At 45.8% G+C, this 127,256-nt stretch overlaps 3 protein-coding genes across 11 annotated transcripts; all 3 read left to right on the top strand.

The window, feature by feature from the left end:
- Positions 1-3,588: 3,588 nt before the first annotated feature.
- Positions 3,589-26,548, top strand: LOC138645621 (nuclear factor 7, brain-like). Of its 2 annotated transcripts, XM_069735063.1 has the most exons (10): positions 3,685-4,016; positions 10,558-10,632; positions 11,505-11,662; positions 12,694-13,146; positions 14,686-14,781; positions 14,860-15,093; positions 15,184-15,206; positions 15,287-15,417; positions 20,893-21,024; positions 22,864-23,638. In XM_069735063.1, the coding sequence occupies exons 1-10, from the start codon at positions 3,809-3,811 to the stop codon at positions 23,457-23,459; spliced, it is 2,106 nt and encodes a 701-aa protein (XP_069591164.1). In that variant the 5' UTR covers positions 3,685-3,808; the 3' UTR covers positions 23,460-23,638. The 2 variants fall into 2 exon arrangements, with proteins under 2 accessions (XP_069591165.1, XP_069591164.1); XM_069735064.1 differs by lacking the exons at positions 20,893-21,024; positions 22,864-23,638 and adding an exon at positions 25,803-26,548 and having other exon boundaries at positions 3,589-4,016.
- Positions 26,549-39,438: 12,890 nt separating this feature from the next.
- Positions 39,439-69,641, top strand: LOC138646207 (zinc-binding protein A33-like). The gene is made up of 8 exons (XM_069735670.1): positions 39,439-39,964; positions 40,698-40,970; positions 50,983-51,078; positions 53,030-53,260; positions 53,347-53,369; positions 53,554-53,678; positions 62,448-62,559; positions 69,052-69,641. The coding sequence occupies exons 1-8, from the start codon at positions 39,515-39,517 to the stop codon at positions 69,470-69,472; spliced, it is 1,731 nt and encodes a 576-aa protein (XP_069591771.1). The 5' UTR covers positions 39,439-39,514; the 3' UTR covers positions 69,473-69,641.
- Positions 69,642-76,529: 6,888 nt separating this feature from the next.
- On the top strand, positions 76,530-92,417 carry BCKDK (branched chain keto acid dehydrogenase kinase). Of its 8 annotated transcripts, none has more exons than XM_069735057.1 (14): positions 76,530-76,717; positions 80,864-80,918; positions 81,093-81,137; positions 81,206-81,417; positions 81,828-81,896; positions 81,984-82,094; positions 82,169-82,216; positions 82,295-82,414; positions 83,517-83,615; positions 89,519-89,592; positions 89,684-89,812; positions 90,341-90,430; positions 90,507-90,668; positions 91,076-92,417. In XM_069735057.1, exons 4-14 carry the CDS (start codon positions 81,226-81,228, stop codon positions 91,218-91,220), a joined length of 1,239 nt encoding a protein of 412 aa, XP_069591158.1. In that variant the 5' UTR covers positions 76,530-76,717; positions 80,864-80,918; positions 81,093-81,137; positions 81,206-81,225; the 3' UTR covers positions 91,221-92,417. The 8 variants fall into 8 exon arrangements, with proteins under 8 accessions (XP_069591158.1, XP_069591155.1, XP_069591157.1 ...); XM_069735054.1 differs by having other exon boundaries at positions 76,537-76,739; XM_069735056.1 differs by having other exon boundaries at positions 76,636-76,739; positions 81,007-81,137.
- Positions 92,418-127,256: the final 34,839 nt, after the last annotated feature.

Below are 127,256 nucleotides of genomic sequence, written 5' to 3'. Positions count from 1 at the left end.
GCTATAGTATCGTGTAGCATAATCCACCACTATGAGGTTGTACTTTTTGTCAGAGCTGCTAAGGATTGCAAGTGGCCCCATGATATCTACAGCCACTCGCTGGAAAGGCTAATCGATCACAGGCAGTGGTATCTGTGGTGGAATATGTGTGTATATATCTATATGTGTGTAGGGACATATGTCTAGGGTTATATGTGTGACTAGTGATAATGTAACATCTCTCCTGTAGGCAAGTCGCACCTAGGTGTTAATAGGTATTTCCTTGGGACTAGTAGAAATTGTGTGTCCATATCTCACCAGGAGGTCTAGCTAGGGCCAAGAAGAAAGGGAACATTTGGCACATCCTAGGTCTTGGAGGGGAAATGTTAATTGCGGCCTGAGGTTATCTATTTCTGAGAACCTTTTCATAAATGTCTCAAGAGAAATATAATATATTCATTAGTAGCGCAGCCGTGGCCAATCAGAAAGCCAGCAATTATGATAGGCCCCCTTCTCTTCTCTTTGTATACTGCCCCTATTGGACAAACAATCAGTAGATTTGGTTTCCAGTACCATCTCTATGCTGATGACACCCAATTATACACTTCTGCTCCTGATATCTCGCCTGCCTTATTAGAAAACACCAGTGATTGTCTTACCGCTGTCTCTAACATCATGTCCTCCCTCTATCTGAAACTAAACCTGTCAAAAACTGAACTCCTCGTGTTCTCTCCTTCTACTAACCTACCTTTGCCTGACATTGCCATCTCCGTGTGCGGTTCCACCATTACTCCAAAGCAACATGCCCGCTGCCTTGGGGTCATCCTTGATTCTGACCTTTCATTCACCCCCCACATCCGATCACTGGCTCGCTCTTCTTATCTGCATCTCAAAAACATTTCTAGAATTCGCCCTTTTCTTACTTTCAACTCTGCAAAAACTCTGACTGTTTCACTTATTCATTCTCGTCTGGACTATTGTAACTCTCTACTAATCGGCCTCCCTCTTACCAAACTCTCCCCGCTCCAATCTGTCCTGAATGCTGCAGCCAGGATCATATTCCTCACCAACCGTTACACCGATGCCTCTACCTTGTGCCAGTCATTACACTGGCTACCCATCCACTCCAGAATCCAGTACAAAACTACTACCCTCATCCACAAAGCACTCCATGGCTCAGCACCACCCTACATCTCCTCTCTGGTATCAGTCTACCACCCTACCCGTGCCCTCCGCTCCGCTGATGACCTCAGGTTAGCATCCTCAATAATCAGAACCTCCCACTCCCGTCTCCAAGACTTTACACGTGCTGCGCCGATCCTTTGGAATGCACTACCTAGGTTAATGCGATTAATCCCCAATCCCCACAGTTTTAAGCGTGCCCTAAAAACTCATTTGTTCAGACTGGCCTACCGCCTCAATGCATTAATGTAAGGATCCCTGTGTGGCCTATTTAAAAAAAAAAAAAAAAATTGTTCTCATTCACTTTATGCAGTTAATAGCCCTCTGTGTCTGTACTGTTACATACTTAGGCAGATAACTGGTTCATGCAGCTTTACATGAACACCCGAGCCTTACACTATGGCTGGTCCGAATAACTATAGCATTTGTTACCATCCACCTCTCGTGTCTCCCCTTTTCCTCATAGTCTGTAGCTTGCGAGCAGCAGGGCCCTCATTCCTCCTGGTATCTGTTTTGAACTGTATTCCTGTTATGCTGTAATGTCTATTGTCTGTACAAGTCCCCTCTATAATTTGTAAAGCGCTGCGGAATATGTTGGCGCTATATAAATAAAAATTATTATATAAATAAAAATTATTATTATTATATTAACCTGAGGGGCCGGGCTAGAAACCTGACCTCCAGACCAAAGTTATAAATTTAGGCTGCAGACAGAGAATTGTGTTCACATGATGGGGGCAGCCTGAGAAACTGGTGCGATCCAATCTACATTCGTCCTACCCTCAGGGAGCAGAAGCAACTACCAGTTAGATGATTTCTGTAAGTTTTCTCCTGTTATTTTATACTGTTTTGCATAAGTTGGATGTCTTTTTATTATCATATTTTTATACCTTTTTCTTACTGTAAGCATTGAACCTTTTGTTACTAAAGCATGCAAATTGTTTCTTCAGAGAGGAAGAGGACTAGAACTCTAGTGCCACCTATTGGAAGTAGCGATCCTAACAGTCAATGTCGACTCTTTAACGAGCCTTGTCACATGACTTAGGATAATAGCCAAACCAGAATCTCAATTTGGATGACAGCACGTACCCCACATGGAGGCCACACGTGCAATACATATAGGAGCCTGGGATCACCGAATGCTGAACGCTGCCCTCATTATGGTTCCCAGCACCAGCAGGGGATAATGATGAGAGTAGTAGTCTGCTCCACCTGTAAAAATAAGGATAAAATACAAAAAATCCTTATACTCGCCTGTCCTAAATGACCCTACTGTAATCCATGGGACCAATCATGCAGGGGAGAATGACGCCTGCAGGGGAGCCGAGAAGAATAACACCCGCGAAGGAGCCAGAGAGAATGGCACCCGCGAAGGAGCCGGGGAGGATGACGCCCACGGAGGAGTCGGGGAGAATGACGCCCGCGGAGGAGTCGGGGAGAATGACGCCAGCGGAGGAGCCGGGGAGAATGACGCCAGCGGAGGAGCCGGGGAGAATGACGCCAGCGGAGGAGCCGGGGAGAATGACGCCCGCGGAGGAGCCGAGGAGGATGACGCCCGCGGAGGAGCCGAGGAGGATGACGCCCGCGGAGGAGCCGGGGAGAATGACGCCCGCAGCGGGCGGCCCTGGTCCTTGCTGCACTTAGCGAGCCGTGTCCTGTCACTGAGGTCCGGGCCGCTCACATTACAGGGGGACGATTAGGGGGGGGGGGGGGGGGCATGGACTGTAGAAAATAACACAAGTCACACTAGAGACGAGGAGCGAGGCCTGATCCCAAGTGCTTATCATGTGAGAACATGGCGGTGCGACTAGGCCTTCACTGGGCGCCTGGACAGCTGTATAACGAGGCCCAGGAGTTAGACTATATTCACACTTTGCGGATTTTGCTGCGGATCCGCAGCGGATTTGACTGCTGCGGATCTGCAGCAGTTTCCCATGAGTTTACAGTCCAATGTAAACCTATGGGAAACAAAAAACGCAGTGCACATGCTGCGGAAAAAAACGCGCGGAAACGCTGCGGATTACATTCCGCAGCATGTCACTTCTTTTCTGCGGATTTTCAGCTGCTCCAATAGAAAACTGCAGATGAAAATCCGCAGAAGAAAACGCAGTAAAAACCGCGATAAATCCGCAGTAAAAACCGCGACGGGTTTTCACTGCGGAGTTAGGAATTCTGCTGCGGAAAAATCCGCAGTGGAATCTGCAAAGTGTGCACATAGCCTTATAGTGAAAGGACTGGAGAGATAAACGTAGCGCAACGCCCGTCACTAGGAGCGGCTGCAGCTCCCACAGACTGACACTACAGAGGACCCCCCCCGTGCTTTACACTACAGCACGGCTTGTTTGTCTAGGCCGCAGCCACCTGTGTAGACCCCTCTGTGTGCGGAGTGCCCCGCTGCAGCCTGCTCCACCCCCGCCGAGGCACAGCGCCCTCTGCTGGCGGCACCTGCCTCTCCACGTGCGGGGCTGGTGGCCGCCATTGTATTGTCCTACAAGCCGGAAAACGCGGCAACTGCAGGAGAGCTGCGCATGCGCACTAAGCAGCGTAGAAGCCGGCGCGCAGTCCGCTCCAGCTTCGGTGTCCAGGCCCCCCGCTCCTGTGTGTGAGGTGACAGTGTCCAGGCCCCCCGCTCTCCGCTCCCGCAGCTATGGCCTCCACAGCGAACACCGATGTCTCCGACCTGGAGAAGAAAGACGTCCTGGCCGGGGACGAGGCGGACAACCCCGAGGAGGCCATGGAGGAGGAGGAGGACGACAATGACGAGGCCGGAGATGGAGACGACGGGGACGTGGAGGAAGATGTGATCGTGCAGATCGGAGCCACGTACTCGTGCAAGAGGCAGGACGGCTCCTACCGTGAGTGATAGGCCCGACCCCTATATACCGTGTATCCCCCCCCTATATACCGTGTATCCCCCCCTATATACTGTGTATCCCCCCTATATACCGTGTATCCCCCCCTATATACTGTGTATCCCCCCCTATATACCGTGTATCCCCCCCTATATACCGTGTATCCCCCCCTATATACTGTGTATCCCCCCCTATATACCGTGAGTGATAGGCCTGACCCCTATATACCGTGTATCCCCCTATATACCGTGTATCCCCCTATATACTATATATACAGGACGGCTCCTACCGTGAGTGATAGGCCTGACCCCTATATACCGTGTATCCCCCCCTATATACCGTGTATCCCCCCCTATATACCGTGTATCCCCCCCCTATATACCGTGAGTGATAGGCCTGACCCCTATATACCGTGTATCCCCCTATATACCGTGTATCCCCCTATATACTATATATACAGGACGGCTCCTACCGTGAGTGATAGGCCTGACCCCTATATACCGTGTATCCCCCTATATACCGTGTATCCCCCTATATACCGTGTATCCCCCTATATACCGTGTATCCCCCTATATACCGTGTATCCCCCTATATACCGTGTATCCCCCTATATACCGTGTATCCCCCTATATACCGTGTATCCCCCTATATACCGTGTATCCCCCTATATACCGTGTATCCCCCTATATACCGTGTATCCCCCTATATACTATATATACACAGGACAGCTCCTATAGTCAGTGATAGGCCCGATCCCTATATACTGTGTATCCCCCTATATACTATATATACAGGACGGCTCCTACAGTCAGTGATAGGCCCGATCCCTATATACTGTGTATCCCCCTATATACTATATATACAGGACGGCTCCTACAGTCAGTGATAGGCCCGATCCCTATATACTGTGTATCCCCCTATATACTATATATATACAGGACGGCTCCTACCGTGAGTGATAGGCCCGACCCCTATATACCGTGTATCCCCCTATATACTACATATACAGGACGGATCCTACCGTGAGTGATAGGCCTGACCCCTATATACCGTGTATCCCCCTATATACCGTGTATCCCCCTATATACCGTGTATCCCCCTATATACCGTGTACCCCCCTATATACCGTGTACCCCCCTATATACCGTGTATCCCCCCTATATACTACATATACAGGACGGCTCCTACCGTGAGTGATAGGCCCGACCCCTATATACTGTGTATCCCCCTATATACCTTGTATACCCCTATATACCGTGTATACCCCTATATACCGTGTATACCCCTATATACTATATACACAGGACGGCTCCTACCGTGAGTGATAGGCCCGACCCCTATATACCGTGTATCCCCCTATATACTACATATACAGGACGGATCCTACCGTGAGTGATAGGCCTGACCCCTATATACCGTGTATCCCCCTATATACCGTGTATCCCCCTATATACTATATATACACAGGACAGCTCCTATAGTCAGTGATAGGCCCGATCCCTATATACTGTGTATCCCCCTATATACTATATATATACAGGACGGCTCCTACCGTGAGTGATAGGCCCGATCCCTATATACCGTATATACCCCTATATACTATATATACAGGACGGCTCCTACAGTCAGTGATAGGCCCGATCCCTATATACTGTGTATACCCCTATATACTATATATACAGGACGGCTCCTACAGTCAGTGATAGGCCCGATCCCTATATACTGTGTATACCCCTATATACTATATATACAGGACGGCTCCTACAGTCAGTGATAGGCCCGATCCCTATATACTGTGTATACCCCTATATACTATATATACATGACGGCTCCTACAGTCAGTGATAGGCCCGATCCCTATATACTGTGTATACCCCTATATATACAGGACGGCTCCTACCGTCAGTGATAGGCCCGATCCCTATATACTGTGTATACCCCTATATACTATATATGCAGGACGGCTCCTACAGTCAGTGATAGGCCCGATCCCTATATACTGTGTATACCCCTATATACTATATATACAGGACGGCTCCTACAGTCAGTGATAGGCCCGATCCCTATATACTGTGTATACCCCTATATATACAGGACGGCTCCTACCGTCAGTGATAGGCCCGATCCCTATATACTGTGTATACCCCTATATACTATATATACAGGACGGCTCCTACAGTCAGTGATAGGCCCGATCCCTATATACTGTGTATACCCCTATATATACAGGACGGCTCCTACCGTCAGTGATAGGCCCGATCCCTATATACTGTGTATACCCCTATATATACAGGACGGCTCCTACCGTCAGTGATAGGCCCGATCCCTATATACTGTGTATACCCCTATATACTATATATACAGGACGGCTCCTACAGTCAGTGATAGGCCCGATCCCTATATACTGTGTATACCCCTATATATACAGGACGGCTCCTACCGTCAGTGATAGGCCCGATCCCTATATACTGTGTATACCCCTATATACTATATATACAGGACGGCTCCTACAGTCAGTGATAGGCCCGATCCCTATATACTGTGTATACCCCTATATACTATATATACAGGACGGCTCCTACAGTCAGTGATAGGCCCGATCCCTATATACTGTGTATACCCCTATATACTATATATACAGGACGGCTCCTACAGTCAGTGATAGGCCCGATCCCTATATACTGTGTATACCCCTATATATACAGGACGGCTCCTACCGTCAGTGATAGACCCGATCCCTCTATACTTGGATTTTTGTACATCCGTCTATACTCATGGTCGCCATTATCCAGGATGGTGCCGTCTCCGGCCCCTCTTCCCTCTGTACAGGGGGATGTTCGGCCTCCGATCTCACATCTGTCTGAGACTCCATCTCTACTTCTGGTATTTGTCCTGGAGGAAGCAGCGCGGCCGACACAACCTTGTTGCTCCCGTTATAATGACCGACCCCAGTATCGGCCGGTGGGCTCCGCTGTCGTGTGGCCGTCACGTGAGGGCCAAGTCCTGTATGAGTCCAATCTGTGTTCTCAGCAACCAATCAGAGCCTAGCTTTCATTTTACCTCAGCAACCAATCAGAGCCTAGCTTTCATTTTACCTCAGCAACCAATCAGAGCCCAGCTTTCACTTTACCTCAGCCGTGTAAGCGCTGACATCGGGCAGTGTCTCCATCCTGTCAGTCAGTACACAGCTGTCTGTGAGCGGGCACGTGCCGCGGTTTCGAGCTCTGACGCCCGGGTGTCGCACTGCTGGGCACACGTAATACATCAGTGGCACAGAGCTGGGCTGTGGAATCTGTAGGGTAAATCTCCGACTCCTCAATTTCCATGACACCGACTCCCTCATACATGGCTCATGTTAAAGTGATAAATGTACTGGGGTAAAATGGTGACATCAGGCTGTTAATCATCATTATGATACAATAATCAAGCCATTTAGATAGAACATAAATTATATTTATTTGCATACAACTTTAGAATAATCTTTTCGTATTTACAATTTATTATTTATTCTGCAGTAAGTGTAAAAAATAAAAAGATTTCAACAAAAATGTACTGAAACGTACTGAATAACATTTGTGCAGTTAATGAATTTGTTCTGAGAAATAGTATCGCCTCCATCAGATCCTCCTCCATAGATGACCTCACATCTGACCTAATTACTTTAAGGCTGGAGAGTGACCTCTACACTAACTTGGGTTGGTGGTAAAGCAGTGACCACATGGGCGACATCTCTAACAATTTCAGGGTGTAAAGGAATCGCCTCGTGCACAGTCAGTTTTGATGAATGATTCAACTCTTCTAGTTTTTTTGAGGAAGTGAAAAACGTTGCTGAAATATGGTCGATCTGTTTTCTATGGGAGTGGAATCTTTTTCCCTGCGGCGACGCTTTGCCTGCTTCATGTCGTCCAAATACTTGTCGAAATCAAACTCCTCATCTGATGAGGATGAAGGAACGGCAGCAGCAGCACTGGCAGGACCCGAGTCCTCTTGGCCGCCTTGTAGCCACTCATGCTAACTGCCACCTCCGTCAGAGCTTCTTTTCCTTTAATAAGCAGTTTATAATCCAGCAATATACCATGACTCTGGTCCACATAAACAGCTGCCAGAATAATTTTATTTTCTAATAGTAGTGTCTCTGTTTCATTGAAGCAGCAATGCCATCTGCGCTTAAACCTCCACTTTGGGACAGGTAAAAAAAACAAGTTCTTCCACTCCTTTATAAAAATGCCAGGAGTTAAATCCTCAGCTTGTAACTTTTTAGTCACTGTAAATGGGTGATGAAGAAATTGCTTCAATTCAGCCACCTGTGTCCATTGACCTTCATGTAGTATTACCTGACGGTTGGCCGTATCTACAAGGAAGGGTTTCAGCTCAAGCAATCGCTCACTCATTAAATAGGTGCTGCCCCACCGAGTGGCTTGATTCACAATTGCCCCTTTTCCAGCACGTCTCTTCAAGATGGAACCAATTTTAGGGGTTCTGGCAGCCATAGCCAATTTCCTCTCTTTGCTAACCAGAGTTCCAGCATGTCCCTCTTGCTTCAGCTTGTGCACAACACAGCACATGTGATGAATAGGAAAGAGGTGTGAAGCAGCTTCAACAAGATCATCTAATTGTATAGAATCATTTTGCTGTTCTTCTGTAGTAATATCTGTTTGTTCCTCCGTTATGGGAACAGGACTGTGGCCTTCCATCTCCAACATACTGAATGTGAAATGTTCTAGCTGCTGTTCACCTTCATTATTCTCATTCATCAGTTTAATTGTACTTATCATGTTTGCAGCATTATCAGTTACAATAGCAAGAACCTGGTCTTTTTTGAGTTCATAATCTTGCAGAACTTTTTCCACTAAGGTCTGGAGAAACTGTCTGCTGTGATAAGCTTTAGTATCTTTTACTGCCAGCGTCTTAGTAACAATTTTTTGTTGTAGCAAACAAATCGAACATTAATAGTAAAATAGTTCACTATGTGACGTGTGCAGGCATCCATTTTAAGAAACACAAAGCATCTCTTGAGTCTTTTTAAGATCTTCCTTTTGGTTAAGGGCTTCTTCAATCACTAATTTTCTAATACTTTCTCTTTCCAGAGAAATACCAGGTTTGCGAGCCATTTCTCCATTAAGAGCTGTAAGAGCTGTTCGTGCAAGTAATGATAATGGGACACAGTCCTTCACAACAAGCTCGATGAGCTGTCTTTTAAACACATTTTCTGTCATTGTTACAGTAACTTTGTCATTTACAAAATATCTTGTAACTGTTTGAGACACTCTTTCCACCTCCTTTGTCTGGCAGGAAGTGCTGGTCTCTGGTTTCTTGGTGTTGCTGTGATCTTTTCAATCACAGCTTTGTAAACTTCTGGGTGGTAGCGTTGTAAATGTCTTTTTAGATTGGAAGCTCTTGAAGGAGCATTTTTATCACTGCCTGAGTACCCACTGATTTTGGCATCACAGCATTTGTTTTCATCTGGGTCACTTATACACTGACACACAAAATGTTTATTATCTTGAGTCACTGAAATGCTCAAATACAGCTGACTTCATAAGATGCTTCTTAGACATTTTGTAATTATGTTAAGTCGCTTTCAAAATATTTGTCCTGTAAAAAAAATAAGGTATATTGTAATTCTTGCAAGAAATAGGGAATCATGCACTGTATAATTTAGGATATAAATAAAACAATCTTTGCATAAATCAATAGGACAGATAAGTATAAAGTTTGTAAAATATGTTGGCTTTATTTTGAACTTTTATTGTCAGGCTTGTCTCAGGGTACAGCTCACTAAATGCTTCACATATTTCTTCACAGTCTATGAAGAGGGGAGGAGGGACGGAGCATGTTTGTGCTGAATCACATTGCAGAATACACATACAAATTTATATGTTCTCATTGATCCTGTTACTGTATTTCTGAATTTGAGATGTTAGAAAAAATTTTTTCCCATTCTATTCTATATAGTGTATATAAGTCATCAGAGCAGCTAATTTCTCCAAACATGAGCCAAGAGGAAAAACAAAATAAAACATCAAGCATTCAGAGACAACATATCCTGGACTATTGATTTATGCACAGTTTATTAAAAGATTAGATATGCTTTAAGAAGTACTTACCTTAATCCTGCTTTCCTGTTCACTCCAGAAGTTCTGAGATGAATGCAGGCATTCCTTCCCTGTGTGTTTTATTTTTTTCCCCTTATCTTTAGAGGAGTCGCTTCACTACTTATGAGCATAAACTGCAGCACAGATTCATCTCTGCTAAAAGTCTAGACCTTGGATCAGGAATAGGACAGACATTTATAGGACATTTCATAACTTTCCCAAATTCTTCTGAAAAAAATATTCCCCACAAACTGCATTGAACTACTGTACCCAATTTATTATATATTTTAGGAGTCAGTCCATTTTATACTGACTCCCAACTCCACCAAAATGGGCTCAGATTCCAACTCCACAGCCCCTGCACACGGGCCGGCGCGGGTACATGGTGTATGTATTTGCGGGGCAGATCCCTCATCCGCTCGTCTTCCCTTTTTTTTTTCTTTCCCCAGATGACGCAGAGGTGGTAAAGACCCGGATGAATAAGCAGGCGGGCCGCGAGGAGTTCTTCGTCCATTACGTTGGCTGTAAGTGATGGTCTTTCCACGATGTGAGGAGCTGCAGTACCGAGCATGGCCACTACACGGTGCGAGGCTCTGCAGTACCGAGCACGGCCACTACACGGTGCGAGGCTCTGCAGTACCGAGCACGGCCACTACACGGTGCGAGGCGCTGCAGTACCGAGCACGGCCACTACACGGTGCGAGGCGCTGCAGTACCGAGCACGGCCACTACACGGTGCGAGGCGCTGCAGTACGAAGCACGGCCACTACACGGTGCGAGGCGCTGCAGTACCGAGCACGGCCACTACACGGTGCGAGGCGCTGCAGTACGAAGCACGGCCACTACACGGTGCGAGGCGCTGCAGTACCGAGCACAGCCACTACACGGTGCGAGGCGCTGCAGTACCGAGCACGGCCACTACACGGTGCGAGGCGCTGCAGTACCGAGCACGGCCACTACACGGTGCGAGGCACTGCAGTACCGAGCACGGCCACTACACGGTGCGAGGCGCTGCAGTACCGAGCACGGCCACTACACGGTGCGAGGCGCTGCAGTACCGAGCACGGCCACTACACGGTGCGAGGCGCTGCAGTACGAAGCACGGCCACTACACGGTGCGAGGCGCTGCAGTACCGAGCACGACCACTACACGGTGCGAGGCGCTGCAGTAACGAGCACGGCCACTACACGGTGCGAGGAGCTGCCGTGCACAGGGGCCTCCTGACATGATGTCTGGGGTAGATGGGGCTCAGTGTCTGACCCTTAGCTTCTCTGCGAGATCAGCGAATGAACCACACATCCGTGTGTGTGGGGGACCCGGCGAAGATGGCTGTCGGCCATTAGCTGTCACGTGTGCAGAGGATGTTCCTTCACCTGAGCTCGCTTGTTTCCGCAGTGAACCGTCGCCAAAACGAATGGGTGGAAAAAACCCGACTAGTGATTCCCAAACCAGTGAAAGAGGGGCAGGCAGCAAACAGTGTGGAGCCAGAAGTGACCGAAGACGGAAAAGCTTCCCTGAAACGGAAAAACGAGGACGGCACACCTGACGCAAAGGTAAGGTGGCGTTCAGTTCTCCCGTCTGCCCTGACATGTCACCAGATTCTCCAGACATTGGTCCATTGGAGCTCTGATCCTGTACTCAGCGGATTTCTCCGAGATCTGAGGCCACGTCTGTCAGCTCATCTCATTGTCGTCCTTAATGCTGAGCCGAGCTCTTCAGGACGCGCTTGTATCAGAAATCTATGGAAGACACTTGTCCTTCCTGCACTGATTGGCACAGGGCGGTGGACGTCTCGTCCTTTCGGTGCGGCAGCCTTGTATTCGCCCTTGTACGGCCCCATGCAGTCACGGCATAGACTGGAGATTTGTTTGACATGTTTTTTTTTTTGGGGGGGTGGGCATACACTCAGTCTAATCCCATAGACTAACGTGTATGTGAACAATGAGGCCTCTCCTTATGGGGGCCACACTTACCCTTTGCTCGGTGTTGAGATCACCTGATGCCGCCACATACGGTACTTACGGTAACTCCGAAAACTCCAGATGGAGTTTCTTCTCTGCATAGAAGCTTTTCCATTTGTCTTCAGGATCCCTTTGTACCCTGCCCAGCTCCTGCAAATCTCTTTATAATCCCAAGAAAGCCTTTGTTGTGGTCTTCGGGTAACGACGTGCTGCCCTGAGGGTCCTCCCTGCAGGGCTGTGGAGTCAGTATAAAATTAACCGACTCTAATCATATATAACACACTGGGTGCGGTAATACAATGCAGGATGTGCTGTGAATGTTTCCATAATTGGGAAAGTTCTGAAATGTCCTATAAATGTCTGTTCTTTTCCTGATCTGGGGATCTCGGCGTTTAGTGGAGATGAATTTGTGCTGCACTTTATGTCCATTCTGAGTGGTGACCGGTGCTGTGGAGTCGGAGGTTTGGCTTAATCCATAGCTCTGCTTCCCTGGATCATCTCCTGGATATTACATACAACTGAGCAGCCATTTACTGGACGTATAGGAAAGGTCAATGTCGCATATCGTCTGATGGATCCCATGTACTCCTCCCTGATCCCAATTATTCTCTTTGTTTCTTTAGAAAGTTAAAGTCGACACTGAAAATGATTCCTCAGTCAATTCGGTGATGGCGTCCGGGGACTTTGCTGAAGAACTGACCTGCCTCCTGTGCAGCGATCTCTTTAAGTATCCCGTCATGGTGGAGTGCGGCCATAACTTCTGCAGGAACTGCATTGACAAGGCCTGGGACGGGCAGGACTCCTTCACCTGCCCAGACTGTAAGGAAGTCATCACTGACAAGAGGTACACCACCAACCGAGCCCTGGCCAACCTGGTGAAGAAGACAGTGGGGACCAGCTCCTCCAGCCTGACCCCTTCAAAGCCCAAGCTGACCGAGAACTGCCCTGAGCACGACGAGCGGCTGAAGCTGTACTGCAAGGACGACGGCACACTGAGCTGCGTCATCTGCCGCGACTCGCTCAAACACGCCAGTCACAACTTCCTGCCCATCCTGGATGCCGTCGGGGTGTACCGGGTAAGTGGTGAGGAGATCCTCCCTAGATCTCTCAGCCGGCAGAGCTGTTGGCCATCGTAGCCACATTAGCAGAAGCCTTCTCTGTATTTTGCCTGTCAATAAATTCTCGCGCAAAAGGGGTGTGGTTCAGCTTAAAATAGGCGTGGCCTAACATGCCACACAAAGCACCAGAATCGTGGCCCCAGAACAAACGTTCAGCTACTGCCGGGTGTAAACTCAGACCAGACAGGTCTAAGCTCAGGGCCGACTGGTTTTTGTTTCTTTCCCCTTTTCAGTGGACACTTTGAGCTGGGCATTATATTGAGGTGGTCTCCCGTGGCTGTGTGCCCACTAGTCGGGCCCAGTCCTTCTCACCCCCCTATCCACATGCAGTCACTTATCAATCGGTAAGGTTTATAATATTAGCGTTAGGACAGTCCCAATTTTACGGTCACCGTGAAGTGGTGGGATGGCAATCAAAAAAACATGTTCACTAAGTACCATATGTTATTTTCATGCACTTTTATTTACTGCAGGGTATTTAATCACTATGTTTCTGTCTTTTTTATCTGTTCAGTGGCCGGTGTGAACATGCGCTTACACGCTGCATGCGTACCACTTTATATCTCGGTTCATACCTTTTTTGTTTTGTTTTTTTTGATCAGACAAGTTGTCCAATTTTTAATGTTTTTTTTTTTTTTGCGCTGTTTTAGGGCTTTATATAATTTACCAAGTGTCTTTTTTTTTTTCTTGCACACAAATAGAAAAAAGCTTTTATTTTTTTCCACGTTTTACACCAAATAACCTGTTGAATGATGTCTCAAGGTTGTTCGTCGTGCCCATGCTTAATGTCTTTCTTACATATATTTATATTTCTGATGACATTTATTTTATCTGAAAAGAAATGTTTGTCTTAGAACCTTTTTTTTATCACTTATTTCCTTGTTTGTTTGTTTTTTTTTTTGTTATACATTTACATATTTTTTCTTTTTAATGTTATATATTTTTTATTTTTACACAATTTGCCCCCCAAGAGATCTATACGGTGTCTTCAAGGATGCCGGTGCGGGTCTTTTTTTTTTTTTTTTTTATACAGCATTGGCTTTTTTTTCCATACTAACTGGGGCATTCATAGCAATAGCAGACCCCTGCTGTGCCCCAGTCAGTGGCAGAGCTGATGGCTGTCTGCTATAGCGGGCAGACATGCAGCGATCGCGATTCCCAGGTCCTCACTGAGCGCTGTGTATTCAGTGTCCTAGAAGACAGAAGTGGTGATAAGCTGCTTCTGTCTTCTCGCCAGGGTCTGCGGCTGTGTCTGTCAGCCAGGATTTGAGCTGGCGTAAATGCTGTGGATTCGCAGTGGCGCAGAGTTAAATCCCCGCACCAAGCACCATACTTCTGACCTCTGTGGCACATTTTAAGACAATCTAGTCTAAGCTCACACCATAATAATTGGATTACCTTTGTGGCCAACGGGAGACTGCTCCTAAATTGAGCGCAGCTCAGCATTACGGGAAGTTTTATATCCTAATGACTTTTCCACGTAATCTTCCCCTCCAGACAGAGCTGTCGGCCATCGTGGCCCCATTAGAAGAAGCTCAGAAGGTGACGGAGCAGCTGACTGACGAGCAGAAGGAGAAGGTGGAGCAGCACAAGGTGAGCGATAGCCGAGAAGCTGAATGTCATGTCTGCCACCGACGTCCTGGGTGATTCTCATCATTCCGTCCACCTCAGAGCAATGTCTCCGAGTCCCGGCTCCACATTGTGTCAGAGTTCGAGAAGATGCGCACGTTCTTAAAGGAACAAGAGGAGAAGCTTCTGGAAAACCTGAAGGAACAAGGCGACAACCTGCTGAAGGAGATGGAGGCCAACGTGACGAAGATGCAGGAGAACCAGGACGACATTAGGCAGACCATCACCATGGCCAACGAGCGGGCTGATGACACCGACTCCATCTCATTCCTCACGGTAAGTGCCGCCGTCTGGCGAGGTTCATGGCGCCGACTGCTTGGCTCTCGCTTCTGCATTCCTAATCCCCGCTCTTTTTTTTTCCCGCAGGGCATCAAATCGTTCATTGAGAAGTAAGTGTGCGGCACATTTTCTGTGACTGAGGTGTGATTTCTGCTCCGGGTTGTGCTGATCTGTACACCTCAATGTCCAGGTGCCAGGAGCAGCAGAAGGATGTGATGGTGGCTGGGAACACGCTTCTCTCCAAGGATCTGTGTCACGGGACGTTCAAGGGGCCCATCCAGTACGCCGCATGGAAGCTGATGAAATCCTCCATCGTGCCGTGTAAGTGCCGACTCTGAGTCACCAGTGCTTTCCCTATAGGATAATGGCGGCGCAGGCTCCCTTCCCGTGAACCGCACACTTTCATTTTATTTCTCCTCTGTATTATTGCTACATCTCAATGTCCATAATATCGGCCCTCGTATGACCTTCAGGATGAGGGCGATCAATACACGATGCTTGGGATAAACACCGATCTGCCATAACATTAACCCTTTCAGGTGCTTATTTTTCTTTTATTGAGGGAGGTCCGGCCCTTAAAGGGAATTTGTCATCAAAAAATGACCTATTGTTTAAATCAGGCTTTTGCATTTACAAGTATTTGTAACCCCTGGAGGTATTTTCATTTTTCGCTCCCCTTCTTCCCAGAGCCATGACTTTTTTTTTATTTTTCCGTCAGTATGGCCATGTGAGGGCTTATTTTTTGTGGGACAAGTTGTACTTTTGAACGACATCATTGGTTTTACCATGTCGTGTACTAGAAAATGGGAAAAAAATTCCGAGTGTGGTGAAATTGCAGGAAAAGTGCAAACCCACACTTGTTTCGATCGGCTCTGCTACATAGAGACGATTGTGCGTATCCCATGTGCCTCCCAAGGAAGGACAGCAACCAATGAACCAACAAAGAGGTCTTCTGCGCCTGAGCATCCGTTGGGTCTGGAGCTTCAGAAGAGCGACAACCAGGAAATCATTGAACTATCATAGAAAGGTGTCAGAACTCACTGACCGATCTGCGGCCACACACAGCAAGCTGCGCTGTTCTGAGTGCCTCTGATGACCGCTTTCCACTGCCAGAAACCCCTAGTTGGACACGTGAGCATCATATCTGGACTATAGAGCAAAGAGAGAAGGCGGTCGGTGCTGTCCCTTTGTCAATCAAGTTTCAGCAGTGTGTGTGCACATCGACTTTCCCAGAGAAGAGTTGGCATCGGGATGCACTATGAGGAGAAAAGCCGGCGGAGGTAGTGTGACGGAGCATCACTTGCCCAAACCACGTGCAGCGCCTCATGGAAATGGGATTCTTTTGGTAATAATGGCAGGCACGATACTAATTAAGGAACACGCCTCTGACTGCGGAGCCACCATATGGATAATGTTAGAAGAAAATCCTGGCCAGTGCCATTCCCCCCCCACCACCCTTTTAACACTCCTCCGGTGATGCACTAATTGGGACACCCAACCGGTTTAAAGGGGAAGGGGCGACCGGCCACACCTACATGAGATAAATTCAGGTGCAGGGGTCAGGAACTTCCTCTTTTCCCCGGCTGACCCCAGAACCCCCTGCAGCCATGATTGAGGCCCTGTGGCAGAGAGCAACACAGGAAAGTGAGCAATGGCTTCAAGCCCTTATTACTGGCCTCGGCGCTCACCTCCCTGTGCCCTCTCATGACCCCTAATAGTGCCTCGGCCTCTGTCCTCGCCGTCCCCTCCTGACCTCTGTCTACCATTCCGCATAATCCCCTACGGCCTCCCCTCATATCATGGCCTCCCTTAATACTGGGTTACCCACGGCCGTCACCTCCTCTGTGTCGCTCCCTTTCTGTGGTCCACCTCTTACAGCTGCCATATCTCGGAGATACGTCCTCATCCTCCAGTCCGCCCGCAGCCTCCCCGTCCTCCGGTGCTCCGGAGGCTGCGGCAGCCGTGCATTGCAGCAGTCAGTCGGGAAGGTGCTTCTGTCCTCCCGAACGGCTCGATGTCGGTGGAGACGCGCTGGTCACCGGACATCCTCGTGCCGCCACCACCACCTTAGTCACACCGCATCCTCCTCCTTCCAGGGCTCGGGCCAGGTCGCGCCAGGCCCGATCCCCTGCAGTCACCGCCCACTTCCCGGCATGTCACTCTGGCCCCGCCCACCTCCACACAGGCCTTCCAGCCAGCGTCAGAAGATTTCCGGATCAGCCAAGGTTCGGTGCACTCCGTCCATCCTGCAGGCCCAGCTGCTCTGCCCGCATGGGGGGATGCAGAGACAGGATCGAGGTCCCTCAATCACACTGCAGAGCGAGTTGATTGGTCCAATCCAACCAATCTCTGCGCTCTTCAGCAGCAAGCCAGCAGTAATAATCTAAATGTAATCACACCAAACACTCTACCCCCAATGACTGCCCAAATAGTAGCCAATAACAGATGGTACATTAACCCCTGCCCTCCCATACATGACCCATAATATCGGTTATAGTGACGTAGTGCCACCTCCCACATTACACAACACACCACTACCAGCTACGTCTCTTAACACCCTTAATGAACCCCTTATCGCCCCCAACAAGTCCCATAGCAGCAGCAAACCCAGGCATAGACGCCACGGGACCTCCTACTCCTCATCAGACGACTCCCGTCACCATTCCCGCTATCCCTCTAGATGTTCATTCGACAAGGCGGTAGAGTTGGCGCAGCTGGGCCCAGCACACTGCTAGCTAAATCAGACACAGTCGGCATTCCGCCTATTACCCGTGCATCCCAACTGCTTCCACCTATTAGGTTGCAAAGTGGACCAGCAATATTATTTTGACATGTGCCTGCCGATGGGATGTTCCATTTCATGTCACTATTTCGAGCTTTTCAGTATTTTCCTTCACTGGGTAGTCCGGTATGAAACAGGCAGCAATTTGATTCACTACCTCGACGATTCTATATTAGTGATGAGCGAATATACTCGTTACTCGAGATTTCTCGAGTACGCTTGGGTGACCTCCGAGTATTTTTTAGTGCTCGGAGAGTTAGTTTTTTCCATCATACATGACGGCACCACGAGAGAGGGGATCCGCCCATCAAGGACAGGAAACCTTCAAGATAAAAGGGGCGGCTCCTCTCCACATCAGTTGGTTTCCTGTCCTTGACGGGGAACCCTCAAGATGGAAGACTTCTGATGAAGACAGAAGAGGATGCCTGGGTCGGGTGGATTTGGGCAGGCACTGGTCTGCTGCACCCGTCACCAGGTACCGGTAGTCGCCTCGGGGGGCCATGTATATCCATGCACCCCCTGAGCGAAGCATGGCCACAGCCCGTGAGGCGAACGCCCGGGTAAAGATTGGACCTCTGAGGCCATGGCGGTGTAACCTCCCTGTGACCATAAAACCTGCTGCTCCCTTGGGATCCACGGAGGTCACAGTTATAGTGCCCTCCCTGTTGATCCATGGTGGCCATGCAGCCTGTGAGACACATCGGTGCCCAGGCTAGGTAAGGCTCCTCGGAAGGTATTGAACCCTCCCTGTTGAGTGCTGCAGATGGTCCCCCCCCCCCTTTTCACCTCTCCTCCTTCCTCCCTGGGCTCCCCTTGTGGAAGTACCTGTACCAGCATGATCGCAGCAGGGGAGCGGTGCACGGAACAAGCGCTGTGGTAAGTGCAGCTTCCATCTTGTCAATCCAGCGCTGGTCTCAGCGCGTGTATGGCGCAGACGAGAAGTGTGTGTCCGGACACGCCGGCACTTGGAACCATGAATGCGGTGCTATGGGGCAGGGGGACCAAGAATTACAGCGCACACCGGAAGTAGTGGCCGGGTGCGCGCATAACAGGCAAGGAAGATGCGCAGATGCTGGCGCTGGGAGCAGGATCAACCAGGATATCTCCCCCAAAGTGGTATCGAGATTCCATAGGGCTCAGGATATAACCCTACCCTCTTTCTGTCCCAATCCCAGTAACAAGAAAGAGGAGAGACTCCATTGCCTAGATGTCAGGAGATGAATCCTACAGTATTTAGAGATGACAAAATCCTTGAGGAAACAGAGGGCTTTATTTGTTTCATTCCAGGGGTCAAGGAAGGGCCTTAAAGCCTCAAAACAGACTATAGCTAGATGGGTGAGAGAGGCCATTATTCTAGCGTATAGTAGTGCAGGCAGGGTTGTTCCACAGGGTCTGAAAGCCCACTCCACGAGGGCCATGGCGACGTCGTGGGCGGAGAGAGCAGATGCTACCATCGACCAAATCTGTAAGGCGGCCACTTGGTCCTCTCCGTCTACATTTTTTAAACATTATATGTTAGACCTATCTGCTACCTCTGATCTCACATTTGGGAGAAGAGTGTTACAAGCAGTGATCCCTCCCTAGAAGAGAATACAAATCTCTGTAACTCTCTCGTGGTGCTGTCATGCATGATGGAAAAACACAGGTATTGCATACCTGTTAGTGTTTTTCCATGAGACATGACGGCACCCTTATATTCCCACCCTTTTGATCACGTCATTAGTTGGATGCATTATTAGCATTATTTGTATTATACACTCCCTCGGGTGTCGGTGAATAGAACCGTATAGGATGTATTATTTATGTGTACACTAACCGGCGGAGAACCTCTCGTACTCTGTAAAACAACTGATATGGAGAGAGGAGCTGCCCCTTTTATCTTGAAGGTTTCCTGTCCTTGATGGGCGGATCTCCTCTCTCGTGGTGCCGTCATGTCTCATGAAAAAACACATTACCAGGTATGTAATACCTGTGTTTCATCGCTGCAGCTGAATGATTTACATCTGTTAGCCAGCATAAGTACATGTGGGGGTTGCCTGGTTGCTAGGGAATCCCCACATGTAATCAAGCTGTATAGTAACTGTAAATCATTCAGCTGAGGTGAGAAAAACTAAATCTCCGAGCACTTACAAATACTCGGAGGTCATCCGAGCGTGCTCGGGAAATCTCGAGTAACGAGTATATTCGCTCATCTCTATTCGTCAGCCCCAAAAATTCAAGCCTCTGCTCATTACTTCTCGAAAAATTTAAATTTCTAACACGGCATTTCGGTGTTCCGCTATCGCCTAAAAAAAAAAAAAAATCTGACCTTTTAATGTATTGCCTTTCCTTGGCATCAAAATAGACACCAATTTGATGGTGTTTCATTTACCAGCTGAGAAAATACAGAAACCACTGCATATGTTGGAGGGTTTCTGTGAAGTTAAAAAAAAAAAAAAGTCACCCTCCAGCAGATGCAGTCCTTACTGGGTCTGCTAGCATTCGCCAGCCGCGTAATGCCGGTCGGCAGAGCCTTCTCTCGCCGATTATCACTGGCAACAAAGGGCATTTCCCAGCCAGGACATAGGATTAGAATTACACGCTCATTGAGGGCAGACATTCCTACAATGGCCATACCTGTGTCAGGGCAAAAGAAATGACAAGTAAAGAACTAGGTCTCGTAGCATGAGGGCGCGTTAAAGAGGGTTTTGCCGCAAAATACTATGCAAAAGCAGCTGGCCAGAGCTATGGACCACAGCAAGTTGGGGTTGTGATTCAGCCCTGTTAGAAATTTTTGCGATCGTACCATCAGTTGTGCTATGGGGTACCCAATTTAAAAACACAAACATTCGATTTATAATGAAAAATCTGGGAACCGCAAGATCTTAAACCATGTCTTCTGCATCACTGCCCTTACTCGCCCTTTTACGCCAGCTATCACTACTGTGCCTGAAACACAACATCTGGTGTCGCGCCAGATTAGTGTCCAACATAGATGATGATCTCATTAACTCACTTTCTCTTCTGATTGGCAGGCCTTCAGAGAGCTTCTCCCCAGTGCACAACCAGCGGGGATCCAGTGTCCTCCATCTCTATGGGACACAGTGACCAATCACTAATGCCCTTAATACGCTCCTCAGTTACATCGGCTACCTGGCAGGTCCATGGTAAGGAGTGGGAAGAGTGGTGTGCTCTAATTCAGGGTAGGCCCGTCGATAAGTGTGATCGGGCAAGATGCGAGGTGTCTACAGAATTCTTGATTCGTCTCAGAGAAATCGGGGCGTTGGGTACATCGGCACAACGACCATCATCGGGATTAGCCTTTCTCTTTCAACTAATGGGGTGGGCGGACGTTACTAAGCTCTTTTTCATCAAACAAGCCATTAAAGGCTGAAAAAGACTTCAACCGAGTCTGGAATATCGTCGCCCCATTTCCCTTCGATTTATTACATGACGTTATTTCAATATCCCCCATCGTATGCAAGTCGCAATACGAGGCGATCTTAATATCTGCAGCTTTCGCTATCGCTTTTTTTCGGTGCACTTCGCATTAGCGAGTTGTTGCCACGCTCAAAAACGGCGTCGGAAGGCGGTTTGATCAATGAGGACATAGTCTTATGTAGCAACGCTCTGTGCATTCGGGTGCGTAAATCTGAGTGCAATCATGCCGGTAGGGGCGTCTAGGTTCTAGTTAACTCATCAGACGACCCAGTATGCCCACTAAAAATAGTTAAACGCTACGCGGTAATAAGACACGCAAGCAGATTTTTTTTTTTCTCGCACACAGAGAGGTCCCCTCTTAGGCTACTTTCACACATCAGGTTTTTTGTTTCAGGCACAATCTGGCAAGCTTTGAAAAAGACGGATCCGTTTTTTTCTCATAGACTTGCATTAGCGCCGGATTGCGATGGATGGACAGACGTTTCATCTGTTTTTTTTCTGGATCCGTCCAAATAGTCGTTTCCGGCGGACGGAGAAAACGTCCAGAGGAACGTATTTTTGTCCGGCGAAAAAAAGCGCAGTGACGGAACTGGCCAAAAACGTGTGAAACAATGAATCCGGTGTACTGATCCCGTTTTCGAAGCATTTTCCATTGAAATCATGCATATTTTCCGTTCTGGGGTCACACACACACACACACACACACACACAGACACACACTCACTCACTCACACTCTCTTTCTTTCTCTCTCTCACACACTCACACACACTCTCACTCACTCACACTCTTTCTCTCTCTCACACTTACTCACTCACACACACTTTCTCTCTCACACACACACACACTCACTCACACTCTTTCTCTCACACACAATCACTCACTCACACTTTCTTTCTCTCACTCACTCTCACACACACACACTCACTCACACTCTTTCTTTCTCTCTCACACACTCACTCTCTCACACACACTCACTCTCACACACACTCACACTCTTTCTCTTTATCTCTCACACACACACACACACACTCTTTCTCACACACTCACTCACTCACACTCTTTCTCTTTCTCACACACTCACACACACACTCTCACACTCTCTCTTTCTCTCACACACACACTCTCACACACACTCACACACACACACACACTCTCACTCACACTCTTTCTCTCTCTCTCTTCTTCTCTTTCTCTTTTCCAGAAAGTCACTATAAACTCCATGTTAAAAATAAAAAACTGGATCCGGCAGAAAAACAGATCCATCGCATCATTTTTGCAACGGATCAGTTTTTTACATTAGCCGGATTCTGCCTGAAACAAAAAACCTGATGAAAGTAGCCTTACCAAGTATCAGTTTCAGGCAATTTTTAAGCAATGATTACAAAAAAAGGTGCTAATCTGAAGGAGTACGGGACGCATTCTTTCCAAATTTGGGCAGTCACCGAAACAACTAAGGCAAGAGTATTGGAGGCCAAAGTGCAGAGAATGTGTCGTTGGAAATCCGCATGTTTCGCCAGATATATAAGACCTGATTTGCTGAAGTAACACATCTTGTCTCTTACAGGCATGTTTAAGCCAGCTGTCTATATTTTGGGAAATTCATATGTCTACCGAGCGGCTAAGAGGGCCGAGCTTTGGCCGGGAGGAAAAAATCTAGGCTTCCAGGGGCTGGAGATCACCTGGAGAGGTATCGGAGGGCTCCAGTGGCATCAGGTTTTCCCAGAAATAGTCAACATCTCTAAGATGGCCACGGGGCCGGTGATATTGGTGTTACACGCTGGTGGCAATGATTTGGTTGTACGAAAAGGCATTGAGCTCCGTACGTTGATGACAACAGACATAGAGCGTTTCATATCTCTTTTACCAGAGATGATATTGGTGTGGTCGGAAATTGTGCAACGAGACGTTTGGGACGGAGCACTTGACGCAAAAGCCATAGATCGATCAAGAAGAAAGGTTAATGCGTGGGTGTCAAAATTTGTAAAGGAGAGAGGCGGTGCTGTGGTCCGCCACCAACAGCTGGAAGGAGATAATTTTGAATTCTTAAAACCGGATGGAATTAACCTGACGGACGCTGGTCTTGACATATTTTTGTCCGGCTTGCAGCTTGGAGTCGAGCAGGCCCTAACGCTGATGGGTGAGGGTCTGAGTCCTGAGTAGGTCATACACATGATCCTCTGTGGCTAAAGTTGTAGAGAGAGGCAAAGGTTTGTAACTGCTCATTGGCTTCCACGCTTGTCAGTCGCAGACAGGGCCTTCGGCGATGAGCCCGTTGCAAAATGTAATTGCCTTTCTCTGCTTTTGTAAGTAATAAATTGTGACCATCCTGTTTCAACCCATCTAAACCTGTCCGTGTGTTCATTACGGGACTGGTGGGAGGGGGGGAAGGCACTGTTTGAGACACCTGGGTCTCCGCAGTTTAGCTTTGGAATGGTTTGAGGAATGTGATGACTTGTCTCCAAATTCTCAGATCTCAATCTGCTTGACAATCTCTGTGCTAGAGAAACCAATCCATAGAGGCCGCACCAGACAAAGCACAACAATCTACTTCCACTGGTTGCTCATTTTACAAGGACAAGCCTACAGTGTGTCAGGCAGGTGGGTTTAATGTTATGGCTGATGTCTGTTCGATATGTAAAACCCCTGGCAAAAATTATGGAATCTCCGGCCTCGGAGGATGTTCATTCAGTTATTTAATTTTGTAGAAGAAAAGCAGATCACAGACATGGCTCAAAACTAAAGTCCTTTCAATTGACAACTTTCTGGCTTTAGAAACACTAAAAGAAATCAAGAACAAAAAATGTGGTAGTCAGTAATGGTTACTTTTTTTAACCAAGCATAGGGGGAAAAATTATGGACTCACTCAATTCTGAGGAAAAAATTATGGAATCGTGAAAAACAAACAAAAAAACCTCCAACACATCACTAGTATTTTGTTGCACCACCTCTGGCTTTTATAACAGCTTGCAGTCTCTGAGGCCTGGACTTGGTGAGGGTCACACAGGACTCTTCATCAATCTGGCTCCAACTTACTCTGGCTGCTGTTGCCAGATCAGCTTTGCAGGTTGGAGCCTTGTCATGGACCATTTTCTTCAACTTCCACCAAAGATTTTCAATTGGATTGAGATCCGGACTATTTGCAGCCTTGAAATTGACCTTGTGTCTTTTTTTCAAGGAATGTTTGCACAGTTTTTGCTCTATGGCAGGATGCATTATCTTGAAAAATGATTTCATCATCCCCAAACATCCTTTCAATTGATGGGATAAGAAAAGTGTCCAAAATATCAACATAAACTTGTGCATTTACTGAAGATGTAATGACAGCCATCTCCCCAGTGCCTTTACCTGACATGCAGCCCCATATCATCAATGACTGTGCAAATTTGCATGTTCTCTTCAGGCGGTCATCTTTATAAATCTCATTGGAACGGCACCAAAGTTCCAGCATCATCACCTTGTCCAATGCAGATTCGCGTTTCACTGAATATGACTTTCATCCAGTCATCCACAGTCCATGATTGCTTTTCCTTAGCCCATTGTAAGTTTTTTTCTGTTTAGGTGTTAATGATGGCTTTTGTTTAGCTTTTCTGTATGTAATTCCCTTTTCCTTTAGGCGGTTTCTTACAGTTCGGTCAGAGGTTGACTCCAGTTTCCACCCATTCGTTCCTCATTTGTTTTGTTGTGCGTTTCCTGTTTTGGAGACATATTGCTTTGAGTTTCCGGTCTTAACGCTTTGATGTATTCCTTGGTCTACCAGTATGTTTACCTTTAACAACCTTCCCATGTTTGTATTTGGTCCAGATTTTAGACACAGCTGACTGTGAACAACCAACATCTTGTGCAACGTTGCGTGATGATTTACCCTCTTTTAAGAGTTTGATAATCCTCTCCTTTGTTTCACTTGACATCTCTCGTGTTGGAGCCATGATTCATGTCAGTCCACTTGGTGCAGCAGCTCTCCAAGGTGTGATCACTCCTTTTAAGATGCAGACTAACGAGCAGATCTAATTTGATACAGGTGTTAGTTTTGGGTATGAAAATTTATAGGGTTATTCCATAATTTTTTCACTATGCTTGGTTAAAAAGAGTAACCATTACTGACTACCACATATTTTGTTCTTGATTTCTTTTAGTGTTTCTTAAAGCCAGAAAGTTGCCATTTGAAATGACTTTAGTTTGTGCCATGTCTGTGATCTGCTTTTTTTCTACAAAGTTAAACAACTGAATGAACATCCTCCGTGGCCGGAGATTCCATAATTTTTGCCAGGGGTTGTATATACATATGGGTAGAATTGAGTGCTACAATTAACATGATGGATAAGAAAGTCGTAGCTTGCACCATTGGACTCGGTATGTGTGGGGATAAAATGCAAACTGCAGTCCCAGCCACTTTACCTGGATGTCACCGGGTTGATCTTTCTTGTCCTGTGAATTTCTTTTCTTACTGATAATTTACAAACTAAAATGTTTTTTTTTCTTCCCTCCATTGCTGTTTCTGTTCAGACTTGTCCCCTATGATGCTGGACCCGTCTACTTCGCACCCCAACCTAATCCTGTCTGATGGCCTGACCAGTGTGAAGTACGGAGACAACAAGCTTGTGCTCCCTGATAACCCCAAACGCTTCAGCCAGTGCATCCTTGTCCTGGGGTCTCAGGGCTTCGATTCTGGCCGCCATTATTGGGAGGTGGAAGTGGGAAACAAGACCGCCTGGGATGTGGGCATGGCCAGCGAGTCCAGCAACCGCAAGGGGAAGATCAAGCTGAACCCCAAGAATGGCTACTGGGCCATATGGCTGAGGAATGGTGATGCCTACAAGGCTCTGGAGTCTCCCTCCAAGACCCTGATCCTCAACGCCAAGCCCAAGAGGATCGGAGTGTACGTAGATTACGAGGGCGGTCAGATCTCCTTCTACAACGCCGACGACATGTCTGCCATCTACACGTTCAGAGCCACATTCACAGAGAAGCTGTACCCGTACCTGTCCCCGTTCCTGCACGACTCCGGGCGCAACTCTGAACCCCTACGTGTTGTTCACAACTGAGCATTAAGGTGGTCTTGTTGTTCCTGAAGTGCTCATTGCATTCCCAAGTTTGTTTTAGTTCAGTCGGGTTCTCCGCTCAAGTTGGCGGTTACATTTCTTGTGAGATGTTAGATTTGTGATTCTGTGATTTTACATTAGTTTTTACATTTCTTCTGTTTGTATTTTTTTTTATTGGTTTCAAATTAAATAAATGACTTGTGAACCTGGTTCCTTTTATTTATTTTTTTTTACAACAAATGTTTCCCCGTAATATTTTAATGATAAAGTAAAAGTTGGTCTTTTAGCTTGGATAGGGGACATATAACCCAATTATTGTGTCTGGCCATTACAAGTCATCTCTCGGCATGGTCAGTCACATCCTTGCCCATTGCTGCTGCTTCCATCACCTACAGAGCTGACTGATCTTATCCCTTTTTGTCACAATGTAATCAGTGTTTCTCATCTCGTTTTCTGACCGATGTAACATCCATGAGAAGACTCCTAAACTGGCGTACTTCTCCCGGGATATCACAGCTAACAATCTACTGTAGTCTAATATTGCGCCAAAATGTCTCTTTCCAGGTCACCACCTGACAGCACCATGGAGGTTGTCCTTCTTATCCATAGTGGGACAGGAAACCACGAGAGTACAAAAGTCCCTGCCTCTATCACCCATCAGTGTTTTTTCTGTCCCACTGTGGATAGGAACGACGAGAGTAAAGCCGACAGGCTCCGTTCGGAGGGTGTGGATCGGGGGGTCTAGGCCCTTGTTAGCCTTCCCACCTCAAGACCTCCGTATGCCGAAACCCGACACAGGGTCCCTCAGCTTACCTAGTGCAGCGCTGCTCCTGGGATATCCGGTCGCTTCCTCCTGAAAAGGGTTCTCAACCATGCACGCCGCCCGGAGTATTCCCTGGTCCGGGGCCACCTCTGTGGGCTGAAGGTGTTATCATGCGGTCCCGGAGTGAAGTGTACCAGTGGCCATTGCCGAGACACCGCACGCTACAACCCGATGTAGTCACTTCTGGGTTGCGGTCAGCGGTGGACGAGGCGGCGTCTCCTCACTGGAGCTGTTTCCGGGGCGAGTCGGTGAGCGCGGCTGAGGCGCTCCAACGGGATCACGCTGTGGATATAAGGTAAAGGGGTTTAGGGGCAACGTCTCCGCTGAGCAGGGCGCATTCCATGCAATATGGAGGATACCGCCAGGTTGGAGACAGAGCCAGGTGCATGTGAGTACCCCGTAAATGGGTTATCACTTAATCCCCACCACCCACCCACCAGTGTGCAGCTTCCAGTTTTATAGGGCACCTCTACTTCTATGGACAAAAAAGTAAAAAAAATTGGGGAAATATAGAAAGTGTCCTGTTTGCACCATAAGGCTGAAGGATTCATGGCAAAAACCCCTTTGTGAGACATGCACTAATCGTATTGTGGGAGAAGAACAAGCCTCTCATGTCAAATATGAGGACTATTAGAGAGGAGGTGCAGGTGTCGGTTTCTGGCCTTGTTGTTCCTCAACCCACGCAGCCTGAAAGTCTATCCAGGAAAAGGATGAGAGATTGTCTCCTCTTCTGAGGGAGCTTTCTCCGAATCTGATCTGGAGGAGGATGAGTATAGAGCTCCTCCAGAAAGAGGGAAGAGGTATTTATTCTCTTCTGTGGACACGGACGAGCTACTAGGTACAGTGAGATGCACTATGCAGATTGAGGAACCTCCAACATCTTGCTCAGTACAGACTGAAATGTTTGGCGGGTTACGTACTTAAACCTTAAGTTTTCCATGTATACCCTCATATTCGATCTATGATTCTGGAAGAATGGGAGGAGGCAGAGAAACGTCTGACTATTCACAAAGACTTTAAACTTCGTCTTCCTTTTGATTCGGAGGATGTCAAAGACTGGGAGGACATTCCCAAAATAGACATTCCTTTAGCCAAAGTCTCCAAAAGAACCGCCATTCCCTTTGAAGACTCTAACCTAAAGGAGCCTATGGATAGGAAGGCAGACAGTCTCTTAAAAAGAGCCTGGGAGAGTTCGGCAGCTGTGATACGTGCAAATATAGCGGCAACATCAGTGGCGTGATCTATGCACTTATGGGTAGATGATTTGGTAGATCAACTATCATCCAAAATCCCTAGAGAGACTATATTTAAATCCCTACCCCTTCTAAAAATGACAACCGATCTTGCAGACGCCTCTGCAGATTCGGTGAGGTTCACGGCCAGGAGGAGTCAATCCTTGTCAAATGCAGCCAGAAGAGCCATCTGGCTCAAAAACTGGTCGGGGGATATGCATTCTAAAAATTAAGCTTTGTGCTATTCCATTTTCAGGTGGAAGAGTATTTGGGCCGGTTCTTGACGACCTTTTAGAGAAGGCCTCAGATGATAAGGGGTTTCCGGAAGAGAATCGCAAAAAATTTCAGCCCTTTCGTAGGCCCCGTTTTAACCAGAGAACTGACTATACGGGAAAAGGGAAACAAGGGAGGTGGAGCTATCCAAAAGGTGGGGATACTAGAACCAAAGGTAAAGAGTCCACGTTTTCAGGTTCAACTTTGAGATACCACAGAAAATGACACCACCAGAGTAGGGGGGTGCCTAACCAGGTTCCTGTGGGGTTGGCAGGAGATTACACAAGCCCATGGATCCTGCAACTGATCTTCCAGGGATACAAGAGTTCTCCTCGTCACCCCTGCAAAAATTCCTAATATCTAGCTCCCACCTCGTCTCAACCTCTCCCATGTGGGTAGACATTCAGGACCTCCTAAAGACAGCCGCAATCATTCTGGTGCCTCCCCAGAAAATAGGACAGGGTTTTTATTCGTCTTTTTTCCATAATAAAGCCCTCTGGAGAATCAAGAACAATCATAAACCTCAAATATCTAAACACATGGGTAAAATACAAGAGGTTCAAAATGGAATCTATAAGATCCACGATTCCCCTCTTAGGGAAAGGAGTGGTAATGTGTACGCTAGACTTAGAGTGCGTACTACCACATCCCAACTTACCCAGGCCACCAAAAATACCTCAGGTTTGCAGTAGAGAAGGAAGGCCAGATCTTCCACTATCAGTTTTGCTGCCTACCGTTTGGCCTAGCCTCAGCCCCAAGGATTTTTACAAAAATTATGATAGAGGTAGTGGCCTACCTAAGGAATCAGGACATCATGGTTGTCCCTGACCTGGATGACTTTCTAGTAATAGTGGATACGGTAAATCAGCTCAGGACTGACTGTCAGTCTTTGATCTCCACACAGCAGAATTAGGGGTGGATCGTAAATTGGTCAAAATCCGATCTAGTACCCAAACAGAGAATAAAATTTCTTGGAGTCATACTAGACTTAAGTGTAAGAATGTCCATTTTACCAGAAGAGAAATTGGCATAGTAAACAAAGTTCATCAGTTCACAAAAAACAGTATCCATCAGGGAAGCCATGAAGGTCATGGGGCTAATGACGGCCTGTATACCCTGCGTAAATTGGAGCCAGCTTCACTCTTGATGACTTCAGCAAGCGATTTTTGCATCCTGGGACAGAAGACAGGGGTCATTGGACAAGGTAATACATCTGTCACCTCGAGTAAAGTCTTCCTTACACTGGTGTACAAATCCCAAGAACCTGCAAAAGGGAGTTGCTTGGATTCCTTCTCCCGACGTAATCACTATGGACGCAAGTCAGCAAGGCTGGGGAGGACATATCCAGGAAAGGTTTTAACGGGGTCAGTGGAGTCTGAAAGACAGCAGGGAGTCCTCGAATTACAGAGAGCTGCTCGCAGTCTGGAAAGTTCTGTCCTCCACCCAGTCCTGGGTAAGAAACAAACATGTGAAAGTACTATCGGACAACACAACAGCAGTAGCCTTTCTTCGTCATCAAGCGGGTCCGAGACACTTGGCACTGCAGCAGCTGGCAGAGCGAATCTTTGGATGGGCAGAGAAAAGAGTACTCTCAATCTCGGCAGTACATCTAGAAGGTACCAGAAAGCAGGTGGCGGACTTCCTAAGCAGGAACTCAGTCTTATCAACAGAATGGGAATTAAATAACGAAGTATTCAGAGACTTATGCCATCATTGAGGAAATCCAGACGTAGACCTCTTTGCAGCCAGACGGAATGCAAAGGTCAGCACCTTTTACTCACTGAACCCTCAAGAGGACCGGCCGGGATCGTTACCTTTTCCCAGTCATGGAGCAGAGGCCTGTCATACACCTTCCCTCCTCTGGCGTTAATACCAAGAATTCTCAGGAAAACTGCAGAAGACAGAGCCAGAGTCCTACTTGTAGTACCGTTCTGGCCAAGGAGAAGTTGGTTCCCCTTACTAAAGAAAATGTCAAAGGAGAAACCCATTTTTCTTCCCCGGAGAAGAGACCTCTATCAGGGACCTATTTTTCACCAGAATCCAGAAGCTCTTCGGTTATCAGCCTGGATCCTGAACGCCAGGTTCTGAAAGCAAAGGGCTTGTCGGATGAAGTTATTTCCGCACTACAAGCAAGTAGGCAGCCAGTAACTTCTTCCATCTATACTAAAATTCTGCAGCTATTGTGGAGAGGCGACAGTGGATACTGACCACCCTAATATTCCCAAAATCCTTGACTTCTTGCAATCAGGTTTTAGGGCAGGTCTTAGACAAAGTTCCTTAAGGGTACAAGTAGCGGCCCTTAACGTGTTTTCTATGACTCTACCTTATCATCTCACCTCTGGATAAGTCGGTTTTCCAGAGCAGTTGCGAGGTTAAAACCATCGATAACGAAAACTGTCCCACCATGGGACCTAAATTTAGTCCTTAATGAACTATGCAGACACCCGTATGATTTAGGGAGCAATCTAGATATTAGTAAATTGTCCATAAAAACTGCTTTCCTTGTAGCCATCACTTCGGCGAAGAGACTGGGTTAGCTCCAGGCTCTTTCTATCCAGGATCCTTATTTGCAGGTCTTTAACGACAGGTTGGTTTTGAAACTTGATCCAGCCTTTCTCCCGAAAGTGGTCTCTGATTCAAATATGAATCAGGAGGTCATACTCCCCTCTTTTTTTCCAATCGCCTAAAAATCAAAAAGAAGCTCTCTACCATAACCTAGACGTTAGAGAAACGGTCCTTAAATGCCTAGAAGTAACTGCACCCTGGAGGCAGGATAATAATCTTTTTGTTCAATTTAGAGGCCCGAACAAAGGTAGAAAGGCGTCTAAATCTACTATTGCGAGGTGGATTAGATCCACAATTATTTCTGCCTATAAAGTTCAGGGTAAGAATCCCCCGGGCAGTATCAAAGCACATTCGTCTAGATCAATGGCAGCCTCATGAGCAGAGAAGGGGGGGCTTCAGCAGATCAAATTTGCAATGCCGCGTCCTGGTCTAATCTCAGTACCTTTTCCAAACATTATAAACTAGATGTAATGTTGACACAACTAGGGTTTGGCAGGAAGGTACTCCAAGCAGTAGTCCCACCCTAAGAACCAATTTTCTTTGGTACTTCTCCATGGTGTTGTCAGGTGGTGACCTGGAAAATGGTAATTAGACCTACCGGCAATTGTATTTCCAGGAATCCATTCTGACAGCACTATTAGTTTCCCTCCCTATACTAAATCATTAAAAACTAATGTGATCTAACATTTGTATCTTGTTTTGTGATATTCTTTTTTGCATCCATCCAGATGTGGTACTTTGGAAAATCACTGATGGGTGGTAGGGGGAGGGTCCTTTTATACTCTCGTGGTTTCCTGTCCCACTATGGATAAGGACAACCTCCATGGTGCTGTCAGGATAGATTCCTGGAAATACAATTACCGGTAGGTCTAATAACCGTTTTTTACAAATTGAGAGAATATAAACAGCAGAGAGAGAACATGAAATGGCAAGCTTAAGTGACTAGAAACCACTGGAAGTAACATGAATGTGCCTGCTAAGAAATCTTGTATATTTGAGAAATTTTATTAGATGAAAGCTTCATCCTGGCCAATGTAGCTTTAACCCGTCGCGACTGATGACGTATATTTAAGTCATCGGTAGTGTCCCTGCCTTGGATTCGGGCTCACATGTGATGCTGTACAGCTCAGCCATCAAGTGCCTCTAACAGCCGTGGGTGGATTTAAGCCAGTTTAACCCCTTTCTGCCAGCTGACGGATTAGTACGTCAGCTGGCAGATCCCCTGCTTTGAGGTGGGCTCCGGCGGTGAGCCCACCTCAAAGCCGCGACATGTCAGCTGTTTTGTACAGCTGACATGTGCGCGCAATGAGCGCGAGCGGAATCGCGATCCGCCCGCGCCCATTAACTAGTTAAATGCCGCCGTCAAGCGCTGACAGCGGCATTTAACTAGCGCTCCCAGGAGCGCTCACGCTGCTGATCCCCGTCACATGATTGGGGGTCAGCAGTGCATTGCCATAACAACCAGAGGTCTCCCCCCTTTCGCCCCTATCAAAATAAAACAATTTAAAAAAAAAATCAAACATACACATATTTGGTATCGCCGCATTCAGAATCGAAATGCAATAACGGGCGATCAAAAGAACGTATCTACACCAAAACGGTATCATTAAAAACGCCAGCTCGGCACGCAAAAAATAAGCCCTCACCTGACCCCAGATCACGAAAATTGGAGACCCTACGGGTATCGGAAAATCGCACAATTTTTTTTTTTAAGCAAACTTTGGAATTTTTTTTCACCTCTTAGATAGGTGTCTATGAACTTGTAATGACCTGGAGAATCATAATGGCAGGTCAGTTTTAGCATTTGGTGAACCTAGCAAAAAAGCCAAACAAAAAACAAGTGTGAGATTGCACTTTTTTTGCAATTTCATCACACTTGGAATTTTTTTCCCGTTTTCTGTTATATGGCATGGTAAAACCAATGATATCGTTCAAAAGTACATCTCGTCCGCAAAAAATAAGCCCTCACATGGCCATATTGACGGAAAAATTAAAAAGTTATGGCTCTGGGAAGGAGGAGAGCAAAAAACGAAAATGAAAAAGCGGAAAAAGCTCCGGGGGTGAAGGGGTTAATCACTGACGATGGGATTTTTAACTCGCGCAGACAGGAAGCGTGTCATTGATTCTGCCCTTCTGGATTGTACTGGCAGATGGGGATCTGCTAAAAAAAAAAAACCTTGTGCCTGTCATCACGATCCTCCTGTGAGTGGCAAACATAGATGGTGATTTTATTTACTAAATGCAAACTTAAAAATCAGCCAGTTTCAAGTGAAAAAAGCAAACGTCAAGCTTGTCAAATTTAGGCATTAGTGATGATCGAGCACTGAAATGCTCGGTACTCGAATCGAGCAGGTCAGACGAGGACACTAGCAAGAGGAGGATAAAGTGAAAAAAGTCTCGCACTCAACTTTAGTATATTTCGTAGATTTATTACTAGAGGTAGCACTGGAAACGTTTCAGCCCCACAGTGGGCTTTCATCAGTCACGTGCTTGTGCCAACTAGTTTGTGGCAAAGAGTCCTTATATTTAGGATGCAGACTTGAATACGGTGCAGGAGATGACCCCTTAAGGGAAAATTATAGTGGTAGATGAGAGGAGGATGCAGTTGCTAGTGGAATGTTACTTAGAATTACGTGTAGATGGCTGGAGGTTATCACCTAGTACGGCCAAATAAGAGACCCGGGCTGTTGTGAACCCGCTGGGGTGCTTGGATAGTCCTCTCAGACGCGGAGTCAAGGTGATACTAGGTGATAACCTCCAGCCATCTACACGTAATTCTAAGTAACATTCTACTAGCAACTGCATCCTCCTCTCATCTACCACTATAATTTTCCCTTAAGGGGTCATCTCCTGCACCGTATTCAGGTCTGCATCCTAAATATTGGGACTCTTCGCCACAAACTAGTTGGCACAAGCACATGACTGATGAAAGCCCACTGTGGGGCTGAAACGTTTCCAGTGCTACCTCTAGTAATAAATCTACGAAATATACTAAAGTTGAGTGCGAGACTTTTTTCATATTGCACTTTATGGTTTGTGGACCTAGTCTCTGCATCGGGCTATAGCAGTGCACACAGAGTTTCTTCTTACTAGCAAGAGGAGGGTTAGGAAAATCGCTGAAATGGATGGAAACAGCATGGGGAAGACCCCTGGAAGCACCTCTGACTCCCAGGCTGCTGCTGGGTACAGTGTTGTCTCAGTATTACTCTGCTTTTACGGACTGACAAAACCGAATATGAAATGAATTTTACAGGAAAAATGTCAGGAAACATTCTTTTCTGTATAATGACTTGTATATAAAGCAAAATTACAAAGAGAAAAAAAATCCACCTCCTCCAGCCCTTGATATCTGGGCCATCTATCACCGTATTTCCCCGTCGCGGATTACTATAGTAGAGGCGGAAATAACACCACACTCACCAGTAAATGTAATTTACTTGTGGTGTGTGACATGGTCAGACACATCCTGTATAATTGATAAAGGGTGGATTCTGAGACTGACCGCCTATGCGGACAATGCAAGAACTGCCAAAAATTAGAAGGAAGAGGGACCTGATACACCCTATATTAGCCATAATGACTGACTCATCATCTAAGTCTTGCAACACTAATTGCTATTTCCCACCGTCATCGTCTTCTTGCCGTGGGTGCTCAAATATTTAGGTATCACTACACATGATCTCATGATCCTCTTGAAATGTGCAGGGTGAGAGGCCAGAATCGATGAATGGAAATATAAGGATCTCCTCAGAGACTGTATGGGTTCACTTGTCTCCTGGGAATCACCATAGTGGGAGAACGGAGGATCAGGATGAGGATTATATGGTTCAGACTCTTTGCTAGTGAGACTGGACCTTGTGGAAGACAGGGTGGTGCGGGGAAACAGCATTATCTGCCATCCAGCTGACCAACTGTTCACACTGTTCTGGCTTCTAGAGTGGTGTCCCGTGCCCCCCTGCAAAGTGTGACTGGAAGCCAAGTCTTGTGGATAAGCGTGTTTGTTGTGATCCCACAGCAGGCACTGTTTTACCTTGCCCACTACCTCTGTGTGCATTATCAGCAGTACGTCCAATTCCCCGTCCCTTACCGAACGCCTTGCGCATTTTAAATTAGGTATGTAATATATTCCTGCAAACTTTTCGGTATTAATAGGGAAAATATGTAGCCCTGAAAAGGCCTTTTGTTTTTAGGTTACAGTAGAAGTGGTATACAAGGTCTGCAATAGAAATATTAAACGCTGTCTAGATGCCTCTAATCCTAAACTATCCCTCCTTCACAAGCAATCCCTACACTGAATGCAGGTAACAGCAGTTTTACTATAAAAACGACAGTATGTTGCCAACAAATGGACTTTTGTTTTAATGGTGCAGCAGCGGTATAAACGGTATACAAGAACAGTAATATTAAACACTGCCTTTATGCCTGCAATAGTCTAAGCTCTCCATCCTGGATCAACTCTCCCTGAGCTGCTTCCTGAGGAGAGTGTGGCAAGCGTTGCATCAAACGGTCTTACATAAGACCACATGGCGCGATGTGGCTGACCAATCACAGTAATGCCAGTAGCCAACATGAATACGGCATTACTTTGTATAGCAGGCAATCCTCGCATGTTTAATGGCTGCCCAACGACAAAACATGCGGGGCAGGGACTCGAGCATGGCGGTCAAGCACCCGCGATACTCGATCGAGTAACTAACATATCCGAGCATCCCGATGATTAATTGAGCATCAGTAGTATTCCTTTTGTCTCATTAATTTTTAAAATATTTATTTTTCAATTATTTTGTTCACTTCCTGCATTCTGCCTGCACATCTTGTATTTAATCTAGGTTTATTTGTTGATGGCCACAATGTTGCTGTGCACCTGCATATGTTATTACTAGCAGATGCGCCTTGTTTTTGCTTTAGTTTCTTGTACACCATACATTTGGGGTGTGGCCGCTCCTCCACCCCCAGGCTGTTCACATTTATTTACGCTGCTTTTCCACATACAGATCCCACCATTGTCAGACCCAGGTCCTGCAGTGCCCCCATCTATTTTGAAGCCTGCTGGCACATAGTGAGGTTACTGGAGTAGGGACCATTCTGATTGGGTTCACTTTGTCGTGGCCAGGTTTTTAGTCTTTTGATTGAAAACATAACTAAGCCCCCTCTGTGTGTACAATGATAACTAAGCCACCTCTATGTGTACAATGATAACTAAGCCCCCTCTGTGTTTAAGAGAGAATTGGCATTAGGTCCTGGAAACGAGAATCGACTTAACGTGGCTGCCAGGTACACATGAATTGGCCAATTTATGCGCTAAGCATTCTCAATTTTTCATATTTCTAGTACAGTAATGCAATTCAATTTTCATATTTTATGTTTGCATGCTACAGCGCTACAGAGTGCTGCTTTTTCTGTTTAATTGTATGAGTTGGCGACTCCAGGTAAGCACCTGTTCAGACCTGATTTATGTTTGGATGTGACTGTCAGGTTTTTAAAAAAAATATATATATATTTGCACTGAGAAGAAGCTTCCATTGGGCCACTCTGCCATAAAGGCCCGATTGGTGGAGGGCTGCAGTGATAGTTTTGGAACTTTCTCCCATCTCCCTACTGCATCTCTGGAGCTCAGCCACAGTGATCTTGGCGTTCTTTACCTCTCACCAAGGCTCTTCTCCCACGATTGCTCAGTTTGGCTGGACGGCCAGGTCTAGGAAGACTTCTGGTGGTCCCAAACTTCTTCCATGTAAGAATTATGGAGGCCACTGTGCTCTTAGGAACCTTGAGTACTGCAGAAATTCTGTTGTAACCTTGGCCAGATCTGAGCCTTGCCACAATTCTGTCTCTGAGCTCCTTGGCCAGTTCCTTTGACTTCATGATTCTCCTTTGGTCTGACATGCACTGTGAGCTGTGAGGTCTTATATAGACAGGTGTGCACCTTTCCAAATCAAGTCCTATCAGTTTAATTAATCTCAGCTGGACTCCAATGAAGGAGTAGAACCATCTCAAGGAGGATCACAAGGAAATGGACAGCATGGGACTGAAATATATGAGTGTCTGAGCAAAGGCTCTGAATACTTATGACCATGTGATATTTCAGTGGGTTTTTAAAATAAATATGCAAAAATGTATACATTTGGTTTTTTTAATTCAAGATGGGGTGCAGAGTGTACATTATTGAGAAAAACATTAACTTTTTTGAATTTACCAAATGGCTGCAATGAAACAAAGTGAAAAATTTAATGGGGTCTAAATACTTTCTGTACCCACTGTAAATCTCCCAAAATCTAGGAAAGATCATAATTCCTTTCTGGCCGGTCCGAGGGCAGCGGTTCTTGTGCCATCGGATCAGACAGGGCCCCTGCTACTCATAGAGACTAAACACAATTTTGCTACCTAGTTGCTAGTGGCTGTTCTATGTATCTCCCTTACCATGACTCGAGACCCAGGCAAGCGCTTGCTTTGTTCCGGGGATCTCGGAAATATACTTTATGTAAAACTAAGATGTATAGTATTTCCATAACTCTTTTTTGAAATCCTAGCTGGCTGAACAAAGGACTCTGGCCGCATGGCTTGGATCCACAGGGGGTATTCCCATGGAAGGTTTCATACCAGTTAGCTGCTGGAGGGGGGTGAATCCTTTATTTGAAGCTGGCCAGGTGACAGGTTACCACTGCACATGCTGAAGAGGTTTTATTCCATTCAATGCCCAATAGGAAACAGATGGCTGACATGGAACTATATCTCCAATATTCTTCACACCGCACATGAAGCAGTTGAAAAACTTGAAAAAATAATCGACATTATCCACCAAGGGTCATCTAGAGAAGAGTTGCAGCAAGTAGACGTCTGGTACAATTTACGGCTCAGACTAAGGGCTCTTCTCCATTTGCGAGAAACACGTCGGTGTCTCGCATGTGAAAACCAAGCTCTGGTGCCGGCACTTGGGAGCAGAGCGTGCAGCTCCATGTGTTGCTATGCAGCTGCACGCTCCGCTCTGGAGTGCCGGCGCCAGAGCTTGGTTTTCACATACGAGACACGGACGTGTTTCTCGCAAATGGAAACAAGTCCTGATGCATGTTAATGAGCTCCTGCCCCTGTCTACTGAACAGACTAGCACAAAGTGGCAATCACATGGGCAATTTACGAACATGACTGGTTTGTAAAGTTCAGCGCTGGTCTAAACTTAAGCCTCTAGGAAAAACAGCAAAAACAATTAAAAAGATGAGTTCCCTGAATGGTTGTGGGCCCCTATACGGCTTTTTACACATTGCAAATGGGACTTCTTAAAGCTTGCTTTAAAAAAAAAGTCTTCTTGCCACTTTTCCATGAAAGCCAGATTTGTGGAGTAGGTGATTAATAGTCCTCCCTGAGCTGTGGATCTCTGCAGCTCCTCCAGTGACCATGGACCTCATCGCTGTTTCTCTAGTTAGTGCTCTCCTTGCTTGGGATGTCAGGTTAGGTGGACGTCCATGGATTGGTAGGTTTGCAGTTGTTCCATGTTCCTTCCATTTTTGGATGATACATGGCACAGTGCTCAGAGCTTGGACTATTTTTTATAACCTAAACCTGCTTTACTCCTCTCCCCCACTTTATCCTTGACCTGTCTGGTGGGCTCCTTGGTATTCATGATCCTGTTTGATCCCTAATGTTCTCATACTAAACTCTGAGGCCTTCACAGACCAGCTGTAGTTATACTGAAAAGAAATCACACCCAGGTGGACTCAATGTACTAACTACATGACTTCTGGAGGCGACTGGTCACTTAGGATTTTATTTAGGGGTATCAGACTGCAGGGGGCTGAATATTAAGGAACAGAACTATTAATAGATTTATATTTTTAAAATATTTAGAAAACCCTGTATCATTTCCACTCACAGATATATGCTTAGCGTCTATCACCTAAAATTCCTGTAAAATACATTTAAGTTTGTGGGTGTAACCTGAGGAAATGTGAAAAAAAAAATCACAGGGTATGAAGACTTTTTCTAATCATTATATACTCAACTTACAATCCTCATTTCATCCCATTTGAATTTCTTTACCTTGACTCTGTGGTTGTAATTATAATCTCTGAATTACTGGCACCTCATAGGCGTCTGGTTTGCCCAGTCTTTTGTCCCTTGTCTTGTAGACATTGCCTGTTTTTGTTCCTTATTTAGGAACTGGTCTGGTGGAGTTTCATTCCTGCACCAGGGAGTGTCTGCTCAGAACCAAACAGAAAGTAAGAGAATCACAAGACTTGGTTTTGCTTTATACTTTGCTTTTAACTTCACTTGGTAAGACATTGATCTGCCATGGCCAAGAACATAGGAACTTTCGTGGACAACCTCAGCTGTTCAATCTGCCACCAGGTGATCAAGGATCCAGTCGTTCTCCAGTCATGTGGCCACAACTTCTGTCGCGCTTGCCTACAAAGGCAATGGGGAGACATGGAAGGTCATGATAAAACATGTCCTATATGCAAGGAGACATTACCTGCTGACATGTACACCTTCAACATTGCACTGGTGGAAAAGGAACCAGAAAATAAAGAAATGGTAAGAAAAATGATGGCTCCTCAGGACATCTCCGACCAACTCACCTGCAGCATCTGCAACAAAACTTTCCGAGATCCAGTTTTCCTGAAGACATGTCGTCACAACTTTTGCCATGAATGTGTGCAAAAGAGATCAACAGCTACAGATCAGGGGGAGATTGTTGTGAATTCTGTGGCTGAATTCACTCCTGTGGTCACAAGTGGTACTGCAGCTTCTGAGCTTCCTCCCTCAGGTGTTCTGGTGAGCTTGTTAACTGCTTCATTACTTAACTCCGCCTGATGCTGCTATCCTTGCTCCTTTTCAATGTTTCAGTGTTGGATCTGAGCTTCTCCTGATTGTTCCTGTGACCTGCTGCTCTGTATAGCTAAGTGCTTTTTGCTTTTTTGTTGCTTTTTTTCTGTCCAGCTTGTCTTTTGTTTTGCTGGAAGCTCTGAGACGCAAAGGGTGTACCGCCGTGCCGTTAGTTCGGCACGGTGGGGTTTTTTTTGCCCCCTTTGCGTGGTTTTGCTTTAGGGGTTTTTGTAGACTGCAAAGTTCGCTTTACTGTCCTCGCTCTGTCCTAGAATATCGGGCCCCACTTTGCTGAATCTATTTCATCCCTACGTTTTGTCTTTTCATCTTACTCACAGTCATTATATGTGGGGGGCTGCCTTTTCCTTTGGGGAATTTCTCTGGGGCAAGTCAGGCCTATTTTTCTATCTTCAGGCTAGCTAGTTTCTTAGGCTGTGCCGAGTTGCCTAGGTAGTTGTTAGGCGCAATCCACAGCCGCTTTTAGTTGTGTTTAGGATAGGATCAGGTGTGCAGTCTACAGAGTTTCCACGTCTCAGAGCTCGTTCTTGTATTTTTGGGTATTTGTCAGATCACTGTGTGCGCTCTGATCGCTAAGCACACTGTGTTTCTGGATTGCCTTCATAACACCTGTCATTAGCAAACATAACAGGAGATAGAGTGCCCCGTATGCAAGCTAACATGCCCCAGGGATGGCTATGTTTTCAACAGAGTCCTGGCCAACCTGTTGGACAGAATAAATCGTCTAGCAAATCAGGAAGAAGGACAAGCAAATGATCCAGTGCATAAATGTGAGGCACACAAGGAGAGGATCACTCTTTTTTGCCTAAATGATGAGACCTTGTGCTGCTTGGTGTGCAGAGACTCCTTCCAACACCAAAGTCACAAGCTGCTTCCACTGACCGAAGCGTCAAATCTAATACAGGTAAGAAAAGCACCAGAATGTGCTGCAAGCCCGAGAACATCAGCAAAGGGTCGATTTATAGTATAGCGTGGTTACATGACCAAAAAGTGGGCAGTGAGCAGGTCACATTGGGGAAAAGTCCCATTCGAGCAGCTGCTGAGAACATCTTTACTATTGTAGAGCTTCACAAGAAGCTTAAAGGGTTATTTATAAAAAAAAAGGAGAGGAAGTCGAGAATACGTAGGAGGTCGTGCATCCAGAGAGAGGAGGTTGTGCATACGGTGAGGGAAATACATATTGATCCCCTTGCTGATTTTGTAAGTTTGCCCACTGACAAAGACATGAACAGTCTATAATTTTAAGGCAAGGTTAATTTTAACATTAAGAGAATATAAAAAATAAAATCCAGAAAATCACATTGTATAAATTATATAAATGTATTTGCATTTACTGTGAGAAATAAGTATTTGATCCCTCTGGCATCAAGACTTAATGGTGGTAAAACCCTTCTTGGCAAGCACAGCAGTCAGACGTTTTTGTAGTTGATGATGAGGTTGGTTTGCGCACATGTCAGGAGGAATTTTGCTCCACTCCTCTTTGCAGATCATTAAGATTTTGCGGCTGTCACTTGGCAGCTCGGAGCTTCAGCTCCATCCATAAGTTTTCTATGGGATTACGGTCTGAAGACTGGCTAGGCCACTCCATGATCTTAATGTGCTTCCTTTTCAGCCACTCCTTTGTTGCCTTGGATGTATGTTTTGGGTCATTGTCTTGCTGGAAGACCCAGCCACGACCCATTTTTTATGTCCTGGCCGAGAGAAGGAAGTTGCGACTCAGGATTTTACGGTACATGGCTCCATCTATTCTCCCATTGATGCAGTGAACTAGTCCTGTGCCCTTAGCAGAGAAACACCCCCAAACCATATTGTTTCCACCTCCATGCTTGACAGTGGGGATGGTGTTCTTTGGGTCATAGGCAGCATTTCTCTTCCTCCAAACACCGAGAGTTGAGTTAATAACCTTAGTATATGATGCCGCGCTTAGGGGAATATGGCCAGAGATGCCGATGTAAAGAATCGGCAGGTAGAACTAGTCACCTACTACCTCAGCGAGTAAAGTAATGCTAGGTGTTGTATCCTAAATAATCTGCATATTGCTAGATGTAGATTGCCCCTAAATATTGCAATAATCTTAATAGGATCTCTTGGTGTCGATCTATCCTTTGATTCCAGCTACTACGTCCGGCCCAACAAACTGACTAAGGGGTTTTGGTACCTCAATAGACACAGGCATATGTGATATGGCACTTACCCTAGTGATGGTGTACCAACGCCTGTGTCATGGATTACATGCGTGTAGAACAACCTCAAGCACTCTTTAATGAAAACATGTCATATATCTTGAATTAATGATGAAACTTTATTCTGGGAATTCACAGCTACGGAAATAGTGTAACAGAAGATATTTGTCTCTTTCTTGGACCAGCACTCCTCCCATTTGGCACAGAATAAACCCTTGAAGAAGGCCTTTATGGCCGAAACATTGGGGATAAATACAGTGGGGCAAAAAAGTATTTAGTCAGTCAGCAATAGTGCAAGTTCCACCACTTAAAAAGATGAGAGGCGTCTGTAATTTACATCATAGGTAGACCTCAACTATGGGAGACAAACTGAGAAAAAAAAATCCAGAAAATCACATTGTCTGTTTTTTTAACATTTTATTTGCATATTATGGTGGAAAATAAGTATTTGGTCAGAAACAAAATTTCATCTCAATACTTTGTAATATATCCTTTGTTGGCAATGACAGAGGTCAAACGTTTTCTGTAAGTCTTCACAAGGTTGCCACACACTGTTGTTGGTATGTTGGCCCATTCCTCCATGCAGATCTCCTCTAGAGCAGTGATGTTTTTGGCTTTTCGCTTGGCAACACGGACTTTCAACTCCCTCCAAAGGTTTTCTATAGGGTTGAGATCTGGAGACTGGCTAGGCCACTCCAGGACCTTGAAATGCTTCTTACGAAGCCACTCCTTCGTTGCCCTGGCGGTGTGTTTTGGATCATTGTCATGTTGAAAGACCCAGCCACGTTTCATCTTCAATGCCCTTGCTGATGGAAGGAGGTTTGCACTCAAAATCTCACGATACATGGCCCCATTCATTCTTTCATGTACCCGGATCAGTCGTCCTGGCCCCTTTGCAGAGAAACGGCCCCAAAGCATGATGTTTCCACCACCATGCTTTACAGTAGGTATGGTGTTTGATGGATGCAACTCAGTATTCTTTTTCCTCCAAACACGACAAGTTGTGTTTCTACCAAACAGTTCCAGTTTGGTTTCATCAGACCATAGGACATTCTCCCAAAACTCCTCTGGATCATCCAAATGCTCTCTAGCAAACTTCAGACAGGACCGGACATGTACTGGCTTAAGCAGTGGGACACGTCTGGCACTGCAGGATCTGAGTCCATGGTGGCGTAGTGTGTTACTTATGGTAGGCCTTGTTACATTGGTCCCAGCTCTCTGCAGTTCATTCACTAGGTCCCCCCGCGTGGTTCTGGGATTTTTGCTCACCGTTCTTGTGATCATTCTGACCCCACGGGGTGGGATTTTGCGTGGAGCCCCAGATCGAGGGAGATTATCAGTGGTCTTGTATGTCTTCCATTTTCTAATTATTGCTCCCACTGTTGATTTCTTCACTCCAAGCTGGTTGGCTATTGCAGATTCAGTCTTCCCAGCCTGGTGCAGGGCTACAATTTTGTTTCTGGTGTCCTTTGACAGCTCTTTGGTCTTCACCATAGTGGAGTTTGGAGTCAGACTGTTTGAGGGTGTGCACAGGTGTCTTTTTATACTGATAACAAGTTTAAACAGCTGCCATTACTACAGGTAATGAGTGGAGGAAAGAGGAGACTCTTAACCCCTTAGCGACCGCCGATACGCCTTTTAACGGCGGCCGCTAAGGGTACTTAAACCACAGCGCCGTTAATTAACGGCGCTGTGGAAAAAGTCCATAGCGCCCCCCAGAGGCCGATTTTCTCCGGGGTCTCGGCTGCCGAGGGTAGCCGAGACCCCAGAGAACATGATTCGGGGGGGTTTTAACCCACCCCGCATTTGCGATCGCCGGTAATTAACCGTTTACCGGCGATCGCAAAAAAAAAAAAAAAAAGCGATCTTTTTAATTTCTCTGTCCTCCGATGTGATCGCACATCGGAGGACAGAGAAAAGGGGTCCCAGGTGGCCCCCCAATACTCACCTATCTCCCCCGATGCTCCTCATGTCTCCCGGTGGGCGCCGCCATCTTCAAAATGGCGGGCGCATGCGCAGTGCGCCCGCCGGCCGGCATCGGGAGAATCTTTGGGGTCTCGGCTGCCGGGGGTAGCCGAGACCCCAAAGAGCATGATCGGGGTCGGTATTACCGACCCCTGTTTTGCGATCGCTGGTAATTAACTGTTTACCGGCGACCGCAAAAAAAAAAAGTAAAGTGTAATTCTCTGTCCTCTGATGTGATCGCACATCAGAGGACGGAGAAATAGGGGTATTCGGGGACCCTAGCATACTCACCTAGGTCCCTGGATCCTCTTGCTGCTCCTCCTGGCCGCCGGCAGCAGAACATGGCGGACGCATGCCCAGTGCGCCCGCCATCTGCCTCCATCTACCGGCCGGCAGGAGAACAGCAGTTGGGGCTAAAATTAGGGGTAGGGTTAGGGGTAGGGTGAGGGGTAGGGTTAGGGCTAGGGTTGGGGCTAAATTTAGGGTTGGGGCTAAATTTAGGGTTAGGGTTGGGGCTAAACTTAGGGTTAGGCTTCTTTCACACTTACGTCGGTACGGGGCCGTCGCAATGCGTCGGCCCGACATACCGACGCACGTTGTGAAAATTGTGCACAACGTGGGCAGCAGCTGTAGTTTTTCAACACATCCGCTGCCCAATCTATGTCCTGGGGAGGAGGGGGCGGAGTTACGGCCACGCATGCACGGTCAGAAATGGCGGATGCGACGTACAAAAAAACGTTTCATTGAACTTTTTTTGTGCCGACGCTCCGCCAAAACACAACTGATCCAGTGCACGACGGACGCGACGTGTGGCCATCCGTCACGATCCGTCGGCAATACAAGTCTATGGGCAAAAAACGCATCCTGCGGGCACATTTGCAGGATCCGTTTCTTGTCCAAAATGACGGATTGCGACGGAATGCCAAACAACGCAAGTGTGAAAGTAGCCTTAGGGTTAGGGTTGGGGCTAAAGTTAGGGCTAGGGTTGGGGCTAAAGTTAGGGTTAGAGCTGGGATTAGGGTTAGGGTTTGGATTAGGGTTGGTATTAGGGTTAGGGTTGGCATTAGGGTTACGCTTGGGATTAGGGTTAGGTTTGGGATTAGGGTTAAGGTTAGGGTTGTGATTAGGGGTGTATTGGGATTAGGGTTAGGTTTGAGGTTAGGGTTGAGATTAGGATTAGGGGTGTGTTGGATTTAGGGTTTTGATTAGGGTTATGGTTAGGGTTGACATTAGGGTTGTTTTGGGGTAAGGGTTGTGATTATGGTTAGGGTTAGTGATTAGGATTATGGATGAGGTTAGGGTTAGGGGTGTGTTGGAGTTGGGTTGGAGCTAGAATTGGGGGGTTTCCACTGTTTAGGTACATCAGGGGGTCTCCAAACACGACAGCCAATTTTGCGCTCAAAAAGTCAAATGGTGCTCCCTCCCTTCTGAGCTCTGCCGTGCGCCCAAACAGTGGGTTACCCCCACATATGGGGCATCAGCGTACTTGGGATAAATTGGACAACAACTTCTGGGGTCCAATTTCTCTTGTTACCCTTGTGAAAATAAAAACTTGGGGGCTACAAAATCTTTTTTGTGAAAAAAAAAAATATTTTTTATTTTCACGACTCTGCATTCTAAACTTCTGTGAAGCACTTGGGCATTCAAAGTTCTCACCACACATCTAGATAAGTTCCTTGGGGGGTCTAGTTTCCAAAATGGGGTCACTTGTGGGGGGTTACTACAGTTTAGGTACATCAGGGGCTCTGCAATCGCAACATAATGCCCACAGACCATTCTATCAAAGTCTGCATTCCAAAAAGGCGCTCCTTCCCTTCCGAGCTCTGCCGTGCGCCCAAACAGTGGTTTACCCCCACATATGGCGCATCAGCGTACTCGGGATAAATTGGACAACAACTATTGCAGTCCAATTTCTCCTGTTACCCTTGTGAAAATAAAAACTTGGGGGCTACAATATCTTTTTTGTGGAAAAAAAAATATTTTTTATTTTCACGACTCTGCATTCTAAACTTCTGTGAAGCACTTGGGCATTCAAAGTTCTCACCACACATCTAGATAAGTTCCTTGGGGGGTCTAGTTTCCAAAATGGGGTCACTTGTGGAGGGTTTCTACTGGTTAGGTACATCAGGGGCTCTGCAAACGCAACATAATACCCGCAGACCATTCTATCAAAGTCTGCATTCCAAAACGGCGCTCCTTCCTTCCGAGCTCTGCCGTGCGCCCAAACAGTGGTTTACCCCCACATATGGGGTACCAGCATACTCAGGACAAATTGGACAACAACTTTTGGGGTCCAATTTCTCTTGTTACCCTTGTGAAAATAAAAATTTGGTGGCTAAAAAATCTTTTTTGTGGAAAAAAAAAATATTTTTTTATTTTCACGGCTCTGCATTATAAACTTCTGTGAAGCACTTGGGCATTCAAGGTTCTCACCACACATCTAGATAAGTTCCATGGGGGGTCTAGTTTCCAAAATGGGGTCACTTGTGGGGGATTTCTACTGTTTAGGCACATCAGGCGTCCGATCTCAATTCCAGCCAATTCTACATTGAAAAAGTAAAACGGCACTCTTTCTCTTCCAAGCTCTGCGGTGCGCCCAAACAGTGGTTTACCCCCACATATTGGGTATCGACGTACTCAGGAGAAATTGCACAACAACTTTAGTGGTCTAATTTCTCCTGTTACCCTTGTGAAAATAAAAATTTGTGGGCAAAAAGATCATTTTTGTAGAAAAAATGCAATTTTTTTTTTTCACGGCTCTACGTTATAAACTTCTGTGAAGCACATCGGGGTTCAAAGTGCGCGCCACACATCTAGATAAGTTCCTTAAGGGGTCTAGTTTCCAAAATGGTGTCACTTGTGGGGGGTTTTCACTGTTTAGGCACATCAGGGGCTCTCCAAACGCGACATGGCGTCCAATCTCAATTCCAGCCAATTCAACATTGAAAAAGTAAAACAGCGCTCCTTCACTTCCAAGCTCTGCGGTGCGCCCAAACAGTGGTTTACCCTCACATATGGGGTATCGACGTATTCAGGAGAAATCGCACAACAACTTTTGTGGTCTAATTTCTCCTGTTACCCTTGTGAAAATAAGAATTTGTGGGCGAAAAGATCATTTTTGTGTAAACAAAAGCGATTTTTTATTTTCACGGCTCTACGTTATAAACTTCTGTGAAGCACTTGGGGGTTCAAAGTGCTCACCACACATCTAGATAAGTTCCTTAAGGGGTCTAGTTTCCAAAATGGTGTCACTTGTGGGGAGTTTCCACTGTTTAGGCACATCAGGGGCTCTCTAAACGTGACATGGTGTCCGATCTCAATTCCAGCCAATTCTGCATTGAAAAAGTCAAACGGCGCTCCTTCACTTCTAAGTTCTGCGGTGCGCCCTAACAGTGGTTTACCCCCACATATGGGGTATTGGCGTATTCAGGAGAAATTGCATAACAAAATTTATGGTTACATTTCTGTTTTTACACTTGTGAAAATAAAAAAAATGGTTCTGAATTAAGATGTTTGCAAAAAAAAGTTAAATGTTCATTTTTTCCTTCCACATTGTTTCAGTTCCTGTGAAGCACGTAAAGGGTTAATAAACTTCTTGAATGTGGTTTTGAGAACCTTGAGGGGTGTAGTTTTTAGAATGGTGTCACACTTCATTATTTTCTATCATATAGACCCCTCAAAATGACTTCAAATGTGATGTGGTCCCTAAAAAAAAATGGTGTTGTAAAAATGAGAAATTGCTGGTCAACTTTTAACCCTTATAACTCCCTAACAAAAAAAAATTTTGTTTCCAAAATTGTGCTGATGTAAAGTAGACATGTGGGAAATGTTATATATTAACTATTTTTCATGAGATATCTCTCTGATTTAAGGGCATAAAAATACAAAGTTTGAAAATTGCAAAATTTTAAAAATTTTCGCCATATTTCCGTTTTTTTCATAAATAATCGCAAGTAATATCGAAGAAATGTTACCACTAACATGAAGTACAATATGTCACGAAAAAACAATCTCAGAATCAGCGGGATCCGTTGAAGCGTTCCAGAGTTATAACCTCATAAAGTGACAGTGGTCAGAATTGCAAAAATTGGCCTGGTCATTAAGTACCAAATTGGGTCTGTCACTAAGGGGTTAAAGAAGAAGTTACAGGTGTGTGAGAGCCAGAAATCTTGATTGTTTGTTTCTGACCAAATACTTATTTTCCACCATAAAATGCAAAATAAATGATAAAAAAACAGACAATGTGATTTTCTGGATTTTTTTTTCTGTTTGTCTCCCATAGTTGAGGTCTACCTATGATGTAAATTACAGACGCCTCTCATCTTTTTAAGTGGTGGAACTTGCACTATTGCTGACTGACTAAATACTTTTTTGCCCCACTGTATCTTCTGTTACACCATTTTCGTGGCTGTTAATTCCCAGAATAAAGTTTCATCATTAATTCAAGATATATGACATATGTTTTCATTAATGAGTGCTTGAGGTTGTTCTACAATATTGACATTACTTTTTCCTCTAAGGCACCAATTTATTGGAGTGTGCAGATTTGACCTTGACCATTTTATATGGATTGCATGCAGCTACGCCCGGCTCTGCCGTTTGGTCCCCGTCACCTTACCATCCGCTTCTCAGCAACTTCACGCTCCAAACAGCACAGCCGGGCATAGCTCCATGCAATCTCTGGCCATGTTCCCCCAATTCATACTTGCACAGAATCGGCACATATTCTGATCAGATTCCAGCAGCTGGGGGACTGCCCTCGCTTATACACTTCTGGCCTGAAAGTCATTAAGTGGTGAGCGCCAGTGTGACTTAATAATTTCAGAGAGTTGAGTTAATGTCAAAGACCTCAATTTTTGTCTCATCTGACCACAGCACCTTCTCCCAATCACTCACAGAATCATCCAGGTGTTCACTGGTAACCTTCAGACGGGCCGCACATGTGCCTTCTTCAGCAGGGGGACCTTGTGGGCACTGCAGGATTATAAACCTTTATGATGTAATGTGTTACCAGTGGTTTTCTTGGAGACTGTGGTCCCAGCTGCCTTGAGATCATTAACAAGTTCCCCCCTGTGTAGTTTTAGGCTGATCTCTCACCCTCCTCGTGATTAAGTATACCCCACGAGGTGAGATTTTGCACGGTGCCCCAGATCGATGTCGATTGACCGTCATGTCGTATTTCTTCCATTTTCTTACTATTGCACCAACAGTTGTCTCCTTCTCATCCAGTGTCTTACTTATGGTTTCGTAGCCCATTCCAGCTTTGTGCAGGTCTATGATCTTGTCCCTGACATCCTTATAAAGCTCTTTGGTCTTGCCCATGTTGTAGAGGTCAGAGTTTGACTGATTTGAGTCTGTTGACAGGAGTCTTTTATAAAGGTGACTATGTAAGACAGCTGTCTGTAATGCAGGTAACGAGTTGATTAGGAGCGTCTGACTGGTCTGTAGGAGCCAGAACTCTTAAAAGTTGGTAGGGGATCAAATACTTATGCAAATACATTTATATAATTTATACCATGTGATTTTCTGGATTTTATTTTTGATATTCTATCTCTCAATGTTAAAATTAACCTACCCTTAATATTATAGACTGCTCATGTCTTTGTCAGTGGGCAAACGTACAAAATCAGCGAGGGATCAAATACTTATTTCCCCCACTGTACATAGAGAGGAGGTTGTGCGTACACTCCTCTGCTCTGTATTGGACAGGGCTGCAGAGCTTCATTCTCAGGATCCTAAAGTTGTGATTTGCGAGATTATTCGGAATCCCAGTGGTCGGACTCCCAAGTGATCAGCAGGTTATCTTTACACTATGCATAGAGGATAGCTTGTTTTTTTAATAAGCCTGATGAAGGAGCTGCGCGCTCCGAAACGCGCGTCGGGGTCAGGCCTGCCGTTCCCTGTACCTGTGCTGCGTATTTGGAGGTATGTTATCCGTTATGGATACGTTAAACTGATATGTAACCCTGTATGTGTACTCCCCATATGAGGGCACTTGCCCCACATCTATTATATTGGTTATTGCTTTATCTTTCATGTGGGGAGATGGCATGCTACTTTATAATCATATAGCAGCACGGTCCTCGGATCCGGTTGTGGTCTGTTGTTTTGCATTGCCATTTGGGTGCATTTGCATCCCCTACTGTACCCCTGTTCTGTGTTTGGTGTATTTTAATGTTTTCTTAATAAAGTGTTTTTTTTTATGGGACCATATGGCTGCCTGTTCCTTTTTGTTTTCCTTAGTGTATTTCTCTTGGCAGCTGGCCCCTTTACTTTCCATATAGCATATTTTTACTCATGGTAATTTTACCTTACTCTTCCATCATTTTGAGTCTATAATATGCTGGCCTCAATGTTATTATTCTGCTCTGTATTGGACAGGGCTGCAGAGCTTCATTCTCAGGATCCTAAAGTTGTGATTTGCGAGATTATTCGGAATCCCAGTGGTCGGACTCCCAAGTGATCAGCAGGTTATCTTTACACTATGCATAGAGGATAGCTTGTTTTTTTAATAAGCCTTTAAAAATCATCAGTAAATTCTCTTTCCTCACACCAATATACAGATTGTACATACCACTGCCCCACCAGAACCCAGACGCTGTATATCCCACTGACCACTAGACGATGCGTACACCATTACCTACAAGGAAGCAGCTATTGTGTATACCACCATTTACTACTGGACAATGACCTGCACAAAATACAGAATCAATATTACGACGCGGTGTTATGATAATGGCAAACTTACATTACTAATTTCCATTTTAGGGTAATTTGTTTCGGAATATCCAGAAGCAGCTGGGAATAGTGATTGAAGTGCAAACTGCCAAGACCAAGCAGGAGCAGAAGATCACAGAACATAAGGTAACTAGAACTCAACGGTGAAGTTACAGCACCAAGAAGGAAACCAAAGACATACTGATAGGGATTTTAGATTGTGAGCCCCTTCGGGGACAGCAATGATAATGTGTGCAAAATGTAAAGCGCTGCGGAATATGTTAGCGCTATATAAAAATAAAGATTATTATTATTATTGTGGAATAATGGAGATCGCAGGATGGAGACGTTACCGAGCTGCAAATTTTTACAAAAAAAATGGGAACAAAATTTTGAAAACATCTCGATTTATTCACAGCCACACACAGAAATACACGTGTCGGCATATTACTTGTAAGAAACATTTTAATTCCTTGATTCCTGAACTGGGCCCTCCCTCCATGTTTTAAGATGTACTGTCCACAGCCCTCTTTAGTGCAGTACCTATTTCTTAGTTTGTCAAGACAAGTGCTATCTAATTAACATTCTCAGGTCCGGCCTACACGTTGCCGGTACCACACTCATCTTTTTTGCTGTCTCTGGGTCCCCACAAAGCCACAGCTGTACCTTCCTGGGTTCTTGGCTCCGTACCCACTGCAGCTAGGATCTCCTTCCTTTCTGCCCTTAATTTCCACTTTTACAATCCAGTTCTCTCTTGCTATCTCTGTTTCCTTACTGCACACAAACACTGCGGCCTAACAGTTCCACTCCACTGCTTATCACACTGAGAACCTACAACTGTCGATCATTGCCATTCATTCAGACATTCGTGTACGTCGGGTCAGATCTCAGACCACAATACACGGATTGGCTGCAGCTGTCTTGACCGAAGCACAACAACTTCGGACCGATGTGCACAGACGTCTGACTGAGCCCTTGCTTAAATCTGCCTTTCCCCCATTGCAGAACTCTCTGGATCAGGTTTAACTCTCCGCTAACCAGTGTAAATCTTGCAGTGTGCCACGAAGTGACTGTCCTAGAGTGACACGACCCGATGAGTGGTCAGTCACAAAATGGCGAAACACACAACGGTACACCGGGGACACTTTAACAACGGTGGGCCCTGTCGGTAGGGAACGGGGAATGGATACCACCTGCACTCACCTGAGGATGTGCCTTGCTCTAACGTCGCTATATGGGTTCTTTCACCCTTTTGCTGAGCAGGATACCTAGTCCCTCACATGCCCTGCTCCTATCCCTAAGTAGGGAACTGGCAGGTGAGAGTACTGGTCCCACCGCTGCACTAAAACAACACAAGGTAAGGTTACAACAAACACCACGGGGAAAAGGAAACACAAAACAACACTCAGTTTATCACAGTAGAGTAAGGCACCAAATGACAGAATTCAACTGAAGCAGCACTGAACCCAGCAAGCTCCTGACTCCAACTTGGTTGGTCTCCAAAAGGACCTGTATAACCAACAGTCAGCTGATGCATCATGGTGACCTTTTGAAGGATAATGTGTGCAAAATGTAAAGCGCTGCGGAATATGTTAGCGCTATATAAAAATAAATATTATTATTATTATTATTATTATTATTAAGGATGGAGGGAGTGGTCACAAACCACATCATCAGACTTAGCAGCAATCCAATTACACCAGCGGCCACCGGGGAAAAACGGCATTAACCCCCGATAGCCTGAGAGGAAAAAAGGTTGTAATCTGAGAGGCCAGATCTACCGCAGATCCGAACATGGATCGTGACATAGTATTAGGAGAAACTCAATAACAGAACATACTAAAACGGCTGCAGAGCAATTACACAAATATATCACACTTGTGTAGGCATTAGTGCACACGTCAATATCATATAATCTTAATGCAATCTTCAGGGGTACTGTGATTCTTTACACTGGTAAAACCTGAGTATTTAAGCTGGAATAACCTGGGTGTCTTCAGTATAAAGGTACAGTGAGCTAACACATACATTGTACAACTTCATACCTAGGTTAGATCAGTGTTTCCTGCCATGTTTCTGGCTCTCCTGTTATTTCCAGGCTCACAAGCAGCAGCTCTCTGAACATATCGCTAAGGAGTTTGAGAAACTGCGCAAGTTTTTAGATGATGCACAGAAAGAACATCGCCAGCAACTGGACGCCACCTATGATCCCATCCTGAAGGAAATGGAGAAGAACATGGAGAATCTCGTAAAGAAGAAGAAACATCTTGAGAAAAACTTGGAGGAATGTCAGAAGAAGCTAGTAGCCAGCGACGTCACGATATTACAGGTCGGGGTCAGCGTCACTAAAGGTAGTGGAAACATTGCGGCATTGTTAGGATATGAATTTCAATGGTCTCTTTTCCCTTCCCGCAGGATATCGCAGAATTCATACCGCGGTAAGTCCCTGATGACACAGCGTGTCCGGTTTAATCAAAGGTCAGTATTGTGGTGGACCTGGGATACAGGCAGGAAAGACGCAGCATGGACTGAACTGCATAACCGTTACTGCAAGCAGCAGACCTAACACCCTGTAGTTAAGGAGCGGGGACTTTATAACTTTTCTGTATATTTTTTCAACAGTCATTGTAAGACGGGACAGATAGAAGAAAATATCACTGTAATGATGGAAAAACCACCGGAAGGACTGTTCAAGGGACCGTTCCAGTACTATGCCTGGAAGGATATGCTATCTATAGTGCAATCAGGTAATTTATACACCCGTCAGGACTGGATCGTACTGAAGTAAACGCTGAGATATTCTTATGCTTTCCATCAACAGAATAGTGAGTGCAGCTCTGGGGTATAATACAGGATGTAACTCAGGATCAGTAATGTAATGTATGTACACAGTGATTGCACCAGCAGAATAGTGAGTGCAGCTCTGGAGTATAATACAGGAGGTAACTCAGGATCAGTAATGTAATGTATGTACACAGTGACTGCATCAACAGAATAGTGAGTGCAGCTTTGGAGTATAATACAGGATGAAACTCAGGATCAGTAATGTAATGTATGTACACTGACTGCACCAGCAGAATAGTGAGTGCAGCTCTGGGGTATAATACAGGAGGTAACTCAGGATCAGTAATGTATGTACACAGTGACTGCACCAGCAGAATAGTGAGTGCAGCTCTGGGGTATAATACAGGAGGTAACTCAGGATCAGTAATGTATGTACACAGTGACTGCACCAGCAGAATAGTGAGTGCAGCTCTGGGGTATAATACAGGATGTAACTCAGGATCAGTAATGTAATGTATGTACACAGTGACTGCACCAGCAGAATAGTGAGTGCAGCTCTGGAGTATAATACAGGATGTAACTCAGGATCAGTAATGTAATGTATGTACACTGACTGCACCAGCAGAATAGTGAGTGCAGCTCTGGGGTATAATACAGGAGGTAACTCAGGATCAGTAATGTATGTACACAGTGACTGCACCAGCAGAATAGTGAGTGCAGCTCTGGGGTATAATACAGGAGGTAACTCAGGATCAGTAATGTATGTACACAGTGACTGCACCAGCAGAATAGTGAGTGCAGCTCTGGGGTATAATACAGGATGTAACTCAGGATCAGTAATGTAATGTATGTACACAGTGACTGCACCAGCAGAATAGTGAGTGCAGCTCTGGAGTATAATACAGGATGTAACTCAGGATCAGTAATGTAATGTATGTACACAGTGACTGCACCAGCAGAATAGTGAGCGCAGCTCTGGAGTATAATACAGGATGTAACTCAGGATCAGTAATGTAATGTATGTACACAGTGATTGCACCAGCAGAATAGTGAGTGCAGCTCTGGAGTATAATACAGGATGTAACTCAGGATCAGTAATGTATTGTATGTACACAGTGACTGCACCAGCAGAGTAGTGAGTGCAGCTCTGGGGTATAATACAGAATGTAACTCAGGATCAGTAATGTAATGTATGTACACAGTAACTGCACCAGCAGAATAGTGAGTGCAGCTCTGGAGTATAATACAGGATGTAACTCAGGATCAGTAATGTAATGTATGTACACAGTAACTGCACCAGCAGAATAGTGAGTGCAGCTCTGGGGTATAATACAGGATGTAACTCAGGATCAGTAATGTAATGTATGTACACAGTGACTGCACCAGCAGAATAGTGAGTGCAGCTCTGGAGTATAATACAGCATGTAACTCAGGATCAATAATGTAATGTATGTACACAGTGACTGCACCAGCAGAATAGTGAGTGCAGCTCTGGGTATAATACATGATGTAACTCAGGATCAGTAATGTAATGTATGTACACAGTGACTGCACCAGCAGAATAGTGAGTGCAGCTCTGGAGTATAATACAGGATGTAACTCAGGATCAGTAATGTAATGTATGTACACAGTGACTGCACCAGCAGAATAGTGAGTGCAGCTCTGGAGTATAATACAGGATGAAACTCAGGATCAGTAATGTAATGTATGTACACTGACTGCACCAGCAGAATAGTGAGTGCAGCTCTGGGGTATAATACAGGAGGTAACTCAGGATCAGTAATGTATGTACACAGTGACTGCACCAGCAGAATAGTGAGTGCAGCTCTGGGGTATAATACAGGATGTAACTCAGGATCAGTAATGTAATGTATGTACACAGTGACTGCACCAGCAGAATAGTGAGTGCAGCTCTGGGGTATAACACAGGATGTAACTCAGGATCAGTAATGTATGTACACAGTGACTGCACCAGCAGAATAGTGAGTGCAGCTCTGGAGTATAATACAGGATGTAACTCAGGATCAGTAATGTAATGTATGTACACAGTGACTGCACCAGCAGAATAGTGAGTGCAGCTCTGGGGTATAATACAGGATGTAACTTAGGATCAGTAATGTAATGTATGTACACAGTGATTGCACCAGCAGAATAGTGAGTGCAGCTCTGGGGTATAATACAGGATGTAACTCAGGATCAGTAATGTAATGTATGTACACAGTGACTGCACCAGCAGAATAGTGAGTGCAGCTCTGGGGTATAATACAGGATGTAACTCAGGATCAGTAATGTAATGTATGTATACAGTGACTGCAGCAGCAGAATAGTGAGTGCAGCTCTGGGGTATAATACCGGATGTAACTCAGGATCAATAATGTAATGTATGTACACAGTGACTGCACCAGCAGAATAGTGAGTGCAGCTCTGGGTATAATACAGGATGTAACTCAGGATCAGTAATATAATGTATGTACACAGTGACTGCACCAGCAGAATAGTGAGTGCAGCTCTGGAGTATAATACAGGATGTAACTCAGGATCAGTAATTTAATGTATGTACACAGTGACTGCACCAGCAGAATAGTGAGTGCAGCTCTGAGGTATAATACAGGATGTAACTCAGGATCAGTAATGTAATGTATGTACACAGTGACTGCACCAGCAGAATAGTGAGTGCAGCTCTGGGGTATAATACAGGAGGTAACTCAGGATCAGTAATGTAATGTATGTACACAGTGACTGCACCAGCAGAATAGTGAGTGCAGCTCGGGTATAATACAGGATGTAACTCAGGATCAGTAATGTAATGTATGTACACAGTGACTGCACCAGCAGAATAGTGAGTGCAGCTCTGGAGTATAATACAGGATGTAACTCAGGATCAGTAATGTAATGTATGTACACAATGACTGCACCAGCAGAATAGTGAGTGCAGCTCTGGAGTATAATACAGGATGTAACTCAGGATCAGTAATGTAATGTATGTACACAGTGACTGCACCAGCAGAATAGTGAGTTCAGCTCTGGAGTATAATACAGGAGGTAACTCCGGATCAGTAATGTAATGTACGTACATAGTGACTGCACCAGCAGAATAGTGAGTGCAGCTCTGGGGTATAATACAGGAGGTAACTCAGGATCAGTAATGTAATGTATGTACACAGTGACTGCACCAGCAGAATAGTGAGTGTAGCTCTGGAGTATAATACAGGAGGTAACTCAGGATCAGTAATGTAATGTATGTACATAGTGACTGCACCAGCAGAATAGTGAGTGCAGCTCTGGAGTATAATACAGGATGTAACTCAGGATCAGTAATGTAATGTATGTACACATTGTCTGCACCAGCAGAATAGTGAGTGCAGCTCTGGAATATAATACAGGATGTAACTCAGGATCAGTAATTACACAGTGACTGCACCAGCAGAATAGTGAGTGCAGCTCTGGAGTATAATACAGGATGTAACTCAGGATCAGTAATGTTATGTATGTACACAGTGACTGCACCAGCAGAATAGTGAGTGCAGCTCTGGGGTATAATACAGGAGGTAACTCAGGATCAGTAATGTATGTACACAGTGACTGCACCAGCAGAATAGTGAGTGCAGCTCTGGGGTATAATACAGGGTCAGTAATGTAACGTATAAATGGAACAGATCTGCTGAAGATTAATGTTTGTGTTTTCTGCATGATTTGTACAAGACTCTTTTAGAAACATGTAAGAATCCTGCAGGGTAGACAATAGTATCTGTTGTTTATTTGTATCATTCATTTCTGCCATTAGTAAATCTTAAGAAGACCTCTGACACAGGTTGCGAGCTTGAATATTTTAGCCAAAATATCTACTAATACCACATATATTTTTTTCACCTTTACAGGATGTAGGCAGGTCTTGCAATGTTGGTGGGGGAAACTTGTGTGGTTCGTCTTGTGGGGTGCACTCATTTAGTGCAGGCCAGCCGCCTCATCATCTAATAGTATGGGGTCATTAGGCTGTAAGATGGCGTGGTGCACTACCTGTATCTGTGTGACTTGCTCCCAGGGCCAGCGTTAGGGGCAGGCAGACTAGACAGCTGCCTAGGGCCCCCGCTCTCCCAGCCTGTGGCATGCCGCTAATAGCCCACACCACGCAGCTGTTATGGGGCCTATCCGGTGCCAGCGCCGCCCCCCACCCCGCATTCAACTGCATTGGGATTGTAGATGCCAATACAGTTGAAAACGATAATGGAGAGAAAGCGTCAGATGACGTCCCCCTCATCATTCCCCTCTGCTACTGATGCAGTGGGTGCGATGACGGCACTTCATCGCGCAGCATGCTGTGCACTGGGCAGACGGCAGTGCAGCTGCTGAGAGCTGAGACAGGAGCACAGCCGGGATCAATGGGGAACGAGGAGGAGAGGTGAGGATTGAGTTATTTTTTCTCTACTGCATTGTATTCCACAGGGGAAGGCTGCTTTATACTATTTGAGGGGGCTACATTATATTCTGTGGTGTGGAGCTGCATTATACTATATAAGGGGCTATATTTTACTGTATGGGGGCTGCATTATATTCTATGGTGGGCTGCATTATACTATATGAGGGGGCACTGCATTATATTCTATTGGGGTTACATTATATTTTGTGGGTGGCTGCATTATACTATGTGAGGGGGCTGCATTATATTTTATGGGAGAGCTGCATTACACCCTATGAGGGGGCACTGCATTATATTATATGGGGGGCTACATTACATTCTATGGGTGGTTGTATTATGCTATGTGAGGGGGCTGCATTATACTCTGAGGGGGCTACATTATATTCTATGGGGGCTGCATTATACTATGTGAGGGGGCTGCATTATATTCTATGGGAGAGCTGCATTACACCCTATGAGGGGGCACTGCATTATACTCTATGATGGGGCTACATTATATTCTATGGGTGGCTGTATTATACTATGTGAGGGGGCTGCATTATATTCTATGGGGGGCTGCATTAACTATTTGAGGGGGCTACATTATGTTCTATTTGGAGCTGCATTATACTCTGGGGGGGCTACATTATATTCTATGGGGGCTACATTATATTCTATGGGGGCTGCATTATACTATATGAGGGGGCACTGCATTATATTCTATGGGGGGCTACATTATATTCTGTGGGAGACTGCATTATACTATATGAGGCTGCATTATATTCTATGGGAGAGCTACATTACACCCTATGAGGGGGAACTGCATTATATTCTATGGGTGGCTGTATTATACTATGTGAGGGGGCTGCATTATACTCTATGATGGGGCTACATGATATTCTATGGGGGGATGCATTATACTATTTGAGGGGCTACATTATATTCTATGGGGGCTGCATTATACTATGAGGGGACACTGCTTTATATTCTATGGGTGGCTACATTATATTCCGTGGGTGACTGCATTATACTATATGAGGGGACTGCATTATATTCTATGGGAGAGTTGCATTACACCCCATGAGGGAGCACTGCATTATATTCTATGGGGGGCCACATTATATTCTGTGGGTGACTGCATTATACTACGTGAGGGGGCTGCATTATATTCTATGGGAGAGCTGCATTACACCCTATGAGGGGGCACTGCATTATACTCTATGATGGGGCTACAGTATATTCTATGGGGGGCTGCATTATATTCTATGGGTGGCTGTATTATACTATGTGAGGGGGCTGCATTATACTCTATGATGGGGCTACATTATATTCTATGGGGGCTGCATTTTACTATTTGAGGGGGCTACATTATATTCTATGAGGGGGCTGCATTATACTCTGAGGCTACATTATATTCTATGGGGGGCTGCATTATACTATTTGAGGGGGCTGCATTATATTCTATGAGGAGGCTACATATTACTATGTTACTATGATGGCGAACTCAGTCGAGGGGTTCAAGAGAGGCCTGGATGTCTTCCTGGAGCAGAACAATATTGTATCATACAATTATTAGGTTCTGTAGAAGGACGTAGATCTGGGGATTTATTATGATGGAATATAGGCTGAACTGGATGGACAAATGTCTTTTTTCGGCCTTACTAACTATGCTACTATGTTTATTATATTCTATGGGTGGGGGTTACATTATATTCTATGGTGGGGCTGCATTATACTATATGAGGGGGGCTACATTATATTCTATAGAGGCTGCATTGTACTCTGAAGAGGGTTGCATTATATTCTATGATGAGGCTACATTATATTCTATGGGGGCTACATTATATTTTATGGGGGCTGCATTATAGTATGAGGGGGCTGCATTATACTCTATGAGGGGGCTACATTATACTCTGAGGGGGCTACATTATATTCTATTGGGGCTGCATTATATTCTATGGGGGGCTACATCGTATTCTGTGGGGGGCTACATTATATTCCATGGAGGGCTGCATTACACTCTATGAGGGGGCTACATTATACTCTGAGGGGGCTACATTATATTCTATTTGGGCAGCATTATATTCTATGGGGGGCTACATCATATTCTGTGGGGGACTACATTATATTCAATGGGGGGCTGCATTATACTATATGGAACCTGTATTATACTGTATCGAGGACTATGGGGAATGCATTATACTGTATGAAGAACTATGGGGTGCATTACACTATGGGGAGTGCTGTGTACTACATGGAGGACAATGGGGGATGCATTATACTATATGGAGGACTACGAGGAGTGTATTATACTATATAGAGGACTGAGAAGTGTGTTATACTATATGAAGGACTGAGGAGTGTATTTTAACATATGGAGAACTATGAGAAGTGTATTATACTATATGGAAGACTATGGGGCACATTATATTATATGTAGGACTATGGGGTGTGCATTATATAATATGGAGGACTGTGGTGCAAATTATATTATATTATATGGAGGACTATAGGGAATGTATTACATTATATGGATGACTATGGGGAGTGTATTCTACTATATGGAGGACTATGAGGAGTGTATTATACTATATGGAGAACTATGGGGCATATTATATTATATGGAGGACTATGGGGTGAGCATTATACAATATGGAGGACTGTGGTGCAAATTATATTATATGGAGAACTATGAGGAGTGTATTATACTATATGGAGGACTATGGTGAGTGTGTTATACTATATGGAGGACTATGGATAGTGTATTATACGATATATGGTGGAATATGGGTAGTGTATTACACTATATGGTGGACTTTGGGATGTGTATTATACTATATGGAGGACTTTGGACCGTGTATTATACTATATGGAAGACAATACGGAATGTATTATACTATATGGAGGACTTTGGGGCACATTATTTTATAAGGAGGGCTATGGGATGTGCATTATACAATATGGAGGACTGTAGTGCAAATTATTTTATATGGAGGACTATGGGGTGCATTATACTATGGAGGACTATGGAGAGTGAATTATACTATATGGAGGACTATGGAGAGTGTATTATACTATATGGAAGACTATGAGGAGTGTACTATACCAGAGGTCCCCAACTCCAGTCCTCAAGGCCCACCAACAGGTCATGTTTTCAGGATTTCCTTAGTCTTGCGCAGGTAATAATTGCATCACCTGTGCAATGCAAAGGAAATCCTGAAAACATGACCTGTTGGTGGGCCTTGAGGACTGGAGTTGGGGACCTCTGTACTATACTACATGGGGGAATGTATTATACTATATGGAGGAATATGGGGAGTGTATTATACTATATGCAGGACTATGAGGAGTGTATTATACTATATGGACTTTGGGGCACATTATTTTATATGGAGGACTATGGGGTGTGCATTATACAATATGGAGGACTGTGGTGCACATTATACTATATGGAGGGCTATCGGGTGTATTATACTAAACAAGCAAAATGCTACCTGTTCATAGAGTGATTGGATTACTTATGCCAAAACAAAAATCTTTGTTCTGAACAGCACATCGCCCGGTGAAATCTGCAGAAATGCTGCTAACATGATGCTGTATGAGGACAGATTGATCTATTAGTAAGTCCCCATCATTGTTCCTCAGCCGGTGGAAAGAGTCCAGGAAACAATTTGCTTCAATATTGTTGATCACACTTGTTTAGCGACCTGAAAAATACAAACAAAATGCTTTTGTGTTAACTGTAATATGTTAGCATTGGGACACCATTTTATATATTTTTTCCCAGGGCCCAACTTTGTCTAAAACCGGCTCTGCTTGCTCCTTGTACAAGCTTTATCTGTTTGCATCTATTGAACTAAGGGAACCTCTCCCATGGTTTATCGATGTGGGAGAGGTTGTTTTAGTAGCATTTTATATCTGTGCTGCCTCCATCTTTTATCATGGAGGCCTTCTGCAATATATTGGTACTGTGACCAAGTATTGGTAAGAATTGTTGTTTTTTTGTTTCTGTCATGTTTAAAAGGTTTGTGCCAAGTTTTGACATTATCCCTTAATCATTGGATAGGGAATAATTTCTTGACCGCTGGGAACCCCGACCAATTTCAACTACAGAGCCCTGAAGAGTCTCGTCGGAGGTGGAGCGGACGCTGAGCAAGTGCACTTCTGTTTCATTCAGTCTCAGTGGAAATGCTGGATATAGCCAGATCCTTTAGTCTTAGGCATGAAGCGTACAACTTATGCTTTTTAGGAGACAGATCCTGGATAAAGTCAGAAATATTATCATCTATATGTTTCAAGTAATCTTCAAGCTCTTCCATGTTATCTTATTCCATAGTTGCCTCACCTCTGACGCTAGATCCCGAGACAGCTCACCGCAATCTCCTGTTGTCTGATGACTTGACCAGGCTTTCCTACAAGCCCAACGTCTTTAGGAGGGTTGTGGACAGGTGAGATGGGAACGACTGTGTCCATGTTTTAGAAGTGAGAAGCCTCAATCCAAAGTTTCAGCTAAATGTTACCAGAAGTTTACACAGTGCAAATTACATCATCAAAAGTTGCATAAAAAGCAATCAAAAGATACCTGATACAAATAACATGTCCACAAGATGCTGGACAGTTGTATTAAATGCATAATCTTCAACCTCCATGGTATAATCTGCCTGACAGCACAAGGAAAGAAATTCCCGCCTCCGCAAAAGGTAAAGATATTAAAACATGACTTTTAATAGCGTCATTAAACGTAAAAAAATAAAATAAAAAGCGGGGAAGGGGAAAACAGGGGAAGGACAGGTCTACACGTTTCAGGCTCACAAGCTGGAATTTCGTTCCTTGTGCTGTTCCTGCCCAGAATTTGGTCAAATGTACGTTTATTAGAAAATCTAAAATAACACCTTAAGAAAACCTCAGTGCACAAAGTAAGTGATGAACATACAGATAATTTCAAAATATTTTGGTAAACCATATCTTGAGACGGTTACATGTCCTTCAATAAAGAGCCGATATCTTTGTCTCCTCTTATATGCACCAAAATATAAGTGGAAGGGATTAAAGGGTAACAAGAGGGACAAGTGGGCTAGATAGGCTCTATAGGAGATATCCCAGGTACTACCACACACGGCCTAGGATGCCCAACGTGTCCACTGAAACATCCATGCCTATGCATCAGAACGACAAGTAATATCTGCCCTTATCTATCACATGTCACCCAGCGTCCCTTCCCCACTTATAGCCTAGTTGTTTGTCTAGTCTAGGCTCCCTGTAGACATATCAGCAGAGGGCCTGCAGGGTAAGTGAGGGCCGGCCACCGTGGAGCGGGGACGCCAAATATATTTAGCATGCCAACCTCCGTTGGTAGGCATGGATGTTTCAGTGGACACGTAGGGCATCCTAGGCCATGTGTGGCAGTACCTGGGATATCTCCTATAGAGCCAATCTAGCCCACTTGTCCCTCTTGTTACCCTTTAATTCCTCCACTTATATTTTGGTGCATATAGGAGACAAAGATATCGGCTCTTTATTGGAGTACATGTGACCATCTCAAGATATGGTTTAGCAAAATATTTTGAAATTATCTGTATGTTCATCACTTACTTTGTGCACTGAGGTTTTCTTTAGGTGTTATTTTAGACTAGATGATGGCCCAATTCTAACGCATCGGGTATTCTAGAATGCACAGCCACGTAGTATATAACACAGCCCACGTAGTATATAGCATAGCCACGTAGTATATTGCACAGTCCACGCAGTATATAACACAGCCACGTAGTATATAGCACAAGCCACGAAGTATATAGCACAGCCCAAGCAGTACATAACACAGCCACGTAGTATATAGCACAGGCACGTAGCATATAGCAGTGCCACGTAGTATATTGCACAGCCCACATAGTATATAGCACAGCCATGTAGTATGTTGCACACCCCATGCAGTATATAACACAGCCCATGCAGTATATAACACAGCCATGTAGTATATAGCACAGGCACACAGTATATTGCACAGCCCACGTAGTATATAGCACAGCCACGTAGTATATAGCACAGCCACGTAGTATATAACACAGCCCAAGTAGTATATAGCACAGCCCACGCAGTATACAACACAGCCACATACTATATTGCACAGCCACGTAGTATATAGCACACCCCTCGTAGATTGCACAGCCCACGTAGTATATAGCACAGCCCACACAGTTATATAACAGTCATGTACTATATTGCACAGGCACGTATATAACACAGGCCACGCAGTACATAACACAGCCCACGTAGTATATAGCAATGTGGGCACCATATCCCTGTTAAAAAAAAAAAAAAAACTATTAAAATAAAAAATAGTTATATACTCACCATCCGTCGGCCCCCGGATCCAGCCGAGGCCTTTACCGATGCTCCTCACGACGCTCCGTTCCCAGTAATGCCTTTCGGCAATAACCCGTGATCATCGTCATCATCTCGCAAGACCGCTACGTGATCTCGAGTCATTGCCGCAATGCATTCTTGGGACCGGAGCGCAAGAAGCTGCGGCGGAATTCAGAAGGTGAGAATATAATGTTGCTTTTTTAAAATTATTTTTAACATTCTATGTTTTTACTATTGATGCTGCATAGGCAGCATCAATAGTAAAAAGTGAAGCGGTGTTTAACTCCCGCCCCAATCAGCGACCCAGGATTTCCGATACGGAAGTTACAGACAGACGGACGGAAGTACCCCTTAGGCAATTATAATAATCTTTATTTATATAGCGCCAACATATTCCGCAGCGCTTTACAGTTTAACAGTTTCAAACACAAAAGTCATAAGTAACAACGTTAACAATACAATAATTAAAGCAAAATAAGCCGCCCCTGCTGGTGAGAGCTTACAATCTACAATGAGGTGGGGGAGATACAAAGTACAGGTGTGTATTTACAATGATGTATTTACAATCATGGTCCAGCCATCTTCAGGGGTTGGGGAATAGATGGGGATAGTGAATGGGAAACACACACACAAACATAACATAACTTTGATTAGTGAACGTGATAGGCCGCTCTGAACAAATGTGTTTTGAGCGAGCGCCTAAAACTATGCAAATTATGGATGGTCCTAATATCTTGGGGTAGAGCATTCCAGAGGATTGGCGCAGCACGGGAGAAGTCTTGGAGTCGGGAGTGGGAGGTACGGATTAGTGCAGAGGTTAGCCGAAAGTCATTTGCAGAGCGCAGTGGTCTGTTAGGCTGATAGACAGAAATGAGGGAGGAGATGTAAGGGGGTGCCGCACTGTGGAGAGCTTTGTGGGTGAGAACAAGTACTTTGAATTGTATCCTGTAATGAATGGGCAGCCAGTGTAACGACTGGCGAAGAGCGGACGCGTCCGAGTAACGATTAGCCAGATGGACGACCCTGGCTGCTGCATTAAGGATGGACTGGAGAGGGGAAAGTCGAGTGAGGGGGAGGCCAATTAATAGAGCGTTACAGTAGTCCAGGCGGGAGTGGATCAGGGCGACCGTGAGGGTTTTAGCTGTCTCCATGGTGAGAAAAGGGCGGATTCTAGAGATGTTCTTTAGGTGTAAGCGGCACGAGCGGGCAAGAGATTGTATATGGGAGGTGAAGGAGAGATCGGAGTCAAACATAACACCCAGACAGCGCGCCTGCTGCCGGGGTGTTATTACGGTGCCACCCACGGGGAGGGAAATGTCAGATTTAGGGAGGTTAGTAGATGGTGGGAGCAGAAGAAGTTCAGTTTTGGAGAGGTTGAGTTTCAGATAGAGAGCGGACATGATGTTGGAGACTGCGGACAGACAGTCAGTGGCGTTCTGTAGTACAGCGGGGGTAAGGTCAGGGGATGACGTATATAGTTGTGTGTCGTCGGCATAAAGATGGTACTGAAAGCCAAATCTGCTGATGGTCTGTCCAATTGGGGCCGTGTAGAGAGAGAACAGAAGGGGGCCAAGGACTGAGCCCTGAGGTACCCCAACAGTGAGAGGAAGAGGAGATGAAGTGGAGCCAGAGAACAGAACACTGAAGGAGCGGTCAGAAAGATAGGAGGAGAACCAGGAGAGAGCAGTGTCCTTAATGCCTAGTGACTGGAGCCTAGAGAGCAGGAGGGGGTGGTCAACAGTGTCAAAAGCTGCAGAAAGGTCGAGAAGAATGAGCAGAGAGTAGTCACCATTACGTTTTGCTGTCAGAAGGTCATTGGTCACTTTGATGAGTGCAGTTTCTGTCGAATGTAGGGGGCGGAAACCGGACTGTGAAGGGTCTAGGAGGGAGTGAGTGGAGAGGTAACGGGTAAGGCGGGAGTATATCAGGCGCTCCAAGAGTTTAGAGATGAAGGGGAGATTGGAGACCGGTCTGTAGTTGTTTGTGCAGGATGGGTCGAGGGTGGGTTTCTTTAGTAATGGAGTAATGATAGAGTGTTTGAAGGAGGAGGGGAAAATGCCAGAGGAGAGGGAGAGATTAAAGATTGTAGTTAGGTGACTTGTGACAACTGGAGAGAGAGACTGGAGGAGATGTCAGGGAATGGGGTCGGTAGTGCATGTAGTCGGACGAGAAGAGGAGAGGAGCCTGGAGACTTCTTCTTCTGTGATGGGATCGAATGTGGAGAGTGAGCCAGGGGCAATGAGGGGAGGGATGGGAGTCATTGAACTTAGTTGTTGGGAGCGGATTTCCTGACGGATATTGTCTATTTTCTCTATACAGTGGGAGGCCAGGTCACCAGCACAAATATCTGTGATAGGGGCTTGTGCTTTTGGCCTAAGGAGGGAGTGAAAGGTGTCAAAAAGTTTCTTGGGGTTGTTGGATAGTGAGGAGATCAGAGTGGTAAAGTAGGTCTGTTTAGCGAAGTGAAGGGCAAAGTTATAGGTCCTTAACATAAATTTGAAGTGTATGAAGTCTTCTGGTGTGCGTGTTTTCCTCCATAAGCGTTCAGCACACCTAGAGGATCGCTGGAGAAATCGGGTTTGCGATGTGAGCCAGGGCTGTTTTATTCTGTGTTTGGAGGTCCTGAGGGTGAGGGGAGCTACTTGGTCAAGGGTGCTTCTAAGAGTGTCATTGAAGTGATGTACCGCCAGATCAGGACAGGAAAAGGAAGATATTGGGGACAATGATGAGCGTAGGGAGTCTGAAAGTGTAAGAGGGTTAATGGCTTGTAGATTTCTGACTGAATGGTGTGTAGGAGGGTGCTGGGGTGAGCGAGGATATGTGAGTGTGAAGGAGAGAATGTTGTGGTCAGAGAGGGGAAGCGGTGAGTTATCCATGTAGGAGATTGAGCAGAGCCGGGCAAAAACCAGGTCCAGGGTGTTACCGTCTTTGTGTGTTTCAGAGGTTGAGAGCTGTGAGAGGTCGAGAGAAGTGGTTAGTGACAGAAGCTGGGATGCAGATGTGGAAGTGGGGCTGTTAATGGGGATGTTGAAGTCTCCCAGGATAAGGGTTGGTAGTTCTGAGGACATGAAGTGCGGCAGCCAGGCAGAGAAATGGTCCAGGAAGCGGGTGGGTGAGCCTGGGGGCCGGTATATGACCGCTACTCTGAGGGAGAGGGGGCGAAAGAGCCTGATGGTGTGGACCTCAAAGGAAGGGAATGAGAGTGATGGAACTGAGGGGATGACCTGGAAAGTGCATTGTGGGGACAGGAGTATGCCAACTCCACCACCAGGTCTGTTTGTTGGTCTCGGGGAATGGGAGAATTGTAAGCCACCATGGGTAATGGCAGCAGGAGAGACAGTGTCAGAATCCTGAATCCAGGTTTCCGTGAGGGCCAGCAGATTCAGAGAGTTTTTCAGAAAGTAATTGTGTAGGAAAGGAAGCTTGTTACATACAGACCGTGGATTCCAAAGGGCACAATTAAAAGAAGGAGGGGATGAAGGAGTGCAATTAATATTAGTAAGATTATTAAGGTTTCGATGTGAGGTAGGGTAGGGGTTGAGGTTGGTGGATGGTGGACCGGGGTTTGGGGAGATGTCTCCTGATATCAGCAGGAGTAGGAAGATAAAAAGCAAGTAGTTTTTGGGATTGTATGAAGTTTTTTTATGCAGTCTGTTTGGGTAAGATGGACTGAGGTTTTTCAGGAAGGTGAGAAGTGCATGGGAGCTGTACATGGGAGAGGGAAGGAGAGAGGAGCTGATGTATATGAGTCGTGATGGAGGGGGGATTGGGCGGTGGATGTGGATTGCAAGGGAGCATAGGAGGATAGGAATAATGCACATGGATAGAAGGGAGTGCAGAGTGTGGGTTACCTGACTCCTGCCCTGACTAACTGCCATGGAATAACTGCGGTGTTACGACGCTTATCTTCTGTGACGCTTTGCTTATGGGACGCTAGCAATTATATACATTTTATAATAAACGTACATTTTAATGGTTATATGTTCACACCTATAGTCCCTTATTATTATTTATACCTTCCCAGTACATATGATCTCCTAACTTGTGGTCTGGTCTTATTTTGCATATGTCCTGAGCACTTTGGAACGTCCTTGTCCTGGATTACCTTGCTCTGTATAACAAAGTTAAAACCACCTTTTACTATACATGGGGTTGTTGGGGTCATTCATGCTCCTCACAAAGATGCCTTGTGGCTGCTATGAGAATATGTGGAAACGCTTACTACATTACACATCTGCCACGTAATCAATTAACTTATTACCGCTTTAGAAATCCTAAGAGTAACTTCTCTTCCACTTGTATAATTAAATAATCCAAAAACCGCAACTAAATGTAAATTAGCTGATATTTGATTTTACATCTGATATTTGCAACAGTGGGACTGATATTCCACAAGTATGGTACTCCAACCATAGCATGGCTTTCCATGCGACTGGGTTCACTGTGTAGGAACGCTGCTCATATCGGAATGAAATCATTACTTTGACTATTGAGGGTGGACATATATATGGAAAATTTAACAAGAAATAACAAACCTTCAGGTGATTAAACTAGTCATCATTTTAGGTTTCCTCTAGCCCAAAGAGGTTCTCTAATGTAGATTTAGCTTTGACCAGCGAAGGATTCAATAATGGCCGCCACTACTGGGAAGTCGACATAGATGGGAAGAAGGACTGGGACATCGGTTTAATGAAGGAGACGTTGAATAGGAAGGATACAGATCACATTTTTCTACTTGATCTCTGGGGGGTGTCTTACAACAGCCAACTTGGCCTTCAGTTATTGAGTGAGACGATTACAGTTCTGGGCATTTATGAGTCACCGAGGAGAGTTGGAGTTTACCTGGATTACGATGGCGGTCAGATCTCCTTCTATGATGTGCAGAAGAAAACTCATCTCTGCAGCTTCTCCGCGACCTTCACTGGGAGACTTTATCCATACCTTGGAAGCAGCAAAGCTGAAGATGCCCAGATGAACATGGTCCACATTCGACTGTGATCAGATGCTTGTCGTAACCGAAAATGGAATATGCGATGTATAGTAGAACTTACAATGTCCGAAAAGTCGCCTGTAACATTTTCTGCTCCCCCATAAACAGAAATCATGCACAATGTGACACTGCAATCACCAATAAATGATCCATTCGGGTTAAGCCAATAAAGCTTAATCACTGTGTTCCAAGAAGTTATATTTTAGTAGACTTTGGGGAAAAATTACTTAGATGAGCAATTTTCTTCAAACCAGTCCAAAACAAAAAAAGTCCACCAGTGTAAATTCAGATAGCTATCTCTTTATAGGACTTATACAGAACCAACAGTAGTTAGGCTACTTTCACACTTGCGTTTTTCAGCTTCCGTTGCAATCCGTTGATTTTTGAGAATGCAGGATCCTGCAAAAAAAATTTGCAGGGTATTAGCGACGGATTGTGACGGATGGCCATCCGTTTCATCCGTCGTGCACTGGATACGTCGGAAAATATCATAGTAACGTTTTTTCTGCACGTCGTCGGCGATAATGGAAGCCTATGGACGCAGGATCCGTCGCTGACCGTCACACACTGAAATCCAGCAACGGATTCCCGAAATGATTTTCAAATCTCTCTCGCTCTCGGAACTTGTGTACGACGCATCCGTCATTACACTGGATGCGTCGCACACGTTTTTCACCTTTTTTCGTGACGTCCGTCAATACGTCATTTTGCTGCACACCAACAGACAGCAGAAAACGCAAGTGTGAAAGTGGCCTTAGTGGGCCCGATGACGTTACGATCTGCACACCTGCTGCGACGCATCTACAATTACCAGATGTTGTGCACCTGTCCAGTTCGATACAATGGACACCATTTGTTGGGGGAGCGTTGGTAGGCCCTCATACACAATAGACTGACAGGCAATCTAGAATATATCGGTAGATTTGGATAATTTCGTCCTTAGTGCCCTTATACACATTGGATTATAGTTGATGGAAAATTTGCGTTTTCCACTAAAACGACAAAAATTTGGATAAACATTTAAGTCCACTGACCACAGATTAGCATTGCTTGGAATTAAATCATCATTTTATTAATAATAATAATCTCTGTCTTTATATAGCGCCAACATATTCCACATCGCTTTACAGACATTATCATTGCTGTCCCCGATGGGGCTCACAATCTAAATTCCCTATCAGTATGTCTTTGGATTGTGGGAGGAAACCGGAGAACCCGGAAGAAACCCACGCAAACACGGGGAGAACATTTTCAAGTGTTAATTTCTTCCTACATGACGTACAAAGACCTTTGTGCCGATGCTCCTGTCTTTGGATGGCCATTATAAGAGGCCGTGATTTTTACTATATACTGCAATACAATTCTGTTGCAGTATATAGTACGAGCGATAGGTCAATATTAACTATTACATAATGGATAAACTTTGCAACCTAATACAGCATCTGTCTCAAATAGGTCAACCTTGTAGATTGTGAGCCCTCGCGGGCAGGGTCCTCTCTCCTCCTGTATCTTCACCCATCCCTTGTAGATTGTGAGCCCTCGCGGGCAGGGTCCTCTCTCCTCCTGTATCCTCACCCATCCCTTGTAGATTGTGAGCCCTCGCGGGCAGGGTCCTCTCTCCTCCTGTACCAGTTGTGACTTGTATTGTTCAAGATTATTGTACTTGTTTTTATTATGTATACCCCTCCTCACATGTAAAGCGCCATGGAATAAATGGCGCTATAATAATAAATAATAATAACTAAGAGCCATCAGTGATATAGCATTACAGGAACACACTTGCTGCTGTCCGGATAACTCACTTTGCTTGTCTTTGTACGGTGACTTGTACAGAGCGCCACTTTGTGGTGGATTAGTGACAATTTTTAAACCTGCAAACCTTCATGCGGTTAGTTCCCCTCGATGCACTTCCTGGAATCTACACCTCTTCTGAACTAACGTAAATGTTCCCTGAAGCTTACAAACAGCTTTCTTGCAGGTTCACCCATGTAAAAAAAAAAAAAAACTGGCAAAGAAAAATGATCATGTATAACACATACTGTGTTTTGCATGATATAAATCACAGGGCCAACTCGTAACATGCATGTTTAATAGGCCCAAAAAGACCAAAGTTCACATCTATGATTTCCAGGTGATGAAATTGTCCTTTTGCCATGTATTGCGAGTTCCTTTTAATCCATTCCTCAATAGCTTAACTTTAACGACTTCTTACCAAGGCCAAAAAGAAAAAGGAGCTGAGTTTGTCAAGCTTGATCCGAATAGGTTAAAATTATCGATTTATTTTAAACATAGAAAATCCATAGAAGAGCGTTGAGTGGATACTAATCATCAACATGTTTTAAACGTTATGTATATGTTCTTAATCATATTGTAGTTCCAATTTTCCTTTTTGCATTCTCATTTTTACGTCTCTTCTTCCAAGAGCCATAACTTCTTTATTTTTCCTTACCAGCACCTGTTTGAGAGATAGTATTTTGAGGGACAAGTTATAGTTTTCAATGACACCATTCATTTTAACATATCATGTATTTATAAAAGGGGAAAAATTCCAAGTTCAGCAAAAAAAGAAAAGAATTTTATTTTTGCAGCGTTTATGGCGAGAAACTCAGTCACTGAGGAATCTGAGAGCAGATGGTCTAGCTCGATTGTCCTGCTTCCAAAACCCGATGGCGAGTGGAAATTCTGTAACGATTTTAGGAAGCTGAATGAAGCCTTCAAATTCGATGCATACCAAATGACGATTGTCGATGAGCCGATCAAGAGACTTGGGTAGGCAAGGTATATAACCACCTTGGATTTAAGGAAGGGATATTGGCAAATCCCTATGTCACAATATGCCAAGGAGAAGACTACTTTTCTACGCCCGACAGATGCTTCCAACACGTCCAGATGCCGTTTGGACTGCAGAGAGCCCCGGCCACCTTCCATGGGGCAATGAACCGGATTCTTGCACCCCATAAGAATTATGGCGCTGCATACCTGGATATTGTAGTCTTAAACCCAGGTTGGGGAAGTCATCTGAAAAAGGTCCAGGTGGTGTTTGATGCTCTTAGGATGGCTGGCTTTTCCATACCGCCCCAAAAAAATGTGCCATGGGGAAAGAAGAGGCCAAATACCTAGGATATGCAGTAGGTAGAGGCGAGATCAAACCCCAGCTTAGTAAAGTTGACGAAATTCAAAACTGGCAGGCACCGCTCTCAAGGAAGCAAATTGGAGCCTTTCTAGGAATAATGAGGTTCTACTGGAGATTCATCCCAAACTTTGCCATGATGGCCACACCCCTGCCTGAACCCCCTTAAGGGGATGAAATCGGCTATGGTCAAATGGACTGCGGAGGCGAAGATGGCCTTTCAAGAGCTTAAAGTAGCTCCGTGTAAGCAGCCGATCCTGGTTTTCCCTGAATTTAAGAAGGAATTTGAACTCCAGAGGTTTCAGAAGGCGGTTTAGGAGCAGTCTTTTCTCAGGAGATACATGGGAAGGGGCACTCCATTCTGTACTTGAGTAAGAAGTTGTCAGCATGTGAAAAGAATTATAAAGGAATGCTTGGCCATAAAATGGGCAGTGAACGCATTACAGTACTATCTGGTAGGGTGAAAATTTATATCATTATCCGACCATGCCCCACTCAGGTGGATGAGGGAAAAATGCTTGAGTTACCTGCTGGTTTACAGCCCTGCAGGATTTCAGCTTCCATGTTGAACACAGAGTCGGGAAGCTACATGGTAATGCCGATGCTCTCTCAAGAATCCCGTGTCTAGTAGTAGAAGGTGCCAAACCCCATGGCTGTAGGCAGAGGGGGGAGGTATGTAAGGTGGCTACCGGACACATAGTTGATTGGAGGTATGTATCACAGAGGTGGTTGTCATTGGTTTTGTAAACCTGCAGTATTTAGCTAGTGCACATAGTACTAAGAGGCCTTTTTGGTGGATCTGGGCCAGGGTTTACGTGCAGCCTTAGAAATGGGTGGGTCTGGCTGACAACACACACCCCACCTCTAGTTAATCATCTGTAGTTCAGATGTTAAAATGGCTTCTGCTGGATACATGGTCTGTGTGTATAGAGGAAGATGGCCTCCTGTGTCATCTCCAGACTGAACCAGCATACTGGATGCGATCCAGCCTGTGTGACCATGACTGGCTCTAAAGAGACTTTGTCAAGAACTGTTTATATTGTTTTGCCTGCACTCAGAGGCCATTTGTTTCTCCTTTGCTTGGAGCTCGTTTATGAAGCACCAATAAACCAGCATGGACATTTTTTTAAATCAGATCTTTTTTATTGGTAAGAAAATATACAATATTAAAAGTCATCCATTCAATAATATGTTTATGGTTACATAACAGTCCATCACAGTATTGTTATCAAGTAAATTTAAACACTGTCCAGATATATAAACATCTCTATTTCTTTTTTATGGTTTATTATAAAAATAGGAATCAATAGCTCTCCCATCCCCCACCTCCCAGATAACAAACTACGGTAATTGTTGATATTGTTCAACAATTTTGGTTCTGAAGTCCTCAGACAGTTCTTTTCTCCTCTTTCTGTTCTCCATGCTTAGTGTGGCACACACAGACACACAAAGCAAAGATTTCTGGTTTCAGGTGTGATTTCCACATTGCCCACACCTGTTACTTGCCAGAGGTGAGTTTGAACAAGCATCATATGCTTGAAACAAAGTTGTTTACCCACAATTTTGGAAAGGTGCCATCAATTTTGCCTGGCCCATTGTTTGAGGTATGTATGAAATTATTCCCAATTTGCCTTTTTTGTTTGTCCAATACAAAGGAAATAAACATGTGTAGACCTGTAACATTTTTGCTTACTATTTTTCAAGTTTATTGTTTTATTCTTACCATTTTGGGGCACATTCAACATTTTGACTGCTTTATAGTATTTGCTAGGGGAGATTCGGAAACCAAAAAACAGCAATTCTGGTGTTTACTTTATTTTCTCTTTATGGCGTTTAAATTACAGGTTATATAATTTTATACTTTGATATATTATAATTTTATGGCCTAAGTGGTACCAAATATGGTTATTTTTAATTTTAAAGAATAAGGGAAAGGGGTAATTAAAATTTGTATGTTTTTTTTATACTCTTTTCTGAATTTGTCTGCTCATTTGTTCTATATTCTGCAATACAACAGCTACAAGCATGGTCTCCAAAGTATCAACATCATGGCAGCTCAACTCCCGACAATCACCTAGTGGAGTTGCGGAAAGAGATAATGGGTGACCAAAATGGATCCAAGATTGACAGCAGCACTTACAGCAGCATTCCAAACTAACGCCTATACAAAAAAAGCTAATCTCCATTACCTCATTCTGTACAATGACCTCGGCACAGGTGACCGAGCATGCCCACAATGCTTCTTCATGGAAGTTAATGAACATCTTCAGGTCCATTGTCTCCTATGTGCCTGCATATATCTAAACAGCGGTAACAGCTGAGGCAAGATGGCTGCTCTCATAATCATGTAGAGAAAACAATTATAACAAAAAATCTACAATTGGAAAATAAAACAGATTAGGGTAAAAATAAAATAGAGAAAAAATTTGATGGACCTGGTCCGGCACATCGCCTCATCCTTCCCTACCTCATCGCCTCACCCGTCACTACCTCATCATCGCCTCACCCGTCACTACCTCATCATCGCCTCACCTGTCACTACCTCATCATCGCCTCACCCGTCACTACCTCATCACCTCACCCGTCCCTACCTCATCATCGCCTCAGCCGTCCCTACCTCATCGCCTCAGCCGTCTTTACCTCATCATCGTCTCAGCCGTCTTTACCTCATCATCGCCTCAGCCGTCTTTACCTCATCGTCGCCTCAGCCGTCTTTACCTCATCATCGCCTCAGCCGTCTTTATCTCATCATCGTCTCAGCCGTATTTACCTCATCATCGCCTCAGCCGCCTTTACCTCAGCATCGTCTCAGCCGTCTTTACCTCATCATCGTCTCAGCCGTCTTTACCTCATCATCGTCTCAGCCGTATTTACCTCATCATCGCCTCAGCCGCCTTTACCTCAGCATCGTCTCAGCCGTCTTTACCTCAGCATCGTCTCAGCCGTCTTTACCTCATCATCGTCTCAGGCGTCTTTACCTCATCATCGCCTCAGCCGCCTTTACCTCAGCATCGTCTCAGCCGTCTTTACCTCATCATCGTCTCAGCCGTCTTTACCTCATCGTCTCAGCCGTCTTTACCTCAGCGTCGTCTCAGCCGTCTTTACCTCATCGTTGCCTCAGCCGTATTTACCTCATCGTCGCCTCAGCCGCCTTTACCTCAGCGTCGTCTCAGCCTTCTTTACCTCATCGTCGCCTCAGCCGTCTTTACCTCATCTTCGCCTCAGCCGTCTTTACCTCATCATCGTCTCAGCCGTATTTACCTCATCATCGCCTCAGCCGCCTTTACCTCAGCGTCGTCTCAGCCTTCTTTACCTCATCGTCGCCTCAGCCGTCTTTACCTCATCGTCGCCTCAGCCGTCTTTACCTCATCGTCGCCTCAGCCGTCTTTATCTCATCATCGTCTCAGCTGTATTTACCTCATCATCGCCTCAGCCGCCTTTACCTCAGCATCGTCTCAGCCGTCTTTACCTCATCATCGCCTCAGCCGCCTTTACCTCATCATCGTCTCAGCCGTCTTTACCTCATCATCGTCTCAGCCGTCTTTACCTCATCATCGTCTCAGCCGTCTTTACCTCATCATCGCCTCAGCCGCCTTTACCTCAGCATCGTCTCAGCCGTCTTTACCTCATCATCGTCTCAGCCGTCTTTACCTCATCATCGTCTCAGCCGTCTTTACCTCATCGTCTCCGCCGTCTTTACCTCATCAACGGCTCAGGCGTCTTTACCTCATAGTCTCAGCCGTCTTTACCTGATCGTCTCAGCCGTCCCTAACTCATCATCACCTCAGCCGTCTTTACCTATCACCTCAGCCGTCTTTACCTCATCATTGCCTCAGAGGCGCTTTTCTGACTTCACTGAAAGTCACGCTGTGACCACTACAGTTATCTCCATGGAGACGGTGCTGCAGCTCAGACCTTACAAGTCTACACTCTCCGACCTCTGCACAGTCTGGACTCCAACAAAATGGCGCCGCGTTCGTATATGAACAGCTCACCTGATTGAGCTTCCCATGATTCCTTGCTATACTGCCCCCGGCCCCCCTTTCTCCACACGGGTGTCGTGGCCGCGGAGCACGTCGGGAGTTGTAGTGCGCGCGGAGGCCGCGAGAGAACAACAGAGAAGGTGAGGAGCGGACACTGGAGAGGTGAGAGCGGCACAGACAGACACGTACCGCGGTACTGAGGGGGCTGTGTGTGTATATGGGGGGAGAGGAGGACGGCTGTGTGTATATGGGGGGAGAGGAGGCCGGCTGTGTGTATATGGGGGGAGAGGAGGACGGCTGTGTGTATATGGGGGGAGAGGAGGCCGGCTGTGTGTATATGGGGGGACAGAGGAGGACGGCTGTGTGTGTATATGGGGGGAGAGGAGGACGGCTGTGTGTATATGGGGGGAGAGGAGGCCGGCTGTGTGTATATGGGGGGAGAGGAGGACGGCTGTGTGTATATGGGGGAGAGGAGGACGGCTGTGTGTATATGGGGGGAGAGGAGGACGGCTGTGTGTATATGGGGGGAGAGGAGGCCGGCTGTGTGTATATGGGGGGAGAGGAGGACGGCTGTGTGTATATGGGGGGACAGAGGAGGACGGCTGTGTGTATATGGGGGGAGAGGAGGACGGCTGTGTGTATATGGGGGGAGAGGAGGCCGGCTGTGTGTATATGGGGGGAGAGGAGGACGGCTGTGTGTATATGGGGGGACAGAGGAGGACGGCTGTGTGTATATGGGGGGAGAGGAGGACGGCTGTGTGTATATGGGGGGACAGAGGAGGACGGCTGTGTGTGTATATGGGGGGAGAGGAGGACGGCTGTGTGTATATGGGGGGAGAGGAGGACGGCTGTGTGTGTATATGGGGGGAGAGGAGGACGGCTGTGTGTGTATATGGGGGGAGGGGAGGACGGCTGTGTGTATATGGGGGGAGAGGAGGACGGCTGTGTGTATATGGGGGGAGAGGAGGACGGCTGTGTGTGTATATGGGGGGAGGGGAGGACGGCTGTGTGTATATGGGGGGAGAGGAGGACGGCTGTGTGTATATGGGGGGACAGAGGAGGACGGCTGTGTGTGTATATGGGGGGAGAGGAGTACGGCTGTGTGTATATGGGGGGAGAGGAGTACGGCTGTGTGTATATGGGGGGAGAGGAGGACGGCTGTGTGTATATGGGGGGAGAGGAGGACGGCTGTGTGTATATGGGGGGACAGAGGAGGACGGCTGTGTGTATATGGGGGGAGAGGAGGACGGCTGTGTGTATATGGGGGGAGAGGAGGACGGCTGTGTGTATATGGGGGGAGAGGAGGACGGCTGTGTGTATATGGGGGGAGAGGAGGACGGCTGTGTGTATATGGGGGGAGAGGAGGACGGCTGTGTGTATATGGGGGGAGAGGAGGCCGGCTGTGTGTATATGGGGGGAGAGGAGGACGGCTGTGTGTATATGGGGGGAGAGGAGGACGGCTGTGTGTATATGGGGGGACAGAGGAGGACGGCTGTGTGTATATGGGGGGACAGAGGAGGACGGCTGTGTGTATATGGGGGGACAGAGGAGGACGGCTGTGTGTATATGGGGGGGAGAGGAGGACTGCTGTGTGTATATGGGGGGAGAGGAGGACGGCTGTGTGTATATGGGGGGACAGGAGGACGGCTGTGTGTATATGGGGGGACAGGAGGACGGCTGTGTGTATATGGGGGGAGTGGAGGCCGGCTGTGTGTATATGGGGGGGAGAGGAGGACTGCTGTGTGTATATGGGGGGGAGAGGAGGACTGCTGTGTGTATATGGGGGGAGAGGAGGACGGCTGTGTGTATATGGGGGGACAGAGGAGGACGGCTGTGTGTATATGGGGGGACAGAGGAGGACGGCTGTGTGTATATGGGGGGAGTGGAGGCCGGCTGTGTGTATATGGGGGGGAGAGGAGGACTGCTGTGTGTGTATATGGGGGAGAGGAGGACGGCTGTGTGTATATAGGGGAGAGGAGGACGGCTGTGTGTATATGGGGGGAGAGGAGGACGGCTGTGTGTATATGGGGGGAGAGGAGGCCGGCTGTGTGTATATGGGGGAGAGGAGGACGGCTGTGTGTATATGGGGGGACAGAGGAGGACGGCTGTGTGTATATGGGGGGACAGAGGAGGACGGCTGTGTGTATATGGGGGGAGTGGAGGACGGCTGTGTGTATATGGGGGGAGAGGAGGACGGCTGTGTGTGTATATGGGGGAGAGGAGGACGGCTGTGTGTATATAGGGGAGAGGAGGACGGCTGTGTGTATAGTGGGGGACAGGAGGACGGCTGTGTGTATATGGGGGGAGAGGAGGACGGCTGTGTGTATATGGGGGAGAGGAGGCCGGCTGTGTGTATATGGGGGGAGAGGAGGCCGGCTGTGTGTATATGGGGGAGAGGAGGACGGCTGTGTGTATATAGGGGAGAGGAGGCCGGCTGTGTGTATAGTGGGGGACAGGAGGACGGCTGTGTGTATATGGGGGGAGAGGAGGACGGCTGTGTGTATATGGGGGAGAGGAGGCCGGCTGTGTGTATATGGGGGGAGAGGAGGACGGCTGTGTGTATATGGGGGAGAGGAGGCCGGCTGTGTGTATATGGGGGAGAGGAGGACGGCTGTGTGTATATGGGGGAGAGGAGGACGGCTGTGTGTATAGTGGGGGACAGGAGGACGGCTGTGTGTATATGGGGGGAGAGGAGGACGGCTGTGTGTGTATATGGGGGGAGAGGAGGACGGCTGTGTGTATAGTGGGGGAGAGGAGGACGGCTGTGTGTATATGGGGGGAGAGGAGGACGGCTGTGTGTGTATATGGGGGGAGAGGAGGACGGCTGTGTGTATATGGGGGGAGAGGAGGACGGCTGTGTGTATAGTGGGGGAGAGGAGGACGGCTGTGTGTATATGGGGGAGAGGAGGACGGCTGTGTGTATATGGGGGGAGAGGAGGCCGGCTGTGTGTATATGGGGGGACAGAGGAGGACGGCTGTGTGTGTATATGGGGGGACAGAGGAGGCCGGCTGTGTGTGTGTATATATAATTACACATGGCAGTGTGCGTCTATTATGGGGGACGGTCTATTGGGGGGGACACTTGCAGCTCCGAGCTGAACACTACGTGCAGGGTGCACTTTCCATGAGCCGCCAGATCTGGGGTGACATGCTGACGGTGTACACATACCCAGCATTCCCTGGGGTGTAACCCTTTCCTGTCTCCAGGCGTGTGACGGGGGCAGTGATGTTTGCTGTGATTTGGCCTGGTGTGGTGCAATGCTGGGGCCGGCTGGGCAGGTTGTGTTCTCCTGGGCGTCTGCACCCGCCCCGTCCTGCCTCACAGGTCACCCGAGGACTGTATTTTCCAGACCTTACCCCCATCCTCCTCCTCTTGGTTGGTCGGAGTCTTGTAATAACATGTTGGGGTTGTCGGCTCATTAACCCCTCGTGTGCTGCTGTTTTTGTGCTCCTTCTGGTGCAGGTTTCTACTCCTCAGCAGTGAGTGACTCTAGGGGGCTTATGTGGGACCTTCTGCATTTTGAGGGATTGTACACCCGTCTATGTATATGGAGACCCTGCTGATCACTTTGTGCCCCCTCTGCCAGGGCAGGAATTGATCTGATTGGTATAGTTGCCTGTGTAACCTTGAGGCGGCTTTCTCCATGTGGCAGCTGTGACCCCCGGGCAGATAAGCACCACTGCGGTTACGAGTGGCAGAGACATTCCAGCATTTTACGGGGTAGAACATTTACTAATCTGTGTGGAAACTGCTTCCCCCCTGTCCTGTCGGCCGCTCCTCCTTTCCTCCACACTAATATATCGCTCCCATAGATCTGATGGGAGAGATCAGATTCCTCCACAACATCAGTCACCCAGCAGCTGTTAGATGCAGACGTCCGCCTTCTCCGCGATATCACTTCAGACGATGGCGGCTTTTACCCTGAAGTTGTAGGGTCCGTAGAGAACGGCTGGATGGAGTCTGCAGGGATGGATTAGTTCCATCTTTCCCGTGTTGGCGGATGTCCTACGTGAGCCACGGGCCAGACATGAATAATCGCGCCTCGATGCTCTGGATATTCATTCTATGATTGTAGTGGGAGTCCAGTCGTTTCCTGCGCCATTTGTATGAGTTTTGCCATTGCTGCGCTCTTCCATTACGGAGTATGTACGCTTATATTTATTCATTGGCTTGACCCCATTTTTCAGGATTAGTGGTCATAGAAGGGCAGGCTGTACATCAGGGGTCCTATCGTGTGACCCTTCTCTCATCGCTGACCACCACTCATCTCCCTTCCTCCCTGTAGATGGCTGGTGGTCCCGTGTCTTTCCGGTGACCTGAGCGGCTTCCAGATAATTCGGGTAAGGCTTCTTGTACATTATATTCACAATAAGCCCCTAGTTGCATCCAGAACTGCAGTCACAAACCTAGAGTATTGGTCTTGCGTAGAAGATCTCCTGCAGAGCTCAGCGCACTGCCGCTAGGCGCAGATTGGGTTGTGACTGGAGTAGACGTTGCCTCTCCTTGTTCTGCAGGCTGACACGTGCCGGCTTCTTGGACGCAGAGTCTCCAGGATCCCAGTGAGTTCAGTTTCTAACTTTTCTTCAGATTATTTGCAATTTGTTTTCTGACGAAGTGTCTTCCGCAGGAACCCTGAAAGCCGTGAAGATGCTGCGTAGGACTGTGTCTGAGGTGTTGGCGAGGGGGGCGCTGAACCCCCCTCTACGTCCGTCCTCCTTGCTGCTGCGATCCGGCTCTACGTCGGCCACGGATCAGAGCTACACGGAGCAGGCGAGAGAGCGCTCCAAGACCGTCACCTCCTTCTACAATCAGGCCAGCATCGACATGGCGTCAGAGAAGGTGAGGAAACCAGGTCATGGGATGGGTCCTGAAACTGAACGTCAGTACCTACCCCCACCCAAGTAGTAAGAATGGCTGCAATGTTCTGGTAGCCTTTACTCCTTGCACTGTGAAGCTCATGGGCCACCTCTTGTACTGAAGGGCCTTGGTTCACCCTTCTGTTGGTTTCATGTCCCCTGGTTCTGTCCATTTCTGCACCGTTAGAATGGTTGGTAAACTGGACAATAATACACGTCCTTGTTTCTACATCTGCCTTAAAGGACTTGTGTGATAATTGGACATGGTGTACTTGTCCCGTTTTGCGGACAGCCCTATTGAGCTGATCCTGGGTTCTTCACTTCTGGATTTGTCTGTGGCCACTAGAAGCGCTGTCCTACAGATCTGACTTGTTTTTTGCCTCCTGTCTGCAGCCCTCTGTGCGTCTCACCCCGACGACTATGCTGTACTCGGGACGATCACAGGACGGCAGCCACATCCTGGTAAGACCCCTTTTAGGGGTTAACTTTGAATGTGACACCTGCAGTCCTGTGCAAAGAGAATCATTTCCTCTTCATCATCCTCCATAGAAAAGTGCCAGATATCTCCACAAGGAGCTGCCTGTCCGCATCGCTCACCGGATCAAGGGTTTCCGCAACCTCCCGTTCATCATTGGCTGTAACCCCATCATTCTCCATGTGGTGGGTACCCCATCAGTAATCGCCCTCCGTCACCTCTGAGCTCGACGTCTAATGTCCCTCTTTCTGTCTCTCAGCATGAGCTTTACATCCGTGCCTTCCTGAAGCTGAGCGAGTTCCCTGCAGTAAGTTATCTGCCACATTAGACCACCTTTCTCAGGCAGCGTCCTGCACTTCCAGTGTCTTTCTATCTTGTGTTGCAGATCGCTGACCATGAGATGGAGATTCGGTACTGTAAACTCCTCCGACAGCTGCTGGACGACCACAAGGACGTAGTCACTCATCTGGCCGAGGGCATGAGGGAAAGTCGGAGGCATATTCAGGTAGGGATTGCATGAAGTGCAGCCTTGGCAAGCAGAGAAAACTTCCATATTTTTCAGACTATAAGACTCACTTTTTTCCCAAAATTTTTAGGGGAAACCGGGGTGCGTCTTATAGTCGGAATGTACTTGCAGTTAGGGTGGTGGCAGCAGGAGTCTGGCGATTTTCTTCCGGTGGTCCAATGCTGCAGGGTGATTATCTCGCTCCCATCTCAGCCTGGTGCGGGGGGGCTCCGGTGACATTTTTGTGAAAGCCCAGAGCCCCCACACGTCTATTGCCTCCGGGAAAATGGCCAACAGAGGCGACGCATGCGCAGATTGAGATCTCGTTGCCGAGATCTCAATCTGCGCATGCGCCATCTCTGGCGACCATTTTCCCGGAGGCAATAGAAGTGCCGGGGCTCTGGGCTTTCACAAAAAATGTCACCAGAGTCCCTGCAACACCAAGCACCGCTGAACCTGTGCGCCAGTCTGGGTCATATCATTGCCTGACCACCAACCCCCCCTCTGTGACTCCGCTCCACCAGCACTGCCGATTTTTCATCCCTGGTAAGCTGAACTCAGGACTGTAAAACTACCCACATTTGACGCATTAATTTTTTCCCCCATTTTTTTTTTTTCTTTCTGAAAACTTTGGGTGCATCTTAGGCCAGGTTCATATTGCGTTGGTGCAGTCCGTTCAACGCATGTGTTTAATGGACTGCACCAACAATAGTGCCTTTTAAAAATCGCGTTATGCGATAGCACAGATGCTCCACCTACGCTAGCAGTGACGGACCCAGAAACGCTGCAGACCGCGTCCGATGGTCCGTCACAGAATGACGGCACATCGCTAACACATGCCGATTATGACATGTGTTAGCGATGAGCTACATAATGGCAGATAATGGGTGCTCTGAAGTATAGATTACATTGCGTTTGCGCCGCTGTGTAACGGATGCCGTCAGCGTATTGCCATTGACGCAATGTGAACCCGGCCTTGTAGTACGAAAAATACGATAGATTAAGAATCGGGAGAGGATGGCATCCAGAATATTGAGAAGGGAAGAGTACTCAACCAGAACCTCAGTGACCAGTTCGCAATTTTCTCATGGTTTTCCTCCAGGATGAACATATTGTCCGAAACTTTCTGGATAAAACGCTAACATCGCGACTGGGTATAAGGATGCTGGCAACCCACCACCTGTCCCTGCACGAGGAACGAGTAAGTACACGTCTACACCGTGTAATTAAGATGACGCATTACTGCTGTGCTGACCCTGGAGACAATGGGAGGAGAGAAACTGGAATGTTGTGAGACTTTAGCTCTGAAGCAGCAGAATAGTGAGTGCAGCTCTGGGGTATAATACAGGATGTAACTCAGGATCAGTAATGTAATGTATGTACACAGTGACTGCACCAGCAGAATAGTGAGTGCAGTTCTGGGGTATAATACAGGATGTAACTCAGGATCAGTAATGTAATGTATGTGCACAGTGACTGCACCAGCAGAATAGTGAGTGCAGCTCTGGAGTATAATACAGGATGTAACTCAGGATCAGTAATGTAATGTATGTGCACAGTGACTGCACCAGCAGAGTAGTGAGTGCAGCTCTGGGGTATAATACAGGATGTAACTCAGGATCAGTAATGTAATGTATGTACACAGTGACTGCACCAGCAGAATAGTGAGTGCAGCTCTGGAGTATAATACAGGATGTAACTCAGGATCAGTAATGTAATGTATGTGCACAGTGACTGCACCAGTAGAATAGTGAGTGCAGCTCTGGGGTATAATACAGGATGTAACTCAGGATCAGTAATGTAATGTATGTGCACAGTGACTGCACCAGCAGAATAGTGAGTGCAGCTCTGGAGTATAATACAGGATGTAACTCAGGATCAGTAATGTATGTGCACAGTGACTGCACCAGCAGAGTAGTGAGTGCAGCTCTGGGGTATAATACAGGATGTAACTCAGGATCAGTAATGTAATGTATGTACACAGTGACTGCACCAGCAGAATAGTGAGTGCAGCTCTGGGGTATAATACAGGATGTAACTCAGGATCAGTAATGTAATGTATGTACACAGTGACTGCACCAGCAGAGTAGTGAGTGCAGCTCTGGAGTATAATACAGGATGTAACTCAGGATCAGTAATGTATGTACACAGTGACTGCACCAGCAGAATAGTGAGTGCAGCTCTGGAGTATAATACAGGATGTAACTCAGGATCAGTAATGTATGTACACAGTGACTGCACCAGCAGAATAGTGAGTGCAGCTCTGGAGTATAATACAGGATGTAACTCAGGATCAGTAATGTAATGTATGTACACAGTGACTGCACCAGCAGAGTAGTGAGTGCAGCTCTGGGGTATAATACAGGATGTAACTCAGGATCAGTAATGTATGTACACAGTGACTGCACCAGCAGAATAGTGAGTGCAGCTCTGGAGTATAATACAGGATGTAACTCAGGATCAGTAATGTATGTACACAGTGACTGCACCAGCAGAATAGTGAGTGCAGCTCTGGAGTATAATACAGGATGTAACTCAGGATCAGTAATGTAATGTATGTACACAGTGACTGTACCAGCAGAATAGTGAGTGCAGCTCTGGGGTATAATACAGGATGTAACTCAGGATCAGTAATGTATGTACACAGTGACTGCACCAGCAGAATAGTGAGTGCAGCTCTGGGGTATAATACAGGATGTAACTCAGGATCAGTAATGTATGTACACAGTGACTGCACCAGCAGAATAGTGAGTGCAGCTCTGGAGTATAATACAGGATGTAACTCAGGATCAGTAATGTATGTACACAGTGACTGCACCAGCAGAATAGTGAGTGCAGCTCTGGAGTATAATACAGGATGTAACTCGGGATCAGTAATGTAATGTATGTACACAGTGACTGCACCAGCAGAATAGTGAGCGCAGCTCTGGGGTGTAATACAGGATGTAACTCGGGATCAGTAATGTAATGTATGTATACAGTGACTGCACCAGCAGAATAGTGAGTGCAGCTCTGGAGTATAATACAGGATGTAACTCAGGATCAGTAATGTATGTACACAGTGACTGCACCAGCAGAATAGTGAGCGCAGCTCTGGGGTGTAATACAGGATGTAACTCAGGATCAGTAATGTAATGTATGTACACAGTGACTGCACCAGCAGAATAGTGAGTGCAGCTCTGGAGTATAATACAGGATGTAACTCGGGATCAGTAATGTAATGTATGTACACAGTGACTGCACCAGCAGAATAGTGAGTGCAGCTCTGGGGTATAATACAGGGTGTAACTCAGGATCAGTAATGTAATGTATGTGCACAGTGACTGCACCAGCAGAATAGTGAGTGCAGCTCTGGAGTATAATACAGGATGTAACTCAGGATCAGTAATGTAATGTATGTACACAGTGACTGCACCAGCAGAATAGTGAGTGCAGCTCTGGAGTATAATACAGGATGTAACTCGGGATCAGTAATGTAATGTATGTACACAGTGACTGCACCAGCAGAATAGTGAGCGCAGCTCTGGGGTGTAATACAGGATGTAACTCGGGATCAGTAATGTAATGTATGTACACAGTGACTGCACCAGCAGAATAGTGAGCGCAGCTCTGGGGTGTAATACAGGATGTAACTCGGGATCAGTAATGTAATGTATGTACACAGTGACTGCACCAGCAGAATAGTGAGTGCAGCTCTGGGGTATAATACAGGATGTAACTCAGGATCAGTAATGTAATGTATGTACACAGTGACTGCACCAGCAGAATAGTGAGTGCAGCTCTGGGGTATAATACAGGATGTAACTCAGGATCAGTAATGTAATGTATGTACACAGTGACTGCACCAGTAGAATAGTGAGTGCAGCTCTGGGGTGTAATACAGGATGTAACTCGGGATCAGTAATGTAATGTATGTACACAGTGACTGCACCAGCAGAATAGTGAGCGCAGCTCTGGGGTATAATACAGGATGTAACTCAGGATCAGTAATGTAATGTATGTACACAGTGACTGCACCAGCAGAATAGTGAGTGCAGCTCTGGAGTATAATACAGGATGTAACTCAGGATCAGTAATGTATGTACACAGTGACTGCACCAGCAGAATAGTGAGTGCAGCTCTGGAGTATAATACAGGAGGTAACACTATACATTACTGTGAAATCTATAAAATGTGAAAAGCAAAAATGGCTTTTTGAATATTTGGAAAAAATACATGAGACGCTTAGCACAAAATTTGGCCAAATAATGCATGTCCATCAACTATCGTCAAGGTGGCCTCATGAGTTTGATGGGTCCCTGACCCGTGTGAACACCTTTCTCAGGCTGGTGTATGAATGTGTACACCTGTCTCATTAAAGCCTACATTTATGGGTTGGCTGTGCACTCCGCCCTTCATCATGATGTGATTTTTACTTTACTGAGCGGTGTCCACATTCACCCATGCATTCAGACATCAGCCTCAGGCCGTGATCACACTTGCGAGTGCCATGTGAGAAACTCGCACATCAATACCCGGCGCTTCCGTCGGCATTTGGGACCGGAGCGTTCAGCTGCATAGAAATACACACAGCCGCACACTCCGGTCTGACTGCCGGCGGCAGTGCCGGGTATTGATGCGAAAGACTCGTTTCCCGCATTACACTTGCAAGTTTGACCCCGGCCTTAGCGAGGCGTTCACACGGGTCAGGGACCCATCACTCTCATGAGGCCACCTTGACGATGGTTGTTGGGCAGACATTATTTGGCCAAATTTTGTGCTAAGCGTCTCATGTATTTTTCCTAATATTCAAAAGCCATTTTTGCTGTTCACATTCATAGGTTTCACATTGACATGTTTTAACACGATTGAGTGCAACCATTTTTGTATATTGTACATATAAGTGGCTTTTTTTTTTTGGGGGGGGGGGCGGTTATGCACCTGTTCCGATTAGTCCTTGATGTGCAAGTCAGTTTTCTGTTATTTACTATAGAACCCCTGGCAAAAATGATGGAATCACCGGCCTCGGAGGATGTTCATTCAGTTGTTTAATTTTGTAGATAAAAAGCAGATCACAGACATGGCACAAAACTAAAGTCCTTTCAAATGACAACTTTCTGGCTTTAGAAACACTAAAAGAAATCAAGAACAAAAAATGTGGTGGTCAGTAATGGTTACTTTTTTTTTTTAACCAAGCATAGGGGAAAATTATGGAATCACTCAATTCTGAGGAGAAAATTATGGAATCATGAAAAACAAACAAACAAATACTCCAACACATCACTAGTATGTTGTTGCACCATCTCTGGCTTTTATTACAGCTTGCAGACTCTGAGGCCTGGACTTAATGAGGGTCACACAGGACTGGAGATTGCATCATCCCCAAACATCCTTTCAATTGATGGGATAAGAAAAGTGTCCAAAATATCAACATAAACTTGTGCATTTATTGAAGATGTAATGACGTCATCTCCCCAGTGCCTTTACCTGACATGCAGCCCCATATCATCAATGACTGGACATTTTGCATGTTCTCTTCAGTCAGTCATCTTTATAAATCTCATTGGAACGGCACCAAACCAAAGTTCCAGCATCATCACCTTGTCCAATGCAGATTCGCCATTCATCACTGAATATGACTTTCATCCAGTCATCCGCAGTCCACGATTGCTTTTCCTTAGCCCATTGTAACCTTGTTTTTTTCTGTTTAGGTGTTAATGATGGCTTTCGTTTAGCTTTTCTGTATGTAATTCCCTTTTCCTTTAGGCGGTTTCTTACAGTTCGGTCACAGACGTTGACACCAGTTTACACCCATTCATTCCTCATTTGTTTTGTTGTGCATTTCCTGCTTTGGAGACATATTGCTTTGAGTTTCCGGTCTTGACGCTTTGATGTCTTCCTTGGTCTACCAGTATGTTTGCCTTTAACAACCTTCCCATGTTGTTTGTATTTGGTCCAGATTTTAGACCCAGCTGACTGTGAACAACCAACATCTTTTGCAACATTGCGTGATTTACCCTCTTATAAGAGTTTGATAATCCTCTCCTTTGTTTCAATTGACATCTCTCCTGTTGGAGCCACGATTCATGTCAGTCCACTTAGTGCTACAGCTCTCCAAGGTGCGATCACTCCTTTTAAGATACAGACGAATGAGCAGATCTAATTTGGTGCAGGTGTTAGTTTGGGGTATGAAAATTTACAGGGTGATTCCATTTTTTTCTTTCTCCCTCAGAATTGAGTGGCTCCATAATTTTTACCCTATTCTTGAATTAAAAAAAAGTAACCATTACTGACTACCACACTTTTTGTTTTTGATTCTTTTAGTGTTTCTTAAAGCCAGAAAGTTGCCATGTGAAATGACTTTAGTTTTGTGCCATGTCTGTGATCTGCTTTTTTTTTTTCTACAAAATTAAACAACTGAATGAACATCCAAGGCCGGTGATTGCATAATTTTTGCCAGGGGTTGTACATTACTGATCCTGAGTTACCTCCTGTATTATACTCCAGAGCTGCACTCACTATTCTGCTGGTGCAGTCACTGTGTACATACATTACATTACTAATCCTGAGTTACATCCTGTATTATACCCCAGAGCTGCACTCACTATTCTGCTGGTGCAGTCACTGTGTACATACATTACATTACTGATCCTGAGTTACCTCCTGTATTATACTCCAGAGCTGCACTCACTATTCTGCTGGTGCAGTCACTGTGTACATACATTACATTACTGATCCTGAGTTACATCCTGTATTATACCCCAGAGCTGCACTCACTATTCTGCTGGTGCAGTCACTGTGTACATACATTACATTACTGATCCTGAGTTACCTCCTGTATTATACTCCAGAGCTGCACTCACTATTCTGCTGGTGCAGTCACTGTGTACATACATTACATTACTGATCCTGAGTTACCTCCTGTATTATACTCCAGAGCTGCACTCACTATTCTGCTGGTGCAGTCACTGTGTACACACATTACATTACTGATCCTGAGTTACATCCTGTATTATACCCCAGAGCTGCACTCACTATTCTGCTGGTGGAGTCAAAGAGCCTAGATGTCATCTATACCTGCGACTTGTTTTGATTGCTCATTGTGTGTTATTTTTAATACTTCAGCCTGATTTCGTTGGTATAATTTGCACCCGTTTATCACCCAAGAAGATAATTGAGAAGTGGGTGGATTTTGCCCGGTAAGATCGGTGTTTTGCCCATGGTTCTTTTTGTTTTTTTATTTCCAGACTTTTTTGCTTCTTATTATAACTCTTGGTCTGCTCCTTCCAGACGCCTCTGTGAACACAAATACGGGAACGCCCCACGTGTGCGCATTAACGGTCACGTGGCCGCCCGCTTCCCGTTCATTCCGATGCCCCTGGATTATATCCTTCCGGAACTGCTGAAGAACGCTATGCGGTAGGTGGTGTGAAGCTGGAGGCTGTGTAATGCTCGGCACTAGGACTGGCACTGATGTGGCCGTTGGTACAGGAGCCATACAGTGCTGCCAGATGGAGACTGATTACACCTCTGGGCTCCTGCTGTAATCACTGAATCGGCGGCTTAATCCTTTGTGCCGCTGTCAATAGCAATGGCGACACATGAGGTTTTTCTCAAAGGAAGAGCGCTCGTTCTGTAGGCCTCCCCGGAAGCCATGCAGTGCGACTGGACTGATCCCAGTGGAAACTGAGATCCACCTGAGTTGGTGCCTGACAGGTAACCTCTTACAGGAGGGCATAGTGCGCAGCAATGTGGGTACAGCGCATCATTACCCATGCTGTCATAAGAGCACGTGTCCCATTGTAAGACTGGTAAATGTGTAGGGAAATCCCTTCCAATGTGTAGGCATACATGTCAGTACGGATGCAGTGATGCCAAACACAATTGTTCTGCCCGGAGAAATATAGGTTTATCATGTGATCTGTCACCGTTTCTCCATCCTGTCAGGGCCACCATGGAGTGTCACATTGAGACTCCCTACAACGTCCCGGACATCTCCATCACCATCGCAAATAACGACATCGACCTGATCATCCGGTGAGTTATTACTGTCCTGGAGGTTAATACTCGAAGGCCTCTGTAAATCTTAGTCTGCGCGTGTCTGTTCCCGCAGGATCTCTGACCGAGGCGGTGGCATCTCTCACGAGCACTTGGAGAAGGTTATGAATTACCACTTCACCACCGCAGAGGCCAGCAACCAGGATCCCAGAATCAACCCCATTTTTGGAAACATGCTTGAAATGGTGAACAGTGGCCATTCTGTACCTATGCATGGGTAAGAGGAGCTCGCCATCTGTAACGTTGGAGAAAGGCTGGTCTGGTGCTCATGGGATCCAGCCCTAGAACAAGACACTTCTGTCTTCCGGTCCTAATAAAAAGCGGGTGTGGTGGAAGAATGGTGCTGTCCCAAATGTTTTAGTAGTTGGATTGTGAATATAACACTTTTGCTAGGATCCAGCCCAAGTACCATGAGGGAGAGGGGGTGACTTTTAAGTAACATGAGATAAGAGGGTGAAATTTGCAGCTGGCAATATTACGTGATCTTACAAACCACAATCTTGTGTGTGTGATAACCTTATTGATCCTTTGTAAGGGGGGAGTGACTGACTCAGGAAGGGGTAACTAATCTAGCCCAGGGGGTAGGCTGCTTTGGACTTAATACGGTCTCCTCTCCTGTTTCAGGTTTGGCTTTGGTCTCCCCACATCCCGCGCTTACGCAGAGTACCTCGGTGGCTCACTCTGCATTCAGTCTCTTCAGGGCATCGGCACAGATGTGTACCTCCGCATCAGACACATTGACGGGAAGGAGGAGAGCTTCCGTATATAACGGTGGGATACTCAGCGGGCTAAGCCTTTCCCAAGCTCCTCGCCACAGCAGACTGGGTTACTTCTGTTCTGTCTGGGATTTTACCTTGTATTCGCCCTTCCTAAATCTTCTTTACAAAGACTCAGCCAGGACTTCCCTGACCTCCATGGACGTTTGGAAGCGCCCAAGCCAAAAAAAAACCTTCTGAAGTTCACTGCTTGTTGTCCTGGACATGGAGTTGGTGTCGGTGGCTGCTGCTGATGACGCCTGAATGGACCTTCAGTGCTGGCATTGCATCCATCTGGCTGATCCTTGGGATGTTATCTGGTAAAACTAAGGATTCTGAGGGTCTTGAGATTCAATTTTATAATTAAGGGACATGGGCTGGATCTCCTGCTGAGATCTGTGATTGGGATTCTCTGTTCTGCCGCGGTGGATTCTCCTGGAGCTTTATCTGTGGTCATTGCTGCTAGTAACCAGTAAGTGACCACTTCCCCTCGTCCACCTGGTGGTCCTTGAGCCGCGCGGTTGCCTGTGGACGTTGCGTGTCCTATGAGGTGGTGCACGAGCGTATAGAAGAACATATAGCACTTATGCCAATTGTCCAGGTATCTGTTCTGCAGTAACCGGAACCTGTCAGCAATCTGCAGTTATTGTCTTTAATATTTATGGGGGTAAGAAAATCAAAGTATGTTTAGTAATGTGTGTGTGTGTGTGTGTGTGTGTGGGGGGGGGTTGTTTTTGTTTTTCTTATATCCTGTGAGATTTGTCTTCGCTCGGTGGTGTTCACGTCTCCTTGGGCCGTTGAGAGCATATTGGGCTTCGGGGTAGATGAGAACCGCTGGTGCCAGACGTTACCGGCCGGAATCCCGGGGTGCTCAGACGTTCTTGTCACCAAAGTTTCATCCTTACCGACTCTTCAGTGACATTTGAACAGCGTCTCCTGCGACAATCACAGACTGATGGGAAACGGCCGGACTAGAAGCACCTGGAAGAAATGCACTTGTGTCATGGGGATGATGGATGAGCTCTGAGTGCGACGTGCTGTGATCGGAGGTTCGTCTATAACTTCTGTACTCCCCTCAGAGGCTGCCCCTGCTCCGCACCCACCCCCGCAGTAATGCCAGAGATTATTTTTTAATGGAAAATATTTGTTTCCTAAAATAAATAAAAAATGCTCAGGCACAAACCAAATGATCCTGGGAGCTTCTCAAGGTGTCTGGTGTTGGTTGTTTTTTTTTTTTTATGCAGATCAATGTTTCATATAATACTCACAATTATATTGTACATAGGAGCAGTATTATAGTAGTTATAGTCTTGTACATAGGAGCAGTATTATAGTAGTTATAGTCTTGTACATAGGAGCAGTATTATAGTAGTTATATTCTTGTACATAGAAGCAGTATTATAGTAGTTATATTCCTGTACATAGGAGCTGTATTATAGTAGTTATATTCCTGTACATAGGAGCAGTATTATAGTAGTTATATTCTTGTACACGGTGGCAGTATTATAGTACACTGCTCAAAAAAAATAAAGGGAGCACTAATATACCACATCCAAGATATCAATGAATGAAATAACCCAGTTGTAACTCTTTATTCATTACATTAGTGGAATGTGTTGAGAACAATAAAACCTAAAAATGATCAACGTAAATCACAACCAATATCCCACGGAGGTCTGGAGTTGGAATGATGCTCAAAATCAAAGTGGAAAATGAAGTTACAGGCTGATCCAACTTCAGTGGAATTGCCTCAAGACAAGGAAATGATGCTCAGTGGTGTGTGTGGCCTCCACGTGCCTGTATGACCTCCCTACAACACCTGGGTATGCTCCTGATGAGGCGGCAGATGGACTCCTGAGGGATCTCCTCCCAGACCTGGACTAAAGCACCCGCTAACTCCTGGACGGTCTGTGGTGCAACGTGATGTTGGTGGATGGTGCGAGACTTGATGTCCCAGATGTGCTCAGTCGGATTCAGGTCTGGGGAACTTGCGGGCCAGTACATAGCTTCAATGCCTTCATCTTGCAGGAACTGCTGACACACTCCAGCCACGAAGTCTGGCATTGTCCTGCATTAGGGGGAACCCAGGGCCAACCGCACCAGCATATGGTCTTACAAGGGGTCTGAGGATCTCATCTCAGTACCTAATGGCAGTCAGGCTACCTCTGGCGAGCACATGGAGGGCTGTGCGTCCCTCCAAAGAAATGCCACCCCACAGCTTTACTGACCCACTGCCAAACCGGTCATGCTGAAGGATGTTGCAGGCAGATCGCTCTCCACGGCGTCTCCAGACTCTGTCACGTCTGTCACATGTGCTCAGTGTGAACCTGCTTTCATCTGTGAAGAGCACAGGGCGCCAGTGGCGAATTTGCCAATCCTGGTGTTCTGTGGCAGATGCCAAGTGTCCTGCACGGTGTTAGGCTGTGAGCACAACCCCCCATCTGTGGACGTCGGGCACTCAGACCATCCTCATGGAGTCAGGTTCCTTACCGTTTGTGCAGACATATGCACATTTGTGGCCTGCTGGAGGTCATTTTGCAGGGCTCTGGCAATGCTCCTCCTGTTCCTCCTTGCACAAAGGCTGAGGTAGCTGTCCTGCTGCTGGGTTGTTGCCCTTCTATAGCCCCCTCCACATCTCCTGGTGTACTGGCCTGTCTCCTGGTAGCGCCTCCAGCCTCTGGACACTAAGCTGACAGACACAGCAAACCTTCTTGCTACAACTCGCATTGATGTGCCATCCTGGATGAGCTGCACTACCTGAGCCACTTGTGTGGGTTGTAGAGTCCGTCTCATGCTACCACGAGTGTTAAATCACAGCCAACATTCAAAAGTGACCAAAACATCAGCTAGAAAGCATTGGTACTGAGATGTGGTCAGTGGTCCCCACATGCAGGACCACTCCTTTATTGAGGGGGGCTTGATAATTGCCAATAATTTCCATCTGTTGTCTATTCCATTTGCATAACAGAATGTGAAATTGATTGTCAATCAGTGTTGCTTCCTAAGTGCACAGTTTGATTTCACAGAAGTTTGATTTACTTGGAGTTAGATTCTGTTGGTTGTGTTCCCTTTATTTTTTTGAGCAGTGTAGTTATATTCTTGTACATAGGGAGCAGTATTATAGTAGTTATATTCTTGTACACTTGTGGCCAAAAGTATTGACACCCCTGCAATTCTGTCAGATAATACTCAGTTTCTTCCTGAAAATGATTGCACACACAAATTATTTATTATCTTCATTTAATTTGTCTTAAATGAAAAAACATTGTCCTAAAGCCAAATTGGATATAATTCCACACCAAACATAAAAAAGGGGGTGGACAAAAGTATTGGCACTGTTGGAAAAATCATGTGATGCTTCTCTAGTGTAATTATCAGCACCTGTAACTTACCTGTGGCACCTAACAGGTGTTGGCAATAACTAAATCACACTTGCAGCCAGTTGACATGGATTAAAGTTGACTCAACCTCTGTCCTTGTGTGTACCACATCGAGCTTGGAGAAAAGAAGACCAAAGAACTGTCTGAGGACTTGAGAAACCAAATTGTGAGGAAGCATGAGCAACCTCAAGGCTACAAGTCCATCTCCAAAGACCTGAATGTTCCTGTGTCTACCGTGCGCAGTGTCATCAAGAAGTGTAAAGCCCATGGCACTGTGGCTAACCTCCCTAGATGTGGACGGAAAAGAAAAATTGACAAGAGATTTCAACGCAAGATTGTGCGGATGTTGGATAAAGAACCTCGACTAACATCCAAACAAGTTCAAGCTGCCCTGCAGTCCGAGGGTACAACAGTGTCGACCCGTACTATCCGTTGGCATCTGAATGAAAAGGGACTGTATGGTAGGAGACCCAGGAAGACCCCACTTCTTACCCCGAGACATAAAAAAGCCAGGCTGGAGTTTGCCAAAACTTACCTGAAAAAGCCTAAAACGCTTTGGAAGAATGTTCTCTGGTCAGATGAGACAAAAGTAGAGCTTTTTGGGCAAAGGCATCAACATAGAGTTTACAGGAGAAAAAAAGAGGCATTCAAAGAAAAGAACACGGTCCCTACAGTCAAACATGGCAGAGGTTCCCTGATGTTTTGGGGTTGCTTTGCTGCCTCTGACACTGGACTGCTTGACCGTGTGCATGGCATTATGAAGGCTAAAGACTACCAACAAATTTTGCAGCATAATGTAGGGCCCAGTGTGAGAAAGCTGGGTCTCCCTCAGAGGTCATGGGTCTTCCAGCAGGACAATGACCCAAAACACACTTCAAAAAGCACTAGAAAATGGTTTGAGAGAAAATACTGGAGACTTCTAAGGTGGCCAGCACTGAGTCCAGACCTGAATCCCATAGAACACCTGTGGAGAGATCTAAAAATGGCAGTTTGGAGAAGGCGCCCTTCAAATATCAGGGATCTGGAGCAGTTTGCCAAAGAAGAATGGTCTAAAATTCCAGCAGAGCATTGTAAGAAACTCATTGATGGTTACCGGAAGCGGTTGGTCGCAGTTATTTTGGCTAAAGGTTGTGCAACCAAGTATTAGGCTGAGGGTGCCAATACTTTTGTCTGACCCATTTCTCCTTTGCCTCATTGGGGGACACAGACCGTGGGGTGTATGCTGCTGCCTATAGGAGGCTGACACTAAGTGATACATAAAAAGTTAGCTCCTCCCCTGCAGTATACACCCTCCTGCTGGCTCTCAGCTCCTCCCCTGCAGTATACACCCTCCTGCTGGCTCTCAGCTCCTCCCCTGCAGTATACACCCTCCTGCTGGCTCTCAGCTCCTTCCCTGCAGTATACACCCTCCTGCTGGCTCTCAGCTCCTCCCCTGCAGTATACACCCTCCTGCTGGCTCTCAGCTCCTTCCCTGCAGTATACACCCTACTGCTGGCTCTCAGCTCCTCTCCTGCAGTATACACCCTCCTGCCGGCTCTCAGCTCCTCCCCTGCAGTATACACCCTCCTGCCGGCTCTCAGCTCCTCCCCTGCAGTATACACCCTCCTGCCGGCTCTCAGCTCCTTCCCTGCAGTATACACCCTACTGCCGGCTCTCAGCTCCTCTCCTGCAGTATACACCCTCCTGCTGGCTCTCGGCTCCTCTCCTGCAGTATACACCCTCCTGCTGGCTCTCGGCTCCTCTCCTGCAGTATACACCCTCCTGCCGGCTCTCGGCTCCTCCCCTGCAGTATACACCCTCCTGCCGGCTCTCGGCTCCTCCCCTGCAGTATACACCCTCCTGCCGGCTCTCGGCTCCTCCCCTGCAGTATACACCCTCCTGCCGGCTCTCGGCTCCTCTCCTGCAGTATACACCCTCCTGCCGGCTCTCGGCTCCTCCCCTGCGGTATACACCCTCCTGCCGGCTCTCGGCTCCTCCCCTGCGGTATACACCCTCCTGCCGGCTCTCGGCTCCTCCCCTGCGGTATACACCCTCCTGCCGGCTCTCGGCTCCTCCCCTGCGGTATACACCTCCTGCTGGCTCTCGGCTCCTCCCCTGCGGTATACACCCTCCTGCCGGCTCTCGGCTCCTCCCCTGCGGTATACACCCTCCTGCCGGCTCTCGGCTCCTCCCCTGCGGTATACACCCTCCTGCCGGCTCTCGGCTCCTCCCCTGCGGTATACACCCTCCTGCCGGCTCTCGGCTCCTCCCCTGCGGTATACACCCTCCTGCCGGCTCTCGGCTCCTCCCCTGCGGTATACACCCTCCTGCTGGCTCTCAGCTAACCAGTTCTTGCTTAGTGTCTGTAGGAGGCACACTGGTCTGTTTCAGACCCCAACGTTTTTATTTTATTGTTTACTTTTCTGTAAATTTTTATTTTTTAACTAGATGGCAGCCCGATTCTAAAGAATCGGGAGTCTAGAATCCATATATACTTGAAATTCGGCAGGAGCTTGAAGAGCAACGTCACTGGGCCCGCCTCCACGCAGTAGAAACTTGCTGTGAGGTAAAAATTAAAAAATCACACCAAAATGGCGGGCGGAGTGTGTCACAGTACGGCACGTTTCTGATTGGTTGCCGCCTGCTGCGAGCGACCAATCAGACACTGGACACTGTTGATGTCACTTATCTCCGGACATTAGCTCCGGACAGGAAGTTGGCACAAATTGCAGGAAGTAGTATTCTAGGCAATTATATATTAGATTAACGGAGTGAAGGGGGCGACGGTTCCTTTCAAGGTTCCGATCTTCCCCGAACCATCAACAGGCGAGCACAGCGAGTATTCCTTCCCGTACCCTTTCCTGCGACGTGGGAAGCCATGCCTGAGCTCACTTCAGGGGCGACGGTTCCTTTCATGGTCCCGATCTCCCCACACCAGCAGCAGGCGACCACACGGAGTGTCGCCTCCATGTATCCTGTCCTGGAGCCAGGCCTAATGCCGGACAACTGGCCCTGTCCACCCGGACTGAACTCTGTGGCTGTACAGAGGCCCCTCTCTATGGTGTCCGAGCAGCCCCCACTGTCCACCACTGTGAAAGCGGATGGCACAAGGAGGCGGACGGTTCCTCTCCACCTCCCTAACAAATGGATGATGGATTGAGGCTTATCCCTGCACCGTCCACGCTGCACAGAACAGCGCTGAAACCCACATCCGCGGCGGCTCCATGCCGGGACGCGCATCAATGGTGAGTGGATCCATCTTCAGAGGGATATCCACATGCTGACAGGCAGCCTCAGCCACTTCCCTGTGGCCCACCTCTCTGAGGTAACGCTCTGGATGGCTGCAAAAATTTAGTCCCCGGCTTCAGCCGATTTGTATGCCGCATCCTGGAAGTCCTGCCTGGAACGACCCACTGGTGACGTCCGCCGGCTACAGAAATTTAGGCCCCGGCTTAGGCCTATTCAACATCGTGTCTGTGGCTCCGCCCCCCAAATTGGCGCTTCTCGCTCTCTGCGAGATTTTATCAACTCTGCAGCTCCCGGTGGCCATCTTGGTCCACCCGGCCAGCTCACACTTGGGTGACAGTATTTTTGCATTAAAGGGGCACATCGATTCTACATCAGTACCCGGGTAAGGAAGTACCTGGTCTTAAAGGCACATGACCAGTATTCCCTGGTCTTAAAGGCGCATGACCAGTATTCCCTGGTCTTAAAGGCGCATGACCAGTATTCCCTGGTCTTAAAGGCGCATGACCAGTATTCTCTGTTCTTAAAGGCACATGACCAGTATTCCCTGGTCTTAAAGGCGCATGACCAGTATTCCCTGGTCTTAAAGGCGCATGACCAGTATTCCCTGGTCTTAAAGGCGCATGACCAGTATTCTCTGGTCTTAAAGGCGCATGACCAGTATTCTCTGGTCTTAAAGGTGCATGACCAGTATTCTCTGGTCTTAAAGGTGCATGACCAGTATTCTCTGGTCTTAAAGGTGCATGACCAGTATTCTCTGGTCTTAAAGGTGCATGACCAGTATTCTCTGGTCTTAAAGGCGCATGACCAGTATTCCCTGATCTTAAAGGCGCATGACCAGTATTCTCTGTTCTTAAAGGCGCATGACCAGTATTCCCTGGTCTTAAAGGCGCTTGACCAGTATTCCCTGTTCTTAAAGGCGCATGACCAGTATTCTCTGTTCTTAAAGGCGCATGACCAGTATTCCCTGGTCTTAAAGGCGTATGACCAGTATTTCCTGGTCTTAAAGGTGCATGACCAGTATTCCCTGGTCTTAAAGGCGCTTGATCAGTCCGAGGAGCCCTCCGCCGCCGACCCCAGCTTTATCCTCTAGTTCCCCTCAGTGGACTTCTTCACTGACCAATCCATGGTTCTCGGACCAAGAGATTGAATCCCTCTGTGTACCCTCTGTGTTTGGAGTGCTCGCAGGACCAATATACATGGTTCCTATCCTACATGGGAGCCGTCGGCTAGCAGGGGCCGCAAGTATTCTAGAAACGTGCAGGCGTCTAGAAACATACAGGCATCTAGAAAACGGAAGTTTTTCGTTTCCTGCTCCCTCACCAATGATTTGATGACAACAAGGCTCTGAATATGGATTGGATATTGCCTGAGCTTGCCAGAGCTTCAGAGACTAAACTCCCTCGAGAGCATTTGCCATTCAATTCGGATAAGCGATTCACTGGACAGAAGCCTCTACGTGGGATGCCATGCCTGGCCTGTTTTTTAAGGGCGACGGGTCCTTTAAAGGGCACCGATCTCCCCACACCATCAACAGACGAGCACACGGAGTGTCGTCTCCATGTTTCCTCTTCTGCATCCAGGCCTAACGCCAGACAACCTGTCCTGTCCACCTGGAGACCTCAACTCTGTGGACATATAGAGGCACCCTTTTTGGCGTACGAGCTCCCCCCTCTGCATCACCACTATTTAGTGGATGATGCAAGAAGGCGGACAATTCCTCTCCACTTCCCTGTTAAGAGGTTGATGGATCGAGGGTTCCTAATTTTTATCTCTGCACCGTGAAAAGAGGAGATGGCAAGAGACTATGACCTGCTGGATGCAGCCGCACATTCTGCCAAGGGGCAGATTAACTGGGTAGAATTTCCTGTGGTATACCTACCAGTATCCCTACCTGATGGGTCATCAATTAAAAATACCACAGACTGTCAGAGAGCAAATCTGGTTCGTTCCGTCTTGCGGCTTCGGGTCCAGCGCTCTATCCTCCCTAGCAGCCGCATGGATTGCTAGAGCAATGGTCTCCTGGCTGGAGACCTTAACTACCTTCATTCACACCAGCAACAACTGGCCAATCAAATTCTTTGAGCGGGAAACTGACAAAGGATTGTATAAGGATTGTCCAGCACAGTCTAGATCTAAGGGATCTTGGTTCCAAACAGGGGAACGAAAAGTAAGATCGACCCTGGACCTCAAACTTCTAACAACCTTTGACATGGTCCTCCTTCTTTGGATGGAGTTCCTCCGCTCAGCCATTACTTCAACAGAAAAAGGTGCAATTTATTCGGACTCCCATGACAGCACACGAGAGAGGGGATCCGCCCTTAAGGAACAGGAAACCTACAGATACAAAAGGGCGGCACCTCTCCCCATGCATCAGTTGGTTTCCTGTTCCTGAAGGGACTGGATGCCTATAGAAACTACAGGAGTCCAGGCCGGCCGGACCGATTCTGGTGGCGAGAGGGTCTCCCACTTCGGCCGGTGCGGGTACCTGAAGTAGTCACGGTGGCCCTGGCAGGGCGGCACGGCGGTGACTAGGCAGCGAGGAGCGGTCGCCAGGGGGTGTCCGGTCTCCGGGGCCAGCGTCTGGTAAGTCGCCCTTCCCGTGGGCTGTGGGTCTCTCTGGAGCAGGGGGGAGCGCGGCGGCATCTGGGGGGCGCCGATCGGATCGTAGCTGGCCGGCCTCGGCGTTCCACGAGAGCTACAGCGCTGACAGGAAGCGCTGTAAGCTGTGGTGACGTCGGGGGGCGGAGCCGGCGACGTCTTCCGGATCGGTGAGCTCCTGCGCATGCGCGGGGGCTCCAAGATGGCGGCGCCCACCGGAGATCATGCCGCAATCCCTCCGGAGCGACGATTGATTCCCCACAGCTGCGGGGGGGCGGGAAAATTAAACAAGCAAGCTGGGCAAGGTGCGCTGACCGAAGGAGGGGCCTTATAAGGCGGCTCCAGCAGCATGTTCCCGGGTTCTGGCTCCAATTTACTGAAAATGGATTCAGATCAGGATCAGCAGGTTGTGCTGCTGGAACAAGCATCCCAGAAACCCAAGGAGAAGGAACATGAAAAAAGGAGCGATGGTTCGGGCCGCAGAAGCTCCTCCAGACAGGGGTCTGGAGGGTCAGTCAAAAAGGATCCCCCTCGTGCTTCGGTATTTCTGGGTGTGAGCAGCCACTGGTAAGTGATCTTCAAGAAAGTTCACTTAGTGACTAGTCTCCCCTCATGTGTTTTATGCAGGGAAGGAAAAACGTCAGTAAGGCGAAGCATAGGGAATGTGCCATCTGCGGGGTTCCCTTGCCTGACTCACACCCTAAAAAACTATGTGACCCCTGTATCCAGCAGACGGTGAGGTTCTGGAAAGAGGGGAGGGGGTATAGCATGTAGATTTTACACTCTAGTCTACCTTACTTATCCCCGTAGGTAGCCGAAGAATCCTCCTCTATTACGGCCAGTCTCAAGGAGATGATTAGAATGGAGGTTAAAGAGTCCTTTAAAAACCTTTCACAGTCAGGAGGTTCTAGGCAGAGAACTGAGTGGGCATCTGATTCGTCTGTGGAAAAGGACAAGTCCGAAGAATCAGACAATTCAGCAGCATCATCCTCCTCTTCGGAAGAAGACGCTGCTCGGTTTTGCCTACCCCTAGAAAGGATAGACAAATTGGTAAAGGCGGTCAGAGGCACAATGGGTATATCGGAACCCAAGCCTCAACTATCCAAAGAACAAATGATGTTCAGTGGATTGGAGCAAAAGAAGCGCAGAGTGTTTCCTTTAAATGAGAAAATACAAGATCTTATTAATAGGGAATGGAGGAAACCTGAGAGAAAAGGCTCCTTACCACCTGCGCAAAAACGCCGATACCCTTTTGATGACCCAGCAGTAAGTAACTGGGAGAAAGCACCCAAGCTGGATGCAGCAATTGCCAAGGTAGCTAAACGATCTTCTCTCCCATTTGAAGATATGGGAACACTTAAAGACCCCCTGGATAGGAAAGTGGATACCTTCCTGAAGGGAACCTGGGAGATGGCAGCTGGCTCCTTAAGACCTGCGGTAGCTTCAACCTGCACGGCAAGGTCAATGATGGTCTGGCTGGACCAGTTGGAGACCCAATTAAAACAAGGGGCCTCTAGAGAGTCCATTCTCTCAGCATTACCTGTAATCCAGGAGGGGGCGGCTTTTTTATCAGACGCCTCAATTGACTCCGTAAAGTTGGCAGCTAGAGCAGCAGGACTTTCTAATGCTGCAAGGAGAGCCCTATGGCTGAAATGCTGGCCGGGGGATATGCAGGCAAAAGCGAAGCTCTGCGCTATCCCTTGTAAAGGCGAATATTTATTTGGGCCTACCCTGGATGAACTCCTGGAGAAAGCAGGAGATGATAAGAAAAAGTTTCCCAACCTGTTCAATCCATACCGTCGTCCCTTCAACAAAAGAAGGTTCAACCGGGGAGGAAAGCGAGCCTTTTCACCAGGGAGAGATCGTCCCAGATGGGAGGATAGGCGAAAGCGAGGTACAGGTCTCATGTTTCGCCGTAACCAGACGGAAAATAAAAAACAAGACCAATGACTGGCAATTCCAGTGGGAGGGAGACTATTGCATTTCTCGGCAGAGTGGTCGAAAATCACAAACAGCGTTTGGATAAAAGACACTGTTTCCCATGGTCTCAAGCTGGAATTTGTTCATATTCCACAGGACAATTTTAGGTTAACACCCTGGCGCTCATCTCCCACTGAACAATTCGCCCTAGAAGAGGAAGTGAGGACTCTTTGTTCCAAAAATGTTTTGGTAGAAGTGCCGTATTCTCAGGCAGGGGAAGGGTTTTACTCTCCCCTGTTCCTAATCCAGAAGCCTGATAAATCTTACAGGACCATTATAAATCTTAAGGGTCTCAATAAGTTTTTGGTGAAACATACTTTCAAAATGGAGTCCATCAATTCGGCAATAAAAATGCTTTTCAACAACTGTTTCATGGTAGTAGTGGATTTGAAAGATGCCTACTATCATGTACCCATTCATGCTGATTTCCAACGATACCTGAGGGTAGCGATACTAATGGGGGGTAGGATTCGACATTTTCAATTCAGAGCGCTCCCCTTTGGGATCACCTCGGCACCTAGGGTGTTTACTAAAATAATTGCGGAAGTTATGGCGCATTTAAGAGAGTCAAATATCCTTATAGTCCCCTACTTAGACGATTTCCTCATTGTAGGTAACTCGGTAGATCATTGTCTGTCACAATGGGAGATTGCTAAAACCAAACTAGAACGGTTGAGTTGGATCATAAACTTTGAAAAATCTAAATTACAGCCCCTAAATGTTCAAAAATTCCTGGGGTTAATGTTGAATTCAGTGACACAGCAGTGTCTCCTCCCTATAGAGAAAATGGACCAAATTCAGAGTTTTGTATTAAGAGCAATCAATACACCTTCCATGACACTTAGGCAAGCAATGTCTCTACTTGGGTCACTCACATCTTGCATCCCAGCAGTTAAGTGGGCTCAGTTCCACACCAGGTCCCTACAAAATGAAGTCCTGTTCCATGACAGAGCCTTAGGAGGCGCATTGAATGGAAAATTGACATTGAGGCCGATAACATTGAATTCCCTTAGATGGTGGCTAGATAAACAAAATTTATCAGCAGGGGTTCCCTGGATGATAGATGTCACCCACGTGATAACCACGGATGCCAGCTCTTCAGGGTGGGGAGCCTATATGGGAGACATGGTGGTCCAGGGACAGTGGGAACCCTTCACAACATTTTCATCAAATCAAAGAGAGTTGTTGGCGGTTGAACTGGCTGTTAAAAAATTCCTCGTATATCTGCAGGGCCAGCACGTCAGAATTCTGTCGGACAACAGAGTGGCGGTCGCTTACATAAACCGGCAAGGGGGAACTCGTTCCGAAACTTTAATGCAGATCACGGATCGGTTGTTCCAGGTGGCAGAGCTCAATTTTCTATCTTTGACAGCTCTTCACATCAAAGGAAAAGAAAATGTGGCAGCAGATTTCCTCAGCCGAAATGTGTTAAAACAGGGAGAGTGGTCTCTCAACGAGGACATTTTCAATCTTGTCGTCCGCAGATGGGGTCAACCAGTGGTGGATCTATTCGCCACCAGAAACAACAGAAAAGTAAAACTTTTTTGCTCCCTAAATCCCAGGGAGAATCCCCTGGCGGTGGACGCGTTTCTCATAAAATGGGATTTTCCACTAGCCTATGCTTTCCCACCACTGAACCTGATACCTCTAGTGGTGAGGAAAATCAGGGAGGATCGAGCGAAAGTCATCCTTATCGCCCCCTTTTGGCCCAGAAGAACCTGGTTTGCCTGGCTCAAGACAATGTCTGTAGCGGTCCCCTGGGTACTGCCAGAGATCCCGAACTTGCTTTCGCAGGGACCGATCTCCCATCCACAAGTGACGGGGCTCCATTTGACGGCATGGTGTTTGAACGGTCACTATTAGTGGGAAAAGGCTTCTCTCCAAACTTGGTGGAGACGCTCCTAAAGAGTAGAAAGCAAATAACTACGAAAATCTACTCTAGGACTTGGAGAAAGTTCTTGTCTTGTTCAAAGTTTAATATCCAAGACGGGGTGCCAGTACAACAAATCCTAGAGTTCCTACAGAAGGGGTTCGAGTTGAAACTCTCTCCTAGTACCCTTAGGGTACAGGTCTCAGCTTTAGGTGCCCTGTTTTCCTGTAATATAGCGAATAACTACTGGATAGCGAGGTTTATGAAGGCAGTTAGTAGATCTACACCACTGCATAAAGACAGAACAGTTCCATGGGATTTAAATTTAGTTCTGTCCTCTCTAACTAAACCCCCCTTTGAACCTCTGCAGGAGGCCTCGATCAAAATGTTGACACTTAAGACAGCCTTCCTGATTGCCATAACCTCAGCTCGCAGGATAGGGGATATACAGGCACTTTCCAGAGCTCCTCCATACACTGAAATCTTGTCAGACAGAGTAGTCCTTAGACCAGACCCAGCATATCTGCCAAAGGTGGCGACACGGTTCCATAGATCACAGGAGATAGTTTTGCCGTCCTTTATTCCTAATCCCTCTAATCCTAAAGAGCAGGAGCTTCATACGTTAGACGTCAGGAGATCTCTTCTTCAGTATATTTCAGCTACTGATAATTGGAAGAAGGATGGGGCACTGCTTCTTTCCTTCCAAGGTCCAAAGAAAGGATTTAGAGTATCGAAATATTTACTGGCTAAATGGATTAGGGAAACTATCTCTCTAGCTTATACAGCAGGTGGGGGGCCAGCTCCGCAGAACCTAAAGGCACATTCCACCCGGGCCATGGCGTCATCCTGGGCAGAAAGATCTGGAGTGTCAGTGGAGCAGATATGTAAGGCGGCCACATGGTCATCCCCTTCCACTTTCTTTAAACACTATCGGTTGGATTTGGGGTCCTCCTCTGATCTTTCCTTTGGGTTAAGGGTGCTACAATCTATAGTCCCTCCCTAAGGTAGCTTACATCTCTGTAAATCTCTCGTGTGCTGTCATGGGAGTCCGAATAAAGCATTAAGCTACTTACTGGTAGCGGCATTTTTCGGAGGCCCATGACAGCACCCTTAGTTCCCTCCCTATTCACGTGGGGGTAGCACTTCCTGATATGTATATAGCGTAATATGTAAATCTCACGTATGGTGTCTTATTACAATAATGGGTTATTTTGTTTGAAATGTATATAATGTATATATTGTATATTTGTGTACCACTAACCGCGGCAGTCCTCTCAGGCTCTGAAATACAACTGATGCATGGGGAGAGGTGCCGCCCTTTTGTATCTGTAGGTTTCCTGTTCCTTAAGGGCGGATCCCCTCTCTCGTGTGCTGTCATGGGCCTCCGAAAAATGCCGCTACCAGTAAGTAGCTTAATGCTTTCCGGCATCCATCGACATTCGGGTTGCTTGCCCTCTGCACAAATTCCTTCGCCTTTCCATTCATCAACAGCATTTTCAAGTCATAACCTTGTCCTTCAGCCTTGCTTCCGCACCCAGAGTGTTCGCTCGGGTCATGGCGGATGTCATGTTTCTCTTGCACTCTAGAGGCGTGCTCGTCCTGCCCTGTTTGGTCTGTCTAGCCACCCTTCCAGGACTACGCTGAGTCGTCTATATCTCTTGCGATACCTTCTCTCCTGGGCTGGCAGCTACACTTAGACAAGTTCTCCTCATTTCCAGCCCAGCAGATATCCTTTTTGAGGATGATCCTGCACACTTCTAGAAGGATGGTAATTCTTCCTCGAGACAAGGTCATGGCCCTTCAACAGGGAGCTCGCGCAAGGAGAGTTCTGAGGACTTGATTACTCACGCCCTCATTTCATTCGATTTGCTAAGAGAGTTCTGAGGAAAAATGGTGACGACAATGGAAGCGGTTTCCTTCGCTCCGCTCGTTTTCAGCAAGTCAAACAGACTTTCAGACAATAGTCTCTGAGCTCCTTCTTCATCCAGGGCCTTTCTCCCGGTTCAATGGTTATTAGTAACTACCAATGCCAGTCTTCTTCTCCCCATCATTGTTCTGGAGATCCGAACGGTAGTCTTACAGCAGGTCCACTGCCTTCTGGCGGGTCACCCTATCCGAATTCAATTGGATAATGCCACGGCGGTGCCTTACGTCAGTCATCTAGCAGGTACCCACGGTCAGGCGCCATGACCGAGGTTCCTCACTTTCTCTGATGGGCCGAAGTCAATTATTCGGTGATCTCGGCAGTATATATCCCAGAAGTAGAACTCTGAACGGCAAACAAATTCAGCCGTCAGCCTCAAGTCAGTGGGAACTTCTCCCCGAAGTCTTCCATCAGATCTGTCCTTACTGGAGCTCTCCAGTTGTAGGTGGGATGACATCCAGACTGAAGGCCAATGTACTCGAGTTCGTGGTTCGGCCTCGAGATCCAAGAGCCATCGCTCTCCATGCTCTGGTTCTGCCGTGGTACCAGTTTCCATATCTCCCCTTCCACTGCTTCCGAAAGCCTTTCGGAAGTAGAAAGGGGCCCCAGTGATCCTCAGAGATCCGCACTGACCACGTCCGTTTTTTCTTTGCGGAGCTAGTATCTTCTCGCCTTATCGCAGCACAACTGCAAGTAGGGACTTTCTCACAGGGAGTTTTCACACGTAGTTCTTCCCTATCGCATACCGTTATATCATTGGGACCTTATTATTCCTAGGAGCCTTACAGTAGGCTCCTTTTTCATCCGGGCAGACTTTACTATCAGGGAAAGTCGTCCCGTTCTCCTCTGCGATATTCTCACTCTGACGAGTCTTCGGAGCTAGCTTCTCTGCTCTTTCAGACTTTTTTCCCCTATTACCTTCAAGGCAAGGTTGTCCTCAGGCCATCTCCATCCCTTGTTACCAAGGTGGTACTGTATTACCACTGTTATCAGGGCATAGTTCTTCCCTCATCTCTTTTAGCTCCAGTCCACAAAATGGAATAAGATCCCCCATGTTCTGGACGAAGTGAGTGCTCTGAGTAGGTACGTCTTGAGGACGGCGTCCTTCTGAAGGTTGGACGTTTTATTTGGGCTTCCTGACGGTAGAGGAAGGCTTCCTGACATTTTCAGGAAGGGTTTAGCCGTTTCATCGACCATGATAACATGGTGAATTCTTTTCACCATCCAGGAGTCCTTCCGTGCTAGATGTCAGCCTATCTCCCTGTCTATCAAGGGTTCTAGGCACCAGGCGTCAGCAAGGCACGCCTGCAAGCTTGCGGATTCGTCCAGTCCGCATGCATTCTTGAAGCACTATAATTCCCACACTTCCACAGATGTGAGTCTGGGCAGGCGGACTCTGCAGGCCGCGGTGGCGCTCTTGTAACTAGCGGTTACACAGGGTCTGATCTATTGTTGTCCCCACCCAGGGACTGCTTTGGGACGTCCCACGGTCTGTGTCCCCCAATGAGGCGAAGGAGAAATAGGGATTTTTGTGTACTCACCGTAAAATCCTTTTCTCCGAGCCATTCATTGAGGGACACAGCTCCCACCCTGTTATTAGCTTATGCTTGTTTTTTAGAATATGACATGCTATACGCTCATATATTGTTATTGATCTCCTACTGCTTTTGCACCGAACTGGTTAGCTGAGAGCCAGCAGGAGGGTGTATACTGCAGGGGAGGAGCTAACTTTTTTTGTATCACTTAGTGTCAGCCTCCTATTGGCAGCAGCATACACCCCACGGTCTGTGTCCCCCAATGAATGGCTCGGAGAAAAGGATTTTACGGTGAGTACACAAAAATCCCTATTTTTGGAGTTTTGTGTGAAATGATTAATTTTTTGCTTCATTCTCTTTTGTGTTTTTTCATTTAAGACAAATTAAATGAGGATAATAATACCAAAGAATTTGTGATTGCAATCATTTTCAGGAAGAAACTGAGTACTATCTGACAGAATTGCAGGGGTGTCAATACTTTTGGCCACAACTGTACATAGAAGCAGTATTATAGTAGTTATTCCAAAGACATACTAATAGGGAATTTAGATTGTGAGCCCCAACGGGGACAGAGATGATAATGTGTGCAACCTGTAAAGCGCTGCGGAATATGTTAGCGCTATATAAAAATAAAGATTATTATTTAATAAAGATTATGTTATATTCTTGTACATAGGAGCAGTATTATAGTAGTTATATTCTTGTACATAGGGGGTAGTATTATAGTAGTTATATTCTTGTACATAGGGGGTAGTATTATAGTAGTTATATTCTTGTACATAGGAGCAGTATTATAGTAGTTATATTCCTGTATATAGGGGCAGTATTATAGTAGTTATATTCTTGTACATAGGGGCAGTATTATAGCAGTTATATTCTTGTACATAGGGGGCAGTATTATAGTAGTTATATTCTTGTACATAGGGGGTAGTATTATAGTAGTTATATTCTTGTACATAGGAGCAGTATTATAGTAGTTATATTCCTGTATATAGGGGCAGTATTATAGTAGTTATATTCTTATACATAGGAGCAGTATTATAGTAGTTATATTCTTGTACATAGGAGCAGTATTATAGTAGTTATATTCCTGTATATAGGAGCAGTATTATAGTAGTTATATTCTTGTACATAGGAGCAGTATTATAGTAGTTATATTCTTGTACATAGGGGCAGTATTATAGTAGTTATATTCTTGTACATAGGGGCAGTATTATAGCAGTTATATTCTTGTACATAGGGGCAGTATTATAGCAGTTATATTCATGTACATAGGGGCAGTATTATAGCAGTTATATTCTTGTACATAGGGGCAGTATTATAGCAGTTATATTCTTGTACATAGGGGACAGTATTATAGCAGTTATATTCTTGTACATAGGGGACAGTATTATAGCAGTTATATTCTTGTACATAGGGGACAGTATTATAGCAGTTGTATTCTTGTACATAGGGGACAGTATTATAGCAGTTATATTCTTGTACATAGGGGGCAGTATTATAGCAGTTATATTCTTGTACATAGGAGCAGTATTATAGTAGATATATTCTTGTACATGGGGGCAGTATTATAGTAGTTATATTCTTGTACATCGAAGCAGTATTATAGTAGATATATTCTTGTACATAGGGGGCAGTATTATAGTAGGTATATTCTTGTACATAGGGGGCAGTATTATAGTAGGTATATTCTTGTACATAGGGGCAGTATTATAGCAGTTATATTCTTGTACATAGGGGCAGTATTATAGCAGTTATATTCTTGTACATAGGGGCAGTATTATAGTAGATATATTCTTGTACATAGGGGGCAGTATTATAGTAGATTTATTCTTGTACATAGGGGGCACTATTATAGTAGGTATATTCTTGTACATAGGGGGTAGTATTATAGTAGTTATATTCTTGTACATAGGGGGTAGTATTATAGTAGTTATATTCTTGTACATAGGAGCAGTATTATAGTAGTTATATTCCTGTATATAGGGGCAGTATTATAGTAGTTATATTCTTATACATAGGAGCAGTATTATAGTAGTTATATTCTTGTACATAGGAGCAGTATTATAGTAGTTATATTCCTGTATATAGGAGCAGTATTATAGTAGTTATATTCTTGTACATAGGGGCAGTATTATAGTAGTTATATTCTTGTACATAGGGGCAGTATTATAGCAGTTATATTCTTGTACATAGGGGCAGTATTATAGCAGTTATATTCTTGTACATAGGGGCAGTATTATAGCAGTTATATTCTTGTACATAGGGGACAGTATTATAGCAGTTATATTCTTGTACATAGGGGACAGTATTATAGCAGTTATATTCTTGTACATAGGGGACAGTATTATAGCAGTTATATTCTTGTACATAGGGGACAGTATTATAGCAGTTATATTCTTGTACATAGGGGGCAGTATTATAGCAGTTATATTCTTGTACATAGAAGCAGTATTATAGTAGATATATTCTTGTACATAGGGGGCAGTATTATAGTAGTTATATTCTTGTACATCGAAGCAGTATTATAGTAGATATATTCTTGTACATAGGGGGCAGTATTATAGTAGGTATATTCTTGTACATAGGGGGCAGTATTATAGTAGGTATATTCTTGTACATAGGGGCAGTATTATAGCAGTTATATTCTTGTACATAGGGGCAGTATTATAGTAGGTATATTCTTGTACATAGGGGGCAGTATTATAGTAGATATATTCTTGTACATAGGGGGCAGTATTATAGTAGGTATATTCTTGTACATAGGGGCAGTATTATAGTAGTTATATTCTTGTACATAGGGGCAGTATTATAGTAGTTATATTCTTGTACATAGGAGCAGTAGTATAGTAGTTATATTCTTGTACATAGGGGCAGTATTATAGTAGTTATATTCTTGTACATAGGGGCAGTATTATAGTAGTTATATTCTTGTACACAGGGGCAGTATTATAGTAGTTATATTCTTGTACATAGGGGCAGTATTATAGTAGTTATATTCTTGTACATAGGAGCAGTATTATACTAGTTATATTCTTGTACATAGGGGGCAGTATTATAGTAGTTATATTCTTGTACATAGGAGCAGTAGTATAGTAGTTATATTCTTGTACATAGGGGCAGTATTATAGTAGTTATATTCTTGTACATAGGGGCAGTATTATAGTAGTTATATTCTTGTACATAGGGGCAGTATTATAGTAGTTATATTCTTGTACATAGGGGCAGTATTATAGTAGTTATATTCTTGTACATAGGAGCAGTATTATACTAGTTATATTCTTGTACATAGGGGGCAGTATTATAGTAGTTATATTCTTGTACATAGGAGCAGTAGTATAGTAGTTATATTCTTGTACATAGGGGCAGTATTATAGTAGTTATATTCTTGTACATAGGGGCAGTATTATAGTAGTTATATTCTTGTACACAGGGGCAGTATTATAGTAGTTATATTCTTGTACATAGGGGCAGTATTATAGTAGTTATATTATTGTACATAGGAGCAGTATTATAGTTGTATTCTTGTACATAGGGGGCAGTAATGTGAAATATCTTGAGTTCTCGCCTTTGAGGTTAACATTCAGATAAAAGGTATTTTTCCATAAATGATGCTGTCATCTTGTTTCAGAGATTTCTACAGCACACTGTTGTAGCACAATAAGCTGCCACGAGGTGGTGCTGTAATCGCACGTTCCCTACGGACGTCTTCTGTCCCCATCTCGGCTTTATACTTGGAATAAAGCTTCACTATTAGGGAATTTCTTCTCGTTTTTTTTTCTGGTCAAACATTTTAACCAAATATTGCCTCCATATTAGAAGGATTGTGGGGGCTGTTATTAATCAGCGCCGGACCCTACCTGCTCTTTACATTTGTCGCTGTTATTTCGGGGCAGCCTGTGTGCTAAATATTAGGTGTGGGATTCGTTGCTGGGGCCGGTGGCGTCTGGTGATTTGGCCGACTTGAGCGCAGTGTAGCTCCATTTTTTTTTTGGGTATATTCTATGTAGAAGCTGGCACTTCGTAGGTCACGTTTGGTAACCTCTCGGTATATCGGCTTACACTCGTTCTGTGCAGGTCGGGATTATCATCTGTTTCTGGGTGAATTTCTATAGCCGTGATTACAAATGGCTCTACGATGTTATAAAGTGACGTGGACAACCTGCGTGTTCGGGCCTTCTCTTGGCAGACGAGGGGTGACTGTGCAGGAAAACTAGGAGAGTCACTTGTAGGGAAGGATCTGGGAGTAAGATAACAGCCCAATGCCAGTCAGCAGCGTGTAAAGCCAGCAGGATATTAATATATTAACAGGGACAACATTTCTTGGGACAGCGCTGTCATAAAACCACTGTGCCTCCTTATCTGGAATCTTGACTTCTGCGCACTTTATTATTATTTTTTTTTTTTTACGCTTGTTTTAGTTTTGTTTTTTAGATATTGTACAATACATAAATGAACCTGTGACAGGACCTATTCCTGCGGTGGCCGGTTGTTTGCATCTTTGCTTATTTTTACCTCTGTTGATATGCGGACAGTAAATATGTGCATTACACTATGGAGAGGGGGGGTGTGTGATGCAATAATCCTCACGCCCTTGCCGGTTTCATGTGACCGGTCAGCTTGGCAACCATGGAAAATATTCTTCAGTCCCTTCAGCGGTACAGGTGTGAGTGACTGCGGTGAGGTCCTCTCCAGTATCGCCTCTATATTTAGCTGCGGTTTCTGTATTATCGTTGGACTGGAGCCCATTGGGAACAAGAGACCGAAGGTCTGGTGCATTAAACGGAAACTATGACGCACCGCCACCGTTACATAATCTATAGGGGGCGGTAGCAAGCTCAAAATAGTTCAAAAAGTTAGATAATAATGGGATAAAGATGCCATATAGCAGCACAGTACAGGGAAGCGTAAAAAGTGCCACAGTCACTGATCCTGTAGACTATACCGTGTGTATACAGTGGGGCAAAAAAGTATTTAGTCAGTCAGCAATAGTGCAAGTTCCACCACTTAAAAAGATGAGAGGCGTCTGTAATTTACATCATAGGTAGACCTCAACTATGGGAGACAAACTGAGAAAAAAAAATCCAGAAAATCACATTGTCTGTTTTTTTATCATTTTTTTTGCATATTATGGTGGAAAATAAGTATTTGGTCAGAAACAAACAATCAAGATTTCTGGCTCTCACTGACCTGTAACTTCTTCTTTAAGAGTCTCCTCTTTCCTCCACTCATTACCTGTAGTAATGGCACCTGTTTAAACTTGTTATCAGTATAAAAAGACACCTGTGCACACCCTCAAACAGTCTGACTCCAAACTCCACTATGGTGAAGACCAAAGAGCTGTCAAAGGACACCAGAAACAAAATTGTAGCCCTGCTCCAGGCTGGGAAGACTGAATCTGCAATAGCCAACCAGCTTGGAGTGAAGAAATCAACAGTGGAAGCAATAATTAGAAAATGGAAGACATACAAGACCACTGATAATCTCCCTCGATCTGGGGCTCCACGCAAAATCCCACGCCGTGGGGTCAGAATGATCACAAGAACGGTGAGCAAAAATCCCAGAACCACGCGGGGGGACCTAGTGAATGAACTGCAGAGAGCTGGGACGAATGTAACAAGGCCTACCATAAGTAACACACTACGCCACCATGGACTCAGATCCTGCAGTGCCAGACGTGTCCCACTGCTTAAGCCAGTCCATGTCCGGGCCCGTCTGAAGTTTGCTAGAGAGCATTTGGGTGATCCAGAGGAGTTTTGGGAGAATGTCCTATGGTCTGATGAAACCAAACTGGAACTGTTTGGTAGAAACACAACTTGTCGTGTTTGGAGGAAAAAGAATACTGAGTTGCATCCATCAAACACCATACCTACTGTAAAGCATGGTGGTGGAAACATCATGCTTTGGGGCTGTTTCTCTGCAAAGGGGCCAGGACGACTCATCCGGGTACATGAAAGAATGAATGGGGCCATGTATCGTGAGATTTTGAGTGCAAACCTCCTTCCATCAGCAAGGGCATTGAAGATGAAACGTGGCTGGGTCTTTCAACATGACAATGATCCAAAGCACACCGCCAGGGCAACGAAGGAGTGGCTTCGTAAGAAGCATTTCAAGGTCCTGGAGTGGCCTAGCCAGTCTCCAGATCTCAACTCTATAGAAAACCTTTGGAGGGAGTTGAAAGTCCGTGTTGCCAAGCGAAAAGCCAAAAACATCACTGCTCTAGAGGAGATCTGCATGGAGGAATGGGCCAACATACCAACAACAGTGTGTGGCAACCTTGTGAAGACTTACAGAAAACGTTTGACCTCTGTCATTGCCAACAAAGGATATATTACAAAGTATTGAGATGAAATTTTGTTTCTGACCAAATACTTATTTTCCACCATAATATGCAAATAAAATGTTAAAAAAACAGACAATGTGATTTTCTGGATTTTTTTTTTCTCAGTTTGTCTCCCATAGTTGAGGTCTACCTATGATGTAAATTACAGACGCCTCTCATCTTTTTAAGTGGTGGAACTTGCACTATTGCTGACTGACTAAATACTTTTTTGTCCCACTGTATCTACATATACCTATCTCCTTTATTAGAGACATTGCCTCTTGTACATCAGATCTGATGAGGAGTTTTCCAATGATCCTTGCGTCTCTACGTCCGAATCGGAGATTCGAGCCGAATAATGAGGCCTTGTGGGGTGTTTTTTTTTTTTTTTGGTGCTACGGTGTTGAAAGTTTCGAAGAATGGCGTTATCAAGGAAAAACATCCAGAGAAAGTTGATGCTGTGGACCGAAACTTGTTTAACAAAGGATAAGAGGAGGATGCGAAGAATGGAACTGGTGAAAAAAATCCGAGGAGGGTGTGAAAAAAAACGTTCCAATGAAATGGGACATTGGAAAAATGCAAGGAATTATTCATAAGACAGGAGTCAGAGGAGCATGCAAGGAATTGTTCCAGTGAAAGGAATCAGCAGAGGATTGGTTGAATTAAAATATTGCAGGTGGATGTGAGGAATCAATCTGATGAAAGAAATCTGAGGAGGGTAGAACAAATATTCCAATTAAATGGCTCAAAGCAGGTTGGAAAGAATTATTTTGACAAAATAATTGACAAAATAATTCAATAAAACAATCCAATAAAAGTGTCAGATTATTCATGCTCTGAAAGATTCCTAACAGCCTCCTCTGTCAGATGAGAGGATTAGGAGGAAGATGTGAATTATCAGTCTGTTAAAAGATTGTAAAGTGCTGCGGAATTTGTTGGCGCTGTATATATAAAATATTATTAAGAGAAAGCGCAGGAGGGAGGGTGTGAACAGATGTTCTACTGAGCGGGACAGAGGAGGATGTGAGGAATCAATCTGATTGAGGAGGATAGAAATGAACACTGATGAAAAAGTCTGGAGCGGGTGTGAAGAGGATACGAAGAAGTACTGTAATGAAAGTGATCGGGGGGGATATCAAGTATAATAGTTCTGACGAACGGATCCTGGAGCAGGATGTGGAGAAACATGATGAATGGATCGAAGGAGGATGTGAAGAATCGTCATGATGAAAGGAGTCAGAGGAGGAAGTGAAGAATCATGACCACAATAAAATTTAATTTTCTATCGCTGTTCCCAGAGCTTTTATTCTACTCTATAAAACAATTTTCACAAAGTGGAATCCAATCTATAATGAATTGCTGAGGATCTAAAGGCTGAAGGAAGGTCCAACATGATCCTCGATGGGCGCGCGCGTTCACTGTATATGTATGCATGTAAATATAATTTGTTCTACCAGTGTGAGGTAATCATTATGAACATGGCTGCATTTTTTGGATTCCATGATCGGGGTCTGCAGTTCGCAGGAATGTTTCCTTCCTTTCGACACCACGGGATCCAGTTACACATAGCTAGATTATGACCAAGCCGGGCAGCTCAGGTGCTGATGACCCAGGGATGGAAATTCCCTGGAACTGCAGGTGCTGAATCCTTGCAGCCTTGGTGTGTAGTTTTGGTTCTGCAGGACTCCTAATTCTCCCCTTCCTCAGTTCTGCTAAATAATAACTTTAATTACAGGATTTCTGAATGGACACGTTAATCTTCGTGTATGAGATTCTCATGGTGGTTGCACTTCGATAAACTTAAGTGCTGGACTTTCTATGACGTGCAAGCGAATACGCACTAATGCATCCTTTTACCACAAAACAACCCCTTTCCAGTAGCCATCATTACGGAGTGAACCTGATTTCCCCCTTTAAGCGTACCTTTCCGCCTCGCTGGGGTTGTTGTCCCTCTCTAATCTGTGTATAATAGTCCTCGCTCCTCTCCGGGAGCCTGGAGGCAGGATTTTGTAATACAATAATAATAATAAATACTTAGGTGAAGCTGATACTTGTGACCTGGAGTCCGGCCGGATCGCATCGCTCCTCACATACCTGACTACTCTCGTTAAGTATTTTATTGCTATGGATCATCCTCTTTGTGACAAAGCAGAAACGAATGAACAGTCGCCAACCAGGAAGAGCGGCTCCAGCCAAAGACTGAATCATTCCTGCTCTTAGACTCCCAGATCTGCATTTTCTTTGTAGTTTTTGTGGTTTTTATTATTTTTGGATCAATTATTATTTTTCTTTTTATCTGATAAGTAGGTGGAGAATCCGTTGTTGTCATCACTTGGTACTGGATCCTCTTAGTAAAGAGCAATTAATGTTTCTGCTATAACTGGTACAGAATGTCTAGGACCCCGGGTCTCTCTGGGATGGAACATCTGGTGTCTTCATTCACTAGGTCATTATACGTCAGAACATTGAGGGCCCATGATGCTTGGTTCAACGGAAGATGCCTAGTATGTGGTGGTCATGTGCTCGAAATATAGTTGCATTGATGGCAAGTAAAGCAACAAAAAAAAAAAAAAAAAAAGCGCAAAAACGTGGAAGTCTATTGAGAGAAACCAGATTCTAGAATAAGTTCCAACCTGATCTTTCATCAACTCTTTAAGCAACTTTCTTGGACCATTATCTCTTGCTCTGGGCTTTCGATTTCAGGTCTTTCTTGGGGTGGACATCTGAAGTCCACCAGCGGCAGAAAGTCTATTCTATGGGCATCACAGTGGCTTCAGTGGTTTGCGCCATATATTGTGGCTCAGTGGTTAGTACTGCAGCCTTGCAGCGCTGAGGTCCTGGATTCAAATCCCACCAAGGACAACATCTGCAAGGAATTTATATGTTCTCCCCATGTTTGCGTGGGTTTCCTCCGGGTTCTCCGGTTTCCTCCCACACTCCAAAGACATACTGATAGGGATTCTAGATTGTGAGCCCCAATGGGGAAAGTGATGATAATGTCTGTAAAGCGCTGTGTAACTGTATGAGTGAGTAATAAAAAAAAAAAATCTAAATATTTCTGGCTAATCACTTATGTGCCTCTTTTTGTAGAGTAAAAAAAAAAGTTAATTTTTGACGCAAAAATATTCTTGACTTTTCCGACTAGTTTTGAGAAGTGGATAGGATTATTGGGTGGCATGCTCAGCTATCAACCCTCCAACAAATTTACCATCCGTGAAAACAGAAATTTGAGCAAATTTTACCACAAATTTTGTCAGTTCACAGCAGGAATAAACTTCCGGTTAATAAGACAGCCGAAAATTCACCACATATATTAAATTTAGCTCCATCCATTTTCTTAATCGAGCTTGAAATATGAAATGGATATGGAAGATTTAGGGTCGGGGATCAACTTTAGATTGAGCATCAAGTTCAAGTAAAGAAACACAAAAACTTAGTTTATCGAGATCAAACTGTTCTTGTGCCCCAGGATCTAGAACACACTCTTCAATCTGTGTATTTCCTACTTTTATACCTTAAACCCTCCGGTCTATAGTCATTTGATGTTGAACCCTGTAAGCATTTAATCTGGGCCTTCGATTCCAGGATTTTCTTGTTTTAAGCCTCAATATTCTGAGCTTCGTTTGGTTTGATACAGCTGGATTTGTGCCACTTTATGGGGTAAAAGACAAACTTTTAGCTCACTCACCATATTTGCACAAAATTTTATGACTTTTCACACCGTCTTTGTAATGTGGATGGAGTTGTTCGGTAGGATGCAAAGTCAACTAGTCTTCAACATATTTACTGTTCCTAAAGATGGAAAAGATGCAAATCGTAGCACAAATCTTACGGTTTTTAAAACATCGAAAAATTCACCAAATTTATAAAAAGGTTATCACTTTTATTCAGTTTGGTTAACTTTACTCCATCAACCTTTGAGCATGAAACGCCATAATAAAAAAACAATCTTCCCCTTGATGTCTAGACTCTGTATCGGATATCTTGGCTGATCAAGATGTCTTTTTATTGAACCAACCCCATTGCCTCTTTTTGGCCATTTACCCCTCAAAAATTGAGCAGTTACTAAAATTGAATTATCAAGTCAATGTGTTTTTCTCATGAACACTTTTTTTATGGATCGGTTCTAGCGGAGTCCTGTTTCCCCGGGAGCATTTCCTTTGAAGTGTCTGACGTGACACATCTTGGTTGAGTGACTTTTGCTCTGAGTGGGTGTGGATCTGTCTCATTAATATAATGGGTTTCCTTGTTGTGCATGACGTAATATAGAGTTGTGCCCTTCACCGGTGTGTATATGGAGATGGTTCACTCAGTAGACCTATTTTAAGATCAGTCTGTGCCTTGCACAATTACTTAGTCTTTGTAGATGTTTGGATCCCACGGAAAATTCTTAAATGATGAAGAACAGTTCACATCCTTGTCAAATTTCTAGATAAAAAGACTCAAGTCCATATAGCTGCCATACTGTCCCTCACATTGCTAACTGGTCAGATGGCATTTTTGGAGCCAGGGCTATCTGCAGAATATTGTCTCTGCATTGGGTTTCCACCGGAATAAAACAAGGAAAATTTAAAATGTATTTTTCCTAAAAAGTAAAATAACTTGTGCCGTGACTGATTTCTGCATCACTTTAGATCTTTCACGAGGAGCGTGCATTTTTGTGACCTCATCCCGCTGTCTTAGTAAGAGAAAGGACCGTGTATCAGATGATCAGAACTTCCAGACATCGTATCAAGTCCTGCGAGTGTAGAAATGTTGATAATCCGCCTGACAAGACACTTACTCATCATTCCTCACTGTTGTCAATGTATGATTGTTTTATAGTGTGATGCTCATTACATGATCGTTCACGTTCCCTCGCTCATCGCTCTGGATTTCATGGCATTTTCAGATTTGTAAACATTGCGGAGAGTTCCTTCTTTATCGATGACCGTCATCCAAAAATCTATCCTCACTTCCACATCACCAAGATGTTTCGAATCAAACCCATCTTCTGATTTTACCGCTCAGTCTCTGAGTCACGCCACCGCCACCCAAGATCTCTCATCGTCCCTTATTCAAAGCCAAACCATTGCTTCTATTCATTTGTCCGTCAAACCCTATTACTCTCCTTCCGCCTTTGTAATACTGAAGTCTCCCACACATTGCTCTTTACATCTCTTTGAAGGAGTCTCTATACTTCCGCCCTAATTTGTTCGTCACGTAAAGAGTGGAAAGTGTCTTTCGATCCAAACCATCGTCTATATTCTACTCCAAAAAAATCACAATCTCTCCATCACACGAGGTTAAATCTAACCCAACATTATTTTTTTTTTTTTTTTTTATTGTTATAGCGCCATTTATTCCATGGCGCTTTACATGTAAGGAGGGGAATACATAATAAAAACAGGTACAGTAATCTTGAGCAAAAAAGCTAAAAAGTTGACTACTCCTTCTGGTACTCTGCACCATCTTTTTCAGCTTTTTAACCTGCAAAACTTGTCACTTTATTATTATTATTTATTGTTATAGCGCCATTTATTCCATGGCGCTTTACATGTAAGGAGAGGTATACATAATAAAAACAAGTACAATAATCTTAAACAATACAAGTTATAACAGGTACAGGAGGAATGAGGACCCTGCCCGCGACGGCTCAATCTACAAGGGATGGGTGAGGATACAGTAGGCGAGGGTAGAGATGGTCATGCAGCGGTTTGGTCGATCGGTGGTTACTGCAGGTTGTAGGCTTGTTGGAAGAGGTAGGTCTTCAGGTTCTTTTTGAAGGTTTCAATGGTAGGCGAGAGTCTGATGTGCTGTGGTAGAGGGTTCCAGAGTAGGGGTGATACGCGAGAGAAATCTTGTATGCGATTGTGGGAAGAGGAGATAAGAGGGGAATAGAGAAGGAGATCTTCTGAGGATCGGAGGTTGCGTGCAGGAAAGTACCGGGAGACGAGGTCACAGGTGTATGGAGGAGACAGGTTGTGGGTGGCTTTGTATGTCATGGTTGGGATTTTGTACTGGAGTCTCTGTGCAACGGGGAGCCACTGAAGGGATTGACAGAGGGGAGAAGCTGGGGAATAGCGGGGGGACAGGTGGATTAGTCGGGCAGCAGAGTTTAGAATAGATTGGAGGGGTGCAAGAGTGTTTGACGGGAGGCCACAGAGCAAGAGGTTGCAGTAGTCAAGGCGAGAGATGATGAGGGCATGGACTAGGGTTTTTGCAGATTCTTGGTTGAGGAATGAATGGATTCGGGAAATATTTTTAGTTTCAATGAGTTTTATTAGCATAATAATTTTACAACAAATTCCCTCGAAGGGGGTATAGATATACTTCTGTATAAATCAAGAAATGTACATATATGTAAACCATTTTAAACATAACATCAATAGACAGACAATGACAGGACAAGTACAAGGGGAGACTTACACGGGGAAATTCAGGGTGGAAAATAAGGTTTTGTGCTATTTTTCATAACCGAGTACAGTACAGTCACAAGACAAGGCAAAGTTTTTCAAAGCTATTAACTCCTCCTCCTCCCTCCCACCTCCCACCGAAAGCTCCCAAGTTAATGCTTCAAAAGGGTATCATATGGATAATGACAATGTCTGGTCTAAGTTCAAGTTCGTGTTGAGATCCATCCATGGCCTCCAGACCTGGTAGAAGGTGTCCCATAAATCTTCTCTTGTTGCGTGAATACGTTCATATAGTAAGAATGAATTCATCTTGTCTCTGACTATTTGCATAGAGAGGGAGGGGGACCTCCAGTTGGTGGCTATATGTAGCTTAGTGGCCATGCATAGCTGATTAGTCAATCTATGGAACCGATTGGTGAATCCCGGGTACTTGGCGCCTAAGAGAAAGGCAGCCGGGTCTGCCTGCACCGACCTCTCACACATCTGCTCAATCAGCAACCGAACCTCCCGCCACAATGCCATGATGACCGGACATTCCCACCAAATGTGCTTCATGTCACCCACAGCGTTACATCCCCTAAAGCATCTATCCGATACACCAGGATATATGACATGTAGTCTACTCGGGACCTGGTATGTCCTGTGTAAGAGTCTAATGGACGTTTCCGCCAGAGAGGCCTGATGGCTACCCCTAGAGAGAGTGTCGCAGCATCGTCTCCACTCCTCCAAAGATAGCTGAATACCCAGGTCCTCCTCCCATTGGGTCATGTATTTTAGTTTGTCAGTCCCATGTGTAACGTTTAGGGATGAGTATAACAGGGAGATAGTTCCTCTTCCCAACGGGTCGTCTAAACACCTTTGTTCAAAGCTAGTCATTTGGAATGGAATCTTATGTTGTAGAAGTCGTTCCGCGAAATGAAAAACCTGGCAAATACGTAGGGCCTCCCCGGCGGGTGGATTGTGCTTTTGGAGGAATTCTTGTTTAGTTAGGAGTATATTGAAGGGTGAGCAGAGCTGTTTTAAAGTGAAAATTCCGTTAGCTGTCCACCAAATATATGAGCGAGGGTCAATTCCAGGTCCAAACATGGGATTGTGGAAAAGAGGGGTCAGCGGGGAAGCTATAGATTGGAGGCCAAACTTAAACCTCTCCTTCCTCCAAAGGATAAGGGAATGAGCCGCAAATGGCGCCGTATTGTGCAAATTTTTTGGAAGATTCTGTGTGGTCCACATAAGGCTAGATAGGGAAAATGGGTGTAGGAATGACGATTCCAATCGAACCCATCTGGGTGCGCGGCTAGAGGCACAGGCGTTGGTCAGCTGAGCTATTTGGGCGGACTTGTAATACATGGTAAAGTTGAGCAGGGATAGCCCTCCCTGCTTTCTGTGTATGAACATGGTTTTTTGTCGAATTCTGGGTTTTTTCCCTTGCCAGATAAACTTTGAGATTAATGAGTGGATTTCATGGAGCGTCTTGTGGGGCAGTGGAATGGGGAGGGAGCGGAAGAGGTACAGGAATCTAGGTAGGGAGACCATCTTAATTGCGTGCAATCTGCCCAGCCATGATAGTTTCATATTGGCCCACCTGATAAGGTCTGTTCGAAGATTCTTTATTAGAGGGAGGTAGTTCCACTTAAAAAGAGTTGATCGGTGAGAGGTGAGGTTTACTCCAAGGTATGTTATGTAGTGCTCATTTTTCGTAAACTTAAATTGGGAGATTATATTTGTTTGGAGATTTTTGGGGGTGTTGAGGAATAATGCTTCAGACTTATCTACGTTGATTTTGAGACCTGAGATCTTCTCAAATGTATGGAGAACTGAAAACAGGTTTGGGAGAGTGGTGAGTGGGCTGGAGAGAGTCAGCAGCAGGTCGTCTGCGAACAAGCTAGCTTTATATTGTGTGTCAAATCCCGTAGGGCCAAGTATGTCTGGATTAAGTCGTATAGTTTCAGCTAGTGGTTCCATGGCCATGGCAAATAAAGCTGGCGAGAGTGGGCAGCCCTGTCTTGTCCCTCTTTGAATGATAATAGGGGTGGGTCGGGTGGACGGAAGCTTTAGGTATGCTGCAGGACTGTCATAAAGTAGCTGTAGACACAAAATGAGATTATGGGGGATTCCAAATCTTGATAAGACTTCAAATAGGTAGGGCCAGGAGACTGAATCAAAGGCTTTCTCTATATCTAAAGCTAGTAATAGTAAGGCTTGTTTACGATGATTCGCCGCGTGAATAATATTCAAGTTCCTTCTGATGTTGTCAGGGCCCTGCCTGTTGGGTATGAACCCCACCTGATCACGATGAATGAGGTCAGGTAGTAGTTTGTTAAGCCTAGAGGTGATAATAGATGTAAAAATTTTAAGGTCGATATTTAATAGCGATATGGGTCGGTAATTTTTGGGAAGAAGGTGATCTCTCTTAGGTTTGGGGATCACTGCTACGTGGGCGAAGTAGAATTCTGGGGGCATTTGGGAACCGTTCAGTAGGGCGTTACAGTAGTTCAAAATGTGGGGGGTTAGACTATCCTTAAATTTTTTGTAATATAGTGCAGTGATGCCGTCAGGTCCAGGGGCTTTGTTTTTTTTGAGATTTTTAATTGTGTTGGATATTTCATCTGCCGATATAGGCGATTGGAGTAGGTCTACTGCGGGATTGGAGATTTTGGGCAATTTTAAGGCGTCTAGGAAGGATGATAAAAGTTGTGATGAGGGAGGTTGTGGGGAGGAATACAACTTTTGGTAGTAGTCCCGAAATGCATTGTAAACTACATCTGGGTGTGACAAAACTCGACCTCCAGAATCTCTAATGGCGGTAACATTGTTGAGAAGTTCTTTGCTTCTAAGCCTACGAGCCAACATGCCAGTCGGTTTGTTAGCATATTTATAAAAGGTGGACCTAGTCCATGTTAGTGCTCTCTCAGTCTTATTTGTCAGGATGACATCAAGTTGCAGTTTAATATCTCTAATTTGTTTAGTCAGGAAGAGAGAAGAGTTATTCTGGTTGGCTAGTTCAAGTTTCATGAGTTTGGTTTCTAGGCGTGTTTGTATCTCAGATCTTTGCTTTTTTTTGGTAGTAGCTATTTTGATTATGGAGCCGGTGATAAATTTTTTGTGCGCCATCCACACGACTCCTGGGGAGGAATTCTCTCCAGAATTGGTTTGAAAATATAACTCCAATTCTTCTTTAATTTTAGAAAGAGCAGCGGGGTCTGTGAGTAGAGATTCATTCAGTCTCCATTTGAATAATTTAGAGGTGGTGAGGTTGAATTTGAATGCTGATAGGACTACGTCATGGTCTGACCACGACGATGGAACGTGTCGAGAGTATAGGGCGGAGGTAAGCGTCTTTGCTGTAGTTAGGTGTAGGTCAATTCGAGAATATGTTTGGTGTGCCGGGGAGAAGTATGTGTAGCCTCTCACCGGGCCACCCATCTCCCTCCATACATCCACCAGACAATTATTCTTCATTAGATGCAGTATTTTTTTCCTATCCGCATTGGGTATATCCGACCGCTTCTGGGCGCTGCTGTCTAAGCTAGGGTTAATGGTGAAATTAAAGTCTCCGCACCAAATAAGGTGGTCATATTTAAGGGTGACTAGTTTTGATATAATTAGTTGAAAGGTCGACAACTGGGATGCGTTAGGTAAATAACTGTTAACGACGCAGATCATTTGGCTTCGCGATGTTCCAAGTGTGACAATAAACCTTCCTTCAGGGTCAGAATATGTGCTAACGAGTTGAAATGGGAAGGTATTTTTAATAAGGGTAATGACGCCCCTCGTTTTTTTGTCCCATGTCGACGTGTAATATTGTGAGTAATTGGCGTCAAAATATCTGGGGTGGGATGAGTTTGAGAAATGGGTCTCCTGTAGACAGATAATGTCCGGAGCATGTTTTGAGTAGTCGATAAAGGCTTTCTTACGTTTTATGGGAGAGTTGAATCCCCGGACGTTATGTGAGATAACATTACACATTATACAAGTGATATTTACCGCTAAAGGAAGAGGATTCATAGATGATGTTCTGGATCATGGCCTCATCAGGTGACCGCTGCAAGAACTGGAGCACATAGTAGCAACCTCTGTGGGGAAACGAAGGGGAAGATACGGACTGGGGAAAGACGAAGACAGACACAACAAATAACATCAACAAACAGATAACAAATCCAAAACGTATGGCGAGCTGGTTTACCATATTAATGGGAATACCAGGAATCACCAGATTCGGGCAACATGCTACAAACCCGACAGCCAGGCCCTTGCTAAGGAACAAAGAAAAAACAAAATGGGAAAAAATTTGAAGAGTTTGGTGAGTTACTAGTGCCAAAGCCGGAACAGGCTAACTTTTTTAAGCAGTCGTAAATATAAAAATAAGTGGGGGGTCTAGTTAGAACCAAGTAAGGGCATTGGAGTATTGCAGCCAGTATTTCCCTAATATCAGGTATAATCAGAACGGCTTGCATCTCCCCATAGCCCATCCAAAGGAGCTGAGCAGGTGTTCATATAAACAGGTCAGATCAGGTGATTTTTGCGTTCCGGCTCCTCGTTCTGGGAGTGCTTTGCCATTCCTTTGCTGGTCGCGTTTTTCGCTGCGGCATGGCTGATGCTTCTATGTGAATCGGGATCCCGACCATGTTCATGGCCTGCTTCCCTTCCTCCAGTGAACGGCAAGTGAATACTTGAGAGTTAATTGAAAAAATGAGGGCGAAGGGAAAGCCCCATCTGTATTTAACTTGCGCTAATTGTAGGGCTGCAGTAATTGGTTTGAGGTCTCTCCTTCTGCCAAGTGTGGCCGCTGCGATGTCTGCATAGATATGTACTGTCGCTGGCAGGTCAGGTAGAACAGGATTACTTCTAGCAGCATTGAGAATTAAATCTCGCGCCTCTTCATAGTGTAACTTTAAAATCACGTCTCTGGGCATATCACTGTTGCGAGGCTTACCCAGAGCTCTATGGATCCTGGTGATGTGAAGGATAGTTGGGTCTATGTCAGGGAGTAGTGCTGCAAATAAAGCAGAGGCTGTGTCTTTAAGTGCTATGATGTTTTCAGGGAGCCCTCTGATCCGTAGATTACCCCTGCGAGACCTATTCTCATAATCTTCGCACCGGAGTTCTAGCTCAGTAATGCGATCAGCTTAGGACTTAAGTGTTTCTCGGTCCTCTTCTAGGGCGTCTGCAGTGGCGTCCATTTTTTCCTCCAGAGCCACTGTGCGCTGCATGATGTCCTGAATTTGAGATGAGATTGTCCCCATAGCTGTGCTTAATTCTGACCTGAACGTTTCTTGCAGCGATTTAGTAAGTGCTGCAGTGGAGACCGCTAGCTCTGATGGAGGAGCGGCTTCCCCCTGGTCTGGATCGCTTACCACGCTTCCTGCTGCTGCCGAAGGGAGAAGTGTTGCGGCGGCCATCTTGGGAGTGTTACCGCCGAGGAGAAGATCCGAGATGGTGCGTCCCGGTGGCAGCGTTGCGGCTCCTTTTTTTGGCATCGCCAGGGAGGGTGGCACTAGTGGGTGAGGCGAGTCCGGCGGCGGCGTGTTTTGCGGGCTCCCGGTGCTAATTAGGGCCTGATCAGGCTGAGCGAGTAGCGGAGCTCAGCAAGGCATGTCCGTCCTCACCAAGGTCCGCGCATGCGCCTCGGGAAATATTTTTGAGTTGAAGTCGGCAGGAAGTGGAAAGGGCTTGGATATGTGGTTTGTAGGAGAGATCAGCATCAAGGATTACCCCGAGACAGCGAGCTTGTGGGACTGGGGAGAGTGGGCAGCCATTTACTGTAATGGAAAGGTTCATTGGGGGGTCACGTGAGATGGGGGAAAGATGATGAATTCTGTTTTGTCCATGTTAAGTTTCAGAAATCTAGCGGAGAAGAAGGATGAAATAGTGGACAGACATTGAGGGATTCTAGTTAGTAGGGAGGTGATCTCTGGTCCAGAGATGTAGATCTGTGTGTCATCAGCATAGAGATGATACTGAAAGCCATGAGATTCTATGAGCTGTCCCAGGCTAAAGGTGTAAGTGGAGAAGAGCAGGGGCCCTAGGACTGAACCTTGTGGGACTCCGACAGATAGGGGCAAGGTGAGGAGGTGGTGTGTGAGTGGGAGACGCTGAATGTCCGGTCTGTTAGGTATGATGAGATCCAGGATAGGGCCAAGTCTGTGATGCCAAGGGATGAGAGGGTCTGTAATAATAGGGAATGGTCCACTGTCAAAGGCAGCCGACAGGTCCAGGAGGAGGAGGACAGAGTAGTGTCGTTTGCTCTTGGTGGATAATAAGTCATTGGTGACCTTAGTTAGGGCAGTTTCAGTGGAGTGGTGTGACCGGAAGCCAGATTGTAGGCGGTCGAAGAGGGAGCAGGAAGATAGATGGGAGGACAGTTCAAGGTAGACGTGGTGTTCCAGTAGCTTGGAGGCATAGGGGAGAAGTGATATAGGGCGATAGCTAGATACAGAGGATGGGTCAAGAGAGGGCTTTTTGAGGATAGGTGTGATGGAGGCATGTTTAAAGCTTGAGGGGAAAACACCAGTTGTTAGTGATAGGTTGAAGAGATGGGTTAGGGTTGGGATGAAGACTGTGGTGAGGTTTGGGATGAAGTGGGATGGGATTGGGTCAAGTGCACAGGTGGTGAGATGTGATCTTGAGAGAAGAGTGGAGAGTCGATCTTCTGTAATGGTGGAGAAGTTGGTTTTGGAGGTGGAGGGCTGGGAAGTCGGGAGGAAGGGCTCTGGGGGTTGTTGACCAAGACTGTCTCTGATGTTCTCAATCTTCTGCTTGAAAAATGAGGCAAAGTCTTCAGCTGAGATGAGTGGGGAGGGAGGAGGTGCTGGGGGACA

Source organism: Ranitomeya imitator, chromosome 7 (assembly GCF_032444005.1).
Source record: "Ranitomeya imitator isolate aRanImi1 chromosome 7, aRanImi1.pri, whole genome shotgun sequence".
NCBI classification, from domain to species: Eukaryota; Metazoa; Chordata; class Amphibia; order Anura; family Dendrobatidae; genus Ranitomeya; species Ranitomeya imitator.
This window is presented reverse-complemented; position numbering and strand designations above follow the sequence as displayed.

Coding starts and splice junctions, on each gene's coding strand:
- LOC138645621 (XM_069735063.1), top strand. CDS start 3,809: ATGGCCTCCACAGCGAACACCGATGTCTCCGACCTGGAGAAGAAAGAC. Junction 10,633..11,504: donor CTTCGTCCATTACGTTGGCT/GTAAGTGATGGT, acceptor TTGTTTCCGCAG/TGAACCGTCGCCAAAACGAA. Junction 15,418..20,892: donor GAAATCCTCCATCGTGCCGT/GTAAGTGCCGAC, acceptor TCTGATTGGCAG/GCCTTCAGAGAGCTTCTCCC.
- LOC138646207 (XM_069735670.1), top strand. CDS start 39,515: ATGGCCAAGAACATAGGAACTTTCGTGGACAACCTCAGCTGTTCAATC. Junction 53,261..53,346: donor GCGACGTCACGATATTACAG/GTCGGGGTCAGC, acceptor CCCTTCCCGCAG/GATATCGCAGAATTCATACC. Junction 62,560..69,051: donor TTTAGGAGGGTTGTGGACAG/GTGAGATGGGAA, acceptor GGTTTCCTCTAG/CCCAAAGAGGTTCTCTAATG.
- BCKDK (XM_069735057.1), top strand. CDS start 81,226: ATGCTGCGTAGGACTGTGTCTGAGGTGTTGGCGAGGGGGGCGCTGAAC. Junction 82,217..82,294: donor AGCTGAGCGAGTTCCCTGCA/GTAAGTTATCTG, acceptor CTTGTGTTGCAG/ATCGCTGACCATGAGATGGA. Junction 89,593..89,683: donor AAGTGGGTGGATTTTGCCCG/GTAAGATCGGTG, acceptor TGCTCCTTCCAG/ACGCCTCTGTGAACACAAAT.